This window comes from Macrosteles quadrilineatus, unplaced genomic scaffold (genome assembly GCF_028750875.1).
Source record: "Macrosteles quadrilineatus isolate MER2022 unplaced genomic scaffold, UCM_ALF_1.0 Scaffold_2__2_contigs__length_208266976, whole genome shotgun sequence".
In the NCBI taxonomy this organism is placed as follows: domain Eukaryota; kingdom Metazoa; phylum Arthropoda; class Insecta; order Hemiptera; family Cicadellidae; genus Macrosteles; species Macrosteles quadrilineatus.
In genome coordinates, this window is record NW_026542595.1 from 129,916,834 (window position 1) to 130,061,012 (window position 144,179).

The 144,179-nt window shown below is 35.2% G+C and overlaps 7 protein-coding genes across 11 annotated transcripts; 2 read left to right on the top strand and 5 right to left on the bottom strand.

Moving 5' to 3' along the window:
• Window positions 1-2,222: 2,222 nt before the first annotated feature.
• LOC128986063 (protein FAM76A) lies at window positions 2,223-26,024 on the top strand. 5 transcript variants are annotated; one of them, XM_054406158.1, is made up of 7 exons: window positions 2,223-2,435; window positions 11,462-11,526; window positions 12,622-12,835; window positions 17,021-17,119; window positions 18,045-18,181; window positions 22,702-22,972; window positions 25,484-26,024. In XM_054406158.1, the coding sequence occupies exons 1-7, from the start codon at window positions 2,346-2,348 to the stop codon at window positions 25,709-25,711; spliced, it is 1,104 nt and encodes a 367-aa protein (XP_054262133.1). In that variant the 5' UTR covers window positions 2,223-2,345; the 3' UTR covers window positions 25,712-26,024. The 5 variants fall into 5 exon arrangements, with proteins under 5 accessions (XP_054262133.1, XP_054262134.1, XP_054262135.1 ...); XM_054406159.1 differs by having other exon boundaries at window positions 17,021-17,113; XM_054406160.1 differs by having other exon boundaries at window positions 17,069-17,119.
• Window positions 26,025-34,381: 8,357 nt separating this feature from the next.
• On the bottom strand, window positions 34,382-37,838 carry LOC128987043 (39S ribosomal protein L41, mitochondrial). Its single transcript, XM_054407706.1, has 3 exons — window positions 37,455-37,838; window positions 35,903-36,009; window positions 34,382-34,711 (listed from the first exon to the last, which is right to left on the bottom strand). Exons 1-3 carry the CDS (start codon window positions 37,654-37,656, stop codon window positions 34,448-34,450), a joined length of 573 nt encoding a protein of 190 aa, XP_054263681.1. The 5' UTR covers window positions 37,657-37,838; the 3' UTR covers window positions 34,382-34,447.
• Window positions 37,839-41,318: 3,480 nt separating this feature from the next.
• Window positions 41,319-43,004, bottom strand: LOC128984889 (uncharacterized). Its single transcript, XM_054404258.1, has one exon. The coding sequence runs from the start codon at window positions 43,002-43,004 to the stop codon at window positions 41,319-41,321; it is 1,686 nt and encodes a 561-aa protein (XP_054260233.1).
• A 3,808-nt stretch (window positions 43,005-46,812) lies between these two features.
• On the bottom strand, window positions 46,813-50,368 carry LOC128984591 (peptidoglycan-recognition protein LF-like). Its single transcript, XM_054403929.1, has 4 exons — window positions 50,278-50,368; window positions 49,644-49,889; window positions 47,919-48,040; window positions 46,813-46,983 (listed from the first exon to the last, which is right to left on the bottom strand). The coding sequence occupies exons 1-4, from the start codon at window positions 50,340-50,342 to the stop codon at window positions 46,847-46,849; spliced, it is 570 nt and encodes a 189-aa protein (XP_054259904.1). The 5' UTR covers window positions 50,343-50,368; the 3' UTR covers window positions 46,813-46,846.
• A 240-nt stretch (window positions 50,369-50,608) lies between these two features.
• On the bottom strand, window positions 50,609-54,011 carry LOC128988145 (peptidoglycan recognition protein 1-like). The gene is made up of 4 exons (XM_054409371.1): window positions 53,921-54,011; window positions 52,918-53,200; window positions 52,414-52,535; window positions 50,609-50,915 (listed from the first exon to the last, which is right to left on the bottom strand). The coding sequence occupies exons 1-4, from the start codon at window positions 53,940-53,942 to the stop codon at window positions 50,686-50,688; spliced, it is 657 nt and encodes a 218-aa protein (XP_054265346.1). The 5' UTR covers window positions 53,943-54,011; the 3' UTR covers window positions 50,609-50,685.
• Window positions 54,012-65,195: 11,184 nt separating this feature from the next.
• On the bottom strand, window positions 65,196-72,391 carry LOC128985695 (apolipoprotein D-like). The gene is made up of 6 exons (XM_054405481.1): window positions 72,279-72,391; window positions 69,875-69,989; window positions 67,836-68,058; window positions 67,193-67,347; window positions 66,292-66,447; window positions 65,196-65,513 (listed from the first exon to the last, which is right to left on the bottom strand). The coding sequence occupies exons 2-6, from the start codon at window positions 69,986-69,988 to the stop codon at window positions 65,376-65,378; spliced, it is 786 nt and encodes a 261-aa protein (XP_054261456.1). The 5' UTR covers window position 69,989; window positions 72,279-72,391; the 3' UTR covers window positions 65,196-65,375.
• Window positions 72,392-88,429: 16,038 nt separating this feature from the next.
• On the top strand, window positions 88,430-93,125 carry LOC128985694 (proteoglycan 4-like). Its single transcript, XM_054405480.1, has 2 exons — window positions 88,430-89,289; window positions 92,921-93,125. The coding sequence occupies exons 1-2, from the start codon at window positions 88,441-88,443 to the stop codon at window positions 92,933-92,935; spliced, it is 864 nt and encodes a 287-aa protein (XP_054261455.1). The 5' UTR covers window positions 88,430-88,440; the 3' UTR covers window positions 92,936-93,125.
• Window positions 93,126-144,179: the final 51,054 nt, after the last annotated feature.

Genomic DNA, 144,179 nt, shown 5'->3' on the forward strand with positions numbered 1-144,179 from the left:
TATAAATTCGGAATTACTGAAAATAATTACATCAAGAACAACACTGTAACATATCCAAAATTCAAAAGATTAATTTTTCTAATATTATTTTTTATTTTTCCAATATCCTTTAAATCATCTGTTTTAACTTTGTTTAAAATTAATTTATTAAGTAAATATTTACTTTCTGTACTAGTGTAAACACAGCCTGAAGATGGAAACCAAGTTTCTGAAAGCACTAGTGAAAAAAAACAAATTATTATATATCGGCCTTGTTGAACATTTAAATTTAGATATACTGTACATTTCATCAGTGGTAGTATTTTTTTCTTCAGCTTGTTACCGGGACATTACGGGACATTACAGGATATCCTGTGGATTTTTTACATGTCCCGGGATCTCATGGGACATTCTGGGATATCCTATGGCATTCGTACATATCCCGGGACTTTACAGGATATCCTGAGGTTAACTTACAAATCCCGGGACATTACGGTATATTGTAGGATATCCTGTGGATTTCGTACTCGTCCCGGGATTTTGCGGGATATCCTGAGGATAGCGCACATATCCCGAGACATTCTCAGGACATATGGGACTACTATGGGATGTCCCTGGGATAAAGTGTGCTGTCTGGGAAGAGTGATGGACCATGTTCTTTCTCTGACTACAGATGATTTTTGCGTTTACAAAAATCTCAAACCACACTATTTTTTATTTAGAAGAGGTTAGAGGGTTGTATTTTTTTTTACAGAACAATGTTTCATCAGTTTATGTTTTTACCGAGAGTGCTATTGTTGTGCATGTACTGCACACAACACTTTTGTATTCCTCGGCGAATCAGGTGACTGACTCAGCGTGATCTAGCATCCATAAAAAAAAGGCTATTGTTCATGTAAATCTTGATTGAATACCGCGCCACAGAAGCCACCACATGAGGAGAGAGAAGAGCGTCGACTACATTAACAGTTAATGGTTTGGTAGAAGCCCTGAAATCTTAAGACACACATGCACCAGCAGTTTTACCGTTGCCTAAATATGCCTTAAACCATTTATTAAAAAATAAATAATACGTGATATAGTGTGTGACACTTTACCGGACATCTCAGAGCCCCCTTTTATATGGATTTTATTGTATATGAATAAAATATCCACGATATGTTTAATATATGTTTTATATGTCCATGGTGTTTTAACGACTGACACGTTCCAGAGTTGGCAACTTAACGCATATGCACGCTAAATATGGGCTTGGGGTGATTTACCTATATTGAAAAAATAGGTGCTGTAAATTTAATTCGGGCAAATTGTGGATTTTTTCACTACGACATTCTCTTGATATCATATCTTCATTTCATTCACTTCTTCATGACTATTAATTTAAATAGGTCTACTTGATTCTGCGTTGCTTATTACCATAGATAAAACATACTCCTTTACCTTGTGTTGGTTAGTGTTATAATTTCTAATAGACTGCATTTGAATTACCAGCTGATCATATGATCTTTATTCTTTTTGATTACTATTGTTTATGTTTAGTTTCTATTCTATGTTAATGGAATAATACACTTTTTTATCTGATTTATCTTTTATTATGTTATAAAGAGTTACAACAGTTAGTCTATGTTATTACTCTACAACTAGTGAGATATAACATATATAATAAATGTTAATAGGTTTTTGTGTTTAAGTTTTATAAACATCGTATAGCATATAGCTCTAATTAAGAGTTAGTCGTTGATTTTTGTATTCACTTAACAATATCTATTCTTTTACAATTCTCCAGCCTTTGTTCAGGAGGAATGTCATAGAGGTTTCATTCACTAGCTTTGGTCCTGAAATCGACATTTCTCTATATTATCGCATATTGAGAGACTATTGCCATTGCCCTCTCAAAATCGCAGACGTCGACTTAAAACTTCGAGTTGAATCAATAATCTTGATAGGGGATGGGATGGGATAGCGGGATAGGGAGGAGGTTTTTAATCAATGTTATACACATAACATAGCCATTTTGATCAATGGTATAAAGACAATGGTTTAAGCCATTAATTTACTCCACAAATCAATCAAGTAAGTAAACAATAATAGGATGATTAATCGATTAATCCTTCTAGGTTGTGAATCGAAAAGATCTTCTGTCTGACTGCGTTATTAACTACCGGGACCAAAGAGTGTGAAGCCTAGCTCTGATTCAGTGTGTGTGTGCAGTGATCACTTGATCCTTCTTGATCGTTAAAATTTTCAAAATGGTGGTGACAGTGTTGTGAATGAATAACCACTAAGCCACTTGTCACTTTTTAAATACTATTTTTATATATTTTTTATTTATTGTCTTTGTGCCAATAACTTATATTTATTTAATAATGAGTAATTCGACAGCGTTATTTGCTTGCTCTAGATGCTTTACCAGACACCCGTTTGAGGAGCTGTCACCAGGTCAACAATTGTGCAAGGTAACTTAGTCTAGGTTATTTTTACTGTTTTATACGACGTTAGTTTCTTGTGACGAATCCAAACATTTGAAGTTTCGTAATTCTAAGTTAAATATATGCCCTAATTATGTTTGGGAATGCTCCTTGACATTGCAGTTAGATTAGCATGTCCTTATACGTCTTCCTTCCAGGCCTGTGTAGTCTTAATCCAGACTAGCTAAGCCTAAGTTCTAGGCCTTAAGAGTCAGAATGATTTTAGGTTTGTTGGTTTGTATCAAACTAAGCAAATGTTTTTCAAGCAATCATTTTATTATATTTTAAGTCCAAGTAAACCAGAGTAGAAGAAAATACATTTGAATTTACTTAGAAATACAGTAAACTTAGGCCTAGCTTTGCCCAACTAAGTTAGGCCTATCTTGCAAAGTTTTAACCCTTTGAGTGCCAACGTCCGGGGAACCGGACGTTTTTAAAACGAGCCAAAAGTGCCAACGTCCGGCCGACCGGACGTTTTTAGAACGAGCCAAAAGTGCCAACGTCCGGCTGACCGGACGTTTCGTAATGATCGAACAGCTGTCATAACAACCGAATAAATACTCGGATTCTTTTAACCCATATATTAACATTGAGTCGAAAGTTGCTAGATGCGATACATCGATTTTCGTTGGTCGAAATATCGAAAATTCGATTTTTACGAAATTTTAACCTAAAAATCGCCAGATCGCGCTCGGCATTTTTAGCGCGACCTTCGGGAAAAATCATCGGCATTTTTTGAGCGTTACTTTTATTTCTCGCCTGGCACTCTAAGGGTTAAGTAAGTTACATAACTTAAACCTAGACCACTGAACCCTATTTTAAGTTATTTATCTCTTACAATAGGGTAACTTTCACTTAGTTACAATTTACTAAAAGGTTCCTGTTATGGTAGGCCTACCTAAGTTACCTCCCGAATAACGGAACAGTGGCTTCGTTGAACTTACTGTGACTATCTTACGTTCATATTTTCCATTGTCCTCTTGTATCAATGAATCATGTAAGAGAAGTTACTGGGCTGCGTATTTAACTTAATGCATGTTAAGTTAAATCTCGATATTGTTTGATCTACAGGCTAAGTGAAAAGCAACATTACTTTTCCGTTGCTAAGTTAAGTTTAATGTGTTAAAACTTTAAAATGTAGCCCAAGCTATAACTTATTTCATAATCTGCGGTTTAACCCTCCAAGTGTCCATAGTTTAGGCCTTAATGTCCACCTATTTTTGGCGCATTTGCAAGGTTTTATTAAAACGGATCTGAGAAGCTTAAAACAATGTTAATTCTAATGTTCTATATACCATTTTGTTTGGAAAATCATGGGCTTCAATATTATATATAAAACATAAGGAACATTTAAAAAAAAAAAAATTTTTTAGGTAAAAAAAATATAATTTCGAAAATTTTCAAAAAAAAAAATAAGTTCGCGCTCAATGAAATTGTATAAATTATAGGCCTATAAATATTTGAAAATAGCCACTTTGTTCTAAATTTTATGAGGATTACAAATATATAATAATATAAGGAAGTAGATTTGCAAATAAATAAGTTATGGGCAAAAAACTGATTTCAGTACATAGCGTTTAGCTAAGAATGCATAGCCTAACCATAGCTAGGAATCTGGCTGATAATTTACATCAATATCACTACCTACTTCTTCAGGATCATCAACCAGCACTTCAAAACCACTTAAATCTTCTTATAATGCACCACGTATATCACTACTTTTGATTTTTAACACTAAAACAATGATAAACGTAATAAAACACATCAGTCATCGGTCCGAGGGTAACCTAGCTGTTTACAAATACACGCACGTCAGCAGCGTCAGCTGTCTGCTACAATATTTTCGGAACTAAAATGAATAGCGCTTAGAGACAGACCTCTGCAGAAAGCTTAGAATATTACGGAAAGAACGATACCTAACTCGATCCAGTTCAATCCGATTCAGGCAGTCATAGAGCCTTCGCCGTAAACGATGTCTGCGTGTCGAAAAATCGACAAGTAACACTACACAAAGTGTGCTGCTTGTCGAATTTTCGTCAAGTAACACTGGGAGGGTTAATTGAATTAAATTACATAGCCTAAATGTTTTTCCTTGCAACAAGTGTTCTTAGTAAAATATTTTCTCTATTAGGCCTATTTACTATAAGGTTGTAATTGAATGGTACAAATAAAATAGTAGGTGCAAGAGGATAACTTAACTTAACTTAAGAGGTTAGTTAACCTAAGTTGAGGAACCTGTCATGCCGTGATGAATTTCCGCCATCAATTAACATAATTACTTATGTTTTTATTGTAATAAGCAAGTTATTATTACAAATTTGACGCTAAGTACCGGTAAACTTAAGTTAAGTTTTGTTTTCTTAAGTATAAAAGTGTTTTTATAGAGATTAACATATATAACTTAACTTAATACCCCCGCCCCAGTAGGCTAAACCTGCCGGTTTAGCGAAAAGCTAAAAACTCAAGTTAGTTAGGCCTAAATCTATTTCAATAACTACAACCCCGACCCCGGCTAGCTATAGCTTACTGGCTTGACGAGTACACCTAGGTTTGCTGCTAAGTTACAGGGGGGGGGGGGGTAAATTCCTAGTTACGACCATTTGAGATTTTTAAGTGATAATGTCATGAGGTTGTGCAGAATTACATAGATCACCACTGCAATGTTTTTTCCCTCGCTCTTAAAGGAAAATGTGTTTTTTTAATAATTTTTTTTAGAAGTAGGAATTGGCTAGCTCTGGAACTCGGTCGGGTGGCGGAACTAGCTAACTCTGGAACTGGCTAACCGTCCCAGTCAAGAATTGACTAACTCCGGAACCCGCTAACTCGATTTTGTACCGCGGCAGAATTCGCTAACTCTGCAAGTCGATAACCCGGCCGCACCCACTGCACGGAGCGTCGCCAACCTTACACGGCGAAATAATCGTACACTGCCGTAGGTATTTCAAAATATCAGTGTCAATAAAGATAATTGTTATTGTTTTTAGCGAATTTCCCATATAGGGATTAAGCTACCTATTACCGTAGTACTCATGGTAAGACCTGGACCCGGGACCGATTTAATTTTTCGTTCTGAGGTCCCTAGAGGCCAAAAACACCATCCTTTCAAATTCATATATAGGCCTATATGTGTCCGTTAGCACGATAACTCGAGCAAAATGATCCGATTTTGATAAAATTTGGTATAAACCTACATTTATTCTAACGAGTTCGGGAACCAGCATGATCGGACTATGGTAACGACGGGGGTTTATGGGGGATTTTATGGGGTAAAAATAGGTTTTTCCCAATTTTGACCCTAAAAACACAGAATTTCACAATTTCTCTAAGCCATTTTGTTGAGCTTAAAAAAAAAAAATAATTTAGTATATTGAAGCGTTATTGTGCGCATAATGGTTACGGAGAAAAATTGTAGGCCTAAATTTAAAATTCCCATGTTGTTCTTATGGAGAATAAGTCAACTGTTGTAGTTTGCTTGTTTATGAACATATTTTGATCGAATTTGGAAAATACATTTTATTTCTTGCTAAACTATTAACTTAAAAAAAATTACCCTCCCTGTTGCAGCAAACCTAAGTACTCGTTAAACTAATTTTATTTAAATAGGGAATAAATGTGATATTTTAAAGGAGGCATTTTAATGTAGGCCTAAATCCAATCAGGCTAATGGAAATTTGCTTAGTCTGCAGGTTTGCTGCGGGGGGGGGGGGTATTTTTCATTCTAAATGAACCACTGCATTATACAGCTAGGTACCTAGAGCCCAAAGTAATTTTAAAGGCAATTAAAAGATCATTAAATGTCATTGTTTTGTATTAACTTAGGCTAAATATTTATGATTTCTAAATTAAATAGATACCAGTTGTACCTGGGGATTGACATATGGCTTGGTACCTATAGTTAATTTCCATTGTACCCCTATATCGATTAATCTTCAGTGTAATCTTTGCTCAATAGTAACAAATTATGTTTTTCCCTTTGTACTGTACTTACTTTCTAATTCGCTAGGTACTGTACTGTGGATGGCTTGTTATCTTACTAATATTATAAATGTGAAAGTTTGTGTGTTTGTTTGTTTGAAGTTCAATCACGCATAAACCACTGGACAGATCGGGCTGAAATTTGGCATGATGATAGCTTACATTCCCGATTAACATATAGGCATATTCTTATCTCAAAAATCCTTACGGGCTCCGCCCCAGTGGCTCTGTAATTCTCCATGTTAACCTTATGAGAATTCATATTTAAAGGGAATTAAAGAATTTAGTCAGCTGTTTCAACTAAAATGCTGGTTCTATGATATGGAAAAGCATTAAAAAGTTATAAGATTTACCAACAGGGTGCAGCACTATATTTTTTTTTGCATTTATGAAAACAGCTAATTTGAACTAAGCAACAAGAAAAAAACTGTGATTCGCAATGAGAACTGTCAAAGTAGGATTGTTTACAGTTATGTTTATGTTTTTCATTTCATGAATAATTTGTGATATTTTGCGAATTGTTGATAATTTATTTGTTTCTATTGTTTAGGTGAAGTGGTAGTGGAACATTATGGCTATGGTAGATGTGTAATACTATAAAATACTGTAAATTTAAAAAAGCAAATTTTATCAAACTGTGTCCTCCCTTATTGCAAACGCAAAGCTTGAGTATAACTGCAATAAGCATTTTATACTTATATTCCAACCCCGTACGAAGGACAGGTACTCTGCTAGTAAATACATATGTTACAAGTATTTTGTTTAGTTTTCCCTTGTTATTTTTTTCCACCAACATGGTTACCTGGCAAACCTTAAGGCATGTAGGCCTACTGTAAACATTTTTTTAAATCCAATTTAGTTTTTTACGTAATTAGATTTTTGTTAGCAGTTTTGACTGCGCTTTAAACACGTTTTTAGTCCAGAAAAAGGCCCAAATTATTTAGGTACAGCATTTGAAGGAAATTGTTGAAGCTGTTGTCGAGATCTTTATGCAAGCATGTACAAGCAAACATTGCTCATAGGCTATTTAAATAAAAAAAAGATTATAGGAAAATAACTGTAGCCTACGTGAAGAATATTAAGAATAGTAGGTGCTACTAATTAAACCAACTATGAAATTAAGCCCAACAACACGTGAGTTCTCTAACATGTACATGACAATTTTAATCGTGATTTCGTAATAGAACATTAATTAATAGTCATTTTTTAACTACGTTTCATAATTTATTCATAAAATTAAAGGTTGGTTGTTGAATCGTGCAACTTATGTGTAAAAATATTACATAGGTACGTTTCAAAAAAGTTTAGTCAAAATAGAATAATTGTAAACTTAAGCCTAATAGTAAAACACCAAAGCATTGTAAACCTAAGCCTAGGCTACTGTATAAGCTAGTAGCCTAATCCAAAAATTTGTTGAATATTGGGGTAATAATGTTTTATGTTTTAATAACAGTTTTTAGGGTTGTTAACCTATGCCCACTAGTAAATAGGAGGAGGTATGACATTTTTGAGCTGCCTAGAACGAAAGTGGTGTAAGTCCCTGAAACGAAACCAAGTTTTGAGTACAGTAACTGTTGTTTTTATGAAACAAAGTTTAAAAACCAGGTCATTTAACCCTCCGAGTGTTATTTGTCGATGCGTCGACACATAACACACTTTGTGTAGTGTTTTGTGTTGATGCATCGACTCACAAACAGTGTTTACGGCGAAGGCTCTATGACTGACAAAATCGGATTGAACTGGATCGAGTTAGGTATCGTTTTATTTGTCAGATTCAGAGCTTTCTCCGGAGGTCTGTCTCTAAGCGCTTTTCATTTTAGTTCTGAAAATATTGTAGCAGACAGCTGACGTGCGTATTTGTAAACAGCTTGGTTAACCTCGCACCGATGACTGATGTGTTTTATTACGTTTATCATTGTTTTAGCGTTAAAAATCAAAAGTAGTGATATGCGTGGTGCATTATAAGAAGATTTAAGTGATTTTGAAGGGCTGGTTGATGATCCTGAAGAAGTAGGTAGTGATATTGATGTAAATTATCAGCCAGATTCCTATGGTTAGCTATGGTTAGCTATGGAATATGCATTCTTAGCTAAATGCTATGTACTGAAATCTGTTTCTTGCCCATAACTTATTTATTTGCAAATCTACTTCCTTATATTATTATATATTTGTAATCCTCATAAAATTTAGAACAAAGTGGCTATTTTAAAATATAGGCCTAGGCCTATATAATTTATACAATTTCATTGAGCGCGAACTTATTTTTTTTTTTAATTTTTCAAAATATTTTTTTTTACACAAAAATTTTTTTTTAAACAAATGTTCCTTATGTTTTATAGATAATATTGAAGCCCATGATTTTCCAAACAAAATGGTATATAGAACAGTATAATTAACATTTTTTTCAAGCTTCTCAGATCCGTTTTAATAAAACCTTGCAAATGAGCAAAAAATAGGCAGACATTAAGGCCAAAACAAGGGACACTCGGAGGGTTAATGAAAGTGGTGTAAATAACGGGAACTAAGTTTTGAGTATTTGTTGTATTTGTGAATCAAACCGTTTAAATATTCAGGTTATATATGTAGAAACAGTTTTGGCCTAATATTTCATTATTTATTTTGCATAAAACATTATAATTTAAGTACACATCATATAGCTTACAACACTGTTTGTCATTCTCAGTCCAACAGCTGTTTTGTTTTGGTTATGGACATCCCAGAAACAAAAGAACCCTGGGCCATTTCGAGCCGCACAGCTTTGAAGGGTAGGCTACACCACACCTACCAGCGCGAACCACTTCATTATTTCGTTTCTGCGCAGGTTGTTTTGTTCTTGGGATGTCTATAGTTGATATTTTTTTTGCTGCCTCTGTGGTCTAGTTTTTGAGCTCATACTGAACATAAGAAGTAAATACCCCTGCTGCAGCAAACTTGCCGACTAAGCGAATTTCCATTTGCCTGGATTGATTTTCAATTAATCTATTGAATTAGCATTTATGTTTAACGAGTACCTAGGTTAGCTGCTACAGGAAAACTAATAAAGTGGGGTTTTTTATTAAAATATCAATAGCTTAGTATGAAATAAATAAATTCGCCAAGTTTGATCAAACTATATGCCTAAACAAGCCAATATTGTAAAATGTTGTAGCTCTACAACATTTTACAATATTCTCCATAAGAATAACATGGGAATTTTAAATTAACAATTTTTTGAATTTCCTACGTAACTAATCATTGTACAAAAACACTTTGATATACTAAATTATTTGTTTTTTTAAGTTTTTTAAAAAGGTCTGAAGAAAAATCGATAAATTTTGTGTTTTAAGGGTAAAAAAATGAGAAAAACACCATTTTTCCCTATAAACCCCCCTGTTAAACCCTGTTCCCATGGTCTGATCATGCTTGTTCACGAACTCATTCAAGTTTATCCCGCCTTACACCTTCAAACAAAATTTTATCATAATCTGACAAAAATTAGGCTACTCAAGTTATTGTCTGGACGGACACATATATATCCATATATAGATAAATATACATATATCAAAATTTGAACGAATGGTGTTTTTGGCCTCTGGGGACATCAAAATGAAAAAGTAAATCAGTCCCGGGCCTAGGTCTTACCATGAGACCTACAGTAATAGCTACTTCCCTATAGGGAAATTCGCTAAAATGAGCCCAATTTAGTATAGAACTCACAACTCAGATTTAAAAATGTTGACTTAGGCCACTTGCATTCTAGGCAGATCATACATATTAAAATGTGACAGGGTTATTTTATTTCACAATTCGAATCAACCACTTGACAAATTTTCTGGTTTTGGTGTTTAAGTAGATAAATTTGAAAGAAAGGGAATGTTGAAGTCATAATTTTAGTTCAGAGTTTCAGTCTTATATATAGGCTATCAAGTTATTATTTTCGAAATATCTAGTTGCCGACATAAATAACTGTTTATTTTAAGTTTGTTTCAATGTAATTTGGTCAAACAGTGGGTTTCAAAATGTCACAAAAATGTTTACGTAACAAGTTGTTTACAATAATAAGCCTATTGATCGTCGGTAAAACAAATTTTTTGAAATGTAGTTTTTTTTTACCGTAACAACATTACCGTAACACTCACGTATAATCAAGATTTGTAGTAGGCCTAATAATAATCTGTGTAGCCTATATAAATTATCTGTGGAAATATGCTTTAGTTGTTCAATTGATTAATTCATAAATACATTTTAAATTACTAAATACATTTTAAGAAAGGACATTATATAAAATTAGGCTATAAGAAGAATGACGAAGCACCTGTACATTTATCTATAAGCTCTGTACGTTTATGTGCTAATAAACATGATTTGGTTTGATAGTACCAGGGGCAGAGTCTTGCTCGGTTGTGGTTAATTGGGTTTAATCGTTAAAACAATATCGTTAACAGACATTTTATAATTTACGAAAAACATTTTTAATACAAACCATCTAGACATTTGATCGCTGAAATAATAACAACTCTGTAATGTGAAAGTTTGCAATTAAGCCAAACTAAGAAACACATTTTTAAGTGCTTCTCGCAGAGAATTTTTCTCCCCTCTAGTCATTGCAACCGGTTAAAGTCAATTTATACAAAAACATAAATTACAGTAGGCCTACTTAACTTATATATGTTAACAGTGTAGGTAACAATAAAAATAATTTATTTTGATTAAGATCACGTGTTGCAAGGAAAAACGTAAGTAGCATAATTATCAAACCAAAGATCATTAAATATAGGTACATACTTAATTATACTATTATGTTTTTTTTCGGCCCAGTATTTTTTATTGACATTTGCTGAGAACTGAAATATTTACCACGGCTAATTAGGATTTAAGTTAATAAAAATATATAGTGATTGCTTTCCTGTACTTTTTCAGATGAGTAGGGTAGGTTATACATATAGCTCGGCTAATAATGTGCCGCTAAAAAGAACTGGCATAAATTTATCGTAAAGTTCCCATAAAATATCTGACTTCTTTGTTATGAATTAACATATTATTTTATGTGATTTTTTCAGGAATGCAGAGGAGCATTTCCAGTTGTGAAGTGTACTTATTGTAGATCAGAATTTCAACAAACCAAGTATGTAACACTTTTCTGTTATTGTGAGTCTTCAGTAGAAAGAAAGTCTTATCTCTAAATAAAGAAAATATCTCCCGGAACTCTGTTACACTGGATCCCCCTCTTGATCTCTGATCTTTATAATACCATAAATGTTCTCTTACGTTAGGCCTACGATTGTTTGGAAATAGATTGAGAATGTGTTGTTTAATATGCTCTTAAGCCATTTTTGGCATTCCAAACTCAGCCCTATGCAAAATTTTAATATCCAAAACTTGAATGTCTTTATAAGTAGGGTAGTGTAACATAAAAGGTTAGTACAAAATAAACGGAGGTTAAAAACCATCTTAATGTGGGTTGTTATTATCATTACATTATAACTAAAGCAAGCTATGATAATTATGTTAGCTTACTAAATACACCACAGTCGACTAATCCGAGTTAATCTGTGCCTTCCCCTTTTTGTATTACCAAATTTTTTGGATAAGCAATAATAATGAATTTCACCTTCTAAGCTTAGAAGACAAAATTCTGTAAAATTGCTAAAAAAATGTAGGTATTTTTATGACTTTAACTTGCTCTCGAGATCACATATTAAACACTATGAACGTCTCAATGTTGTGAAAATTTCTTACAATCACATTATTCCTACTTCTCAACAACTTTTAGAGAAATGAATGCTTACTTGGCTATAGGCTTAAAAAATCAAATTTTCCTGGTTCCATACATAATTAATGTAAAATTCCCAAAAAACCACGAGGGAAACCCTTGTTGGCTGGAACCATGTAACCCTTAATTTCAGAACTCACAGCTTTGTTTTTAATTTAAATTAAGTAGTAAACCTATTTTCCGCAGCAGGTGTTTGGGATTATCGAGACTCTGGTGTAATTACTACTAACAGCCACCGAGAATGTAGGCCTACTACAAACTGTCAAAAAAATGTTGAACTTTTTGCGTTTGGCAAAATAATTTACACACACCTTATAAGTTAATTCTTTTTGTTAGCAATTAAATAAATATTTTCTGCCAAGACGAACCTTGATCTCTTTCTTTCCACCAGTAGAGTAGTAGTCTACAGTCAATAGTTGCTAACAGTCATCAATAATACTTTTGCAGTAAACTAAGCACCAGCACGATATGCAAGAAATGTGAAGTAAATGTGAAACAGTATGGTAAACCGACAGCTTGCGAGTATTGCAATATCATCGCTGCCTTCATTGGCAATAAATGTCAACGTTGCACCAACTCGGAACGCAAATATGGGCCTCCGGTCACGTGTGAGCAGTGCAAACAGAAGTGTGCGTTTGATCGCAAAGATGAGGATAAGAAGGTATGCATTTTTTTTTGTCTAGTTTCACGTTTTCTAAGTGTTTCTTGACTATCTTTTCTTCCTTTGTCAGATATGTTATAGCTTGTTGTATTATTACATGTAGAGAGATACCTTGCTTTGTAAATAATGTAGCATTTTTTTTTACTTAGTTTTTGTTATTTCAAACGCACTACTGCTTTTCTACTGACACTCTTCTTTGTGTTTTGGTGATTTTCCCCTGTGGATAAGTAGGTACGGTACAGTAGGACCTTGATATCTCAAAGCTAAAGGGGTAAGGGTAAAAATTCAAGTAATTGATTTTTTCAAGTAAGCGAAGTTTGATTTATCAAGGTGTATGTCGAGGTTGTGAATTCTGACAATATTGTTATTGTAGTGCCAGCTGGTTTAATATTTTTCATTTAATTTGCTAACACATGTTATGATTATTGTTTGTTGTTTAAATTTTAGTTTTACCTAGTTATTACTTAAAATAAACACAGAGGATACGTGTAGTGCCAGCTGGTTTAATATTTTTCATTTAATTTGCTAACACATGTTATGATTATTGTTTGTTGTTTAAATTTTAGTTTTACCTAGTTATTACTTAAAATAAACACAGAGGATACGCGTCCGGTAACCAGACGTGGATTAGGCGTCCGGTAACCAGACGTGGATTAGGCGTCCGGTAACCAGACGTGGATTAGGCGTCCGGTAACCAGACGTGGATTAGGCGTCCGGTAGGGGGTCCCGGAACGCCATTACCACAATGATACGATGTTCAGCCATCAGTGTTCGTGGTGTAGTGGATAGAGTGCTTGACTGATATGCGAGAGGTCCCCGGGTCGAAACCCATCGGTAACTTTAACTTTTTGTCATCAGATTTTGCTTTGAATGTAATTTCTTCTTAACTGTACATCTTTTGTTAGAATTTTTGGCATTTATAATTTTATGTTATGAAGAGAATTGAACCTTCATTTGATTTTTTTCACTATCAGCAAGTTTGGTTGGTTAGGTTAGGTTATGACAGTAACTGCCGGACGCCTAATCCCCGTCCGGTTACCGGACGCGTATCCTCTGCGTAAAATAAAAGGTTGTTCATTTTTCTTGTGACATATTATTTGGCACCGCTACAGTTATGTTTCTAGGAGTAACTCAAACCTTTTCAAGCTAAGCCTTTATAACTCGAGCTCAAGCTATATCTCCGTATTGAGTAGAGTAATACACAGAAAAGTGTTAAAAATGTGATTGTATTTAAGGAGAAACGCAAGTTAAACTATTTGCTTGGTAGGTACACAACAAAATACGACAAAAAAAATAGTTTTAAAAATATAAATCACAATATGATTTACAATACCATAGTAAATAAGAAAAACGTTACTTGTTTGTTTTAAATATTGTATAAAATTAAAAATATCAATTATTTGGGCATAGGTACACAGTACTGGTACAGTATTTGTTCTATCGCCATGGTAATTAAGGTTAGACTATTCAGTGAGTCGGTGGCTCAGTCGGTAGCGACGCGGACTTCGGGCCCAAGGCAGCGATGTCGTGGGTTTGGTTCCTGGTCACTGCCGAAAACATTTTATCAGTACAGTTCACCTTTGTACCGGCTCACGAGCCTTGTTTTACTGTAAAACGATCCATGCACGGGCGGTTAATCAATGTGGACGGGCAAATGCAAGGTTAAAAAAAGAAAAAAAAGACTAGACAAAATTTTCTAACTTGCGTCTTTAAACAAAATAACAATCCTCCTCAGCAGGATGCTTTTTAAAAATCATCGATATGATGTCAGGTGGAATCCCACATTCCCAAACTGCTTTGAATTTTTTCCTAACTGCCTAAATCATTCTTCTTTTTACCCGTGTCAACGTTTTTTATTTAGGCATACTTAGCTGATGACATGAAGTCCGACGAGCACAAAATAATCTCAATAACTAAACAAAATAAATAAAACAGAACCATCTAAACAAAGAAGATGAATAATTTTCACGTCCCAACAAGAATAAAAAACTGCTGATTTGTCAGTACGGCATCAAATTATGAACACATAGTACTAGAGTAATTTTTGAGTACCTCATGAGAACTTATACTCATAAATTGGTAAACTATGAGTTATTGAGGCTTGTGAACATGGAACTTTCATTAATAGAGGTAAAGTATTACAGAAAATATGTAAAAATTATACTTATAATGGTTAAATATTTAAAACCTTGGACTTGATTGTAATTTATCAGTGTTTAAAGAGGATTATGAAAAATTCAAGATATCGAGATTTGAGTTATTAAGGTCCTACTGTTTTTAGTGTTCATGGTTAAAACATGTTCCTTACTATATATCTGTACCTTTTTTAAAGTCCCCTGAAGCCAAAAGAGTGTTTGTCCAAGTTATTAGTTTTACAACTCATTTTTATACAACAAAAATGTTGTTGTTTATAAACAAGTTTCACTTAACAATTACACTGAAGTACTGCAGTATCTTTTACTCCCCTGCCAGCTTAACTTTAGTATTTTTTACCCAGAGTGAGACGGAACCAGGCGATCACACAAATAGTTTCCTTCCTCAAATCTGTTGTGTTCGAGTGTCACTTGGGGTGCACAGCTATCCAGTGATGCACAGGATCTGTGATAGCCCGTGATCACAATTCTGATTCTGACTCAATTATCTTTTTACAAAATTGTTAATTGAAGATAAAAGTAAGAATATAATACTTTTCTAAATAAATACATTTTTATATCATGCTCAGTTTCAAATCAGTCAAATATGAAGTGAATTGGTGATTTTTTGGATATGTAATCATGTCCTAAAATAATTTTGATATAATTTTAGTTTTAACATCATAAATATTTGCTTTGGTGGTGGTGTTTTCTCATTCTTGTTTAAATTATAAGATCCTAGCTATGGTACGGTATGCATTATACGAGGGGGTTTCTTTCTTTCAAGTATGGGCCATTTGTTTGTGTTGTTTGGAACAATTTTTTTTTTTTTTTTTTTTGTGTTTTTAGTCCTGCTCCGTAGTTCGTATTTACACCACAACAAGGTGGCTCGCTGCTTACTGGCATCATAAACAGAATTAGACCATTTGCAGCTCTGTAGCTGACATGTACGCTTCGCTGGGGGTCTGGAACATTTTTGTTTAAATCTCTGGCTGCATGCAAGACAATGTCTGTGATACATTTTTTTGACTGCAAGAAACATATCCGATACACACATTCATCACCAGATAACTAAAGTTTAAGACTTAAATGCAATGAGGGGAAAGTGCGGAAATGGGTTAGGTAGTTACAAAGTGGCTGTAAAAGTGTTCATGTTGAGGAACTCTCGGGCCGGATTTGACAGGGTTTCTGGCTTTAAAGTTTACTCTGGGAAGGTTGAGTGCTGTTATTCCATGAATTGATGCTTAGATTCACGGATGATATGAGATATCCACGTTTCGTCTCCGGTAACAACTTGACTCAATATTCATACCCTTCTTCCGTGTAAGGCATAAAACATTTCTAACTTTTTCCCTCACCATTTCAATAGAACCATAAGCTTCAGTCATCTGGTGATGAATGTATGCGTTGGATATGTGCATTTAAAAACGTGTCACTGACCTTATCTTGCATGCAGCAAAAGATTTAATAATTTTAAAAATTGTCTGGGCACAACAAAACGTACACGTCAGCTACAGAGCTGCCAATGGCAGGACTCCGTTCACAAATAATGCCAGTAAGCGATACACCATCTCGTTGTGGCGTACAATCAATCTACGGAGCTATGCGCACAAATGGCCCTCACTTTAAAAACGCCCCTTGTATTTGAAGAGTTTAATCAGCATTGGAATCTTCCTTTTTACACCATGTAGTAGTTTGTTCTTTATTTTGTACGTCTATCTTTTTAACTTTCATTATGACCTGAAATTCAAGAGTTTGATTCATTTCAGAAGAACATTTATAGTCAATTGTACATAAACAAGTTTTAGAAACACTGATTAGTGACTGAACTGTTTCTAATTACTAATTTTGGTTTAAAAAGGATTTTAAACGTTTAAAATATTGATATTGAGTTGTATAAACCCTTTTATCTAACCATACTATTATTTTACTCTAAGAAAAATGTATATTAAGTTCCATTATTGTTGTTTTGGTGTGTTGTGGTGTACACTTTACTTTTGCACAATACCTTTAGTTGGCTGGTTTTTCGCTTGTTTACGTTCACTTTGCTTAGAATTCCCTGTGCATGAAAAATGATAACTTCACATTTAATATTGTCAAGGAGGATGGTGAACTGTCGAGGCCAGAAGACGGACGAGACTCCAAAGTAATTGTTAAGTATTTAATCTGGTTTCTCCTTATCAATGGCATGGATTAGGTTTTTACCTATGTTTTACTATTATTTAATTTATTATCAATTTAAACAGTGAGTGCTTAAGTCACATAGTGAAATAATTGATGAAAATGCAAAATGTAAAAAAAATAATTGAGCCCTAGTGGACGCTCATGAATCTGAATAAAGTTGGGAGATTTTAAGCCTCTCTTCCAAAAATCCCATTTGCTGTATTGTACATATGTTGGCATATTGGTTAACAAAACAATATTTTTGTTTGAATGAAGTCAATTGAAACAATTTTTGTGCCAAACTATGAAAATTACACAGAAAACAATATTTACGCTTTTAACTTAATTTCCAGACAAATTATTTAAATAAAGTACATAGACAATAATTTATTTAAAAAATTACTTTCTCTTAATATATAGAACTGATAACTACTGAATAACCAATAAATCATTAATAAAACAAAGAATCTGATATTTTGTAAAATGAAATGACCCACACTTTCTTTCTGAAACCCCCAGAATAGACCATGATGGACAAAAAAAGTCTCAATCATCAGAAGTTTGTTTCAAATTGAATTGTATACGTTTAAAAAAAATATAATATATGTGAAAAATAATACTTTCTACTTTAATAAATGTAGGAATGGGCTCTAGAAAATCAGTATGTGTGTAACTTTTTCAAGCAAGGCTCCAAAGCTTATACAAAGCTGGTGTGCGATTAGTCAGATGTAGGTGGTCGGCCAAACGAGATGGTTCCAAATAGTAGTCAATGTAACTGAATTAGAACTAGTCATAATTCCTTTTGTTTTTTGAGTTCTGATTGTGTGTGAATCTATCTTTCCTCAATCATCAATGCCTTGTAAAATGTAGTGGTTGGTTAATATGTACAAATTTCTGATGGAATCTGACCACAGGTGGACGGTAAGCTGCTGTGCTGGCTGTGTACGTTGTCGTTCAAACGAGCTCTGGCCAAGACCAAACAGTCGGATGCAGAGAGAAGAGCTCATAACAAGATGATGGCTCAAAAAGCTGCCAAGAACAAAGAAGTCAAGTAAGTAGTGAAATTTATAAAAAAAAATTTGAATTAAATCCCTAATTTCTCTCAAATTATTATTGAAGTCCTTTTTAGGAAGTTTGCTCTTTTTGGCTTGATTGAGGTTGTTCCTAACATGTTGGTGATTAGTTCAGAAATTAAAATGTTCGTTAGACCTAAAGAGCAATACTAAACGTATGGAAACGGAATACAGCCTACCAGGAAAAAATACATCTTAGAGCAACAAAGTTAGTTATATGCTAGAAAAACATTATAATAAAAAATGTATGGCTTATTGTTTTATTTGTAAATTAAAAATGTACTGTAGATGATATTGGGGAAGTAAATGCACACCGATTATACCAAGAACAAGGTTCGGCTGAGTGGATTCACTGTGAACCGGCCTGCCTGGCCCTTATGCATGATGTCACTATAACCTCCGTGTAGGGGTGTCAACAATGGATCGGAACAATCGATGTTTGGAACCTGTCTGTAACCTAGTTTTTTATTCTTTAATACTCATTATTTATAAACAAACACGTCCTACATATCGGATCTCGAATCACGATATTTATCGATACCCTTCCCACCCACAATAAAACATTAAACGATGTCAAAGCAATAGTCATTTGCTCCATTGAAACACGAAAGTCGATTGGCTGACATGGTAGTGCATTGACGCTTCCTGACCAATGAGAACTGTTGTTACATACTTTTATTGTCAACATTCACCATTCGATATAACATTACAAAATCGACACGGACTAAGGCTTATAATATTTTTCAACAAATACATTATGTTATGGTAGCACTTAAAACTTCACTAAACTCTTTAATCAGGTAGATAGTACAGATCAAAATATGGATCTACTTTTTGGCGCAATATAAAGCAAGCCTAACCATACGACGATGTTAAAGTTTAATGGTTGAATATAATTTTTCTAATGATGCGTATAATGCAGGGATTATTAAACTGAAAATTTCGACGTGTTTAGGTTATTTATTTTGTACTAAAAATAAAAATAATACATCTAAATGTCTGACTTATTGTTACAGACATTGTTTAGAATAATTAATTTCGTGTTGGCAGGACATTCACGCGCCGGTTGTCTCTTGAGTTGAGTCTGACATCTTGAAATGTAGATTCGTAGATTGTGTTGTGCAATGCTGAAGCTAAACAATGTCACCGGCACCGTCGCTGTTTTGAACTAGATAGTTTCTAAGTTGGCTATGAAAATTGTTAACCGTGATTACAAAACTAATACTGTAGCTATACAGTAAATGAATGTTAAAATAAAATATTTATCCCTGTCGGATGTCGGTATTATCGGAATCGACTTTTGACAATCGAGTCTTGGTACCGATACCAATGCCCAAGTATCGGTGGTATCGATGACGATAATCAACTCATCCCTTTTTACTAGTAGAGCTGTATCGTGGCATAATCGATGCATCGGGATTTTGATGCATGCTGGATCAAATCGGGATTCGATGCATCGCACTCGCACACCTACACCACTGCCTATCACCCAGTGTCAGCTGTCGGCTCGGCGCTGTCGCTGTCAGTGAAATGGATGACGCAAGCGATGTCTAGGTTGCCGATTATTAGTAGGCCTAGTATGTCAATATTTAAAGGGGTTAAGGGATTAAATAAAACTCAAACATTTTCCTTTCTTACTATTTATTTGTCAAATATCAATGAAAATAACGAAATCGGCTTAACGTCTACTACTCGACTCGAGTCACGAGTATCTTTAACTACTCGACTCGATTGTCGAGTATTGCCAACTACTCGAGTAATTACTACTCGCCCACCCCTAGTTTATGTACGTCCACACTGATCGCTGGGGTAGAAAAAATTTTGTTTCTATTATTTTAGGGTTATTTTCATGATTTGTTCTTTACTATTTGGTTATATAACTAGGCGACCAGTTATTGTTTATAATTATATCGTTTTATTTGGTTAAATGAAGTTTTAACACGTTCGCTACTGGCCGAGGTATACATTTGAATCTTACGCATAGACCGGCTGTCACTTGGTTAACAGTACACACAGACCACGGGCGAAAACCTGTAAAACAGTGATCATTTACATCGTAATACGCTGCAATCGTGTTTGTAAATAATTTATTCTTGTTATTTAAATTTTTATAGTTTTTTGTAATGTCGCATATTTGCAACGCCCGGTCTACAGGGAAGACAATAGTAATATATTTTTTGTCTATTTCATTTAGGTGTGTGTATTTTCATTTTTGTTTGTGTTTTGAGGTGAAAGTAAAACAGATTATTCAAGAACAGTTTATAACTGAACAAATATAATAGCTACATAGGATAATGCAGCATACGTACATACAGGGATGCAGAAAAGTAAAGACCAGTTTTTTCAACTATCATTATGCATCACCAATCATCATATTCACAGACCAAGCGACACCAAACGTCCAAACAACCACTGCAGGGAAGTTAGTGCCTTCAAATAGACAGGGTGTCTACCAACCGGGAAAACCGGGAATTGTACTTAAATTTTTACTGGCCATGAAATGTACGGGAATTGTCCTTAAATGCCAGACTATGTCCTTAAATTTTTAATGGGCCATAATTTTATTGATCGCTAGTTGGTTAGGAGCACATAAAAGGTTTATCAGATGTTTGTTTACATTTTCATAATTTATTACTAGAGTAATTATGCAATAAAAATCCCATTATTAGCAATCTCAAACCCATTAATATTTTATCACGACAATCAAGTGTCAAGTCAAGTACTTCCAAGAACTGTTGACTCAGCAGCTAGCTCATAAAAGTTGTATCACTTTTATTCCTTTACAACTTCTTTTTTTATTACTAGGGTAATTATTATAGCTTTATAATGGCTGTTAAATTCCACTTCTCAATTTGCCGCGGCCAGTGCCTAGTGCCATAAAACTGTTTATGGTTTCATATCAAACATGTAGATAATATACAGTCTTATTTTGTAAGTTAACCCCTTTTTTATGGACATTTTATCTTTCAATTGACAAAACCACAAGCATTGTTGTTTGCATTAATGTTTTATCATTATTTAGGCCTGCTTGGTTTCAAATTATGTCATTGCATTTTCTGTATCTTTGTCTTATATTGTTGGCTATTCAGGTTTCAATGTTTTTTGTTTCCCATACATTTATTTATTGAGTTGTATGCTTTAAGCAATCTAAATCTTATGAACTAGAATGATGATAGTGACTTTGCTGCTATTATAACCTCATTGTTTGTTACTCAGTTTATATAGACCCTCCTAAATAATTAGGTATAGGCCTGGGTATTTTGATTCTTGAAAGAGCTGTAAAATATATTAAGAAAATGTAATTGAGCCTAAGATAAACAACTAATGATTGCTATGTGTCGATATTAACTTTGCAAATGAAAGTACAATAATCTTACTCTGTGCTTATTGCTTATTAATAGCCGCTTACCATACCTTGATATTGTACTAAGAATTGAGTAACAATATGCATTAAAGATTTTTGTTCAAAAGTAGTCGAGAACCTAACGTTGTGCCAGGGCGAATCATGCCAAATTAATCGGCCTGGATAGGATAAGCTATGTTATGAAGTTTACGTGACCGATGGAGATATTTGTTGCTATCGCTGGAGACAATGATTGCGTTTCTCTGTTACACTATAAAAGCTTTACCTAAAGTATAGGTAGGCCTATGTTTGTTTACTTTCAATAATTTTCTATTTTGAAATTTTTAACTCTTACCTATTATTATTTACTTTTCTCTCTGGTACAACTACAGTGAATAACAAGATTAATACAGTTTGACAAATCAGGAAAATTATTCGGAAGGCCTAATGACACCGACAAAGGTTACGGCAAAGTGTCCTTAAATGTACGGGAATTGTCCATGAATTTTTTATCCAGAATGTAGTAGACACCCTGATAGACCGTTACAAAGATATAAGCATTTTAATAACATTAGAACCCGACGCAAATATGCGACGGCAGTCTATTTTAATGTGACTAACCGTCGTATATATGCGACGGCAGTCTATGAGTGGAAACCGGCCGTCGCATATGTGAGTCGCTGGTCTATGTGAATGAAAATTTTCGTACTATTGCAGTAGCGAACGTGTTAAATGACTGAAATAACAAGAAACAAATTGTAAACAAAACACGACCTCTACAGTTGGACGTGCAGAACTAACAATAAAATTGGCTTTAGCTGTCCCATAAGGATGACAAATCTACTAAGGGAGTATGTTTTATCTATGGTCTTACCTTCTAAAACAAAAAATATAAAAAAAATATAAAAAATATAAAAATAAAAACCTTGCTAAATATTTTGTTGCGTTTAGCTGCCCACCATTAAACATAATTTACAGTTAATTCTTGCTGGAGAGTTCTGGTCCAGAGAATTCAATTGAGGGATTTGTAGAAAATAAGAAATGAGGTGGTGGGGAATTTTTACAAGGATTTTTTGGAAAGATGAGTTACTATTAATTATCATCAACCCTAAAATCTGATGCATTTCTCTTATCTTACTAACTATTTTGCTGCAGACTCAGAAGCCACAACAAGAGGCCGAACAGGGTGGACGTGACCAAGATCCCCGCCGGCGGAGGACAGGACAACAACAATGCTGAGTCCAACAACTCCGGGGCCAACAACCCCCCGCCACCCAAGATGCCTAGGGTGAAGCCACCTGGAGACCCGCTGGACCCAAACTCCTCCGACCATGTGGTGGCCATGACTCAATTGAAGGAGCAGATGGCGTCGCTACAGAAACAGCTGACGATGAAGGACAACATTATACTGTCAAAAGACAAAATGGTAGGATAATTGTCTCACGTTACGCTATGAAGTGACTGTACTTTAAGTTGAATCATTCTGTACACAAAACCTTTTACAATTATGGTAGAGTTTTATGCTAGTTTCCCAGTATTTTCACAAATTTTAAATATATTTAATATTCTCATATATTTGGTTATCTATTGCCTTGCAAAGCTTTCCAGTTCAGCAATTGAAATACTTAGAAATATTCTTGCTTAGTAATTAAACTTATATTGGTATCCAACTCAGCATATTTTTTTCTTGTGTTAAAAGGGGCTACAAACCATGCTATTTAATCGCTGACAGTTATTTTAGTTTGTTCTCCCCTACTGTGTCAACACTTCTATCACCACAAAGTATAGTTTGTGATAAAAACTATTCAAAACAACCAGTCGACCCAAAATTACAGAGAACAGTAATAACAGTTCTAAATGAAATACAACAAACAAACTACAAATTATGTCTAATTTCTTTACTAACAAATTACCCACACATGTCTTTACCTACAACTGTTTTCCCAATGCTGTAGGGGATTGCTGATTGATAGTAACTTTTTTGAGCCCACACTATGATTGTCTGTATACAATCACCCTTATCAAATCCCTCAATATGTGTAATTAAAATGGTGTAGGCCTACTTTCTCTATTGACAAAACTCAATGGATCACAGATGAGTTTGAACCTTTGAACGAGTATAGTAACGTTTAAACTCTATTGAATCTCTAATAACAACATCTCTGTCCTTGTCTGGTTCTACATTAAATTTAGCTCCTACTTCTATTCCTTGTCCTGGCAGTTTTACCTTTTGAAGGGAGCTTTCAAAGCTTAATTAAATAGTGAAGGAGACAGTCTGTCTACCTGTCTAACCCCAGTTAGCATGTTGAATTCTAATGACAGTTAATTGTTGATTCTGACTTTGCATCTAGAGTCATCAGTACATGTTCTTGCTAGGTTAATCAGTTTATCAGTGATTCTCATATGAAGCCAATAAATAAAAGGTGAACACATTTTTGTTCAACTCCCAATATTTAGAAACAGCTTGTCGGATGATAAAAAGTTGATCAGTGGTAGACTTTTGTCTTCAGAATCCTGGTTGATGTTCACCAAGAATTTCCTCTTTGTATTCTTAAAGCCTCTTTTCCAGAATTTTGGAGAGTATTTTGTAGGTGGTGTTTAATACAGATATTCCTCTGAAATTGTTGAAGTCTAAATTGTCTCCTTTTTAGCGAATTTCCCATATAGGGAATTTAGCGAATTTCCCATATAGGGAATAAGCTATTACCGTAGGTCTCATGGTAAGACCTGGACCCGGGACCGATTTAGTTTTTCGTTTTGAGGTCCCCAGAGGCCAAAAACACCATCCGTTCAAATTCATATATATATATATATATATTTATATGTATATATTTATATATATATATATATATTTATATATGTGTCCGTTAGCGCGATAACTCGAGCAAAAATGATCCGATTTTGATGAAATTTGGTATAAACGTGTAAACCTACATTTATTTGAACGAGTTCTCGAACCAGCATGATCGGACTATGGGAACAGGGGTTTATGGGGGGTTTTATGGGGTAAAAATGGGTTTTTCAAATTTTTCACCCTGAAAACATAAAATTTTGCAATTTCTTTCTAAACCATTTTGTAGAGCTCAAAAAAACAAATAATTTAGTATATTGAAGCATTGTTGCATGCCTAACGGTTACGGAAAAATCGCAAAATAATGTAAATTTAAAATTACCATGTTATTCTTATGGAGAATAAATACAGTGTTGTAGCTTGCTTGTGTATGGACGTATATTAATGAAATTTTGAAATTTTGTTTACTTCATACTGAGCTATTAATATTTCAATAAAACCCCCCTATTTTCTTCCCTGTAGCAGCAAACCTAAGTACTCATTAATATTAACTAGAGGTCGTCCAGTGGTCGAAACTCGACCAAAAATATGTAATATACTCACTTATGTTAATGTTTCACCCCACACTGTAAATAAAACATGTGATTGGAGTTTCTTCCATTTGTTTTGATTTTATTTTTATATTTCGTTGTTATTTTGTCACCAGCATGGCAACGCATAAGATCCATGTTAATTTTTTCAAATTTTTAAACTCATTTTTTGCGCTTATCTTTGAGCCTATTTAAATTTATAAAGGGATTCTGCACACCTACAGGAAAATAGCTTTCTAACGGTATGCGTAGATTTTCCCTACGATGCACACGAGCTGAGAAAAAAGGTTTTAAAGAAACATGCTTGCCTATTAATATATAGAAGATGATGTTTAAATAGGAAATAAATCTGACAATTTTAAGGGAACAATTTAGTGGAATTCCAGCTGTGTATATGGAAATTCGCTTAGTCTGCAGGTTTGCTGCGGCGGGGGTATTTGTAAATTGGGACTACGACAGCTACTTTCCAATGATTCTTCCAAATGTCATTATTTAATGAGTGAATCTTCCTTAACAATGGTTTTATAAGTTCTACACTAGTAAAATTATGTTTCAGATTACAGAGCTCAAGGCGAAGCACTTCACGTCAGAAGCTGAGCTACGAAATAAGATGAACAATGTTCAAAAGGATAATGATAAAAAAGTGGAAATGCTCCATATGAAAATAAAAACATTACAAAAAGAAGTCGCCACACTGTCAAAAGGCAATAAGAAAGACCGTCTAAAGCAAGAAACCAAAGACGGAAATAGTGGTTCTGGTACAGACAGTCCTAGTATAACATAACATTCATTAATCAATAATATTTATTACAGAGTGTATCGGTGGCTTTCATCGGTACAATTATGAATTTTTTTAAACAAATTTAACTGTATTTTTATATGTGTTATCGAAACAAAGCGGTTATCTAATATTTATCAATTCTTTTTTTATAATTTTGTGTGAAATTCCTTGATGGTCTGTATTTTAAGTATCAGTTTTTGATGGGTAAAAATAGGTTTTACTTGTTGAAAACTGTCTTATGTATGTACAATGTATATTTAATTCTTGTATCTCAGGAAGTGAGGAAGTGGTTTTTAATAAAAATTTTTTAAATCATTCTGGTTGTTTCTTGCATATTGGCCGGATTTAGCATTTTTGCGCCCCTAGGCCCAAATAATTTTCCGCCCCCTAGTCTGGTCACAGTTACTTTCCTTCAAAACCTTTATTAAAAACTATATCATGCCCATAGGCCTAAGTTAATTGCTTGAATACCACTCCTCGTTGGAATCATTGCAAGTTTTTTTTTTTAGAATTGACTTGTTTAGCCTTAACAAAATCCCGTCTTAAACACTTTTAGCAATTTTATGCTTTTTTTTAATAATTGCTCACAGTTGTGGCCGTGGGACTGAAACAAAACAACTGAACCCACTGAGCATTCCTGCAAAAAAACATGGCCATTGATTCCAATTATTCCAGGCCCAAAAGCATGAACTCCATACAGTACGTGACACCATAGATTAAACATACGTACTCCTTTAGTAGATTTGTCATCATTTTGGATTAGCTGAAAACAATTCTTGTTATTTAAAGGGGTTGTTTATCTATGTTTAAATCTAGTTTAACCAAAATAAAATGATCTAATCATCAACAATAGGTCGTCTCCTGTTTATATTACAAGAAATTAAAACACACACCATAGAACTAACCCTAAAATAATAGAAACAAAATTACGTCAAAACTAACGTCCAGTGTCACAACATGAACTACACATGGAAAAATTTTGAATTGACAATGTTATGAGAAGTCGACTTGAGTTATATTTAATCCATGGTCGTACTGCATCTAGGTTATATTTCCAAAGCAAAACAGAGCAATATTCCGGCCAACCGTACTGATCCTTAGGCCTGAGGAGAAAATGACAGCATTACTGTAATGGTTCTTTGGAGGTATTGAATTTTTCTAAAATTGAATGCAAACTGAGATTAATATTTTTTCGTTAATTTTAAAGGTAAATTCATTGTTGTTTTAATATTCAACAAAACTTAGCCTATGATATACTTTAACTTGATCCTGCAAATAGTTGTAAACTAATCAAAAGATTAGTTAATAAATAACTTTTGTTTTGTGATGTGAGGGTGGTAACAATGTCATATCTAGCACACATGCGCCCCTTATCACTCTGATCAGTAGTGCCGAGCCCGACCCAGCATAGTGGCAGTGCAGTGGCAATACGATGCGTACCCCTTGGGCGCTCGTCAACGTCAACATCCCTACAGCCTACTCCCGTATAACCAATGTTCGTTAGCAATTTTGCAACGAAATTGATGCGTAATTCTGAAAATATAGTTTAAATTTCATAACAATTATTTCTTCTTATGAACTTCAGAATCACAATGCTTTGGAGTTTTTTTATCAACTATGACTATTTATTTTTATTTTTAGATAGCCTAGGTATAAAAAAAATACTCCGGCCGTGCGCCCTCTGGGACCTTGCGCCCATAGGCCCGGGCCTATTGGGAAATCCGGCCCTGCATATTAACCTACTTAGCTTAATAAAAAATAACTGAAATATCGTAATTTTTAGTTGTGAAATTATGTTGAACAAGGCTAAGCTAGTCAGGTTTGCCTCATTTAACAATTAAAAATCGTGATAGGCCTATTTAAGTTATTTTTTATTCAATCTTTTTGAACTTGGTGTGGTTTGATACAAAATTTTAAATGCTAAATAAAAGTGTTCTAGATATTTTTTCATAAAATTAGCCATTGTTTAGCGATTTCAATTTAAGAAATCAAAATGGATGCCATTTTGTAATTTTTAATTCGATTAACATAAATCTTTTGTTTAACGTGGGTCTGTTCTACCTTACATACATACCAAGTTTCATAACGATTGGTTGTTAAAATTCAAAGATAAAAATCTTTATGTGGGAAATATGTTATTATTAATTTTCTCCTTATTTACATAGAAAATTTCCCTGATTTGGCTGTTTACTTACGTGACAACCTGTATATCACCCATAATAGCCAACAAAATTCTTAGTTTTAACGGATAGCCTCCGGATTGTCAAGATACAATTAAAGTGGTTTAAATACCTATAATAAATAATCCAAATGGTTGCGCTACAACTAGTTTCGGCTCACAGAGCCATCATCAGGTTTTTCCAAGGACATTGTCGCTTCTTCTGAAGGTCGTCAAAGTAAATAAATATATACAAAACATAGATCACATTTAAAACAAACGGCACGCATGACTAGGCCTAGCTTTAACAACGCAACCAGCAGGAGTTTACGTCTAGACAGTCAATCGCGTTGTTAAAACTAGGCCTAGTCATGCGTGCCGTTTCTTTTAAATATGATCTATGTTTATATATAATGAACTTGATAACCGTCAGAAGAAGCGACAATGTCTTTGGAAATCCACTTTAAAAACAATTTAGCCACTTAGCTACTCAGGTATATTGCTAATAATAATTAAGGTTCACCTAAAATTGCATTTTGAAAAGTTTCAGCTAATCTGAAGGATATCTATATATTTAATAGGCGAACACAAATTTTGTGATAATTGTTTTGAAGCTGCTATGCATCCGATCACCAAGTTTAAGGTGTCGTTGTTTAGGTCGGGGCACGTAGATTTGCCATCTATCAAAAAATCTTTGAAATTCCATTAGGGCTCTGCCCCAGTGGCCTTCAAAGTTCCCATGTTTTTTTTTTTTTTTAAAGAGGTTGGCGGCCTCTTTTAACCTTGCATTTGCCCGTCCACATAGACTAAGCGCCCGTGCGTGGATCGTTTGCAGCAAAGCAAGGAGTGAGCCGGTACAGTACAAAGGTGAACTGTACTGATAAAATGTTAACGGCAGTGACCAGGATCCGAACCCACGACATCGCTGCCTTGGGCCCGAAGTCCGCGACGCTACCGACTGAGCCACCGACTCACTAATTATCCTTATGGAGAAAATGTTTGTTTACATTTGAACAGATGAGTACTTTGAAATTTGCACTAATATTTCAAACAGCTGATTATACTCAAATTGAAATTAATGGAGATTAAGGATTTATTAGATTTGTTGAAAAGATAAAAACTTACTCTGTTTTTTTTTGTTTAAAAATTAGTGTTTCACTGCAAAACTTGTTTATAAAAGTTCAATGAATTTAAAAGTCAACTTACACTATTTGTTGTGATTTTTAAGACCGTTGTTTGACTGAAACTAAATAACCGGATGTTATTTAACGAGTGGATGATGAAAGGGGGTAGCGGATTTTTATCCCCCTGGAATTTTACCCCCTGGGCAAACGTGACGTCACAAACCAGGGGGTAAAATTCCGGCCGCAAACTTTTGAGTTTCGCGACATCAGCTCGATGGATTAAACGCGGAATTAAACATATATTTTCACGGTTGTGAATTTAATCAGAACACATCAAATTATAAAAACCTAGACTGTACGGCCCGGATTTTTACCCCCCGGAATTTCACCCCCCAGAATTTTACCCCCTGGCTAGATATAAAAATTAGTGAGAATGATTAATTATCTTCATTCTGTTTTAATTTAATAGTAAACATTTTATTATTAAGTAGCCTATCTTAATATAGGTTATCTTTATCATTACAAACTATAAATAGCACATGGTTTGTGCCTGAAGAAACAAGAAGGTTGTTGTACAACTGAAACTAAATACATTGTTTTTCATACTTATTAACATGGCCTATTACTAATTACATACTTACTAGTGGCTTGTAGGGGCAATAGCCCCTAAATGTATATTCTAGTAACTATTTTGTATAAATTACATGTATTAGTCTCATGGGTTACCCTACCTTGAATTATCGTTTAACATTTGTGTATGTTAACACTGGTTTTTTTCAAATAAATGCCAACTTTTTTTAAGGTTTGGCCTTGCACTTTATTTATAATAACAGTGAAAGCTGCAATGGGCATTGAATCCTTGTAAACTTAAACGGCATATTAGGATCTATAGATATTAGTTTAATTTTTGGCATGAAAAATATGTTCCCTTTGCCTACTCCAGTAAATACGTCTATCTTTACACTTATTTCAGACATACCTACACAACCAATCGTACTTCAATAAATCCAGACCCTTAAATTTGGGAAAAAGTTTATTTCAGCTTTATAAAATAGTACACATATTACAGTAATGATACATATTACCATATGCTTTAAATAAAGTTAAACCACATGTTTTAAAGTAAACAAAGCAGACATGACCTAGATTCCCATGCTATTTAAATGTGAATTATTTTATTCCGTAGCAACTTTATGGTGCACGATTAAGAAAAATGAATAATTTTCCCCAAAATTTCATGTCCAGACCTTTAAAATGAGACCTCTCCCAGCTTTCTACGGCCTCCCGTTTGCTCACAATTTCATTGTAAAATTTTGGGCGTACGGAATTAGATATATAGATTAACCAACAGTTTGCCCCAAAGGCAAATCCTGAACATCAAAATTAAACAGCGAATTCGTTTGACTTAGTTGAGATTACAAAATAAATAAATAAAGATAGGCCACTAAATAATGAAATGTTTACAATTAATTAAAAACAGAAATAAGAAAACCAATCATTCAATTTCTAAAATCGGCCAGGGGGTAAAATTCCGGGGGGTAAAATTCCGGCCCGAACATTTCAGTTGTCTAAACACTAGTTATATGGACAGGGGGTAAAATTCCGGTTTTTATCGCTAATTGAATTAATCACGCTCTGACTATTTTCATTAGACTTCAAAATCCGCGGGGGTAAAATTCCGGCCGCGAACAAACTTTTGGCCACTCAGGTTACTACGTCATAGTGATGTCAGCTTTGCCCAGGGGGAAAAATTCCAGGGGGGTAAAATTCCGGCAACCCGATGAAAGTGGAAGAAACAATAATTTTTTATCTAGTTTCATCTATTATAAGGGATGGCACCTGCATTTTTTTGTATGATTATTTATGTTGGTGCTCAAGAATAATGATCAGACATTATTGATATAAGTTTAAAACAATATTTTTCATCCCCGAAAATAATATTTGTCTATCATTTCAACCTCTGGATTGTTTATATAATCAAATAAATAGTCAATTCTTTATAGTGGAATCATTTTAGTGTTGAACCCCAACAAAATTGCAACACGAGCAATTTTTTTTTTAAATGATAGCTAAGAGTGCCCTTAATAAGCCCTCAAAAATCGCCATGAATCGTACCTTGGCAACATGCCCTAAAATTCAAAATGGCCGCCAAGATGGCTGCCAAATTATATATTTTGGCATATATCTCGAGAACGGTTAGTTTGATCAAAAACGTTAGTTTAGCAAATATGTAGCTCTTTTAATGCCAATCAGTTTTTATATATGCATTTTGTCTGTCAGACGTATGGTATGGCCGCAATTTGAAGAGCCGTACTTCATTATAATCTGCCTTTTTCACAAAAATTCAGAATTTTCTTTTTTTGATGACTTAATGTTAGAAAATACAAATTGTACCTCAAAATAATTTTAAAGTTGTTTGCCATGTGGTTTCCTACTTATTTTTAGTTTTTACACAGTCGCTTTCTTTCCTTTAGTGCTACAGAGTCGCTGACAGCTTCTTATTTTACTTATCTATTGGTGTAATATTACAACAAATTACAACTTGCTATTCAGAAGTGACAAACGACTTTCAGATCATGTTTATAACATTAAAAAAAATAGATCCTCAATTAGAGAAGATTTAGCTAAATCTCTATTAGCTCTGCACGCCTATACAGGGTGCGACACTACTTCGAGGATTTTTCACATCGGAAAACTATCTGTATTCAACAGAACATTAGAAGACGAGTATTTTCAGGGTCTGCTGTCATCTTTCAGCTCACAAAATCTGAGTCCAGATCAAGTTGAAGAAATCGGTCTGAAACTAATGGTTAGTCTGTTCATTGGGAATAATAACGAATCAATGAACACATGTAGATACAAAAGTATTTTGTCAAAATTAAAAAAAGCTAAAAGCTTTGTAAAGCCTCAGCAACTTCCTTCAACAGAGTCAGCAGTAAAGTTTCACAGTCTGCGTGCCTATTTACAAATTCAAATATGGAAAAGGGCAGAAGATAGTATGATAACTACTGGGGATGGACTTTGCAGGACAACATGTATGTGCCCCAAACGATGGATTTGCCAGCAGCACCAGAGACATTGTTAAAAATGATTAGATGCAATTGCAAGACTCCTTGTAATTTAATGAGATGTGTGTGTAAAAAAATGGATTCAACTGCACTATTTCCTGTGGTCATTGTTTAGAAAACAATAGTGAAAACAGTCTCCAGTTTTCATTGGACAAAGAAAAAGACGATGAGATTAGTATTTTTGAAAATGTTGACTAAACTTTTAAATCATTTGGCCAAATTATGTTAACACTATGGTAAAACTACGTTTATATGTTCATGTTGTACATATTGTATATAGGGATCTTTTTATTTTGTAGTATTGAATAAAATTGTATGATTTAAATAACATATATTTTTTTATTACATATCCATATCCTGGCTTCTTACTTATCCCTTAAAATGGGAGATTATTTAAATCATGCAAAAAAAAATTGTTCATAATCATAAAATCCCAAGTAAAACTGAAAATAAGTAGGAAACCACATGGCAAACAACTTTTAAATTATTTTGACGTACAATTTGTATTTTCTAACATTAAATCATAAAGAAATGAAAATTTTGAATTTTTTTGAAAAAGGCAGATTTTAATGAAGTACGGCTCTTCAAATTGCGGCCATACCATACGTCTGACAGACAAAATGCATATATAAAAACTGATTGGCATTAAAAGAGCTACATATTTGCTAAAATAAAGTTTTTGATAAAACTAACCGTTCTCGAGATATATGCCAAAATATATATTTTGGCATCCCTCTTGGCGGCCATTTTGAATTTTTGGGCTTGTTGCCAAGGTACGATTGATGGCGATTTTTGAGGGGTTATTAAAGACACTCATAGCTATCATTACCAAAAAAATTGCTTGTGTTGCAATTTTGTTGGGGTTAGGTCAAATTTTCTCATAAAATGATTCCACTATTACTATTTACTACGAATATTACGAATTTACTATTTATTTAATAATATTTGATTAAATATTGGAAGGCAGGATTGGGCGGGTCCCAAAATTTCTTGAAAACACTATTGTGTTAATCAGGTATCTTGATATGATATTAGGCTTGATTAAGGAGTGAATGTAGGTAAAGAATTGACTTTTGAAAAACATGTGGAGGAAATGTGCGAAAAAATAAAAGGAGTCTTCGTGAAATTATCAGAAAATACCAGAGCCATTAGAGGCATGACTGGGAAACATTTGACGCTTTGCAAAGGGTGTTGAGCCAGCAATGCTGTACCGATGAGTGTTCTTCGGTAAGGATGCTTGGAAGATAATATTGAAAAGGAAACTTTTGAGTATGCAAAAAAAAAGTTCTTGTAAAATAGGGAAATCATACAATACAGTATCGCATGATACGATTAGGGTTTTGACCAGGATTTTAATTTTTTTTTATAAAGGATTAGGATTTTAGAAGACAAGGAGGTGGGTAGGACTACATCGGAAAGCAAGAGTGCCAGAAGCGAGGAGACATTAGATGAGTGGCAAATGCACTGGGAGCAGAGTGAGGAATAATGGTAAATGTTTTTTGGATATATGCCAAATATCAGAAAGAGACTGCAACATGATTGGGAGATGGGTCATTATGAAACGCAGTTTGTCACAGGACATGGAAATATAGAAGGCAAGTCACATATTTATGAATTGCCCACTTCAGGAGGCAAATAGGAGAGAACAGGAAGAAGTCTCGGATAGGAAAGGTCTAGAGATGAGAAAATAAAACTTGATGAGGGATAAGGAAACAATTGAGACGTTTAGGAAAGTAGCTAGGGAAATAGGAAGAACCAGAGATAAATACAGACTTTTAGATTGAAAAAAGAAAAAACTAGGGAAGAAAAGGAATGAAAACTTCCCCATGAAGGGGAGAGGAAAGATTAGAGCGAAATCCCAATGTTCCCTATCACTCAGGGCGGTAGGGGAAGGGAGTCTTGCTGTTAGGCTCTTGGACACATAATGTGTCTGGACGAGGATTGAAAGTGACTGAAGCCCAAGAAGAAAGATTTTGATGGGGAATTGGACTGGCAAATAAGTCCCAGACTTAAGCCAGGGGTGGGAACGAGGGGCTTTGGTTTATCATTTAGGTTATCGTTGATTAATCAAAAGTGAATCTTTTACTGACATAAAACTTATTTTCTTTACTAAAAAAACCTGTGAAAATGGGACGTAAACTGCAAACTCAATTAGACCTTTTACCATCTCCACTTTTAACAACAAAACCATGAAACCTGAAAACGCCAAATAAAAAAAGATCAATACAAATCCTTCTCCTATGTCTAGATTGCGCACGAATCAGTGTGCCAGGTACGCTACAGTAGTTATCATAAAGACAATAGGCGCATAATGGAATACAACTTATGTTACAGAAAACAACATATTGTATATTTACGAAAGGTACAATTCTACAATAAAAGCGATACATTAATAACGAAGTGGATAGTCACTTATTTCTCTCGGGCTCATAGGCTTGAACATGTCCGAGCCTGTTTGTCTGACTTTGAGTTTTGCTTCCTCTGGGGTCATGGCCTCTTCTGGACTTGGCTCCTTCGGGTTTCCATACTCATCCAGTTTACCCTCTTTAAAATCTTTGGCGATCTTATCTCTGTAGACAGCGATGAACAAGTCTTGGGCTGTGAACTCTGGCTGGTCGAATTCCTTCACTCGGTATGAAACGTACGGCTTTAACTGCAATCGATATAGACTCTTTAGTACCTACAGGATTATGTGTGGGAAATGTAATGGCTAGGTCCCTAATTAAGTTATGTATTTTTGTGTGTGTTGGTAACGCATTAATGTCCTTATTTCTCAGTGTTTCACGGAAAGGAAAAGAGCACCTTGATAATAAAAATGTCAACCTGAATAAAGTGTTAAATTGTGAGGTTGAGGTAGTACCTTAAATACTTTTAACCATTGTGGAAAGTAACTTTCAATTATAGGCCTACCTTAGGGCTACGCCTTGTAGATCTAGATAAAGAATCTTTTAGTTTAATCATTGAATTTAACATATTATGGACCAACAAGATCCGGGTGACATTTTATTGCGAAGCATTAGTTTTGGCTTGAAACTGTCAGATAGGCTACTGTAAGTATTCGCGAAGGTTTATATATAATAGTTTTGTCAGCATATCTGAAAGTATGCAAACCAACTGCTGTGCTTAATATAAGAAGGTTTTAACTGACTACAATAAGAACCCCGTGCGTAGAACGGGCACACAGCTAGTATTAGATAATTTATTAAAATATTTACACAGTGTACCTTAAAATAAGCACTTCCGAATGTCTTTAGATGTTAAGTTGATGCATGCATTCAAATGGTTCGTCCACATGGTAGGCCTACTATCCATCCCAAAATTTTTTGCTCTTGAAAAAATCAAACTTCCCAACAATGGTAGAATTGGAAGTGATGTTGGTTACCGATTAGAAACTTTTGTTAGGTTGTAACACATATGATTCTCAATGAGAAACATAATTAACTCAAAAGAGGTGTTTGTTAAAGTTTGATGATAAAATATATATGTTGATTGGCTTTTTTATCTGATACAGTTCATAAAAAATATAGGTAACTTATTTTCTTGTTTAACTATTTCAAGTTTGCTTATATGATTGTAAAAAAAATACTTCCAGCACAAAATATTGTGACTGAAATATCAAAGGATTAGAATTAGCAATAATAAGATGATCAAATAGGGTAGCTGTAATTTACTCAAAAAGCCATCTAACTTAGTGTTCTTATCGCTGGCGATAAAGATGCATACATTAGAGCCAGACAAATATTTGAATAACTCTTTTAACCATAGTTACTATTTCTTACATAGCCTACAGTTTCCATTCCCATGTTTCTCAAATTAATTGTGAAAGCATGAAGTCTGTACATACCTTGCAGTCAGTAAGATCAGGAACAACAATTTCAGGTATCATCTCGGGCACTTCAACAAATTTTCCTGTGTTAACGTCCTTATAGCCAGTTTCTCTGACGCCATAATCTGCAACAATAAATACAAAATTGATAAATTTACTAAAAGAATCACCTTAATTTTTTTAGTTCAAGGAGTGCCACTAATCTTTTTGACTTAAAACAGCAATTGAAAGTAATAATTTTGAGGAAAATATGTACTGTCATTGCGATGTTAATTTTGAGAGACGAAACTGTAGTTGTGCAATGGCGGGTGTTGCCAGGTGTACAGGGTGGGTTGAAAAAAATCAATAATTTTTTTGAGTTCTAATACCTTGGCAAAGTTGCTAAATTGTAAGACCAAAACAGGATAAAAATATAAAAAATATTGGTTTTTATCTTCCGGTCACGCATGTGCTCTAAAGTTTCAAAAATAAATAACTTAAATTATTTTAGGCTATCGGAAATTTTTACAATTTTCAAATTTTTGATTTTCAATATGTAATAGTTTAAAATGTCGTCTACAAGACACTAAGAAATTTATATTTAAATAATAGTATTGTATGTTAATATCTTCCGGTCGCACATCGGCTGCAAATATTGCCAAAAAACGAGAAAAACGTCATTTTGTACTAGTCTTTTTTTAAATATAATAATCGATATAAAAATGTAATACCGAAAATCTGTTTGTACACATTCAGAAAGTAACTTAACAAAAACAACAGACGATGTTAGAATTGATCTTCCGGTCGTGCATAGCAATAGAAATTCACTTTAGCGCGGCACATTTGGGTCAGTGACCCGGGTGACGCCATGTGATTCCGAAGTTGAACAACAGGATAGTGATGATAATGTATCCTGGGCTCACAAACACAGAAAAAAAATTTCGATTCTAGTGACAGCAACCAAGAATCTTTATATCATCCATTGTATACCACTAGAAAAATGTGTAAATGTGTACAAAATAAGCTACTCCCTCTTATCTGGACTCCTCGCAACGGAGGCCAGTCTGAATGATGGTTTTCTTGTTAAACAGACGTACCCTAAAACTTGTTATAGGAATTTGCTACCAGTACCTTAACGTTCAGTTTAAACGTTCACGACCTTAATTTGGAATATGCATTGCATGAACACAACTAATGTGCATGCCACGGGATTCACTCGAAAACAAACCCAAGTATTTTAGGCTACTTAAATTTGGAAGAGCTTGTATTTAGAAACGTGATCATTGGTTTTAAAACTTTCCCTTGAGAAAAGTTGTTACAGTACCGCTCACTTTCTGCCGGTCCATATACATACCCCTTTTAGGCTACAACGACACAATTCAAGAAAATTAATACTGGTATAGGCTAACTTAATGTGATGATGGTAGGCCTAAGCTTACATAAATAAATGCAACTAGGTGTACCCTAAAAGGCGATTAAATGAGTGGACTAAGTTAATAAACACGCAATGAAGGCATACCTAGCAGTATACTTTTTGTATTGGGGGTGTCACTAATTATTCTAATTCATGACTGGGCATAGTCCTACTTACTGTAGTATGGCACATCTGGATATGGATCAGTTTTCATTTTCTCTTGAAACGCTTTAGTTCCTCTCCTATGTAGCATGAATTTCCTAAAATTCCTTTTTCCGTTGCATTGCGATGACAGTGAAAACATCCTCGCAAAGGAAATATTAAATTTTGTTACTGATGCCATTCTCAAAATCCCGAGAGTGCCTCTGTCCAAAAACATCACAAAAGCCAAGGCAGTAAATTGGATTTTTGATGAAAATGGAAATCTAACAAACTAGTGTCTAAATATAACGGCGGTTTCTTTAAAAATATATTTTAGTACATAGATAAAATAAACAGCATAATTCAACTTTCACTTAACCTGTTATTGTATTGACTATATTGACATAACGAACGACATGACATAACCTTAAAAAAAGTTTATAAAAAATAAACAATCAGCTGTCAAGTGCTCAAGTGTCATCTGAAAAAAAAAAGATATAGCGAAAAAAGAACAAACATGCGTTCAGGACTATAGTACAGAGGAATAACTTAGTGGTTAGTGATATCATAGATTAAACATGCGTTGGTTAGTCAATGGTGATATGCACAGTGGCACTTCCGTATAATATAATGTATTTATATGTATAATAATAATATAATCCCACCTAAGAAATTTACCAATGTTATTAGCAAGTGGCTTAGAAATAAAGATATTTTATACCACGAAAGAATATCTAAGCTGTGACACTAAAGTTATTATCTGTTGACTTTTATAAATACTTTGACGACACTAATTGTACATTGTATTTAATGTTGAATAAAATTATGATCCTTGGGAGTCATTTTAAATACGGTGGCTTCTCACAAGCAGGTTATATAACTGGTTAATTTATTATTAATTAAACAGTTTTAGATGGTCAATCAATCAATTTCAATTCAATCAATTATTTAAGATGGGGACGCCACTATGTGCGTATTTGAACCCAAATATGAGTGAAGGATGAGTGTAAGATGAGTGGTGCGATCTTGTAGTCTTGTTAGTGACTAAGGCCGACATGTTCCTTAGACACAGCTGTTAATTAATAGCCCATACAGCTAATGGCAACTTAGGGACCTACAGTTTATAGTGGAATCCGAACCACATTTTTTCGGTTATTTACAAGGCCGGTAAGAGCCGTAACGGGCCCCTGGGCTCAGCGATCCCGGGCCCCCTATCTTTCTAATTTAGTGTCCAGCCGTCTCCGTGCCAGTTTGTTTCACAAATAACTATATCGAAAATGTTTGCTCACAGTTGCATTAACAGTCAAAACAATTCAAATCAAACATTACCTAGTGACCTGGAAAACCATGCTAACATTTTTAACTCAAGCAGATTACATGTACAGAAAAAAATTTACATCTGACCGGGCCGGGCCCCCTTCAGAGTCCCGGGTGCCGGGGATCTAGCCCCCCCCCTGCCCCACCTTCTAGCCAGCCCTGGTTATTTAGTAACAAAGTAGACGTCAAAACACACTCTATCATATTCCTCGGGACAGGAAAAAAACTCCAAACTAATTCTCATTGGCCCATCCATAACAAGGCTGGATAAATCTAAAAATACGGTGGAAATCATGAATCTATGGTTAAAGAGATTCTTTTTCCTACTTGAGTCCTTGAGCGTCAATTGCAGAAAGTTAGTACCTGCTTCTTTGTATACAGCTCTGAAACATCAGCTGGCATCCACATTTCTACAATGATTTTAGTCCATCGTACCCCTATCTGGGGATTAGCTATATCAAAAAACAAACTCTTCAAAATTCAAGTGATTCAAAACAAAATTCTAAGAAAAGCGGTGAATGCTCCCTGGTTTGTTAGAAACAGGCATATACATGAAGAACTAGGAGTGGAGTCTATCTCGGCCTTTATTGAAAAAACCACCTAAAAATTTCTAAAATCTTTAAACGATGTTCCTGCTGCATTAACTTTTCATCTTGGTGAAGCAACTGAGAACAGGAGGCTACGTCGAAGGCTCCCTCAAGATCTATTGGAGGAATAAAGCCTAAAGAAGATTAAATAATTCTCTAAATTAATTATGTTCAAAAAATCAGATAAAAAAAGGTTAGGATAGAAGAGTCATCTGAAAGGGAAAGAGCCCATACTCTGATAAATGAAACACTAAGATTTTTGTGTTTGTGTTTATTTTGCCAGAGTGGACACTTTCCCATTCATCCTGATATCCTAGCAAACATCCTCAATACAATTGTGAAAAGAGTAATAGTAAGAAAACCTTACCTATATGTACGTGTTCCTTACATAAAAGTTATGCGATTAAGGTAGGTAGCCTATAGCAGATTTTCTAAGCTCACCTAGCTAGGTCGATGCAAGCTTGTTGACCGCCTGTTAAGCGCATCAACACCACGATCACCATGTGGTAGCTGGGAAAGGTACAAAACACTTATCCGCAGTGCTCAATTTATAAAGAAATGAGATGCCAGAACTGTAACCTATCTAATGTGATTATAGTATCTATTTATGATGATATTTTTTATCTTTCCGAAAGAGAGGTAACGGTACGCCGTTCCGCCGCAAATCAGGCATTTCTTACGTGTATACTTGTATTTATTTATTTATTTCCCAACGGATTGCACCTTTTTACAAAATATGTGTAACAATTTAGATGGCATTTGCAATATTACTAACTAGAAAAGTAATAACAATGGTAATAACAAAGTGATAATAAATAGTAATAGCAAGTAATAACAAATAGTGATAACAATAGTAATAACAAATAGTGATAACAATAGTAATAACAAAGTAATAACAAATATTAATAACAGAAGAATAAACTAAAAAGAGTATCAACAAAGAACATGAACAGCAAGTTTCAGCGATGAGAGGACAAATATGCAGATGTGCTGGAGTGTGGTAGCTCAAGTGATCAGGGAGACCTTCTTTTTGAACCGGAGGGGCTTCTCACCGAAGAAATCCAGTTGAGCAGCCGCCGTGCTACCAGCTTTGAGTAGACGGCTAATTCCGCTGTTGTAAGAGTAGTAGGCTGGGAGAAAGCGTCTGCTGAATATAGTCCTGGAGCGGGTGCCTCTGGGCGTGGTAATGTCGATACCACTCAGGATGTTGGGGCAATCGACAAACCCGTTAACCAGCTTGTAGAGCATGAATATGTCGGCATGATGACGTCGGAGTGACAAAGGCAGAAGATCGAAGGACTTCTCCACATCGTCAACCGGGGTAGTGCGGTAGGTAAAACCAAGTCTCGGTCCAAGCATCCGTATGAAGCGGGTTTGTATGCTCTCCAGTTGGCTGACGTGGTTCTTCTGGAAGGGAGACCAGATGATTGACCCATACTCCAGCAGCGGGCGTACCAGGGACTTGTAGAGCGTGATCAAGGTGAAGGGCGAGTTGAAATTCCTTGTTGATCTGAATATGAAACCAAGCAGGGAGCTAGCTTTGGTTGTAATGTGGGCAATGTGCTCGTGAGGGTTGAGCGAAGGGGTCATTGTCACTCCGAGATCTCGTACCCTTTCCACTCTCTTCAGTGTAGAACCATTGAGGACGTAGTCATATTGGACTGGGGCTGCACCACGTTTGTAGGAGATGACGACACATTTCAAGACGTTGAGCTCCATGAAGTTTTCCTTGCACCAGGCGTCGATGTTAGTGAGAGAAAGTTGGAGGCGCTCAAAGTCAGAAGCCAATGACACCGAGCCAAATACCTTAATATCATCGGCAAACATGAGAAACTTGGTGAGGATGACGTTGCCAATGTCATTCATGAACAGGTTAAACAGCAAGGGACCGAGGTGGGACCCTTGCGGGACTCCAGATAGGACACTGAATGGCGTAGAAAGGCACCCGTCGTACTTGACTACAAGGGTTCTGTTGGTCAAGTAGCTGTTTAACCACTCAAGCAGGGCCCCCCCCCACACCATATCCGGCGAGCTTTGCCACAAGGATGTTGTGATTGACCTTGTCAAAGGCTTTGGAGAGATCAAGGTAAACACAGTCAACTTGGAGAGCATCGCCAAAAGCGGCCATGACGTATTCTTGAAACTCCATCAGGTTTGTCACTGTTGAGCGTGAGCGCAGGAAGCCATGTTGAGAGGAGGAGATACATTTACGGAGATGAAAATAGAGGTAGTCCAAAACAATGCTCTCGTACACCTTGGCAACAGCAGAGAGAATGACAATGGGCCGATAGTTTCTGACATTTGAACGATCACCAGATTTGAAGATGGGGACGACAAAGCCACGCTTAAGGGCCGATGGGAAGTTTCCAAGTGAGAGCAGGGATGTAAACCAGATAGCCAGATGAGGAGCCAAAATAGGGGCACAGTATTTAAGAACGCACGGAGGAATAGCATCAGGACCGGCTCCCTTATTTGGGTCAAGCGAGGCAAGTTTGAGTTGAACGTCTGAGGCTGTGATGACACATTTAGTGATGGAGAAGTTCCAGCCAAAGTCGAAGACAGGCGAGGGAATTTGGTTCTCCGTGAAGCCGGATGAAAAGTAGTTTGAGAATAGTTCGCACTTTCCGGCAGCACACTCAGCTTCTCTACCATCAAATGATAGTTTAGCAGCAGGGGATGGACTGCTCTTGAGTCTGTTGACGTGAGACCAAAAAGATTTTATGTTATGAGGAATGTCGTCTTCAATTCTTTTTAAGTAGTCTCGATGACACTTGGTGGCTAAAGACTTGCACTGGCTTCTCAAATTGCGAAAACTTTCACGATGACGAAGATTTCCTGAGGTTTTAAGAAGTCGATGGGTGGCCTTCTTCCTTAAGACAAGTCGTTTTAGCTCCTCGGTAAACCAGGCAGGAAAGCTTGAGGATTGAAGCTGTTTTGTGGGTGTATGTTGAGATATGATTGAACCAAGGTGGTCGCAGAAGTCAGAGAAGGCAGATTCGACATCAGGTAGAGAAGAAGGTGAAGGATAGTTAACGTTCTGCAGATCACGAAATACAGCGTCCAAGTTGCATTTTCTGAAGTCAGGTACGATCCTGACGTCCCTCGAGGCTGAGCGTTTCTGCAGCAGGATTGAGCAGGAGAGCGCAGGGTGATGAATGTCTTCGGCAACAAGAAGGTCGTCAGCGCGGATGACTGCAGTTGTAGGAGTAGATGAAAAAATGAGGTCCAGGTAGACACCTCTGCGATTTCGGATTTTGTTGATTTGGGAGAGGTTGTGAGTATAAGCTAAGTTGCGTAGGTAGTTTGAAGAGGAATCGCCTTCGCAGGAATCAAGCTCACCCCAGTCCGCTTCAGGTTTGTTAAAATCACCGAAGAGAAGCACATCATCCACGAAGTTAGAAGATGAGAGGATATCCTCCACCACGTCACAGAAGTCGGCATAGACGATGGCAGGCTGGCTGGGGGGGATATAGACAGAGCCCAACAAGATGCGACGGGTTCCAGAAGTACAGGTAACAAAAACGCATTCCGAGGAGCAGGCATGCAAGGGGACAAGTTGACATGCTAGGTGATCACGTACTGCTATGAGAGTACCACCACCACTGATCTTATTGCTCGTGGCCAAAGATCTGTCACATCTGAAAACGTTAAAACCAGTAAGGCCAAGTTCTGAAGAGTTCATGTCAGGTAAGAGATTCGTTTCAACCAGGGTGATAATATCGTAGGAGGAAGTTGTAGCACTGATTGAGAGTTCAGAAATTTTGCTTCTTAAGCCATTCACATTTTGAAAATAACAACTGAGGTGATGCGGTGCGCCGTTGGGAATTATTCGTTTTTTGAATTTTTAACAATTTGGGGGATGTTGTTTAGGAACCTTATGGTGAGATCCTTTTCGCCACGGGTGGTGCGTTCCTTTAATTCGGCATTGAGGTTTTGAAGGTGGGCGGCTTCACGGGGAGTTCTGTCTCTGGATAGCTTGACGGAAGAAAATCGTGGATTCAAAATGGTCCCAGAGCTGGCAAAATTCTTCATTGCAGTGATCACATCGGAATTGCTGCCAAGCACAACTTTAAGAGGCCGAGGTTTGTCAGGTTTTTTACCACCAACACGGAAAGTTTTGATCCCATTGTTAGAGAAATTAGGAATGAGGGTTGAGAAGAAGGAAGTGGCCAATTCCAGATCATGTTTTTTCCTGGCATCAACATCACCCACAGATGATTCTTCCAGATTGTAGATCATTAAGTTTTTAGCGCGGCGGGTGCGCTCGTTTAGCTCAGCTATGGTAGTTTCCAGATCTGTGGAGGGGGATGCATTTTTGTCTTTTGATTCAAGCAGGGATACCCTGACCTCGATTTGATCCACTCTAGGTTCTAGTGCTGACAATCCAGTACGAATGGTAGCAACTTCGTTCTTTATATCAGCTACATCATTTGAAATGGTATCAATTTTATTTACTTTGTCTAGTAGAGTATCAAGTTTGCCCAGTACCGAGGACATTTGGGAGGTGAGTAATGCGAGTGGTTGGTTGGAAGTGTTCACACAATCTGTTCTGGTGCAGTGCCATTTTGCGTTGGCATTTCCAGAAATCCGCTGGTACTCTGTTTTGCTCATAGCAATGCAAGTCCTGTGAAACCATCGTTGACAGGGGCCATCGCAGCTGACGCCTTCCTCGGTATCAAAGACTTTTTTGACGCAAATAGGGCAGGAGGTAGACATGATGTAAGAGAAGAAACACGGCTCCCCAGTGACCCGACACTTGTTATAGTACTGCCTGCGCAGATCTAGAAGGCTGTGGATTTTGGACGTCCAGAGATTCCCCTGTGGCGACAGGTTTGGTCACAACGAGAACGGTGGAAATGGAACGAAAGATGGGCCTAGGTTTGACGATGGGTTGATGTTTGGATGGTTATTGCAGGGCAGATTGTTAATTACTTGACGAGTCCCATCAACATATAAACTCACTGTAGTTTGTTGTGCAAAACTCCAGCGGAGCCGAGCAGCCAAAACAAGGTAGGTGACAAGAAAATCAAAAATTAAGCGGAGTCATATCACAGTAACACTTTAAGTCTGCCATCTTGGTTTTTTTTTTTTTTTTGTATTGTCAGTCCACAGAGAACTGAGGTACGGATTAAACATTCGATGGTACAGTACTAAGTGCTATGGTGTCTAGCACACTAATGCTGGTGTCGAGGGTGAAGTCCGACACCGCCCTGTCACCCTTTGTGCAAATCTGTACAAACAGTAAAAATCGGCTCTCCTGCTCAGTAGCTGGATTACTTTATATGTATAATATTGTGGTACAATACCTCGTCAAGTAATCCAATTGTTAATTGTCCAGAGTATATTATAGTATTATTATACTCCTATAAAGTTATACAGTAAGAATAAAACATGGAAAATCAGAAGTTTAGATTCTATATATTTAGCAGTAGAGTTGATTTTCTGAAACCAAATTAGCATTTAAATTAAATTGGATCTTAAGTTTTATCACCATATATCCCATCATCACTAGTTCACCATTCCTTTCAAAACTTCATAGAGTATGGTCAACACAATTTTTAAACATATTCTTCGGTTCTCTCGAAATTTGTCTTTCACTTAATTTGTTGGGTCACTTTCACAAAGTTGGGTTAATGCACCAATTTATATCTGTTTGCATCATTTTCTTAGTCTTTCAGAGTTTGACTGTACAATATTGTCTGAACACTCTTCAGGTTGGTTGCTTTTCTTTCAACAGGTAATCTCTTTTTGTTATCGCCACTCTGTGAGCTTTTGTATACATTTAGCTCATTAGTCAGCCAGATACATAATGAGAAATTCTGTCCAGAAATACAATATACAATGAGCAAGTCGTCTATCTTCATTCCCCCCACCCCTCCTGCCAGCTGCTCAGACTAAGGGAAGTAGATGTAGTCATTGATGGTAAATTTCTCGTGGTCTCCCTCAGCAGTCACTTTTTGAGAGTCTCTGGGCAGATCTTCTACCACAACTCTAGAGGTCAAACCAGTCCTCCACATCTTGTGTGCAAAGAGTCCCAAACTAAACCCTAACAACACCTCCTTAACACACCTACTGATGCACACGGACATACCTTTTAGTTCTGGTTACTGATGTCTTAGCTATTTACAGGGATATGGTGCTTTTGTATTGGGGATTTCCTTTCTAGTCTTGAATTCAGAGGTCCTCTATAGTTGTTGGATTAGACTTATTTTCTTGCTTGAACTGTTTTAGTCACAGGTCACTAGTTTTGTTATTGAAAGATTACTAAAATTTTAAGCAGTGTTCTTTTTAAAATTTAATAGGGTAATTCAAAACAGATAAAAATGTTAGAACTGTTTTGAGCAGGTGAGCATAAAAAATAACAGGTGTACAAAAACCTTTTGTTTTTTATTGTTATTAATTTTTTTTAGATATACAGTATTGAGTTAAGAAATCTTTTGTGCTGAGTCAAACTTTTTTGCATGAAATATATGATTTGAAAATACATTAAAGAACAGAAATTATGTTTGTTAATGACATCATCCTCTGTTTCCACATAATGTCCAAAATCTCAACAGACGTCTTTGGCTCAAGTGCATGGACAGTCCTGGCCTTCCACAATCACCTTCAATTGGGCAACATAAGCAGCTTTGTATTTTGACTTGCCCAGTTCAGGAATGCATTCCTATGCCTGTTAAACTAATCAGTCTTCTCCTGCTTAGCCTTGGCATCCAAGACTTAGGGAAATGATTAGGTACGTCTGAAAGCTCTCTGCCACTGACTCTTTTCCGGAATCTTATCTTAAGGCGGATTGCGAGTGGCTGTTTTTGCCGTGGCTCTGCTGAAGCAGCAACTACGTCCAAGAAGGGCCATGACGCAGCAGACTTATAAGACTGTAAAGAACAGGTGTCTTACTATTAATGTAAAAGAAAACAGGTGCTGTGTGCAATCCTTATTAAAAGCCTTCAACTTCCACCAAAAGCCGGATACAGATAATTTAAAGTGAGCCCTCCACTCCAGCTAAGCCACACGTTAGTAAGCTTAATGTATGGACTGCACATGTATGAAATTCGAACCTGTCCATGTAGGAAGACCACAACGCTACACTCGTCAGCAACTGTGCCTTAGCCAACTGAGTTACATATGACTGTCGGCCGAACGGGATGATTACCACTATAAGCATAAGACAACACTAGTGCTTACTGGTTGGATTCGACTAAGTACTTGAGCACCAATGGGTTAACTATATTGGTAGGTTAGATTCGAAAGTGTTCAGTGCGCATGCACTAGGACATGGATGCCATGGACGTTTCAGAAAAGTCGCTCTCCGAGCGATTCACACAAGACTGTTGCGGACGCCCTTGACGCGCGGTGTGAATGGTCTCATAAGATAGTATAGGCAGCGATTTGTTAAAACACAATCTGCAGTTTTGGTTATGGGACAAAGTAAGGTTAATGGGATTGGAAAACTTATAATAACAATAATAAAAGTGTATTTTTTGGTATTGACATTGTTTCGTTGAATCTCTGTAGTTACCGTGCATTTTATTCAACTTTAAGCCACGAGCTTTCATAATCTCTGAACCAGGTTGTGGTGTAATTAGCTTGCACTTTATTCAACTTGACACCATGAGCTATTAGTTTCTCAGCAGCCTCCATCATCACCGGAAGGGGGTCAAGACCTGGAACAGTAAAACAGCCAAAACGTAAGTACTAATAATTAAGTTAAGCAGAATCATGCAAAAAGCTTTAACAATGTCAACACTTTTTTTCATAATCAATCATTTCACAAAATTAAAATTTGAATCAATTTTATTTTCTTCAATAGCCTAATTCTTGAAAACACAGTTTTCAAAATGTTGAATTCCTTAGGAATCCAAGATCTGTCCAAGGAATCCAAGTTGACCAAGTTTGATCAAGATAATTCTCTTGATCAAACACAACTTGAATAGCCAAACTAGTTTGAATCAGCAGCCTTTATAGGGGAGGTGAAAACAAGCAATAGTGTTTCAAGACCTTTATCTATAGACAGTATATTTTTATTTGGAGTGTCAAGGGATCCAAGAACAAATATGATGTTGTGTGTTGTGAAGGTTATTTATCATACTCCCAGTACAATTTCTCATGGCAAGGGAATTAGATGTACTTTAAAATCATGGAAATCACACAATGGGTTTGAATAGCAATCACAACAAAAACATTCATGATGGGTTGACTGGATCATCAAAGTAAACAAATAAAGGTTTATTTTATCTGTGTTGCTGACTAAACAATATATTGTTGCCGGCTCGTGACAGTCGCAACTTATACCTTATATCTTGTGCATAATCAGCATGGTCAACCAAATTATAAATGCAACACATTTATGTTTGTTGTATTCGATGATCTTTACTTTAAAACTTATGATGAACTCCACAATGAAGGATTTGTAAATAAAGAACTCTGTGCTCCAGCATAATAGCTCAGCTTGCCTAAATAGATTGTTCCTACAAAGGTAAACTAAACCTTTATTCGTCAACAGTTCTCTCCTGTTAAAGCGATCCATATTTTGTTAAATCAATACAATTCGGGTTGCTCACTGATTCATGAGTTATTTACTCAGTCTGATTACACTTACGTTCAAAGTTTCCAATGAAAGCAATGTCAATGACATCTCCTTTGATGGCGAACCGCATTGCGTCCGGGTGCCAGTCCCAGCCTCTGCCTACATAGACGGTCCCCTCGGTCCCAATCATGAAGCTGCAGACACCATCAACTAACAGAAAATCACCTTAGACAACATTATGAGAGTTAATGATGATGGAATCAGTAATACAGGACCGTGAACCACTGATTTACGATGATGCAAATTACAAATTTGTGTAGGATACACACATCACTTTTTTAAGCCACCAATAGGACAATGTATTATTTACTAGTATATTTCACGTCCCATCAACTACCACAGTGACAAAAATTAAGGAGAAAGTAAAGACATTTTCACCACACTAGGTACAAGGTGTTTAATTCGACTTTCCACACATGAAAATAGTCCAGAAAAAAGCTCCTTGCCTCTTGCTTCAAATGAGGTTTCATTACGTATTGTAATGAGTTTTTACCTGACACCAGCTGATCATAATTGGAAATAAGTCAACAAATCAATAAACAATAGTTATTTGTGTAACTAGTGGGTAAAGTGGCACTTTGCTGCACACGAGAGCAATGTTTACGCACGAGCCGCAGGCGAGTGTGGAATGATCTCGAGTGCAGCAAAGGCCTTTTGTACTCGTGTTACACATTATATTTTTCCTACAGTCACTATAAAGCATATAAATAATTAGTCTTTCAAACACTATACAACACGTTTTTAGGTTCAGCTGGCAACACAAATAGGTGCCCTAGAGAAAGTAGTTCCGGTCCGTTTCCGTATCACTCCGCTATTTTTCCTCGGCAAGAAATGTGCTCCGTGTTTTGAGAATATAGTTCCGTATGTTTTTGTAATTTGAAGTGGTTTCCGCGCCTTAAAAAAATGCTTTAAAGGTATTTTCTTGTTTATTAAGATCGTAGGAATGTCTTAAAAACGTTTAAAAGAAAAGTTCAGAAATACCGAAACTATAAACACAAAATTACAGGTTAAAATCGTAGTTATAATAGTCAATCAGCTGCTCATAGTATTATTATCTTTAAGTGTTGCCAACCAATTTCCAAGCGTACACGGATTACGTGCATAATAGAACCACGCTGTTTTGTGTTGTTTCGTTGGAATCCTGATGTGCAGCAAAGTATAAACCGTACGACAAAGTATAAACCGTACGGCAAAGTATAAATATGCAGCAAATAGCAGCTTTCTGTTCTATAAACAGTACAAGGAAGCCAACTTTGTCAGGTGACTGTAGGAAAAAATAATATCTCTCTTAGAAGTTATGAGTAGTGATTGCCAAGTCCTTTAGTCATTCGGAATATATAAACGGATTTGTACAGTTTAAACAACTATTTTCCAGACTAGTAACATAATATATTATACTCAAGTATACTTTGTGTGTAGCTAATTAGAGTATGTTCTTTTTTAATGAAAAATTGGCTACAGCTGGTTTATAATTGGGATGTCTATTACAGCATCCAACAGTCAAAACTACAGGAGGGTGTATTTTGTAAGGCAACCCAAATTAAGTACACACTTTTTAACGACAAAACCAGTTCATATGTTGGTATCCCTGTTAATGTTTACATAAAATTATGGTAAGGTATCCCTGTTTTCTTTTCTTCATTCTCAGTATCTCACAGTATTTGTAATTTGGGTTGCGTAAAAAAAAAAAACTCTGAATCTGACCTTAGTACTATCCACTGCAGTAGGGAAACTCACTTGTGGGTGATGTCAGGATATCCACCGTCTTGATGGTTCCACTGGATCTTGCGCAATCTTGTCGTACATTCCTCCAAATCATCACACATTAGAGTGGCTGTGTCGTTGAGGAAGATGTTCTTCACAGGATTCTCTAGATGCAGCAGTGGGTCGTCTGGAAGACCCATCACGGCAGGCTCAGCACGCCATTGCTCTCTCATTACTATGTTCAACTCTGGAGGGTAGATTGGTAACGCTTTTTGTTCGCTGCAATATTTTGATAAACTACACTTAGCTGAATGAATGGTGCTTTCCTCAACAGAAAGAGTAGGATCAAGAGGAAAGTCAGCTGATTTTTGTTGATTCTAAACTAGACCTAACTCTCCTAGTGATGTGAACCACCAACAGATTGCACTGATCTAAATTACAATTTATAAACTACAATTTTAAATGACTTTGAGGATTTTCATTTTCAACATTACCTGCATTGACAATCTCAGCGCCCTAAAGTTTCCACTTTAACATCTTTAAAATAATATGTCAAGGCTCAAATGTTATAATAAAAAAATATATATATATATCTTTTAGTTTATTGATCTAACTAAGTTATTTCACATCCTTCATTTACAGGGAAACAGATTTGTAAACCACCTACCATGCTGTAGCAGAAGAAATTGCGTTTTTGAAGAATGATTTAAAAAATCCTTGAATAGCTTGCATTGTTCACGGTTTGTTAAGAAGCATCACTAGCCAAGTAAATAAATTGTATGGCATTCCTCTTATCATTCTTCTTTATTGATAATTTCAATAATTCATCCATAATCACACTTGTCTGTAGATAAATTGCTTGTTTACCACAATATTTTAAAACAATGTGTTTGTATAAAGTGAGTTGCGACTTTTTTTATAGAAGAAGGTGTTGAATATTATTTTATGAGAGGATGTTCATTCAATGAATGTAAAATGAGATTAAAACCAAAAAAGTCTAATGTATAAAGTAAATAATTTATTTTTATTTTAATAATACAGAAAATAGTAACCTAAAAAAGAAAAATCCTTAGATTCAAATAAACATAACATCATATTGTTCATACAACTCCCTTAACTTTGTGACTTTAGGTTTGAGCTTTCTACCCATAATGCCTTTTAATTTTCTTTCGCCTATTCCAGCAAATCCCTCGTCTCTGAACCAAGTCTCCTTATATTTTGGACTTATTTTTCTGCTTTTGATGCCAAAGTCCAAAAGCTTATAGGCAGTTCCCACTTGGATTGGCAGGGGGTATTTATCGTGATCTGAAATTTGTAAAATAAAGTTTATGTTAATATTACCTATATAAAAATTAACTATTTGATTATATTTTTATTTATCAGAGAAATATGTGATTGGATGATAAGGCTCTTAAATGAGGCTTTCTTAAGTGTAGTAATTTTATTTGAACCAACATTAAATAGAAGTAAGTAAATCTTTTGAATTACCAACCACCATGGGCACCATGGACCAACTTTGAAGAATTTTAAAAGAGTTTTTCAACTTTGAATTGTCCATAGTTGGTTACTACATCCCTCCCCCAAGAAGTCAAAATTTTGGCAGCGAAGAGGAAGACAATTTATGAGTAATCTGGAGATGACGGGACCAAGCAAGAACAGAGAAGTGCACACGACTCGGCAGGAGACTCGGGAGGCTGGGACCAGCCGACCAGTGGACCAGGCAACGACTGATTCAGTAAATCAAACCTTCTGGTCTTACAGTATCTATTCAGGATGGGCGAGGTCGTGTAACCTGTTGGCATATACTGCTCACACACTCACGATGACATGAACACACTTTCTTTTGCTGCCCATGTTGGGAAAGGGCATAGGGGACTCAAACGCACTGTAGGACTGCTGTCGGTAGACACGGTCATGCTGATGATGATGGAGGTGAATCGGTCCTGTGTGTCACAGTTTGTTCAGGGTATTCTTCTCTCCTAGAAGCTTGACCAGTCTTTGTCATGTTCTGTTAATACTGTTCTATGAAATGGCGACCATACATAGTAGGTATTTTAAGCCAAGTATGAATGGAGATGAGTGTAGGATGAGTGGCGCGATTTTGTAGTCTTGTTAGTTTTACAGGACAAAGATCCACATTTTTAACTCCAATGTCAAATCCGTCCTCCTGTATGCCAGCAAGACTTGGAAGATGGACAGAAACAGTACCTCACAGCTCCAGGTTTTTGTTAATCGGTACCTGCGGTGCATATTAAGAGTGTTCTGGACAAACAATATCTCACATGAGCAGCTATGGGAATGCACAGGGCAACAAAAGATAGACATAGATATGCAAAGGAGGAAGTGGAAGTGGCTATGACACACCCTTCGAAATCCCGATGCTGCCATTGAGAATAAGGCGTTAGAGTGGAACCCTCAGGGGACACGAAAGAGAGGAAGAACTTGCGGCACCTGGAAAAGAACAGTGGAGAAGAAGTCTGTGAGCATATGAAGAACTTGGGGTCAGCTGAGGGACTTGGCGCAATATAGGGTTGGATGGCAAACTCTTCTGGATGCCCTATGCTCCTAGCAAGGAGCTACAGGAGATAACTTAAGTAAAAATAAATTGTTGGTTACTATATGACCGAGCCAAAATTTTTGTACGGATCACTTTATATGTCCAGGAGGAGAATGTGGGGAAAAAGCTAGAAGAGTATAAGAGCTTTATCTGCTACACTTAACTATAAGGCAACCACAAGAAAAAATATGTAAAATTATGTAAAATTTAAAACACCAGATTTATTTTTTATATTCAAACACTTACCCATGTAGAATCCAGTAAATGCAATGTCTATGCATTTGTCTTTGTTTTTCCCCCAGAGATGGTCTGGTATTGTGTCCCAACCTCTACCCTCGTACACTCTGCCGTCTGCACCAATCATGAAACTGACAACAAACCAACAGAAATTACTCATTTAGAAGTAGATTAAACTCCCAAAGCACCAAATATGACACTGAATAGCAGAATGGTAGAGAGATTAGTTATCTGGAAGTTAGATAAATGTCTTTGTTCTTCCATTTGCAATGTTCTTGAAATTTTAAGAATATCGGGGGGGGGTTTGAACCGGGACACTTTAGATGTAAACATAAACGCTCCATTATTAATTAGCGCAACAGCTATTTCCGTTTGCCGGGACAGAGTTATTGCCACTTTTGTCTCGCCGCAGCCTTGTATTAGGTCAATTTTAAACATCCACCTTCTTAGGACTTGTTTGTTGGACTTTTCCTTTTATATGGTATTTGTTTTCCTACAACACTTTATACTTACTTGTGTGTGATATCAGGGTAGCCACAGCCCATGTAATTCTCTTGACACCTCTGGAGCAATGCTTTACATTCCGTCAGGTTGTAGCAAGGTTCGGAAGCAGTGCAATTGAAGTTGACCCTAACAGCTGGTCCTTTCATGGGAGTCAGCTGATCAAACTCTGGATTACATTCCGGCTCGACAGCCTCCCACTCCTTTCTGGATATTATAACCAAGTCCTTCGGAGGGTCTTCCTCGGCAAACCATTTCTTCTTGGGGAAGAGGACTCTTTTTGGTAGACTGTCGGCTGGAACATAATTTAAACTGGGGATTTGAAAAGTCAAATTGTGGAAAAGACATAAATTATATTAGCTCTAAAACTGGTAATATAATTTTCCCATGTTACAGGGAAAGACTGGTAAACCATCCAAAGTAGCTTTCGGAGAGTGTTTGATGTTATGACGGACTATACTAGACTAATAAATCGTTTTAAATTGTGTTTAAATTACAAATTTCATTCTATTATCACACTGTCTATTGCCAGCAACATTTTTTGTCATTAAAAAGTAAATATAATAGGTACAGTATTCTGATATTCTTAATTTCAAACCAAACAAACTACACAGTCATCAATTTTTTGGGGGGTTAAATATTTTTGACCATAATAATAATACATATTATACAATTGATAGGTAGTGCTCTTTAAGACGAGTCTCCCAAAAACCAATTTTCAACTATCACCAAATTAAAAGTGCCCAGTAAATTGGAAATATAAACATAAAAAATCACAAATAGGCTTTATAAACTTTAATATAATAAACTTTATATTTTTTTTAGTTTTAATTTCTGAAGTTTGAATAGAAAATCTAAAGCAATTTTGTGCACACATAGATGTGTGTTTGAATGTATTGTTTTAATGTGGTGGTAAGAAAAAAAGAATGATTTGGAATGAAGTTTGCATGTCATGTAGCATATTACATATATATAGATAGACGGACCTGAAATCGCTAAAAGCAAAACCGCTTACCACTATGCACAGGCACTTCCATCTAATAAAAATTGTTAAGTTTTCTTCAATCCATTCATTAAAACCCATTAATATAAAACATTCTAAGCCTACAGACTTATCAGTTACCACTAACTTTTTTCTGCTGTACTATTTAGTTTCAAATAATCTTTTAAGATAACATTTCAAGATAAAAGAAGGGTCATGTATGATATAGAGTACAAATTATTACAGTAGGAAAGTGTATACATTTTCTTGGTAGAGTGGTTTTTATGGAGTTGCAGATATTAAAATTATGTTGAAAAAAATAAATCAAAGTTGGTTTATGGATTTCTGGGATTTAAATTGACAAACGAGGATTAGGTGTGTGTGTAATAAATTACATACTATTTATTTAAAACCCACCCTGTATATTGAAGTATTTAGTAGTAGGTAAGTTTATTAGTTTATTATGCTGCTCACAATTACCTTAGTCTATACTTTTGATTATGTTTTCTCCCTCATAAATTTTTAATTGAAAACTGACTCTCTATCTCAATTAATGAGAAGTTAAGTAGAAAGATTTGTAATGAGACCTATGTTTTATTCTTTGCTCAAGGTTAGGTTACAACATTAGTTTATTGAAATTTTAGCCTGAAAAGTAAATCTACAAATTTGTTGACTAAATAATAGTTTTTGTGAGGGATCTAGTTGTATTTCGATAGAGTTAAAGAGTTACAAAGCAATGCAAACACACTCGACATTTAAAACCACAACGTTTATCTCCTGTAGGTTTTTAATTAAATATCTGTATTAAAATTAAATTTAATGCTTTAACATGACAATTAGCATGAAACAATTTTGTATTCTTTTATAAGAAATTCCCTCAATCTGGAACAACTTATATGTTTTAACCATAATTAGAATTCTTAACGACAAGCAATGTACAAACCGAACCCCTACAAAAGGAGATAAAGATATATTTTATTCATATTAGCAGCTAGAGCTAGCTTCGCAGCTTCAGAATCTGTGACATATTTGATATAGTATCAAGCACAAAATCTAACGTCAAGTCATTTTCTTCTATACATTTTATACATATAACATTACAATATTTAACTTGAATTAACTAAAAACATCACCAACTGTTATGATAACCCAATTTTCATATGGATGGATGTAAAAAAAATTGTATCATGGCCATCTATTTCATGTAAACAAATGTAAACTTGAAAAATTTCAGATGGTTGACAACGGACTTCAGCACAAACTTTGAAATTTAAAAACCTAATGGACGAAGGGTTTTTACAGGATATAATCCAAACCTGCAAAAAGCAGATAGAGGATGGAACCTTTAAATTGATACCCAATATGCATATAAAAATAAATATTAAGGGTCAACTTGCTGAATACAAAAATTCAACACATTCTTTTAATACTAAAGATAATTATTTCATTACTTTAGATACCTACAATATCAAGACGTTAACATCTACCTCCAAAACTCGAAACTAAATTGTAGCTAATCTAAACATAGTTTAGTCCATAACTATTCTTCTTGAAAAAAATTGTTTGTGTAAGTGGAAGATATAAAATGATATACTTGTTCAAATATGATTTCTGAAAATGCAGAACATCCAACATTAGAAACATAATTGTTTATCCATACAACATATTTACAAACATAATTTAAGCTACTTCCATCACTCTTCAAAAATCTTTTAGACTCAACAATTTTTACATCGATACAAATAGCACAGCAATTCGTGAATATTATGGGTACCATTATGTGAATGCTATATTACCATCATTCCCATCAAGACAGAAGCCACTGCAGGATAAAACAACCTTTATTTTCATCAACTTCAGTGATCCACATGCAGTTTCATGGCCCATTCACACCTACATAAGACTTCATTTCTCGGTTTACGTTTTATTACCTGGAGTGAACGAGTGAACCACATTTGTGTTTGAACTAAAGAAAACTCACCTCTTCAGCGTTCTTTAGTGTTTTACCACAAATTTGAATTATCGGGTTTATGAGTGAGTGTTGAAAAACAATAAGGGATGTGATTGAAAAAGTATTTAGAAATATTTAATGTGACTTTTCAAAATTTTACAGTATTTTAATTTATGGGTTAGGAATTTTTTTTAGTGCAATAATAGAAATAATTTTGATTTGACGATTTTTCAAAAGTTATATATTTAAAAGAGAAAAACACATTTAACACTTGTAATCATTTGGCACTATTGGGGAGCAAGCTCGTTTAGTGGTTAAAGCGCAGGGCTTCTGAGCCCAATGGGTTCAAAACCTACCAATCACCAATGGATTTCATCCATTTGAAAATGCCGTGAACCTCCAGGACTAGCCTGAAAAAATGTGCTATAAAATTCCGGGTTAAACCTAGCGCCCTTAAATATGCAATTATTACATAATACAATGCTTTAATACTCACAGGTTTTAAATTTAATCCTGTAAGTTTTACTATATCCTATTGTTCAACCTTTGGAATGGAATTGGTTCTAAATCCTGTTAAAACAGGGAATACACATTTGAATAGTTGTAACTTGTGACACAGCCAATGAACAGCCTAGAATGACTGCTAAGAAATATATAGTTTCACTAAAATCAACTATTTTCTAGGTAAAGTGGTTACATATGTCCTTTGAATCTGAAGTCTAAATTTCTGGACCCAGAACCTATGTGCCATTGGGCTACCAATTAATAATGGTATCCAAAAGATTGTATTGTAATAAAACCAGTGCTCTTACCTTACTCTATACGAAACAAAAATGCCCTCTACCTACAGACAAAAAACAAAAAAAAAAAAAAATGGATGTGAAGAGGACAACAATTTAATTTGTTTTCTTTTAAATTAATTGTTACAAAATAATGTGATTAGAGATACACTAGATCTGTGGGTAGAGAGAGACTTACGTAGATTGAGGTCCTGTGACCATGGACAGACACCTCGACTCTGGGGAAACGCTCAGAATGTAATTTTCTCCGTACGAGCCCCGAGAGCCGCCCATGTAAATTATGTCCTTCTTTACCTGATGATTCCACATCCTAACTGAGCTCAACAGTATCCTTAAAGTAAAAATAAGTTGAGCTGAGTTTATAACATGTTTTTTTAGTTTGCGAGTTTTACCAATAATCAGAATCTGAATTGTTTGGAAGAAGACAAACAAGTCTACAATTGTATTTTTTTATTCTTAGACCGAGAAAAAATTTTGACTTGGATAACAAGGTGGAGGTTATTGAAGGACACTAATACAGTACAGTGTACTCATACATGAACAATCAAATTTTTGTGGGGGTCGTTTTTTTTAAACACACAAACCTATTACTGCTGAATAGGTTATTTTTCTAAATTATCCAATTATGTACGAGTTTGGGCTCAGTAAACTTGAACATTTTATTTCATCCTCTTTGTTTTATTTAAAACTAACTCTCTTCTCAGCAACACGTGTTTGTTGTCATATTACATTTTTCCTTATTATTATATTGTTAACACATGTTGCATTCAAAGTGTAAAAGTCCTCTTGTAAACCTAATGAGTGTGTTCATTTTCTCTCTCTCATATTCATTAATCCCAATATCTCCATTTCTCTACATATTGCCCCTCTGGTCCTTCGAACTAATTCTCATTAAATCCTTTCTCATTTCTATTCCCCTTTCTCGATCATTCCCTATAATTTAATATCATTCTTTCTACAAAACACTCAAGTATATCCAATAAAAAACGAGAAAATGTTTACATACATACATTTTTTATCGTTAAGAAAACAAGATCCACTGAACGTTGCCAGGTTGTATATTTCAACCAACTTCTTGGATGCAGAAGTCTACTAAAGCTTCTAAATGGATCAGTAGTTGCAATTTTTTTTTGTTTTAAAAAGAACATAAAATGAGCCAGTCACAGTTTGCGTTAGTGTCTATATTTTCTATCTTATTTTACTGAAATATTTGATGTGGCTTAACAGATTTTGAAGCATACCGTAGTGTGTCTTAAAGTAAGACGTGCAATCAGTTTGTCTTGCTGAACAAGTCCGGTTATTCTACAGAAATAAGTAATTTTACATATTAAGAGCTGTTGGTGGCTAAAATTAAACTACAGTGCGCCCATTAAAAAATCACAAAAAAACACATAACTGGTGACAACTTTAAAATGTCTAGTTCAATCAATAGTAAAAGGTAATACATAATTTAAAAACTGCAAACAGTAAATTGTAAATAAATTTAAGTTTAACCATCAAGAAACCCAACAAAGAAAAGGGGTTCTCAGGTTTGGAGTACTCTGTGTGGAATAATTTCCACCGCTAAAAACATCCAACACAAATAACTATTGTAAAAAGTAATTGATAACCAAATTAATTAAAAAAACTAATTTATTGTACCTCATATATCTTTCCGGCCTAATTTTTAATCAACGAAATACAGTATAAAATATTACCTCCTCAACAGTACATGAATCCAACCAAAAAGTAAACTTAAAGAACTAATGTTGAATAACATCAACTAAACAAAATTTCCCTCCTAAAAACAGGGTGAAATAATGGCGGGAAAGGCGGGAGCGCGGATATATACAAGGCTCAGGTGGCGAATAGTCTGACATCTCGGCCGCCACTTTATATTTCGCTGTCCTACAAACAAAATAGTCCAAGAATTTATTTGCAGACTGGGATTCTTTGTTATCTGCGCCCGACACTCGCCTTGGATCTGGGGATTGTACATCACTTATTGTTCCGCCACTGCTACCAACCCCACTGCTTGCCAGAATTAATGTTGGCAGCACTGGCGGTGCATTGTTTGGTGGTAGTTTTCTGTATTCGTCTTGATTCCAGGAAAATTTGTGCCATGGTTGAAAAATACATTATCATATAAAAAATAGTTTACAATATTTTTTAAATAAAGTAAAATGAAGTAAATTAAACATGAATTTCCAATGGAACATATAGTCTTTAGTGAAAAAATCAAGAGGATATAATTTTAAGTAGGTTATATGGTTGAACAAAATATATGGTTGGCGGTTCAAAGAAATAAACTTGAGGAAATAAACTTAGCCTACATTGACTAAATATCTGTGCACAGTTGCTATTAAATCATGGAATAGATTATAAAAATATTTAGGTCTAAAAGTGTTGTAATGAAATTTTAATAAATATAGTAGTATTTGATAAATTATCTATTGTACGACCTGAGCAACCTTTAAATTCTTTATTTTAGTCCAGCAGAATAACACTTTTAGGATGAATAAACATAAAAAGAAATTAAATATAAAAATATAAACTATTGATCTGATAAACAATTTGTACCAAAAACACACTTTTCTTCAGTATGAAAATCCCCTACTAAACAAATAAGACGTTAATTACTGGTATTTATAATTTCCATATTAAATGCAGTAGCTCGTATTACCTTGCACGTTATAATGAGTTTTAACTAATTTTGCCTGTAAGTAATAGTTGTAATTTGCAAGTTACGCATTCCTTTTAGAAATCATGTAATAGCGCTTTATTAATTTTAAACTAGAAATGTCATGAACAACCAAACCTACATCACCTAGTTGACTTATATTGGCATTAGCATAACCCACAATCGCATTTGAGAAACAGACTGAACACAAGACGATAAAAAGATCCACGTCCAAAATTAGTGGGGTAGAAATGTTGGGAGATCAGCGATCCAATAAATAGTTGGCCATGACTGGTGAACGTGCCACAATCCACGGGATTACCGGCTCAGCCATCTTTGTATTCCTTCCCGTGTGGGAGTATGCGACCAATCGGGGGGAAATAGAGACATCAGAATGTAAACTCGTGGAAAATGTCTTTGTTAACAATTTAACCGGCATTTTTTCAGTAATATAAATATAAATATAAATAAATTTAAAAATATAAATGTATTTGGACTTTTAGTGTGTTTATTAGTGTACGAAATAAACGGGGGGAGCGAGCTGGTCTAGTGGTTAGGGCGCGGGACTTCGGTTTCAGAGGTCCCGGGTTCAAATCCCGCCAAACCACCAATGGATTTTATCTATGTGATAATGCCGCAACCCCTAGGTCTAGAAAGTAATGTAAGGTACCTGAAGTAATGTGAAAAACAGTTCCGGGCTCCGGGCTCGTTCCTAGCGTCTTGGACAAAAAAAAGATAGTGTACGAAGTTCGACAAGACGGAGAATTTTTACTGGGAACTCGACTAAGACTAATCTTTCTACAAATATTTTTAAAATTTTTAGGTCGTTTATGAAGGTTTTCATGACAGTTGGAAGGTAGATGATGGTTTTGAGTTTCAAAAGCCATTTTATGACTTTAAAATTTTGGACAATGTAATTGAAACTTAATGAATTTTAATGCATTAAAAACACACAAATAATGAATATTTTTATGTTTCAGGATTTTCACTTTATTATTAAAATTAGTGAGTAAAAATGCTTATGTACGAAAAAGGGAATATGTAAGATATTTTTCCTAGGGTAACAAAACTAATATACTGGTAATACGATTGATAATTGATCTAAAATAAAATTTGCCATAGCCAAAAAAATTGTAATTGTGTATACGAAAAATATTCGTTGCATTATTACCCAGTTTATGGTTATTACAATACCTGAATGCTACTACTTCGTAGATGAACGAATCTCTTTTTCACGGTACTTAGAATTCATGCTGTCTTTCTAAACACAATTTTCCTTAAAATAAAATCTTTCATTGAGAACTGTATTACATCAGAACAGAAATATATTTTTTTAGAATTTAGATAAAGTTTTACTCTTATTTTTTTAGCTTGATGTGTAGTAGGTAAAGATACAATTGTTTGAAGAACAATAGATAACCTTAAATTAAAATATAGAGAGTGTAAGCATTACACTTTTTCTAGGGAAAATTTCTTAATCAGTCATGCCCGCATACAATAGTTATAATATCCTTATTGTCAAGCTTATTTGGTTTATTTAAAACTCGATTTGATTATAATTATCAAAATCATATTACAGTTCCTTGGTAAACAAATATTTCAAATTGCCCAAGCAATTGTTTTCCAATTACGCCAAAGTTTTATAAAACTATGTTTAATTTTAATTCCTGTAAGTATATAATTTTCGCACACATTGCCATCAATGATAAGCCTACCTACACATTTATTCAAATGAGATACAACACATAATCGGAAAAGGTGGAATAAGGCCAAAGCCATAAAGGTGAATAGAGACATAAGAACATACAGTGGCTTAAGTAAAGGAGGGCCGATGTCTACGATAAGGTGAAGAAGGCAATCCAAACATAAACATATATGCAGCAATGGTAGAACCGATAAATAGAGCGTCGTGATACGTGAACGTGACGATCTCTTGTGGTGGGGGGGGGGGGGGGGTTGACTGTGGGGGGAGTGGGATTTACATGTAGTGAATATGTACACAAAACTTTCAAATTTGGGTGTTAGTAACTATAGGTTACAGAAAGTTTTGGGACATCAAAATAATACATTACGTAAAATGTAGTTCGTTAAAACTATTTTACCTACGACCGTTTTTTAAAGTAGCCGTTTCGTTTCAGTACAGTTCTTAGAATTGAAAAGTATCTCATAACAGCATTGTTTACTTTCATAACAGCATAGTTTTACTCATAACAACACGGGTAACGGACCAATGAGGTTCAAGGATTGAGAGAGGAGAAGTAAAATTGTAATGATTCAAAATTCAACTAATCAGCTGTTCAGCACAATTTAATTGTTGATTGGTGCAATTAGTGTGTTCGTTGCATCACTGTCAGTGGCAATGAGAGGTTATAAACGAAAACATAACCTCTTTTAGAAATTATGAATAGTGATTTTTAGTAGTTAAAACAATGTCGTAGGTAAAGTAGTGTACGCAACTCGCGTAAATAATGTTAACGACACTCGTAGAAGTTTTTAAGGCACTCGCCAAGGCTCGTAGGTACCTTAAATTTTCTACTCGTGTCGTTAACACTATCTTTACGCAATCGTTGCGTAAACTACTATTTTGCTTTCTTACGTATATTTTCGACGCTATTACATGTTTAGGCATGATATAATCATAGACAATCAACACGAATAGACTACTCATTCAATTGTAAATTTTGAATCTCGTTCTTCGTGTCTAGTTCATGTTGGTGACACTGATCGCTAGTGTGGACGAAATTTTGTTTATGTTATTTTAGGGTTAATTTAATGATTCGTGCTTTACTGTTTGGTTATACCTCTAGGGGACGAGTTATTGTTTATGGTTATATTGTCTTATTTGGTTAAACGAGGTTTTAAATTACTGAAATAACAAGAAACAGAACAAATTGTGAACAAACCCGTTCTGTAAGGTGCACCGGACGGAATTAACAATGACATTTACTTCATTCACCTGATTTTTTTGTGATATTTGAAAAATAAATGCTGACACTATCTATTCGCCGTGGTGTTTTTATTTTATTTTTTCAAGTCTCATTGGGTTTGTTTACTAATTTTGTCATGTTTTAGGCACTTTTTCACTGGAGGACGGGATCAGATTACAGATCCCGAAACAATAAAACTGTATTTTTCATTAATCGTGACTGAAAATGTCTGAAATAATATTAAAAACAATTTAAGAGGGCGTGTTTCATCTGTGGCCAATTATTCTAAATTTAATAGGTAATTTTTATATTTTTTTAATTTCCAAATTTGTGGAACAATATAGGCTATATTCAAAAGATAAAACACAACTGTTCCATCCGTAGTTAATAAGTAATGATTCTAAATTTATTAATTTTATTTTCGTCATACTGCAGCGAAAACAGCCGTTTTTAATGCATGCGTCGCGGGTCTAAAGTAGCACAAAAATCATTTCTAGTCTCTAGGGAGTAAAAATCAGCTGTTGTAAACGGTTGTAAATTTCGATAGTGGCAATCGTATCGATCGAAATTATTTATCGATTGATTTATTAGGCAAGGTTTTAGCCTATTGTTGTCGATCACTTGACATATTGATGGCTATGTACTGTAACACAATCGTAATGGACGAAATTATTGAATCAACTAGCAGAGTACCCGTCCTTCGTACGGGGCTGGCATATAAGTAAAAAATGCTTAGTGCACTTATACTCAAGCTTTGCGTTTGCAACAGGGGAGAACACAGTTTTATAAAATTTGCTTCTTTAAATTTACAGTATACTTCTCGTATTACACATCTACCATAGCCATATTGTTCTAGAAATTTACCTAAAGAATAGAGAAAAATAAATTATCAAAAATTCGCAAAATATCACTAATTTTTAGGAAATCAAAAACATAAACATAACTGTAAACAATCCTACTATGACAGTTCTCATTGCTTATCACAGTTTTTTTTGTTTCTGCTTAGTTCAAATTAGCTGTTTTCATAAATGCCAAAAAATAGTAGTGCTGCACCCTGTTGGTAAATCTTATAACTTCGTAATGCTTTTCATATCATAGAACCAACTTTTTTAGTTGAAACAGCTGACTAAATTCTTTAATTCCCTTTAAATATGAATACTCATAAGGTTAACATGGGGAACTACAGAGCCACTGGGGCGGAGCCCGAAAGGATTTTTGGGATAAGAATATGACTATATGCTAATCGGGAATGTGAGCTATCATCATGCCAAATTTGAGCCCAATGTGTCCAGTAGTTAATGCGTGATTGAACTTCAAACAAACAAACAAACACACAAACTTTCACATTTATAATATTAGTAAGATTACTTAATAGCTGAATTGAAAACATGCTGGAAGTAGTTTTGGGGGGTTATCTTTACATACGTATTATTTCGTATTCTAGCTTTGTTTGTTAATTAATGATGCAATATGACGAAAAATATAGTTCACCACAAGGACAAAAGGTGACTTTTTAACCCTCGCTCATTTTCATTCAGGTAAAACTTGACCTCGAGTCAAAAAGAGTCACTTTAGGCCCTAGTGATGAAATATACTACTGTATTTTACCATCTCAAATTTGTGTGCAGGAATATATATATTTTTTATTAAGATAAAACAGCTGATCAGTAACGCAGGAGTCGCGTATAAGGAGGAGTTTTTGAGGCCGACACATCATTTACGTCGGGTTGTGGGCCCCGGGGGCTCGTGCAAAGAAAATTACATTCTTTAAGTCTCGGGGGGCCCAGGTGGCGTCCACACCCGCCAGGGAAATCTTTCAACCCCCCCCCCCCCACAACCACAGACCTACCAATACCGCATGTACTTTACTGTTTGTCATGGCGACTTTTCCTCTTTGTTCTGGAGTTTGATATGAAAATATATTTTAATTTTGTAGGTGGTTTGGAAGTTTTTGTATTTTTAGATATTAAAATAATTTTCTGAAGAATTATTCACTGTTTAAACTGTGATTACTGGTATCTGAAAAGAATTCAACACCTCGACATGTCTAATTAAAATACACAAAAATAAATTACGCATCAAAGGAAAAACACTTAAATGGAGGCTTTTGTAGTATATCATTGTCAATTTGTCAAAGTTACGAGAATAAAAATAAAAATAAAATGTTTGTTTAAAATGCTATAATGATTTGTAAGATTCTAAACAATTATGGAAACAAGTACATATTTTTATGTTTATCTTATATCAAATATATTTTACCTACGGACTTTTTTTAAACTAACCTTTTCGATTCAGTTCATAGAATAGATAAGATTCACTCATTACCGCATTGTTCACTTTACTCTACTGTACCATTTTTTTTACTTTACAGCACTAGTAACGGACCAATGAGGTACAAGGATTGCAAGAAAATAAGTACAATTGTAACACTTCCAATGTCAACTTATCAGCTGTTAAGACCAATTTAATTGATTAAACAATGTGGTTGGGACAATAGTAGTTGCATCACTGTCAGTGGCAATGAGGGGTTATAAACGAAAACATAACCTCTCTTAGAAGCTACGAGTAGTGATTTTTAGTAATTAAAAATGGTGTAGGTCTCTTTTTATGTAAACAACAATTATGTAAACTAGAACATATTTTTTATTTTACCAAATAAGTATTAATTTTGTTTGTAGGTTAAGCATTTTGTGACTCTTATAAATTACAGACATTTCTTTGTAGAAGTAATGTTTATTTTATTTACAATATATGTATAATGTTTATATCTGTTTATGCAAGCCATTCGCATTTTTAAACATCTTTCATTAGGGACGGCCCAAACTCTGGTCTTGTCATTATCCATCTTTTGTTCATAGAATAATTAATTGGTAGCCTAAGGACAAATAGTTAGGTTTATTTAGGCTATTTTGACCAGGTCATTAGGAAATTTGTGAGTGTTCAATAGAAAGAGGTTAATAAAATTTCCAAATTATCTAGAAAATATCTTTTATTGTATGAGAATTTTTCCTAGTAAAGCAGTTTCTCTCTTAGACCTATTTGATAAAAACATACAAAAAACATGACTACTTATAAACAGATATATCTAATTACTTACAATCTAATGATTTACAGATAACTTAAAACTATTTTGAGCAGATCAGTCTTTAGTTCAGGGAAGCCATTCTTGTTGATTTCTCTCCTGGTGTTCAATGAGTTCTTCTCTATCCTTTGAGCTTGAAACTGCTCCATAGAGTTTTTTAGCCCCTTCTGCTACTACTTCAACTCCATCTCCTATTTTTTCTCCTGCCTGTAAAACAACAACCAGAACTTAGCAAAATTTGGCTATCGGTAGTTTAATGAATTGGCATCACAAAGTATTAATTTGAAATTTAATCTTTAGGTTAAAAGTTCCAAATTATTGGTCATAAATAGTAGGATAACTAAAGCTTCAATTACAACTACTATTAATGTGAGCACAACAAGTGTCCCTAACTGATGACTTGGTGGCTGATAACTTGAGTAATTTTGGAACGATTGTTATTTAATTTGGCTTAAATATTTAGGACAGGATAAACGTGATGAATTTGTGAACCAGCAAAAAGATGGAGAGTCAACTAGGTCTTATGGGTGTTTGAAAATAATTTTTCAAAGCTTTACCTTAAAAACATATGGAAATGCCTAATTTTCAACAGCCATCGTGTAAAGCTTAAACAATTATTTTCTATCATGAAGGTATGTTTTTGTTGTATAATTAAAGATTACAGAAAAAATACAAAAAAAATCTACATTTTTAATCCTTATGGAGAAAAAGAAGACTGTTGTTGTATATGAATGTTTATGGATGTTGGTCAAATTTGGAAAATTAATTTATTTCAGCCTATACTATTAAAAAATTACCAAACAATACTTTTTCTTCCCCGGAGCGGCAAACCTAAGCACTCGTTAAACCTAATGTTGAATGTTGACTAAAATATGAAAAAGTATATATTTTTTAAATCTTATTAGTAAAATTTAAATTCGCCTGGTCTACAATTTTACTTTTTCGATGGTATTTTATTTTGTATTGTTGTGATGAATTCCCTTACCTTGCGTACAACTCCAGCAATGTTCTGAGGACTGAAAGTTTCATCATCAATGTTGATATCCACCTTCGTTTCATCTTTGTCACCAGGACATTTGCTCTGGTCGATCCTGCTCAGGTCGTAGGGGTCGATTCCAAAGGCACTAAGCTTGCCCTTGATCTAAAGCAAATGTAAGGTTTAGAATATGGCAATTAAAAATATAATGTGTGCATAAAACACTTAGTAACTGTTGTTCCACTTGATACATCAACTGTGTGAAAGTCAAGCCGCCCTGAACATATTCAGGATTGCACTTAGCCATAGCTCTCTATATCATTACCAAGAAGTGTTACGTTGTTTTTGTCACGTTTTATCACCTGAAGATCACGAATCTACAATATGTGATTATGGAAGCTTATAAAAAAATAACACTCCTCAACCTTTAACTTCAATGGCTAACCCCATGTCACCTTAAATGAATTTGTGTCTTTATTAGAATCCAGTAGTATTTTTTTTCTGGACCTTTTTGCTTACAGAATAAACTATTTTATTTTTGAAAACATTTTGTGTATGTAATAGAATACTCGTAATTATTTAAGAACTACGATATTCCATAGAGAATTAATTTAAGGTGCAGAGGAAAAAATAATGGTACACTTAAGTGGTGTCTAGCACTAGTGTCTGGTATCTAGGGCAAAGTCCATTTACCCCTCACCATCTTGTACTACAACACTCACGATGGAGGAAGACCCTGTGATAAAAGTTCCCGCACAGTGATCACCTCTTCGGCTCATCCTTGCTTGTCACAAGTATATTTCCGACACATAGAATTGGAAGCTCACGGTTGTCCCTATAAGTAAGTTTCCTCTATACCTCACTTCTCTGTGGATCTTTTTAACAGCATTCAACTCAAAACACTACTCACCTTATCGAGGTAGGCCTTGTCCAAGGTCTTCTTACGGGACAGGATAGTGGCGGACTGTCGGTTGCCGATGTTGAGAAGTTTCTGACACGTGAACACAGCTGCGTATGTTGTGTAATCGGTGTAAAATACTGTGTATGATGCAGAGCCAGCAACACCTTAAAATTATGTTGAATCAGGATATATTTTTATTCAAAAACACTAACACAGTTCAATGTATACCTCCGTTAACAACTATGAATTTAACAGCCAAGAAAAGAAAGGCTGAAATTGCTCCAAGACCACGGACAATGTAAGGAAACTGAGGAAAAAGTATTTTTGTCCCTGCGTCCTCTCATCACTTCTGCCAATATTTCAAAGTTAAATCACAATTGAGGCGACCTTTCCTAAATTTAGTTCCTAGTTTCCCTTTCCTAAGTGGGTGGTTCCTCTTTAATTGGAGTGGTTCCATCGTTGCCAAAATTCAAAGGCAGGTGTATACCAAAGAGAGAAAGAGGGAACATAATCAGTTCAAACTTTCAAGCAAAAGCTTTAAAACTATGATATTGAATGTTTTGGAAACAACTATGGTCCTTGGACTTTCCTGAACAAGAGTAGATAACCCTAAGTCCAGTTTATCACAAATCGTCAGCTGATAAATACTTACTGAGTGGGAACTTGACCACCATCTTGGCAGGCGTCTCGGGTGCAGGTACAGTCAGGTGTCCAGTGTAGTGGTACTTGTTGTCTACACTGGCCAATCCCAATATAGGATGCTCAGAGACCTGCTCCAAGTCGTACTCGTAGGGCTCCGAAGACTCGGTGAAGTTGTAGGTCAGACAACGACTGCTCGTGCTTGTTTTCTGGATCACGTACCATTTTCCGAGGAACTGTAAAGAATTTAAAGTTGTATTAGTCACCAAAGTCTATGTTAAGAGAGGACCAAACCAAAGAAAACTTTGAGGCAATTTTTTTAGAGTAAACTTCCTTTTAAAATTTCAAGTGTTGTTTTCAATTGCTTTTACACCTCGTCGTAAGTTTGTCTTTGCAGTTCTTGAATTATTTTTAATGCGAATAATTTTACTTTTATTTATTTTATAACCTCAACAGCACACGATCTTGGATGCGGCGCAGAATAAAAGCAGAGACGTTATTCTGTAGTTGCAGCAACGTATTACTTCCACTCTGCTGTGCTGTAATAGTGTAATCATTTCCAGGCCAACTGTAATTCGTAGTGGTTTAGTGGACAGCGAGCGCAAGCGTTTTTTGTGAATTCAATCACTTTCTTCATCCTTTCGATGGTTTTCACTTTCTCTATTCTAAAGATTTTTTACATATAACTTTTTTTAGGAGTGTTAAATCAATGTCTCAATTTTACAGTGGCTGGTTAAATGTTAAGATGTTAAATGTTAAGTTAAATGTTAAGAAATTCGGGTTGTTCAATTCGGTAACTAATTTAATAGTGTATTAGTCTCAGTTTTATAAAAAAAGCAAATTACTCTGTTCCTCAATTAATTGATACACACAAAAAAACAACAACATTCTACCGTATCCAAAAAAATGACTATAATTTGAGTCAATAGTAGTTAAAACTAATAGTTAGAAGCTAATAATAGTTATACATCTCTTTAGATTGGTAATAGTTAAATCGAGTATTTTATCGTACACTTACATAAGATCCTCGTGAAACCAAACCACGAAACAGCAACAATTATGTATTGCATTCGTGAAAATTAGCAATGTTTCCGACTGAAATTTTATACATCCTGGGTAAAAACAAGTTATTTTTACTTACACTCCTAAAACACCACAAACTGAACAAATATACTGCATTATAACACTTTGTTCGACCTTTCGTTACAGTTCACTAGCCTGTAACGTACCGCTGCAATGACCTTCTCTGGCATGGCTTTCTCTCCCATGCTAAACACTTGACCTACACTTTAATGACAACTTGTTGTCAAAAGACCAAGGAGAAACCTAACCTATGATTGCATCATTATGATGTTAATGATTTTGCACCGTCTCATTTGTGGTTCTAGCCTCCGGTCATGCGATTGTTGCCTTTCCTTGTTTATGTTTCGAAGAAACTTGATTTTAGAGAGATTCAGAATTCAATGGATAAATTTTATGGTGCTATATAATATTTAAATGGACTCTATTGAACTCTTTGCTGTGAAAGGTTTCCATTTACACAAGAATAAGGTACAAGTTCGGATATGTGTGACCAGAGAAGATCTCATAACTATTTTCACATCTAGGCACACATGTTGAGATATGTTTTAACAACAATCTTTCCAACAACAACATAACCCGTAAAAGTATACTAGATATTTGTTTACGTATAGTCATTTTACACAGAAAACAAATTATATATATTTCATTGCTCAATTTCCTTTCGTATTTCAATAGATTTTCTAGAAAAACTGTAAAAAATTATATGATTAATAAAAAAATATTAGAAAAGTAAAAGAATGAGAAAATTACCAACGTTTCGGATGCGCTGCAGCATCCATCTTCAGGGCAAAACTAACGTTAAGTACAATTCAACTACTGCATTGCTACCAACCCAAAACGTCGGTCACTTTGCCAATTCAATCACTCTATGATCTCTCGATGGCCAATACTCAATAATCTACTATGGCAGTAGGAGCCCACCATGAAGAGTAAGTCATATTATAGTTATAAATTTGTAAATATTTTTACCTTAGACATGTCAAAGTCTGGGACAGGTTCGACTGTAGGGCAACCTCCTAGGTGATAACTGTGACCTTGAACTAGGGCGGCCAATGCGGCCACAATACACAGTCTCGCCAACATTCTGAAAACAAATTAATTGGTAAAAACACAAGGAAAAATATAAGCGTTTATATTGTAGCTAATGGTGCCGGAAGACAATTTGATGATTTAAATCCAAAATCATAAAATCTTTGGGATTCAAGGACATGCTGCTTTCAAAAGTTCAAAGTTATTTCAGTACAGTTCTTAGAATTGAAAAGATTAACTTAACAGCATTGTTTATTTACTTGACAACATTGCTGTTTTACTTTACGAGTAAAGGACCAATGAGGTTCAAGGATTGAGAGAAAAGAAGTCAAATTGTAATAAACATCAACTTATCAGCTGTTAAGACCAATTTAATTGATTAAACAATGAGTGAGTGGTTGGGACAATGAGTTGTTGCAACACAATCAGTGGCAATGAGAGGTTATAAACGAAAATATAACCTCTCTTGGAAGTTGTGAGCAGTGATTTTCAGTATTTAAGAAAGGGTCTTGGGTAAAGTAGTGTAGGTACGCAACTTGCGTAATTAGCCTTAATGACACTCGTAGAAGTTTAAAAGGCACTCGCCAAGACTTATACCGTACCTAAAATTTTCGACCCGTATCGTTCAAACTATACTTTGTGATCGTTGCGTAAAATACTATAAATTGTGGAAAAGTAGTTAATTTATTTGGAAAATTCTATTAAGTTACACTTCAACCTCTACTACATACAAACATATTAGCTGCTGTAAAAGAATGATAAACATTAATTATACAGTTTTCGTATATTTACTTAACCAACTTGGTAATCTTCACAAGTATTTTAGATTTAAACGGTTATGTTAAAAGTTCTTTAATATCTGAACGTATACACTGTGGACTGTAATAATTATTTGTACGTGTATATTTTGGCTTTATAATCTGTGTAATTGTTCACTAATGCATTTTACCTTCAAAGCTGTCAATAAATAAAACTGGTTTGATTTAATTGATGACGCAATTAAATCGAGACGTAATCCAACAATGGAGTAAGGAAATGGTTTATTTAAACAACGTTTTTATCATTAAAAGATATCCCCGAGTAGTTGGTTTGTAAGGTCATTGTTAATGAACAAAGAAGTTCGTGAATTTGAACTTTGGATTGATAAGAGTCGAAGGTCGGAGTATCAAAAGAAGTAGATAATTTTGAATTGCAGTACAAAAGAAAATACAAATATTGTATACAATTCTTACAATTCATTTTCTGTTTAACCTGGTTTGATTATATCCTCTCAATACAAGAGAGTTTTTTTGTTATGTAAATATTGTATTTTATTTTGTTTTGTTGACGTAGCTAATGCATTTTATGTTAATTTTGCTGAATAAACGACTTATGACTTATGACTTATGACTTACAAGACTAAATCACTATTTTTAGGTTCATTAAAAAAATCACTTGCTATCGATTCTTTGTTTGATGTCCATTTGTTGCAGTGACCACATAACACCAACTAACTTATGTGATCGTTGATTTAATGGTGGTTTTATGGTGTTTGAGGGATTATTGTAATTTACATCATGACTAGCAATAAATAAAATTTCACGACGTTTCGGGATCTGGAATCTGATCACGTCTTCAGGTGAGAACGGGTGGAAAACATAAGTAGATTAGTAGTTAGTCCTGTTTACTAATCTTGTTATGTTGTAAAATGTCTTTAAAAATCACTCAAACACCACTTTAAATCATTAAGTATCTTACTGAAGGTAAATTGGACACATAGATATGAAGTTGCTATAATGCTTTATATCTTGAACCAAGTGTGTGGTTTAATTTACAATTAGTATACATTTTCAATGATAGCGGAAGTTGAAGAACAAGTACAACAAATCGTACCGTTGATATAGTTTTATCTTCACTTTATGAAGAAAAAACGTTGCTGGATTAATCTCTAACCCATCTAATGTATTGCAAATGAACTAATTATAACTTGTTTTCTTAATTTCCTGTATATATACATATTGTCAAGAAGTATACTTCATGATGTGCATTTTAAAGGAAAAATGTATAAAACAGTATAAAACATTGCTAGTTAAAAACATTTCAGCTTTAATTTAAAGAAAATCTTTCTTTCCTAGATATCTAAAAAGTTAAAAATTCATGGGATTAAATCAGGTGAAGTAATTTAAAAATTAAATCTATAGCAAAACCTGATAACCTCCTAGTTTACGAATTTTGAAATCAAGGAGTTAACAAAATTACTAAGGTGAAATAAAAATTATAGTGTTAAAGCGGAACTCTGTAAGAAGCTAAAACCACAATTGCAAAATGTATACAATATTTTAAGATGAATTAAAATCTACCTTACCTGCAATCAAAACAGATAATACTGAAGATCTGAATAGACAACACCAAAGGTCAGTCTGTCTGAGTGACCACTGCGTACCACTGCCGCCGACCACTGACTGACTGACTGGCGAGTGGCAACAGCTTCTTAGCGACACAACACTCTAGACTACGTCACGGACTGACTCATGGACCGGTTCCAAGTATATGATTGGGTGTTTCCTGTAATTCTACTCTGATGGTTAAGTAGTTAACGCGTACCCGCATCTGCGACGGCAAAAGTTGTTCGAAGAATCGGGATTTGTCTGTTTAGGGAATGGTTTTGTGGTTTGCGTGTAACGTAGTCTAGATTTGAAATTTCTTTGAATCCTCACTTCCTACAGCTCGTTATAAAATTGTTCTGATGAAGAGGAAAACTTTGAAAGATTCGTAGAAGTGACCAAAACTGCTGGTAGTCATGTTGCAAATAGACTGTATATTAAATTTGGAAATCATTTTTTAAAGTGGTTATTGTAGAAAAATAACCACTACAAACATTTTTGGGTGGTAAGAAAGCTTTTTTGGGCTTAAGGAGTTTAGGAGACAGCAAATAACTTAATTTGTTGTACCAATTGGCATTGTAAATTACGTTTACCCAATTATACTTTTTTGACCCAAGCTTTCTTTGCATAAGCATTAAGCAATGTAGACTTTTTTCCAGGGAGTTCTATTTATATATTGTCATTTTATAATGGTTATAGTGAATTGCAATTGTATCTATGACTATTTTAATGGTAGATACGACAAAAAAATAAAAATTCCAGTCAGTTATGAGGGAGGCTAAATGAAAATTAAGATATTCTACGTAATTTTTTTTGCTATGATGTTTGACTACTGGGCATTTAGGCGTAGAATGTTATTTCTATATAAAAAAACACTACATTATTGCAAGTAACAATTCACACAGATACATTTTTGTGAAATTTGCCATGATATTATGGATCTTAATGCTTAACCAACTTTGCCAAGGCCGATTTAGGTAGGAAAATTTATAGTTTTGCTTATCTTGTATTAAGAAAAAAATTGCCACATTCTAAAAGAAAACTTTGTAGTTTATTTTTTGCATTTGTGATTAGATATTTTCTCAAATGTAGAACTTATATTAATGTAAAAACTCAATCTTTCAAAGAATGTTTAAGACAGAAAGTTTCATTGTTTAAATTCATAACCTAATATCATCGACTATTGGATACAGAAGAAGACATCCCATCTATATGGATCAGCTGCTGCCAATTTTTTACTAAAACCTGATGTAGTTGTGTGAGCCAGTCACAGATTGTTCTAGTGTCTAAAACTTTATTTTATACCTTATTTTTTGTTACTGACATAGTTATTGGGTAATTACAGTTACTTATAATTAGTCATTCCATCAGTTTGATTTGGTAAAAACCTTCATGTAATCGGCAGAAATCAGTAATTTAGATGAGTGCAATCTGTGGTGGCTCACATCAACTAAGACAAATTTGATAAAAAACCTGGCGACAACTTTAACATGGCGATGGAATGTCTTGCTAAAATTCATTTTCATCATAAAACAATCTCAACTTGATGACTCTGGTCCACGTGTTTATGATGATTCATGTAGTTTATAGTCAGTTGAGTCAGAAAGTATTGTGCTTCGGTCATCAGATGTTTGGCCTGATTATTCAACTGTTTGTAGCACGTTTGACAAATACTAACGCAACACGGTTTGTTTTGTTGTGCATCCAAGGTCACTGAATAAATGCCGTAAACAGACTTTGATCAAAACAGAAAGTATTGTGTTCTAATAGTTGTGGCTATGTTGCAAACATGTTTGAGAAAGTTAACAAGAATTTGCAAATACTTTGAAGTTTGTATCAGCATTTATGCTTATGGATTGCTGAAATATCCTTTTTTGAATTTCCCTGCTAAGAAATCTGCCAAGAATGGTTTTTTATATTATAACTATCATTGGACGAAAAAAATGCATTGAAAACGTCAATATAGTAACAATAGTACAAATTATTTTCAACATATCGTCGATATAGTGAAGCATAAAAGCCAAAAGACTGGTGTGGATTACATGAAATATTTGTGGAAGTGACAGAAATATATTTGATATTTTTTTATTGTTTTAATCAGAAACATGAATAACAAATTGTTAAAATATACATCCATTAAAATGTTCAGGTTTTTGCTCACATGATCGTGACGGTATTATTGGCAGTCATCTGCAGTGCCACAACTGCATAAACATAAAATATCATATCGTTTGAATCAGATTGCGGATTCCATATTTACACTAATTTTATTGAGCCATGAAATACAAAAATGAAAATTTGTGTACACAAAAGTGTTTTCAGGAACAACTATGTTTTTTATTCACCAATACACAACAACACACAATATTATACAACAATATGAATATAGTGTGGTGAATTTAGCTATAAAGGGGATATTTGACAACTTAACATTTTGCATGAACGAAGATTCCAATGACAAAGTAACTACGCAAATCACGCGAGGTCACAGCTTTATCTTGACCTAACCCGAGGTCAACAACGGCGGGAGTCAAGTCAGCTGTTTCCGCAAAGTTAGGATAATAACCTTTTTAACGCTTGGTAACATTGTGGGGAATTTCAAGACGGAAAATGATTACGATAATTATTAGATTTGAATATTTTAACACCATTAAGTTTCTTTAGAGATGGAATAAATACCTCATAAACTCCTAACGTCCATTTTTTATATTAAAAAAATATTATTCCATGTATACCACAAGAAAGTACAGTAATTCACCTATTTGATATAGTTTCAGTAGTTGATATATACTATTTGTTTGAGGGGCATTTTGCTAAATAAAAGCTTTTTAAAAGAAACTGAAGAATGTTCAAACCCTATTCTTTATGTATATCAACCACAAAAAGGCCCTAGCCACTTGACCAGATATAATTCAGATATTTCATACCCCAATTTTATCTACATGTGACAATCATTATTTCGCTAGAGAGCTACATATTTACCAAAAACCTAAATATGAATCACATATATTATAATTTTTCTAGTAAAATTCTAGATTTTATTACGATTTCAACCAGTGCACCGATTAAGCAAGTGAGTAGCAAGTAAAATTGAGCAAGTGAAAGCAGACATGTTAATCAATCGAATTTATCTTGTTATTGATTAAGCACACGTGTTGGGTTGTTTTGTTTTAACTCAGGTCTTTGTTTAGTCTTTGTTTTGTAACTATGTCACAGCCCAATGACATAGCATCTGTGCAGATAACAGTAACAATATTGTTGTATTGTTGTATCGAGTATTGTTTGTAATTATTTTTTCTCCACAGGGATACTTGATCAGGAAGTCTTAGATCAATACTGCTATGACTTGCTGCGCTCACACTGAAACCGTTAATTTGTATCCACCTTATCAACAAGTTGACAGTTGTAGGTTGTTAAGAGTCTGCTATCAGGGGTTCTACGCTACCCTTTTAGCTCGTAGTCTGAAAAGTGCCTAGTTTCTATTTCTGGTTCCTAATCAACCCTTTCTGTGATACCAAATATCTAATGGTTTAGGATGTTAATGGTTATTATAGTGGTAAAAATCCTTTCGTCAGAAACAGCTGTTTTTGGCAAAAAGTGAAAAAGAATAAACTGCATCAGCTGACTGACATATACTTTCTCCCCATTAGCTTTACATTAGTATTTTACATCCTAATAATCTTTTGGGCAACAAAGTTTAAACGATTATACTGGTAACCCAGGGGGTAGCTTTTTTGCATGGGGGAAGTCACAAAAATTGCAATAATTTTGAACCATAACTATTACAGCGTTGGGGGCTATGTAATTTTGTCCCGCGTTAAAAGGACTATAACAAAGACAATTTAATTCAACATTCTTAGAGCCAATATTTTTAATAAGTTTCTCCGTTGTTTTATGGGGTTTTATGGGATCAATTAAAATCAACAGTTACAATAGAACATTAGTGCACAACTATTCTATGGTAATACTTCCCCAACTTAAAGTAGAAGCGATTCCAGTTTTATACTTGAATTTTAATCCACTAGGTGTATATCTTAATTTGTATGCTGAGAGGTGTTGCTGCTGTATCCATGCTCAAAATGTATTTTAAGACAATTTTTAAACTAGCCTTTTTATCAATTTAGTTCTTAGAATCGAAAAGATTCAACTTACAGTATTGTTTATTTACTTAACAGCATTATTTGTTACTTTATAGTACAAGTTTGGACCAATTAGGTTCAAGGATTGAGAGAAAAGAAGTAAAATTGTAATGCTCCGAACATCAACTTATCAGCCGTTAAGGCCAATTTAATTGATTACAAAGAGTGAGTGGTTGGGACAAGTCGTTGCATCACAATCAGTGGCAATGAGAGGTTATAAACGAAAACATAACCTCTCTTAGACGTTATGAATAGGGTTTGTTAATTAAAAAACGGTCGTAGGTAAAGTAGTGTACGAAACTCACGTTACGCGATCGTTGCGTAAACTACTAAGTTGACACTAGATCAGATACAACAATATAAAAAAAATCTTATCTTGGGGCAGAATCAAAATTATTTTTAAACATTTTACTTTTGTCATTTAAATTTTCTTTCACAAATCAACTATATCCCGTATCATATAAACACTTTTCCACCAGTCGTCCTGAAGAAACTAATACTGAAATTTTAGCCATAAATTGACTTGATAAGAAGCAAAAGCAAGTTTTGATAAACATAAAGCATGTACACCAACATTACATTATTACATTATTTTGTTATTGTTAGACAAGGAAAGAAACTTCACAAAGATGAGACAACATATCGGAAAAAAATTCCATTACTGTACTAAAACACAACTTGAAATAGGGGAAGATGATGGTTGAATGAATAAAAGTACTAGGAGTATACTCACCTTTCTAAAGGAAACAAACTAATTAGATGGATACCATTTAACCTATATCAACACAGAACTTAATCTAATAAATGGACATTTTGATGTACAACTTTCCCAATTAGTCATAAGTTAAAAGTCATAGATTGGTCTACATAGTTAGATTCGTAATGTGGTTTTAAAGGGTGTATGAAATGATTTGTACTATCTAATAAAAAAAATATTTCCATTAACTTGTATAAATTTGATTAGCGAGAAAGTACAAACTAAAACGGATGGTTTTCTAATGATTATTGAAATTAAGTTTCATTGACACAACAATGATGTTTATTCAATTTAGTTTTATCATTAGATTGATAAGACTCTGGGAGACAAATATTCACCACCTTAAGGTTTAAACATTCCACGTTAAGTGTACAGTACAGGTCTTTTGGGAGATACTGTAGTGCAAACAACATTACTGGAAACACCATGTTTATTGTCATGTTGGTTGCGTCAACTGTCCCTAGGAGCGAAGTTGCTAGAGTTCATTTTCCTATATACATTTAAGTTTTTTTATTAATATAGAACTTGGCATATTATCCTAATGGTTTGCATTTTGACAAGGACGAATTTAGTAGTGAAATGCTTAAAAGTTAAAGGAAAGTTTTTGAGGTTCTAATATTTTTAGTACCAACCACCAAACTGCCTTTTGAAATATGGCTTATGGACTCTTCGTACTACTAGATTAATTTAGTTTTCTTCGCCGTTTTCTGACGGTTGTTGTAAGGTGCCGATTCAGTGAATTTGTTATGTCGAGTAACTTTTACACTCATAATTAATTATATTACATATTATTACGTATTAATTATAGTTTCCTCAGGGTTCCTCACCAAAATAAAAGTCAAATTGAAACTAGTATGGCAACAATATGACTTCAAATTCAAAAATACAACAACTTCTTACAAATAAAATAAAAAAGTATGAAAAAATAGTGTCATAAGAAATAGTGCAAGCAATTGATGGTGATTGAATAAATCACCTGTAAAACAATATACCAATCACACAGCATCGGTATATACACATTTTATCTAATATTTAATTCCCTATAACTGTTTTAAAGTATTATTTTTTGAACAAAAATAACCTTAGTTTTTACAAAAAAATTTAGCCTCATCCTTTAACTCTTAAAATAAAACAAATACAAATAATAATAATAATTAGAAATAACGTCTGTTTACCTTAAGGTAAAAGCACAATTACGGTGTATGATATACTTTGGGATTTCAGTTTTCTTTTAAAACTTGTATAATTTTTAAATTATGTTACATAAAATATCATTCAAATTATCTTTAAGACCAAGTAGTATACAAGTATAGTCTACTATAAGTTAAAATTGCGTAGGGGAGTTAGGTCAGTGCTGCGCTCTAGCAGAGAAGCGGCTAACTAGGCGGAGTGAGCTACGTTACCTACATTAAGCATTGAATAAATAAATCACTCGTAGATTTATCAATACTAGAGGTCGTCCAGTGGTCGAAAACTTGACCAAAAATACGTAATGTACAGATTTCTTAATTTTTACCCCACGCTTTAAATAAAACATTTGATGATATTTTTGCCCTGCATGTGTACAGTGCTTTTGTTTGCCCTGCATGTGTACAGTGCTTTTGACGTTTACTATTTATTTGTTGTTGTTTTGGCAGTTTTATAAATATTTTAATAAAATCAAACGATTCATTGATAACTAATACTTTAGACAGTATAAGCAAAATAAAAAGCAAACTTTGATAAGTTTTATATCATTTGAATAAAACTTATTCACGTGTGATCCGATGATGGCGTGTTTATCTTTGATAAATAAGTTGCATTAAAATTGTAGAGGATTCAAACATGTTCTTAATTTCTTTCGGTATTGCTAGTTAACTTAAACCTGGTATACCACGAAAGAGTGTTTTTTTTATGTTTACCATCACCGAAGTTATCCTACCTGCCTATAAATCTGGTATTTTTGATCAGTTAAAATTTTGAAACAAAAGATCCAATTGTAATTCGTAAAAAAACTATGGCTCTCAATCTGTGAAAATGGTTTAAAATTTATATTATGGATCATGCAGAATATTACCACAAACAAAAAGTGTATGATTTTATCCTTAGCTGGAATATTATCTTCTGTTGACGTAGGCCTAATAAGCTAAAATATGAAATACTAATTTTACGAACGCATAAAATTATTGCATCACAATTTCTGTATTAAATGATTTTATATAAATTTCTACTTCTATCGACGGATCTCTACATATTTTGCCATCACAGTAAATTACAATTAAATTTTCCAAATACGCAACAAATCACAACATATTAAACACGACACGAATTTGATGATAGTATTCTCTTCAAACAAATTTTAAATTAAATATTTTCAAATAAAATAGTGGAACATGTTTAATAAAGCGGGAAGTGTAAAAATGCAATGTTTAAGAATTGAAAAATTCATATATTTTTATAATACTTAAAATTTTAATATCACATACTATCCACAAAACCAAAAAATCAAAGCATCCAATGAGAATAATTATTTTACAAACGGTAAATAGAAAAATCCATTTGAAAATCAACTTAAACGCTAACTAATTTCAACCCTTACATAAAAAAAAATCACATCATAAACAAAATTCTTCTCAAAAGCCATCAGATACAGAAGTCACCGAAACAGGCTAGTACATCCCTCAAAGTTGAATCAGATAAAGCACTGTTATGTGAAAGACAACGACGCTCACTTCAGTTCTTGGACATTTTCCATTTTCTTGATGGCCAAACATGGAGATCCACATCTAGGGGGGCGGGAGGGGGGTAACATCCATCACCGGACCGTAAAGACGGCACTTGGTCTGGGGGGGGGAGGGGGACACTGATTCATCTTTGATTCCCTCATATTTTGTCCTCAAGATCCGCCGCCGATATTCCACATATGAGGCTAAGATGTGTTTTGTATTTTAATATCTCTCTCAAGCTGTCGCCTAATCTCCCAGGGGGAGTTGAACCTTAGTTGGGTCAGAGAATTGTAGGGGAGGGTTCAACGCTACATGTCTTGTGGAAAAATCTAGGATGTGATTATTTTCTTGCGCAAGTACTTGAATTTGTTATATTAGGAATACGGATCACTGTTATTATTTTTTGTACTTTTCACTTGAACATCAACTGCTGATCCACTGCTAAACAATAAAAATTTGTTCAGATCCAGAGTAACTAGAGCTAATGTTAGCGTGTATTTGCTTAAGTTCAATGAAAACGTATCAAATTTCTCTGAAAATTATGTGTTGTACTTTTCACTTGTACATATCATCAACTGCTGATCTACTGCTATACAATGGAAAATATTGTGCATCCAAACAACAGCTACTATAATAGTGTGATATTGCCTAGGTTCACCGGATACGTAGCAAATGACTCTATTTAGCAATCGAAGATTCTGTGAAAGAACAAGATTATCTGTTGCGATCGAGGTAACGTCGTGTCCATTTTCCACTAACACGCTATGCGTGTAATTAAAGTTTAATATGATTGAAGGTTTTAAAAGGAAAAGGTTCAAGTTGGGAAACAGGTTTGCATGTAACGTATTAAGTGGGTAGATTACTAGATAACTAACGTGTTATCAGATCAAATACAATTTATTCAAAGCATCACTGTTTAATTATTACGAAATTTACTCATAAATCAATCAGTTTCGCCAAACATTCGCCGAAACCAAACTGAAATTCATATCAGCAGAAGTTAGCAACGCGACGTTTGGTCTCAACTGAAACAAAGTTATTCCAGTACAAGTTGCTTTTCAAATAGACCTTGTCAACACAAACAAACTTTGTCGGTCGTTTATATGTGGCCACCTCGGTAAACTGAATTCGAATCGGAATTGGAAATTTCAAAGACATTTGTGTACTAATTATAAGTTATCACTAGATAATTTAACACAGGAACCACATCCTAAATGCAAAATCCAATTCTAGCAAGAAAAATTTAAGTTTAAACAATTTTATATTACTGAATTTCAAATTATTGTTGGATAAACAGAAAGAACAGCTGATTTCTTAGCCTAACTCATTAAAATATCGGAATCATCATTACAAAATTACAGTTCTTACTACGAATACTTGAACAATGGTATGGATCATAAACATAGACAAAATGATGTTACTGTCCTGAAAGTAAACCTCTTATTAATTTAACTGTATAAACCATATGTTAATGTTATTAAAATATGATTCGGGCCAGTTACGTCATTTTATTATGTTTATGATCCATACTGCTATCTGTTTTCATATTCGTGGTTCTTACTAATTTTGAATGTTTTTAATATTTGTATAATATTAAGGATTGAGTAATTTTGAAGGAAACACCTAACTCAATTGAAAATATTAAAGGTGGAGCGCACTTAACACTAAGTAATAATTAAGCAAAACTATGAAATTGTTAGTAATATATATTATTCAATAAAAGTAGCTTTAAAAAAATTCAAATAAATTAGTCTAATTAGTTTTGAACTGGTTGCACAACAATTTAATCGATTGTGTGTTTTCGATTTATAAAAATAGGTTTACTATTTGAAAATGAGCATAAACTACCGATAAAGTAGTTTAGGAAACGACGAGTGAAGTAAACATAAATGTTGTGTTTTTTACATTTTTAACCTTTTTCAATTAATTGTCTTTAAATCAAGTGCTTTAATACAAAACGATAGTTGATTGACAATTCGAGGTTGGATAGGTGGATTTTTAAAATCAAAAAATATAAATTTATGGGCAACGCCATTAATTTGATACCAACTACCGATTTTAAAGTTGTAAAGAGTCATATATGTACCCATATGTTTTGAAGATTGAATTGGATAAAAATAACGTTAAAACAACTACAGAGTTAATGAATAAATTATTTTAGCAATCTTTATGAGATAACATATGTAAGAAAATTACAAATTATTACAACATTTATTCTTTATACAAAATAAAATATTCTGTGAAAAATCCTTTAAGATACAAAGGTTTACACTTGAATTATTTTTAAAAGAACGTAATTTTGTCTCCAAAAGAACCGCACCAGTGGACTTACAAGCGAGAATCACAAAAAGTCGAGACATGTTTTGAGAGAATGTCAAACAAAAACAGCGGGATGTAACTTATTATAAGCGTGTCTACTGACGGCCGCTATGTTGAGGTCAAAATTAAGTAAAAGCCTTCGTATGAGCTGCTAATTAAGAAAACATCTCCGTAAAAATTGCCTCAAGCAAACAGACAGAGAAGGATGTGTGTGTGTGTGTGTGTGTGTGCGCGTGCGTGAATTTGTAATTGAACATCCAACAAAAACAAAAATATTATCACTTCATAGATTTTTAGACAGGGCAAAATGTTTATCGACATTTTAGAAAGGATTTTCAACACGGTCTAAATAGTCGAGGTTTTAAAATAAATTTATTTTATAGCAATCACAAGGTTTATTGTGTAATTTCTTTAGTATAGGGGAACGAGTTGGTCTAGTGATAGAGCGCGGGGCTTTGGTCCCCAAGGTTTTGGGTTCAAATCTCACCAATCACAGATAGTTTTTATCTGTGATAATGTCACGGCTGTCTTGGCCTAATCTGAAGTAATGTGTAAAAAATGCGTAAATTAATGTAAATTGTCTGGGCTAGTGGTTAAGGTGTCTTCAAATCTAAGGGTCGCTGGTTCGATTCCAAGCGAGATCGTTGCCAATTTGTTAAACACAGATACCATTTGTCATTGGGCTATCAATGATGCTTTCTAAAAATAGTCGTTAGAAAGTAACATGTCAAAATAGGACCGTTTCCTTACAAAAAAGTTCATAAATGACCCTGGTGTAGATAGACAAAGAAAAAAGGTTCCGAACCAAAAAGGCCTCATTGTGTTCAAAGAGCATGCTAAAAATAAAATTTTAAAATCCTTGAGAAAACTCTTTCCAATATTCTATAGCAGAATCCACAACATTTGAGAATGTTTTACACAAAATGTACAACAAACAAATGTTTATGCATTTGTAAAATTTAAATTTTTAATAATTTTAAAAAGTCATTTTTATGAGTGTTAGAGTTTAAACAAAAGTTATTTAATATCCCCGGAGCTTCTAAATTTTTAGGAGACCTCACTATATTTTCAAAAGTAAAATAATTGACGTTCCCATAAGATACAAAACTCGAGGTACGTCTGTGTTGTGGGTATACTATACTGTGTTCGTTTTTGTGTGTGTGTGCGTGTGTGCAGGTGTGTCACTATGCACCCCCAAGACTCCCCTATGTCGTCCGAATGCTCACTTCGTGGACGGAATTTTTGAATATTTGATGTGCGTCCATCGCATCCCGTTCCCTCGGGACCCCCTACCCTCTCCCGCAGGATCGATAGTCTCATCCCGTGTCTCCTGGACACGTCCCAGGATCAGTCAAGGATCCCCCAGGACACTGTCCCCTGTTTCATAAAAACGCATTTTAGGCGAATATTGAATTTCGCAGCAATTTCGGCCCGGCCGTCGTGTTGATATTGACAGACATAGTGACTTTTGACGGGGAAGTTTTACATTGACTTGTTCTTCCTTGTATTTTTATGCGAATGGAATTATGATATTTATTTATTTATTTCTACGGAAAATGCCACACACAATGTTCGTAATATTACCCTTCTGATTACTGGTTCCTGAGCCTGGTTCCTTATATCCTTCTGTATGAATTAAAAAAAACTTATCACCTTTTTATGGGAAAGGATTTTTGTTTCGAAATTTTGCAGCAGGTGTTACCACTTACTAACGTAACGTACGCGCATAATCCTGCAACTTACGAGCAGTGCTTTTAGTACCTGCGTATAAATTCGAGAGTCATTAGTTTCGTCCTTATAAGGGTCAGATCTGACCCAGGTTCCATTCAAAAACCTAAATGTTAGTCTAAGAAAATATACTGATTTCTGAAGCAAAAACTTATATAAGTTAGTTTTACACACTATTTTCTTACATGTGCAAATTTATACGAAAACCATTGTTGTTATACTGTAAGTAATGCTAAAATCAAAGGATTGTATTTATAATTATAACCATTTACAGTCTGTAGAAAATTAATTGGAGAAAGAGTTCATAATCTTTTGAAACAGTTTGAAATATTCATGAAAAAGCAAGATATGTTTTCCTCAAAATAACAAATTCACCCTGGGACATCTTAAAACCCTGTAGAATACCGTATGGATTAATATACAAAAAAATATTTAAATTAACTCCTTATAAAATAAAACATCTTTACCTGTGTGTATATAAGTGAATGGCATGATGTTTTCATCACGTTTTCTCATACTTTGCACGCACACCTCTGCTATCTCTGAAATCAGTAGAAATAACGTAAACATAAATACACGAATATAAAAATATACTAAAGCACGATTATTTAATTAGACATGCTTAGGCTAACATTGTAGTGCACCAATGGATAGGAAAATGATATTGCAATATTAATAAAACAAAAAATAGAACTAGAATGACGGCGTAAATTTATTTAACTTCTGGTGAATATGTAACATTTTGTATTGATAGCCTTTCTTTAATTATGCATACTATGGTATAGTGTTCTTATTTTTCAACACTAAACATTTTTGAATCATATCAATAATAATTACGAAATAAACAATAAGAATAATACAATACATCTTAAGCCCCCATACACGGGCGAGCATGTTCGCGAGCATGCTCGTGACGGTGTTGACGACGAACATGCTCGCCCGTGTGTGGGATCCGTCGCGGCGAGCATGTTGGGCTCGGCGCTCGGCTCGTCGGACTTGGCGAGCCCGAACACGAACATGCTCACGAACCCGTCTGTGGGGATGAAATAAAATGTTCGTCGCTCCAACTTGGATAGAGATAGGCTAAATGATTCCATCGATGTAACCGCTACTATGATTCCAGTTACACTGGTGGACTCATTACAAGTAACCGTTCCGATTCCAAACGATTACTTCGTTACCGCCATTACAAAGTAGCCGCAATAGACATATTGCACTTGTAATCATTATGGTGTTGATACTCTGATGTATTCCAGTTACAGTAATATATTTAGAATCAATGTTTACAGAAGCTAAATAAATATTTATTTGTGTTTGTAACGCAATAAATACGAATTTAAATGAGTTTCCAAAATAGGGAGTTCATCAATTACAATTTGTATATTATTACAGAAATGTGTACAATCAATTCTGTAGTAATTTGTCACAATTAAATAATTCTAAGAAAGGCTAGAATAAGCAAAACTACGAAAAATGTTATTGCACAACGATGGAATTTTAACCAACATTATTTTCAAACCATAGCGGATGAATTTATTCCAATAACTTAAGAAGGCCTGGCACAAACGGTCGATTTTTAGATCGGCCGATTACAAGATCGGCCAAAAATAAATCGCCCCTGTCTAATAAATAATGCGTATGTTGCAAAAAAAAATTAATTGCAGCAAAAAAACAGGAGTAGGCTAAAACACACATCTTGACTGTCACAGAGCACAAGAAAAGCAAGAATAGGCCTAGGAACCGCTACCGAGCGACGAGCATGTTCGCGAACATGTTCGCGAGCATGCTCGTCCGTCTGTTGACAACGCCGAGCATGTTCGCGAGCATGCTCGTCCGTCTGTTGACAACGCCGAGCATGTTCGCGAGCATGTTCGCCAACATGCTTGCGAACATGCTCGCCCGTGTATGGGGGGCTTAACGTCTACAAAAGCATATTTAAGGAAAAATATTATATCACGTAATTAACTGTGATAGTATGGTAAAATATAGTTTCAAAAGAATTTTGAATGTAAGAATTTATTAGTGGCCGTAGTGAAATATTACCCCTGATTGCGTTGACGGTAAGAACCATAGATATTTTCATTCAATTTATTAGTAATTAATTAATAAAGACCGTAGAAAAAAACTTAATTTATAATATCCTTCGAAAGAAAACACCAGATACTGTACTGTACCATAACCCGTTTCGGGCAAAGATTCACTTTTAATATTTATAAATTACAGGGTGTTTTTTTAACGCAACCCAAAATAGAAGTACTGTAAGACAGAGTTTAGTGACAAAACTATTTAACTATGAGGTTTGGTGACGTTGGGAGATTATTGTGAATAATACGCAACGTGGTGTTTTCGCAAGCTCACATAAAGTATGTTTTGTATAATTTTTGTTTGTTTGCTAAATATCTGGTCTCCTTAAATTTTTGACAAGTCAAAAAATATCTACTTTTTACGTACTTTTACGTCTGGTAACTTAATTTCAAACCTTTCTTGGCATAAAATCAATTATTTTGTATTTATTATCTTTGAACTTGTGAAAGCACCATGTTAGGTTTTATTCTCCCAATAACACCAAATCATAGATAATTATACAACAACGCACATCAGCTGATTGGCGTTGAAATAAGGAAAACAGGTTTACCAATATATTTGCTTGGCGTTAAAAAAAGTATCGTACTTGTAATTTGGGTTGCATTAAAACCCCCCTGTATATTCCATGCTAATATTTGTGAATTTTCCCACTAATATACACTTGACATAACCTCTTCCCTTGATTCTAGGCTCTCATTTAATTACTGTTTTCTCAGATCCACTAATGATAGTAAGTTTTTTTGCAGCTGCCGCAGCCCCGCGCGCCAGATGACATGTTCAGGGAGGTTTTGCATCCCCGACCCCAAAGGGTTCAGATAAAAAATTAAAATAAGAATAAAAAAGCGACCGTGACCGTGATTTTTTGTCGCCGCAGGAAGCTCATTGTGCCCTTACCTGCGACCCGGGACTCTTTACACTCAAAATCGACCTAATTCTTTCCCCCCAGACACCCCGCCCCCCGCAGTGTTCCAATCACTGATTTAATTTGACTGTTTTGAGTGCTGTCGAAAAACCGTACGGCAACTGTTCGAACGAAACTGTTAGACGTTAATGTCATGTAAAATTATCGAGAGGGTGTAAATATCCAACTGAACATACAGTATAATTATGTTTGGTTAACTTGAATTCAAGTCTGGTAGTACATCCAGCACATCCTTTATTCTATTGGTGACTTCAATATAGTACACATTATATTTAAAGGAATTGTTTAGCAATGGCCAGTTTACTGCGTGTAACACAGAGTGGCTGAAAAGTAACTTACCCTTAGCTTTGTAACAATTTGAGATATTTGAAATCGGTTTGCGACAATGAGTAAATTTGAAGATTTTGCATTGCTAGTGGGGGTAGGGTAGCTCAAAATGTTCAAATCGGAAGTATAGTCGACTTTTGTATCATTTTACAGGTCTCGACGAAACTAAACAATTGACATAAAGAAAACAAAAATTGGTAACCTAATAACAAAATGGTGCCCTTAAACGATTAAAATTCAATTAACCATGCGGGCTTAAAATTGATACGTTTGCAAAAAAATTGGCAAAACACAGTTGCAATAAATTGTTCCAAAAGTTTACGTTATCAATAATCAATCAAAATGATTTTACTATCAACAATAATGTAGCACACTAATGTGTATGTTAACAATACAACCCTACAAGGTATCTCCCCCACCCCATGTGCCATACATCTGGTAAAGCTAGATAACGCAAGGTATCACGGTCGATTGGCTGTTTATATACTAGCCTCATATTGGCTACCTCACACCGGCCGATTTACCCTATAAATCTCCTAATTTATGACGTACAACGCGACCGTTCTTTACATACATATCGTGTTTTTATATCCTTCCCTCCATCGACCCAGAAGATTGTGTAAAGGCTGATTTATGCCAGTCATGATTTATACTTCAAGCTACGGATTTTTTTGGGTAGATTTTTGATTATTTTAAATTGATTGGTTTTAATGTGGTTAATCGGTTTTTATTTATTTATATCCCACGGGTAACTCGATTAAAAATAATACTGTACTTCGATGTCAAAATAAATTTAATTAATGTAGATAAAGTTGAAACAACCACAAACAGACTGTACCTAATGTTATGACGGTTCAAAAATTCAGGAAATCAGTAACACTATAAATTAAGAAGAATAAAATAGAATTAAGTAAGTAAAAACTTTAAATATCACTATTATAAAATATTCATATAATACTCACTTTTAATTCTATTTGCACGATGAGGAAACAAAATCTGGAAATTAGGATCATAAGGAAAAGCAATCCGTATTACAGTATCTTAATTCTGACAAGGTCGGCGGGACATTTTAGGTTTTCCGTGTTGTGAAGCTAAGTGATAGCAATAGGTCAGAACCTCAGATATATAAACAATGAGCTAAGTGTGGAGCTATCAGTGACCATGAAGACAGTGTTGGCGATACTTCTCATTTGTGAGTGTCTACATAGTATATCATCTGCTCCTGCAACTGATGATGTAAGTAGTGATGCACATAGACTAGGAGATTCGTCTAGGAGTCCTGCCCGTAATTTCAGATATCCACATCATCAACCATGGGTACAAAGCGGGTTTTCTGGGATAAATTTTGGTGATTATTCGAGATTTAGTGATGGTTTTCCAAGTGGATTTCCAAGAATAAATATTGGTGAATTTCCAGACTTTAGTGGCCGTTTCCCAAAAATAAATATTGGCGAATTTCCAGACTTAAGTGGCCGTTTCCCAAGAATAAATATTGGTGATATGCCAGACTTTGGTGATGAACTATTTCCAGATGGCTTTCCAGAAAGAAATGCAGGTGATTTTCCAAGAACTCCAGGAGTGCAACCTGGAGATGAATTTATTCCAGATTCATGGTTTGAAGGGCTTCCAACAATACCTCCTATGGATATCCCTGATTTCTTTTCCAAAGGATTTCCAAGAGGACCAGACTCTAAACCTAACAATCCTCCTCAGCAACCACCAAGACAACCCAATTATGGACCTAACTACCCTACTGAAGAAACACCAAGACAACCAGATAATGGACCTAATCACCCTACAGAGAAGACACCAAGACAACCAAATCATCCTACAGAGAAATCCCCAAGTCCAAATGATGGACCCAAGCACCCCACTGAAGAAACAACAAGACAGCCAGATAAACAATTTGAAGAGCAAACCGAAGTTTCTGCTGATAAGGGTACAACAGAAACTCCAGATATTTCAAGCACTACGAGCGATCCTGACGATGTTTCGCAGTGGAAAAGATTTGTAAGTACACATCTCTAATTTTAATCAGTATAGGTCTACTTAAAAACACATCTTAACAGAATTGATAATTCACTAACACACAATTTAAGTGCCACAATGTACACCCAACAAACATTTTATCGTTTCTTATAACTAATTGTTTCAATTTTCCAAACGATTCCGCATAAATTTGATCCTCGAGGTAAAACAGCCTTGCTATGTTTAGTCCACAATCTCAATGCTCTAAATAATTATTGAAGTACGTAGTTTGACTAATTTTATACAACTTTTTACTGTTAACAATTAATGAACAACTAGGGGAAACCCGTCGAAATCGACGGTTACTCTTGAGGTGTTATGTAACTTCAGCTAACTGCAATGAGAGTGAAAATCATTGTTAAATTAAGGGAGGATAAGCATAATAATGAATATGAGAGTGTGTAACTACCTTAAAAAACGTGGTTGGCCTTAGGTTGCCAAAAGGTTTTTTAGGAGTCTTATAATTGTTTCTTGTTCATAAGTTTTTTCCATGTTAAAGCCACTTTCACTATATAGGAAAAGAAATTCATATAATTGAGCTGTCATCTTACGGGAAAAATCTATATTACTAATAACTGGTTACATCTGCTTTAGGAAAATCATTCAGACCGTATTTCGATTGCATAAGTGAATCACCATCTTTGGTCATATAAATACAGAATTTCGATCATTTTTTTTGTGTTTTATAAAAATATCTAATTCTCCAGAAGGCAGAAACATTCTTACTTTGATGCTTTGATCCAAGCAATTTTGATTCCTTCTCTTGCCACGTCATCCGACGTTTTAAATCATCCTGTACTTATTTGCTAATTGATCAACTTATGGCGTAGTTTTGCCTTGGCCGTAGGCTATCGATCACATAAAGTTGTGCATGTATTTTGTGTTTGGGATGTACCATAATGTACCAAATCCTAAACATTTGCTGAACCACATCCATGTATTTCCGAATGTTTTGTATGTATTGAGGTTTAGTTGCATTGTTCGACCTAGCTAGATGTACATCAAAGAAAAACCCCTTTCCCCGTTTTTTTAATACCTAAACTGCCATTAATACTGCTCAAAACCGTAGATTAAACCTACTCCGTGCTTAGTCTATTCTAAAAGGCCAAAATAGGCAAGTGAAAACCCCTAAAATAAATATAAGCCAACCCGATAAGGAATAGTTATCTGCTCCATTGAAATTGATAAGTCCAACTAATTTTATAATATAAAATTTTTGTAAGGGCATTTTAAAGCATAGATTTTTGAACAAAAATTTTTAAACATATAATAAATTTGTCTTTTTGTTCAAACTATAAAAAGCTTGCCATGCAGTGAAGAATCAATTTCAAATCATAAATAATAATGTAAACATTTAATTTTGACAGTTTCATTAAATGCTCATAACTCTTGAAATACAATTTGTAAATCAACAGCTGGTGCATTAAAAGTAGTGTAAAATTATACATACGGTCAAAATGTAAACAAATCATTAAGGACCACTTTAAAGGCCTTAAAGCACTTTAGGCTTTTAAGGCTAAGGGGACTTTAAAGGCCACTGGGGCAGAGCCCCAAGGGAATTTACCACATTTCTCTTTTGGTGGCTCATCTACAGACCAATACCTTTCTTTAGAGACCCCTACCAAGTTTCTATGCCCAGCCGTTCTCTGAAATTAGCTGTGACAAAAACCCGTTTTTCCTCCATAAGAATAACATGGGATGGGAATTTAAAGGCCACTGGGGCAGAGCCCCAAGGGAATTTACCACATTTCTCTTTTGATGGCTCATCTACAGACCAAGACCTTTCTTTAGACACCTCAACCGAGTTTCTACGCCCAGCCGTTCTCTCAAATTAGCTGTCACAAAGAAAAACAGTTTCAAATTAATATATAGATAGATTAGAAGAATTCAGAGCTGGTTTTAACACTGAAACTACGAATACACAGCTAAAGACTTAACGATTAATTATTATAGTCATCAAATTAATTATTTTAATTAATTACTGATGGTCGAGAGCAACAGGTATTCAATGGTGCACTTCACTAAAGTATTCCAGCTTGTAATTAAGTATTCGTAACATACGAATCGTTTTTACTACAAAACCTGACATTCCTGTGTTAAAATTATCGTCAGTTTTGAAGAAAAAATACATGTAGTTAAACCAAGGCCCCACTAGGCCATGCTGCAGCTCGGGCAGCGCAACACTACGTCACAGTGGTGGATAGTTGTATTAATCTTACCATTAAAATCTTACAAACAGCCAGCTTGATTATTTACCTAAAACATATGGAAATGGTGATGGCAATGAATTTATCAATGAAATCTATCCACTAGTGTGACGTCATGGATCCTGCAGCATGGCCTAAACCAGGCCGCCGTCATAATGCGCTGATAAAACTACTTGTTAACCAATCCAAACTATAAACGCACTTTATTATTAACCAAAGTGTCTATTATGTCACACAGACTCTCATAGTGATAAAAATAGCGGAGAAAATATGATTTTATACTGTAGCCCCAACTGTGTTCTATTTTTTAAACAAAATTGGGTACAGCTGGCCCAAATAGACGGGATATCTACTTCAGTATCCAAAACCTGATAAGAACTACAAGTTTTTGATTGTAAAAGCTAATCAAGAGAGGTTGTTTTGTATTGATGGAAAATTTTCAAATGGCTCTAAATGGCAACAACATGTAAAAATGTTTAAATATGTCAAATTTCCAACAAACGTTGACACTGACACTTAATTTTTCCAATTTTGTTATCCTATAGAAATCGTGAGGAATACAGTTTCATTAAAGTCAATGGTTTGAGCTTCAGTAATTCAGAATTTGATCGTAATACATTTTACAAATTAGATCAAATTAAATTACACTTCACTCCCTCACCCCATTAAACCTGTAAGTACAATCCCTACGATACTATATAGGGAGTATTAAGTGCATTTCCTGTGAAGAGAAATAATGTCTTGTTTCCAAAATACACAAATTTTAGTTCACGTTACCCTTACCGCTTAACTTAGACACAACAGTTTAATTTTTCACCAACTGCCAAAACTATCCACGAAAACTTAAACAACCAAAATAATTCCATGTCAACGTGTGCTTGGAAATACTTAGGTTTATTTAATATTTGGTTTTATTTAAAGTACTCTTGCATCTAATTGAAGAAGAAAAATTAGTTCTGCTGAATAAAAGTTAATCAATATTTTCTTTGCTATACGATTTTTTATAAGGGTACCACACAAACACTAAAACGTCATTTTTAATCGTCAAGGAATTAATTTTCACTGACTATCTAGTTAAACCTAATGTTAATGTTCAGTAAAAAATTTGTAACTTTATTTTACAACCTGTGAAACCCCTGTAGAAAGACTTCAAGGAAACCAACGTTTTTGATTCAGGTGTTAGCTGACTTGAACATATAGTAATTATATATTTTGTAGTATAAGCCATTGTTTTTAACTGATGATGATGATGGTTTATTAAAAATAATACAATATATCGATTAATATAGTTAATGAATGATTTTACTTGCAGAAGCTATTTGATCTAAAATAACATTACAATATGTGTATTTGATCTACGTTGGACTAAACGTACTTTTACAATAAACTATTTGGTTTTGTTCCAGGGCAAACATTCGTGAGGAGAACATTCGTTTAACACCAATCTTCGTAAGGAACGCCAATCAACAAGTATTTCTGTAACAAGTTGTTGCATAGCATAGATTTTATTTTCCACAATGAAAATTGTGATATCATTTGATAAGTAAATATGATAAAAATCCTTTGTAAATATATTGTAAGTAAAAGTTGCCCCTCACTTTAGTTAAAAAATGTTTTATTGTTCAAATCCTGCAATTGCTTTATTCACTAGTATAGTATAGCCATTTTCGTGATTAAACTTTGGAAATAACTATAGGGTATCTTTTAAATTTAATATTTCTGCTTCTTATTTTAATTAATTTAAGACATGTGGTTTGAAATTATTAGTACTGTAGCAGGGAAATCAAATTATCTTTAACAGTTAAAGTAATATTACTTGCGCGCCGATTATGCATTTTTGCTGTACTAACAGTGTACTAACTATGACATTTCATGGGTAAAATCACAAAAAACAGCAATAACTTTTGAACCATTTTTTTTTTACAGAATCGGGGGATAGAGTTAAAAGCGTCTTTAGAGGTAAAAGGGGTTAATATACTTACAATAGACAATCGCGGAAAATCCTCATTGAGTAAAAAAAATAAAATAAAATAAAAACCTGGAGATACTTTCGATTAGTACCCACGTAAAGAATGTAATCAAAGTCAGGCCACAGGTGTATTCTTTGGCTGTATACACATCTACACATAGACATATTTTCTAAAACGAGGTGAAAGTAGATATGTACACCAAATTCTCATTCTCTGGCATACAAATTTATAAAATGTTGATATGGATTGATATTAAAAAAAAAGTGTATCTGTCAAAATATGATAGTTTCCAATGACAGTGTTCCAATATGTGAGAATAGCCTCCCTAGAGAGTTCTCCTTTTCGTTTTATAGATATGTGGACAGTGTTTTTCTGCCTGAATAGTTTTTCACATTACTTCAGGCTAGACTGAGGGGCTACGGAATACAATCCATTGGTGATTTGGACGGATTTGAACCCGGACCTCAGGAACCGAAGTCCCGCGCTCTATCACTAACCCAACTCGCTCCCCTATGGCTCGTTTAAGGTTATGAATATCCAAATCATGGAATTATGTAAACGCCACGAGTGATTGTAGGGATTTGAACCGAGAACAGAAAATTCTTCAACCACAACAGCCGCGTCCTTAACTATTTCAAGTCTATCAAAGCTTAAACTACATCTTAAAGTTTTCATTCGAAAATTAAATTTAGTAAGACGGATTGACATCATTAACTAGGACGTGTAATAAAAGCTAGAATTGGCAAAGTCCATTAAACCAAAAGTTACATTACAAGATAAGTATGTGAAGCATTTTATAATATTATATTCGTTCTTGGTTCCATTTATTTGAATAGTTCTACAACACAATTTATTACAAAATTGATATTTCAACTTGGAAGACCTGCTCTAGGTTACAACCGTGTTTTCCGCTCCCCCGCATCCAATACCAACGGTCAGGAAATTCGAAGTCACCAGCTCAGAAAAGATGTGATATATGGCCTGAGAGACGGACAGACAGACGTGGGGTTGATAAGGAACCACCCCACACACTAGCGCCATGGACGACCCATTAAATACAGCACGTAAAATAGCAATAGCGGGAATGGCTAAGGGCAATAAATACAACCGGCCCCAAATATCGGCATAAATATGTCCCAAATGTCCTCGGAAATGGCGGGTTTTATTCCACGGCGATCCTGAACTACCTGGTAGAGTTATGACCAAATGTAAACCAGATTGTAAAGGCTTGTTTCCTAAGGTAGTTGTGTGTTATTGCTCGCTACTTGGGAGTTTGTTGTATAAAATATTACAATTATTGAAAAAATGTATAAATTTGCGTTATTCAATTTTACGTTACTGATTAATTTATAGAAGAAAATATACCTTCTAACTATATGGAAACTAAATGCAGTACTCTTTTATTGTTTGAATGTAAACTGAAACAATTTCACTAATTATGAAAATCTAGCTAAATGAAGCATGTGTAGTATTACAAGTAAAACTCTCATGCGATTTTTTTTACAAATGAGACAAAACTATCCATACTGCTAGTTAATTTGTACTTAGATGGTACATTAGGTCATGGTCATATGAATTTAAACTTAATAACAAAGTTACTTTATAAACAGCTGAAGAACTAATCGTCAATTCATATTCCCTAGTAAACAATGGATATTGGTTAGTAAATATTGATCAACAAATATTTAAATAAATACAAATGAGAACTTAAAAGGGATACGTCAAAATCCACTAAATTGAAGTAAATCTGGTTGATTTTCAGCTACTGAAATAGTAAAATCAATTATGTCAAATAAAACCATCCCGTGAGAAAAGAGAAAACATAATCCTATAACCATTTTAACAATTTTTACCTTACATAATTTATCTTTTTTAACACATGTATGTGTGTACTAAATATAAACCTTTTTAACATTGGCACTTGCACGTTGTCGTACCCAAGATTGTCCTGTATTTGTATAACGCCACCCTTGAGGTTTGTAATATGTACTTCCGCCCCCTGAGGCAGGAATTTTGACCAGGCGAGTCTAATAAAACCACGTGTTCTGCCCCTTATTTGCATGTCCCCCCCCCCTGTTTGCTCTGCTGCCGCTGACCTTGTAGTCTTCGCAAACAATCCATTATATGTCTTGGTCGTGTTCTTCATACTCTGAAGGGATCCTTTGTCCAGATGGTTCCTAAAGTTCATGTGTTAAACTGGACAGTTTCAATAGAAAAATATGTTTCTTAACTGGCAACCAGATTTTTGGATACACAATTGTGTGTATGAATATTGAGAAAAACTATAATGTTGTTACATGTTACATGTTACCCCTACCTAACCTATTACGCCAAGGAAAAAATGATTTGCTATTGAACGTTGGAAACAAGAACTACCCTGACAAAAATTTCAACCTTTGTCAAATTAACCACTTGACTTTTAGGTGCATTAAAAGGTTGTTCTTGAACATTTTGATCAATTTTTAATTGATTAATTGTTCAATTTAGAATTGAATTGCAGTAATGACATCTTTAGTTACAAAAATATAACCACTTTTATTAAAAATCAATAGGCCTACCTCTAGTCCTTTAGTAGCCTACATTTATATTTATTGTGGATCCCATGGAATCAGTTAACTATTTTTTTAATTGTGATAATTCGAAAGAGTACAAATCCAGATTTTCTCTCATTTTATAAATGGACTTTTTTACTTATACAGTAGGTTCTTTCCTTTCTGCACCCCCTGTAACCGATTATAATAGGTGTCATTTTTAATAGATATAACTTATGTATAGTAACTATTAAACAGTACCGGTATTCGGAATTTCTGATTGATGAGTAATTTTATTACATTTCAACATGTTATTTACTATACTTTCCAACGATAAAATCTTCATTATTTGTCATACAAACGTTTTTGTCAATCACAAAGGAGTGAGAACAAAATTTCCCCTTCTATGTTTCATTATCTAAAAACCATGTTCCAAACTTTTCCTGTGTATATATGTGTATGTTAGAATTTTAATTCATATAAAAATGTGTCCATATAATGGAATTGTATTATTAAAAATGCTGTCAATGCATAACCCTTGAAACATTTTTGATTGTACAGTACGATTATACAAAACCAAAATTACAAACTCTTTCTTCTCTTATTGTGGGAAAAATTGTTTTCTTTTTTTTCTGAGTGGCAAATTCTTAAAACAAAATTTTTAAAAATATCGAATACAAATATCTCTAAGGACTAAGACTACTACAAATAAAGGTGATTAAAAGATACTTATTTTCAAACAGGTTTCCAACACATTATATTCACACCTACACAACAAAGATGCATTAAGGCTATGAGGGACTCTCACCCTTCCAACCCAAAATTGGATTTCCTTCTCCGGGTTGGAGGAAATAAACCACCTTGTCAGTGAGGCGAAGTTGTTGCTGTAACAACAGGGCGTTATCGAACAACAACAACAACGGTCTGATTGTTGTATCGGTCGTTGACATTTCGCACATCGTCGTCTCTAGAGGCAATTTTACTCATTTCCACCTTTTGTTTTCATATTTTGTTTTCGTAAAAGATCGAAACAACACACTGAACCACAGGTGAAATAAAATTATGTTGATAAATTTGTGGATAATGGAATTTTTAGTCAAACTACATAATTGCTAACATTGAGCACGTTTGGGTTAGTGTGCGCTAAATGATGGAGTTAAGATAGGGAATACCAAAAGTATATTAGTGTATATATATTAGTATAAAAGTGAAATATTAGATATATTAGTGTGAAAAGTGATGTATGCTTAAGCCTCATCTAATACTTTCTGTACTAGAGGAGGCTATTGTATACCTCATGGTACATGGTAGTGTAATGACAAACTTGTTTGTATATTACGTAGTTATTAAGTAGTGTATAGTTGTTAAGTAGTGTGTAGAGAGTGTGTGTGAGTAGTTTTTGAACGTTTAATGAGTGAATTTTATAAGATGCTATGACATTTGAAATTTTACATTTGTTTCACATTGTTGTAATCTGTATCATCATTATTAATTAGTAAATAAAATTAATAGGAGGCCCTAAGTAATTTAGTTTGGAGTTCACTGAGTAATTTTAATAGCGTTCAAGATGCCAAAGACAAAATCAGAACTTTTTTAGGGCGCACTGATTTCGAGCACGAAACCCCAAAATGTGGTGAAATCGAGCATTGCACTGAAGCGGCAATAATGAGTTCCCCAATCCTATGGTGGTTTCGAGTATTTGGCCTTCCTAGAACTTTAAGGATGATTAAACCGGGGAAGATGAGAAAAAACATTCAAATCAAACTACCACATTTATTTCCTGACCTTGTGGCCCACACACTTGACAAAAGTTAACAAATTAATGTGCGAGTCCCTCAGTTGTTTTGGTTTTACATTGAAAAATTTTTGCCGTACTAGGGTGGCCTTCCTTTACTTTGCTTCTCTCGACGCATTGTTCAGTCGTAATCTGCGAAGATGGTGAGTTTCTCGCTTGCTGGCTAGATGGAAATGAAGTCACAGAAAGCCTCGTCTTGAGCATTCCTGTCATTAAGTCATACACTGCATACCGCTACCGTTCCGGGTGCGTCCCACACAATGTGTGTGCTGTAGGCCTACATTTGAAACCCTTATTTTTTGGAATTATTACTAAAAATGCAATACGTGTGTAAATATTATATAGGCTACTCCATATTTTTTTTATTTACAAGGGTTTTTTACAAATCCCCGGCGCAGCTAAGCTGTATGTACTAAGCAAATTTCATCCACATTGGATTTAATTTTCCATTGTTAAAAAAATAAATATTTATTCCATCCACACTTAAATATCTCCTTAAACATGTCAGATTTATCCTCTATTAAGATACCATTACGTTTAACGCGTACTTATTACTTTTCTGACACAGGACAGGTAATTTAGAGTGTTTTTTAGTAAAATAATAAAAGCGTAGGATGAAATAAACCAATTTTCATTTGTAATAAAATATATCCAAAAACAAGTAAACTGCAACAGTTAACTTATTCTGCATAAGAATAACTTGAGAGTTTTAGATTAGGGATGTTTTGAATTTTTTTCGTATAAATTAAATTATTTGAATCAATTTCCAATTTGAATAATTTGAACTTTAAATCGCACAAAAATACTTTCAAAAATTTTGTAAAGATAAATCGGGCAATCTTAAGTTTTGAGGCTCAAAAATAGGGAAACCCAAATTTACCCTATAAAACCACCATAATTCTCCGTCTCCATGGTCAGATCAAGCTTGTTCATGAACTCGTTCGAATAAATTTTGATTTAGACATTTATACAAAACTAGCCACTATACCCATGCCTTGCAACGGGGTCAGTATGCAAAAGATACAATGTTGGTTCATTGAAAATGCCTTTAAATGGTTTCACACCCACAATTTGATTAAAAAACAAAATTGAACTGTATTACTTAAATTTATAATTACAGTAGTAACGTTTTTGTTACTGTGAACACCTATTTAGGCTACCTGGGATCCAAAATCAATGATAGTAAGGTATATAATCAATGAACAGATAGATGCATTGTCCTTTCAGACCTGGAGGTTCCATGCTCGAAATCACCATTAGATTAGCGATCCCATTACTGCCGCTTCAGTGAGTGCTCGAAATCAGTGCACCGCTTTTTTAAATTGTGTTATCCGGTTTCAACATTATTGCTGGAATAAAATAAATAGTACGTAATTTAATTTGAAATGTACTGTTTGCTGAGTAAATGTAAGATCCGAAAGGCAATTCCTTCGGTTCTTATTTAAAGCTTTTCATGTAAATCTCCAAGATTTTCAAAGTTACAAAATTGTTCGATCTAAAATTATTCGATGATACGACGTTTAAAATGTCATAATTTGAAATTCCGACACTGTGTATGCTGACAGTCAAAACCATCCCATGGATATAGAAACGTGCATGAAACAACTATCTGGGACAAAGTGTTGTAGTCTATTTCTAATAAAAGTGTTCCTTTAAGCATGATATCAGTTTCTATCCTTCCACTCTTAACATTTTAACATGCCCCTGTTAATCCGATGAAAAAGTTCAAGATATAAAATCTCATAGCTTAAAAACCCAATATCCCAATATGTTAAGAACTTAAAATTAAAAATTAGAAGAATTATTTCTGGAACAAAAATCTCTTTCAAAACACGGCCATAATGAGCCCACGCAGCATCACATCCAAGGAAATTTCGGTCACCAATGTCCATCATCGATCATTTCTGGTCCAAGATGGCGGTGACGTCACCGGAAGTAGACCCTATTAGGGTGCAAAGCCTCTAAAACTGTCACTCAAGTCTGTTGACCATCTACATAATGACGTAACCCACCCCTAAATATGCAAAATACCTCCCCCTCTCCCCGCCCGGGCTGCCCGATTACCGCCATAATGCCAATTAAGAGTCCGTGTAAATTAATCAAAAGCTCAGTAGAAGATCCGTGGGCAAAATGGTGATTAAGGAATTCCCATGGCTGAAGGTAGTCCTGCTGAATTGAAACATTTAGTCCCGAACTGTAAATGTATTTATGTAAATATCTCTCCCAGGGCCGAAGATTACCATGCTCCCCAGGATTGGGAATTAATTAAGCAAAATGTCTATTCTGATCAAGTTTTTAGTGTTGATTTTCATAAAAAAAATTTCATCTTAACTTAAATTAACTTAGAGTTTTTGTTGTTTCACCTAGGAAAATGTAAAAATAATCGTAAGTTATTTTAAATTGTAGCAGTTTGAAAACTAATATTTGCCGCAAGATGCTTTCGTCTTTACATCAATATAAATCACTTGTATACTGACACTAACAAATATTATTGATCTTATTGGTGTATTTGTTGCTTATTGTCTTTCTATACTCTCGGATTCGAAATCGGTACTAGGTAAGCAATACATTTTTGATTGGTAAAGCGATGATATATTTTTAATTCTTAAAAAATACATTTGTTTTTTAGTTACTTTAACTCTTTTAATTTTCTCATCAAATCTAATTCAGTGAATCTCATATTTATTCCTGAATATTGGTGTAAAACCTTTTAAGTGTGATTCGATTTATTTTAACGTGTTTATCCATGCCGTTGTAATTTTTTGCGTCTTTTTTATGGGAACATCCAAACACCCCAAACCCTGGTCTTGTTACTACTTAAAGTTGAAATGTTGTTAGATAGCATTATTAACCATACGACATTCGTGTCCGTTCAGTATCGAACCAGCGACCTTCAGATTTGAAGGCGAACATTTACACCACTCCACATTTAGTGTCCTCCAAAATTTACTTGACTATTTTATGCGGTTCCGAATCTAAATTTAAATTTGTTTTACTTTACGTTGAAACCCTTCTTAAAATCCTTCTAACAGCTAACCACACCAAAATTCAAACAGAAAATTTCTAGCAACGTTCCCTCAAGAGGAGCAGTAAGTAGCAGGGTAGAAGGTAGAGCCTGAGCCAGTTTGTCATACACTTGATGGATGACACCTCTGACCGTTCCTCTGACGTCACTGCCGTGATTGGTGATCACTCACCTTGTATCAACATCGCACAAGTGGCTAAAGTCTTCTTTAGCAACTGCGGATTGATTTCTGGCTTGTTCCTCTAGGTTCTAGTTTGGGATTGTTTCGCACATTTAAGGCTATGTCTATAGGGGGTCGCGTTATAACGATATATCTATTGGTGATTGGTGGTATTTAAACCCGGCACCTCGGGGACCGGAGTTTCGAGGTCTACCACTTGGCCAGCTCGCTCCTCGGATTGATTTCTAGCTTGGTGTTCTCATAATGAACTTGTTGATTACATATTAACAGAATCGATTATTACGATGGAAAAAATGCAAAATCAATCGATGTAATAACGTATATCTGTTTCATATACAAATTATTTTAAATCGTAATAATGTTTGCAAACGATTTTTTTATTGTCATGTATGCTGTTGAATACGATTTGTAGAAATAAATTAAATTGTAATACAACTCTTTAATTTTTTTTTTTAGTTGAATAGTCACCGTACTTAATCCGTAACATTTTATTTCAAACATTCACTATGATTAATTTAGAACACCCATGACTTAGATTTATTATCATAAAAAGTGAAAATATTTTTCAAATATGATAGAAAATTCGTAAAAGTTATTAAAGCCAAAAGTGGATTTTTTTATTACAACGACCCCACCTACTCTTCCCATTTTAGATTGTGCTGGTTTGTGAATTATTTTTATGGATGTTTAAGTGTTTACAAGGTCAATCAAAACTACCACAATTCGAGAACACCTCCGAAAACTATAAAAAATCACACTAGTACGCAATTCATTGTTGATTCTCCAGTCAACAAGGAACTAATTTAGCTTTGATAGAAGATTTTCTAACGTTAGGGTCTCAAACAGCAATAAACTGCCAAGCACCATACACGTTGTAAAGCACACCTCGATAACTACAGCAAGGAGTGCTTAAGCTAACAGCGGTAAAGCTAAGATAGCTTAGTGCGGCCAAGGCAGGCTTACCAACATGATGCTGGCGGGCGATGGCCAAGGTACGACACTGGATTACGCAGAAGGGATACCAACCTAACCCCTGGAATTACCTCGTGCCGCAGTAAGCCTATTTTAATTACTAGGTAAATACCCACTACGATTGTAAGCTGGTTTTGATTTAAATCGTTGGGGTGGTTACTCGATTGTAAAAATATGGAACACATTTTTATGTTATAATTATTTATTTATTGTTTATTTTGGTGGAGGGTGTTCTTGAATGTATACATACAACTGTATTTGTCGTAGAGCAGGCATTTTCTAGACATTATGTACCTCAAAGTCATTAGTAACTGGCTGGATTCAAACCCGTGTCTTCAGTGCAGAAATACTGCGCTTAAAAATTAAAAATTAATACTTAGAAAATACAGAGTACTGTGTATATGGCGTATTTCGTTCGCCAAACTAAATTACTAAGCCAAAATGGCATTGGTATGCTAAGAAATTAATAATTGGATTTTTTTTACCTTGTTAGATTTTAAATATTTTTATCACCTATCCTATTACATAACATACTTGTTGTCCTAGGACTCTAGGCACGAGCCTGGGATTGTTTTTCACATTAATTCAGGCTAGACCTTGGGATAGTGGAATTATCACTAAAATCCATTGATGAATTAAACCCGGGACTTCAAGGACCGAAGTCCAACGAAGTCACCACCAGACCAACTCGCTCCCCTGCCCAACATACGTACACAATATTAAGTATATAATGACGTGTTTAATCTGACAATTTGAGGATATAGGGTAACAATAGTTTAATCAGAACTTGATATTGTTCAAATCGTGACCGTCTTTTAATGTAATTATTTTACAGCAAATCAGAAATTAAAATACAAATTTTTGTTACACAAAATATTATTTAAAAAGCAAAGTAACGATTGTAGCCAATATAAAAAACGCTGCACTTGTGGCAACCGACACAAACATTTTCATAAACCCCACGACATTCGCACCCTATAATACCACATATAGCTCACTCCCCCAAAAAAGTTCCGCCCCAGAAATGAAACCGGCACAAAGATGCGACGGATGATTTAAGTCTCGCTGGGGATTGGCGATTCAGGGGCTGATTTTTCGGGTATTTTCCGCGGGCTGCACTCCAAGCTGAGATAAGCATAATGTAAGAGAAATTACTTTCGAGGGTGACCAGGGCAAGATGGCGGAGACCGGCAACGTGTCCTAAACTTAGCCTTATAAATATTCAGAATCGTTTATATACTCTAAACTTAGTTTGCTCTTAGCCTGGAGTTGCCGGAACTTCGTCCTGATACTCTGGATTAGCTTCGTTTATCATGCGATGGACAGCGTCTTCCAAACTGTTTTCGCACCCTAGAATACTTGGAAGATGTTTTGTAAATTGTGTGGATTTTAATGTTCAAACGAGTCTAAAATGTTACAAATGTGTGGTAAGATGTAAAATTGAAGTTTATGTGTATTTGCTAAAATAAATTTTGATTGTCTACATAGAAATTGCGTGGACCTAAATATGCTAATTTGTTTGGTTATTTGAAAGAGAGCGTTCATCGGCCAGTTATGATAATACGTTAAATGCAAGAAACATAAAACATAAATGAAGACTATGAATATGTGTAAATCACGTTAATAAAACATAAATTTTAGAAAGGGCAAGTTTCGACCCTTTAAAACGACGGTGCTTGTTAAATATCCTTTTAAGTCTATGATGTCTTACGATAGGAAGGACAACATTAGTAATAAACTCTTATTGTAAAACCTTTATAAGTATGATGTGATAATTGTCACATTTTAATAACTGAAATCAGTTTAAAAATTCTAATTAAAAACGAACTACTTCTCATGAAACCCCACATCTATTAAAATAAACCAATAAATGAGCAACCATCATTAATGTGGTCATAAACAAATGTCATTACACAAATGACTTAAACCGAAATGTATCATTCTTAATTTTTGGCATGGTTGAAACTGTACCAAGGGGAAGGTTTGGACACAGATAATATGAATAACTAAAATACGATTAAGGACATGTTCAATTAGCTAAGTTAAAACTATCTTTGAATAGCCGTTTCAGTACAGTTCTTAGAATTGAAAAGTATCTCAAAACGGCATTGTTTACTTTCATAACAGCGTAGTTTTACTCATAACAACACTGGTAACGGACCAATGAGGTTCAAGGATTGAAAGAGGAAAAGTAAAATAGTAATGATAATAATTATTACTATTATTTTTATTATTTTACCTTCCAACGGTCAAGACCCAATTTACAATATGGTATACAAGATGACTTAATCTAACTTAAACATTACATACAAAGTATTTTTTTTTTCAAAATGACATGCAGTAAAGTGAATGCAATTTGAGCAGTACAAATCAAAATAAATTAGGTAATTTACATCAGGTACAAGCATACTAAATAGGAATACCCAAATCAAAACTTTAAATAACAACCACTGAACATGAACAAAAAACAAGAATAGTAAGTGAAAATATAAATGAACGACAAACAATATAAATATGTGAGTATCAACAATAACAATAAATGATTCGAAATTCTACAAATCAGCTGTTCAGTCCAATTTAATTGATGATTGGTGAAATTAGTATTTGATACAATGTTTCGCTGCATCACTGTCAAAACTTAAGTTTGAAAATACATGGGTGAAAATAGATCAAATAAAAGTTTGAAATATATATTTGCAGATTTTTATGTTTCTTTTTTGTTTAAAACAAACTCAACTCAATGACAACATTTACTAATCGAATGCGTAGACTCTGTGGGTTACTTACTGCTGGGTGGAGGGGGCGAGCTTTCTGCATCACATGAATATTTTAATAGTGTTTCAACTTTAAAACCTGTCGATTCGTGATTCGAATTCCGGTCCGGGGATTTCCTCCGCCAATCAGCTAATGCCGTCCCATGTGGACTTCGTTTCGGATTTGGTTTTGAAATCGAGGAAGAAATTTGCAAAAATATTTTTAGTATACGTATTTTTAAAGGAGAAAATTCTAGTAAAGTATTAATACTTTGAAACTATTATTTGAGTGTTGTCTTGACCCAATAATGGTGTATTACAATATAGTGTTTTTTTTTTATTTACCACTTAGTTTATTCAAAGTTGTTATGTACATAAAATGTAAATAATATGCTGTATTTGTGTGATTAAATCACATACTGATTAATAATTGATATTCCATATTTTGTCCGAAATAAAAATGTTCCTTACGAAAAGAAAGTGTAGCCTATTTTCATTGCATACAATACACCGTTAAGACAACAATAATAGTTATAGAATGCAGTCTAGTCGTTGTATGTATAATGAAAAAATCTAGTAAGTTATAATGAAAAAATTACATTTGAAAATTAAACTTTTTAAATTTTTATAACCTAATGCCAAATAAAAACTTGGAGTCGTACAAGTCCTAAAACATAATGTTTCTCATGAAAAAACGGACAGATAATAATACTTTACTTTCCCTTGAAATTATCCTTAAAACATATATGACTCTATTTAATAATGAGAATAAATTTTATGATATTAATAATTTGGAGCTTTATTATGTTTAAACTTTACTCAAATAATGGAAAAAAACTGTTCTTAGTTCACTTCAGCAGAGACAAATGTTTAGGTCATCATGTATTATTTAACTAATAAAAAAAACAAGTTTATTTGGTATATACATCAAAAATATAGTTTAAAAACCAAACAAAACGTTTCAACGTAAAAACAACTTATCGAATCTATGAAACTGCAATTCCCTATCAGGCTGCCATCTGTCCCGGGAAGGGTAAAGGATAAAAGAGCCGATCAACCCCTTAGGTACGCATATGTCGGGCAGGTATAAAAATTGGCCGATACAAGGGAACATATTTTCCCCTTTGTTCTTCGGTATTGGATCTACTGGCGTCATCAATACAAGGCTTACCGGCTTCGTCCTTTATCCGTACATCCTTCTCCTTTACTGTGTTTGATGTGGCTCTAAAAAGGGATATAATAAGGAAAATATCCTGTGGGATGCAGACTTTGATACCTGTTTCTATTATGCTTGGCTGATCAGACTTTTTGTTTGGCTTCTTTAATTTTGTGCAGTATGTTTAGTAGATTCTGTACAAGAGGTATTATTGGTTGGAAGAGATAGATTTATTTATTTAAAAACATACTGGAACAAGTAATTGAGACTTTAATCTGAAATAAGCTTAGATTAGTAAAAATCGTTAACGATGTAGTGAGAAGAAATTATTTAGCAGTTGAAATTAGCCGATTACCATTAATGGCAAGACATTAATAGTTTATTCACCTTCTTATCTCAATTATTTATACTTTTATATTTCACTCAAAAGTTTGTAAGACGCCTACTCATAATCACTCATAGAGTAAGAAGTCACGAGAAAACTTCATTTGACGATGAGTCATTGAGTTTTTTGACAACTCCATGATAAAACTCAAGTAATTCTAATGGTATTCTAAAAATACTGAATAGTAATGCTAGTAACAGTCACAGTGGATATGTGAAACATTCGTCAATTTAGAGATGATTTTCTATCTAACAATTAATGGTAAATTCTCGTGCTTTAACTCCTGCTAAAGAAGATGACCTGATCCTGATGACGATCCTGCTAAAGATGCAATGACCTTCTCTTTGGAATTTACTTTGTCAAGGCGAAAACACATCAAATTTGGCCTGATATGCTACAAATTTCATTTTTCTTCTAATCAGTTTCACTCTTGTCACGTGCGTTACCGGTTCAATCTCTGTCCCAGTCGCGTTCCATCCACTATTTACTATTGATTTATTCCGACAGGGGACGGCTGCATGCAAAGGGTTATGTTTTGTAAGGGTCGTATTCACTAGGAAGTCTACCGGAGCCCCATTTGCCTATCATCTGCCTACCCTTCCCGCCAACGGACCTCCCCTTTGTGGCACCTAGACCAGTCCGCCCCGCGGTCCCGTACACGTTTAGGCCCGTGTGTAGTTTGTCCCAACAGTTCCGTACTCGTCCATAGTCCAGAAACTCTTAAATACGTCTCGAAAGCCTCGTATACTTCTAAGACACGTCAAAAATTCCTCCAGTACTACAAGTCCCGTATACTCCCAGATAGAAGTCTTGGATACGTCCGGACAGTCCAAAACACGTCCGGATATACGTCTTGGAGTCCCGTTTATGTTTAGACAGTCCTAACAGCCCTGAAAGTCTCATATACGTTCACGAAACATCAGTAGGTGACTCTATATACCTCCCGATAGTTAAAAAGTCCCTAAACCTCCTACAGCCTTGTGTGCGTTTGGGTAGTCGAATACACGCACTCAAATAAGTGGTTCTAAATGCTATGCTACAAAAGATTCTAAACAGTTTCACTACTAACTTGTAGATTTCTTTTTGGAATTTATGTGAATATAAATGTAGTATATTAAAATTATCTTGAAAATTCTCTAAATATAATTTAGGAAAATTGCATCTTATATCTAATAGTGCAATTTACAGTTAACATATTGGTTAATCAAATGAAAACTTTTACTTAAACACTCTAACTTAATTGGTTAAAATAAATAAACACACAAATACCAACGAGAGGGATGTTAGTTTACGATTGAAGCAGCAAAAACAGTTTTTAAGAAGGGATTCATCGTTACCGACTTTTCTCACAAGTTCAGTTAAGGAATCTTTGAACACCCTTCTCGTCGGAACTATCCTTGCACAACACACTCCAATGAGCAAACACAGTATGAACCCTTCCATAGTGTGAAATATGTGAGAATGTCGATCCCCAACAGGTTCACTCATTATTCGGCAATTCCCCGCCAAAACTAACACATTTCGCCCCAAAACTCCCCTCTTGTCACACAATACTCCCCTGGCGTTCTGTTTACATCGTTCGCTTTTCAGTTTCAAGTGTGAGAACCGCAAAAAACCGCGATTTTCGGGAATCCGACCCTCGCGATCGCTGGGGCGTAATCCGTTTACAAATCTGCTATAAAAACATAATAACAATTTATGTTCCACCGAGTGATCGCATTATAGTGCAATCTAGACACCCGATATCGGTGTCATTGGGGTGGTTACGGTGACGTAGGCTACTTACTGAGTTTGCAAATGTTTTTAGGATTTATTAGTTTTTGTTTTGTCTTGTTGGTAAAGCAGTGTTCGAATATTCTCTTTAGATTGGGCACGTTTCTTCTGTCTAGGAGTATTTTTAGATAACGATGTTTGTGTCATTTTATTTTTTTAAGTTGGTGAAATAAGCAAATACTTACAAGCCAACCCCGTACGAAGGACGGGTACCGGTACTCTGCTAGTTCTCTATAACCCAAACTCATGATACTGTCACCATATATTGTCCAAATTAAGTTTAAGAAAGAATTAAGCTCATTATATCAAGTTAATGAACATTGACAATTTCATAAAAGGTTAGAAATTTGTAAAGCAGTTTAGCTTATTAATTACTTTATGAGCTATGAAAATGCCACTACAATGTCTGGTTGAGACATTCATAACTGGGACGGGTGGCGTCGTCCTGTAATCCAGCTACAAGGAGGTTAATTGTAGATACTTATAGGCATGTGCTGTGAATGCGATACTCCCTAGTGTGGAATAACGTCCTCATGAGTGAGTACTACGACTATCCGCAGTACTATCCTGAAAATTAGACCAATTCTTATAAACCAAGGCAAAAATGTGGTTCGGATTCCACTATAAACTGTAGGTCCCTTAGTTAACATTAGCTGTATGGGCTATTAATTAACAGCTGTGTCTAAGGAATAAGTCTGCCTTAGTCACTAACAAGACTACAAGACCGCGCCACTCATCCTACACTCATTTCCATTCCTACTTTGTATGGTCGCCATTTCATTGAAAAGTATAAAGTAAAGTATCGATTGCTTCTTAAGAATACAAAAATATCTTATCGACACCAATTACCAATAACATTTTTTCAATTTCTTGAAAATTTAGTGATAATACAGTATGATGTACATGTAACATAAATAACGTACCATGCTACCAAAAAATTGCTAACAAAAAAGTGTTAATTTTATATTTAACTATGTTCGACTATTCTATGTGTTTTTTATGTTATTTTTAGAATGAGATGACCTGAAGCAGGTTTGTTTGTACTAATTAACAATTTTTATGAGTACAAACAAGACCAGACTTTCCATAAAAATAATTCCAAAAATGTCAGAGGCAAGGAGAACGCCAAACAGAAGGCCGAGTAGCTCGTATGTTGGACGGAGAATTAAGTAAGACACAAAAGGAAGATGAAATCGTGGCAGGAGATGAGTTAAGGTCGACGAAATTGGATTGGCTGTGGCCGGGATTGGATTGGGCATATCCAAGCTGAGTCCCGTACAACATACGCCCATACGTCTGGCGTAGCGTATAGTGCGTATTGTACCGCATCGCTGGAGTCTGGGGTACTCAGGTCTAAGATTAAACATGAGTTGTTCTCTTGAATTTACTTCTAGATTACGTTATTTTAACAGGCACATATAACGTTGTTAGTGGATAACAGTATAGGTTTAATAAATTAGTTTAATGACATCTCTAATTTAATTAATTTTAATTTAATGTAGGCTAATCAAAATTATGAGATACTTAGGATGGATGGAATTGGTGACCTGTTTTGCCACCAAACTTCCATACATGTAGTAAATGTAGTTTTGTGGCTGTATAGCCATATAGGCTATACTAATCCACAAGTACAGAAGTCAACACTATGAAAATAATAAAATTTATTTTTTTAGTTATAGGGCTACCGCTAAATTAATGAATAATTGCGCATTTAGAACCTCTATTGAGAATAGATAAAAACAACTGTGTACATCTTAATAAACCACACATATCAGTAAAATACTTTAAATAAAACAAATTTATTGTTTATGCTATTTTCATCCATGTATTTTGGATATCTAAATGTGTGTTTATTGACAAATCTAAGAATACACTCTAGATTTCCAATGAGAAAATAACCAGAATATACCTACTAAATGCTTTAAGGTTTTTGTACATGTACATAAATCATACCACATATGAATTTATTTAAACAAAAACTATAATTTGTAACCCACTCGAAGTAATACCGCATGGAACTGGTATCGCGGGAAATTATATTTGTAACAATCAGCGATTGTTATAACAAAAGCAGGGAAGGCAACGAAACAAGCAATAAACTGTGATATTGAACTCTCCAAAGAGGAAAAATATTAGGTCGAAGAGCACAGCGCAATCTGAATCAGCGAAAAGAATATTATAAGAAACAATTCCGTCGTCTGCATATTGAAATTGCTCGGGGACTGAGGTCCACATGACCACGAGTTTCGTTTTGTAATTTTTACTCCGACAATACCTCCGAGAGGGTTCCAATATTGGACGGATTCCCCTCCCCAGGTAATCCTACGGGATACTCCTTAATGCTCCTTATTCCTGACCAAAGATCCTGGATTTGGACCCTCCATCGATCCAGGCTATTTATACGATTTTTGTGGTCTGTTGGGCTCTGAGAAAACTTCGGGACAAGAAATCATTTATTGTATTTAAGGAGGCAAAACATTGTTCATTTAACCTGAAAACCCCTGAATGTACAAAATCGTACCTTTACTGTGACAAATTACAAATAATTGAATTAAATATTAGTTATTGAATTGAGGCGGAAATACGTTTAGATCCTGAGGTTTCTTAAATTCCTGATGATCATGATGAGTAATTATTTTCTCGTATTTTAGGGTATACTTATTTATTAAGTTTCCACATTAAAAAGAAATGACTTTTCATTAAGAATATGGTTAAGATGTGTTGACTTCAACAAACTTAGCATTGTACATACCTAATAATAAGAAATCTTAACACAATAATATATGAACAAGATTTAACCTGCAAATGACTAAGAAGCATAGTTTTAAACAAGTAAACACCAAATTTTCGATGGTTTTGGAATTTTTTTATAAATTAGAATTGCCGATTTCCGAACAGTTTTGAACTTTAAATTGACTGATCTCAAATTGTAGTCCTCTGATGATTATTCGAAACTTACTCATTCATAGCTTAATACCTAATTTATACCCAATACCAAGCCTACTCTAATACAAGGCCGCGGCAGACAAAAGTGGCAACACTGCTGTCCCAGCAAACCGAAACTGCTGTTGTGCTAATGTATAATGGATCGTCTGCGTAATGTTTATTTTAACACGTTTGTTATTACTATTATTACCATGACCATAGGCAACGTTGCCACACACCGATGCGGTGGCCTTGTATTAGCTGTTACCATGGCAACAGGTCGGCCGGTGCGACGTTGCCATACACCAACGCCGCGGCCTTGTATTAGAGTCTATACCAATACACACTTGTTTAGGATTTATTTGAAGTCACTACAACCCGTGTACATTTGAACTGCTAATTAGATGGTTTTACAAATCACCATAACAATACACTAGACACACCTAGGGGCAAAACACAAATTAGACATCACTGCGTTGGTTTGTTTAGATAGACATCGCTTACAAGACTCTCGAGTCCCATAGATAGGATCGCGAAGGGCAATGGTTCACCACCTCGTCTGTGATAGCATCACCCCTGCGATCTGGCTACTTGACTTGTACCACTGTTGTGCTGGAGTGGTATAGTCGACTCATGGCTGGAGCAATGGACAGTTGCAAAAATATGAATATAAAATGTTATTATATAACTTGTAGCTTAGTTTTAAACAGTTAGAGATGGATGACAGACAATAAAGTATGTCATGACATTTCTTTGGCACAGCTGATCGAATCAATCAATCTCAACGGTGGTAATGTAAAGTACTAGCATAGAAAAAAATAATTAAATACTAGTGTACATGTTGCTCGAATTCGAGCAATTACAAAGTATTACAGGAGTTATTTCAGATTGAATAACAGTCATATTTACAATGAATTTAAAAGAGTCAACTCAAATATTACCGTTGTGTAACTCAGACCCTGTTTATCTTCGTTATTGATAAACCTAAAGCATTCCGGACGGTTCTCTCCTTCTCAAAATGCCTCGCTGTACAGGCAACACAGGTCATTAATAGAGGGCCAATTGAGAACGAAAAGTCGTTTTGGGGTAGTGTAAGGGCGCATTTGTAACCAAATAGTTGAAGTTGTCCAGGTTCATGTTCAGACTGTTAAGCTGATGAGATAAGCCTATTACGCGCCACTGTTCTGTAGTTGCGGTCGTTATCACGATTGCGCCTCCTGTCTATGTTTCGTTGTCGTTGCGTCGGAGACATTTAAAAGAAATAAACAACAAATAATAAACAAATTATAGCTACACAAAACGACGATAAATGCACAAATTTAAGTTACAATCATGCTAACACAATCCATCATAGCGACACAAAACAACGATAAATACACAAATTTAAGATACAACCATACTAACACGATCCGTCTTGGGGGTTATGTTTACACAAACTCAAATAGTAAATAAATGTACTCAATGTGTTTCATTGAATTGAAAAGTAAATAACAGCAATAAAATTATACAGCTGATCAAAATGTAAACAATTATGTTCTTCATAAGGATAACATGGGAACTTTTAAAGCCACTGGGGCAGAGCCCAAGGGACTTTTTCAAAAATGTAAGGTCAGTTTGCAAATCTACGTGACACGCTCTTTCCAATGAGACGTCAATGGATAAAATCGGTTAAGAAATGGCGGAGGAGTTCAACCGACAAACTTTCGTGTAGCGTATTAATTATATAGATAGATAGATAGACTGTCAGCCGTCCTGCGGTTACCATGGTTACCATAGGTTCTGGCGCACACCACTAGGAGCGCCGTGTAGTTCCGTAGCCCGTACACCAACTACATGGCGCTCCCACTGGTGTGCACCAGAACCTATGGTAACCGCAGCACGGCTAACGGTCTATATTTAATTCTTTTTGTCTATGGTACTAGCCAAAGCTGAAGATATTTTGCGCCTAGAACGAGTGTTCACTTTCATCCAACCAAACCCGAACATAACTGTTCAGAAAATACTTTCCAGTAAACTGTTGACTTATTTTTAACAGAAAGACTTTTACAATTTTCCACTGTATCAAGTAAACTCGTGTGGCCTGTTAACTGCGTTGAAATATACAAGTCAAGTAGATACTAAAAAGTTAAATAGTTGAAAATAAATAAAATTTTTAGACTACTGCTCTTTACTTAAAAGTAATCTGTTTTTAATCTTTACTGTAAATAGTCAAACGAAATAATTTTTTATTATTTTAAAATCTTAGGATGAGGTTTTATATTTATTTGAAGATATTAAATTCAGACTTGTTATAAAACTATCAAAATTTTTATTGTGTGTGTAAGTTATATTCACAAAACCTAGGAACAACATAATTGAGTTACTATGAAGAATATACATAATGTATATTCTTTAAGTGGTCATAATTAATTTCAACCCTTCATCATTATTAGGAAGAAATAACTCCTTATCCTTATACAAATTACTCAATTGATCGGAAATAAACTCAACTGAGTCAATACTTTACCCGATTGACACCAGACTTTGTTATCGAAGGCAACACAGCGAAATAAACACAACTCTCAAATCCACCCTTCAACTGGGGGTGGAAACGGTTTTCTTCATAACAACCAATTTTTCGGTCAACTTATTCTCCACATTTCCCGGCGTTCGGTTCGATAAGCTAGGGGCGAAGGTGTTCTGTATGAAACTGCAACTTTTGATCCACAGTAAATTGGATGGGTTCTGAACGCTGACTTGCTGGACCAATCAGCGAGACGCTGAGTCAGCCGGAGTAGCCCTTCGATAGAACCACCCTCCCCTCGACCCTCAGTAAACTTCCCTTGTCCGAGCATGTCTTACAATGTGGAATGTCGCACTTACCTCTCCTCTGAAAAACGTAGTAGGTTAGGGTTATGCTGTTGTTGATTATTGCTCATATATAACTTTGGGTAGTTTTCTCTGCTATTAGGGTGTTTCAAACAATACTTCCATCCAACATTTTAAGTTATTATATTTTGCTTTCTGGTAACAGTTGTTGAGGATAGTTCTGGAGTGTTTTGATTAGAGATTTTTGGTCATCGAGACCACACAAAATTTACAAGTAAGTAGTAAAACACATGTGTTGACGGTTGGATATACAGATAGGCCTACAGTAATCCGTTCCAATCCAATAAAATAATCAACTTTTGTTAGAATATAATAACGGATTAAATTGAATTGGAGGAACTAAGATTTTACGGACGGTGAAAAAATTATAGGCGTTAAGGAATAAAGTAAACTAAAATGAAGGTTGCAATTGAATTTTTAAGCTAGCTACAACACAACCCCCTCTCAAAGAGATCACAAAAGTAGCCAAAGGGTCTAGGATGACAATTCAAGATCGCAGGTATTGCACAATAGAACGATATGTTCTGCAGCAAAATACATTCATACCAACAGGTTTTGCATACAACTATGGACACGTAAAGGGTGATGCTGTAAGGAAGAAACTAGTTCATTTAACCTCAACACGCGATGCCAAGGGTGAAGAGTCCAGGGCACAGGTTAGAGGGGAGCTCGAGATGAGAACTGGTCCACGATCAACAGGGTCAAAAGGTAAAGGGTGGGTCACTAGGGGAAGCTGAGATAGAAACTGGTCCAGTCTACCTGTTGTGTAGGGTAGACGATCTAACATAACCATCACAAACTCTGTTGTCTACAAGGTCACAGGTCACCAGACTGGTACTGGGGGATGCTGAGATAGAAACTGGTCCAGTCTACCTGTTGTGTAGGGTAGATGATCTAACATCACCATCACAACCTCTGTTGTCTACAAGGTCACAGGTCACCAGACTGGTACTGGGGGATGCTGAGATAGAAACTGGTCCAGTCTACCTGTTGTGTGGGGTAGATGAGTGAACATCGCCATCACAACCTCTGTTGTCTACAAGGTAAGGTCACAGGTCACCGGACTGGTAATGGGGATGCTGAGATAGAAACTGGTCCAGTCTACCTGTTGTGTAGGGTAGACGATCTAACATAACCATCACAAACTCTGTTGTCTACAAGGTCACAGGTCACCAGACTGGTACTGGGGGATGCTGAGATAGAAACTGGTCCAGTCTACCTGTTGTGTAGGGTAGATGATCTAACATCACCATCACAACCTCTGTTGTCTACAAGGTCACAGGTCACCAGACTGGTACTGGGGGATGCTGAGATAGAAACTGGTCCAGTCTACCTGTTGTGTGGGGTAGATGAGTGAACATCGCCATCACAACCTCTGTTGTCTACAAGGTAAGGTCACAGGTCACCAGACTGGTAATGGGGATGCTGAGATAGAAACTGGTCCAGTCTACCTGTTGTGTAGGGTAGATGATCTAACATCACCAACACCTCTGTTGTCTACACGGTCACAGGTCACCAGACTGGTACGTGGGGATGCTGAGATATAAACTGGTCCAGTCTACCTGTTGTGTAGGGTAGATGAGCTAACATCACCATCACAACCACTGTTGTCTACACGGTCACAGGTCACCAGACTGGTACTGGGGAATGCTGAGATAAAAACTGGTCCAGTCTACCTGTTGTGTGGGGTAGATGAGTGAACATCGCCATCACAACCTCTGTTGTCTACAAGATAAGGTCACAGGTCACCAGACTGGTAATGGGGATGCTGAGATAGAAACTGGTCCAGTCTACCTGTTGTGTAGGGTAGATGATCTAACATCACCAACACCTCTGTTGTCTACACGGTCACAGGTCACCAGACTGGTACGGGGGGATGCTGAGATATAAACTGGTCCAGTCTACCTGTTGTGTAGGGTAGATGATCTAACATCACCATCACAACCTCTGTTGTCTACAAGGTCACAGGTCACCAGACTGGTACTGGGGGATGCTGAGATAGAAACTGGTCCAGTCTACCTGTTGTGTGGGGTAGATGAGTGAACATCGCCATCACAACCTCTGTTGTCTACAAGGTAAGGTCACAGGTCACCGGACTGGTAATGGGGATGCTGAGATAGAAACTGGTCCAGTCTACCTGTTGTGTAGGGTAGATGATCTAACATAACCATCACAACCACTGTTGTCTACACGGTCACAGGTCACCAGACTGGTACGGGGGGATGCTGAGATATAAACTGGTCCAGTCTACCTGTTGTGTAGGGTAGATGATCTAACATCACCATCACAACCTCTGTTGTCTACAAGGTCACAGGTCACCAGACTGGTACTGGGGGATGCTGAGATAGAAACTGGTCCAGTCTACCTGTTGTGTGGGGTAGATGAGTGAACATCGCCATCACAACCTCTGTTGTCTACAAGGTAAGGTCACAGGTCACCGGACTGGTAATGGGGATGCTTAGATAGAAACTGGTCCAGTCTACCTGTTGTGTAGCGTAGATGATCTAACATCACCATCACAACCACTGTTGTCTACACGGTCACAGGTCACCAGACTGGTACGGGGGGATGCTGAGATATAAACTGGTCCAGTCTACCTGTTGTGTAGGGTAGATGAGCTAACATAACCATCACAACCTCTGTTGTCTACAAGGTCACAGGTCACCGGACTGGTATGGGGGGATGCTGAGATATAAACTGGTCCAGTCTACCTGTTGTGTAGGGTAGATGAGCTAACATAACCATCACAACCTCTGTTGTCTACAAGGTCACAGGTCACCAGACTGGTACGGGGGGATGCTGAGATAGAAACTGGTCCAGTCTACCTGTTGTGGAGGGTAGCTGAGCTAACATCACCAACACCACTGTTGTCTACAAGGTCACAGGTCACCGGACTGGTACTGGGGGATGCTGAGATAGAAACTGGTCCAGTCTATCTGTTGTGTAGGGTAGATGATCTAACATCACCATCACAACCTCTGTTGTCTACAAGGTCACAGGTCACCAGACTGGTACTGGGGGATGCTGAGATAGAAACTGGTCCAGTCTACCTGTTGTGTGGGGTAGATGAGTGAACATCGCCATCACAACCTCTGTTGTCTACAAGGTAAGGTCACAGGTCACCGGACTGGTAATGGGGATGCTGAGATAGAAACTGGTCCAGTCTACCTGTTGTGTAGCGTAGATGATCTAACATCACCATCACAACCACTGTTGTCTACACGGTCACAGGTCACCAGACTGGTACGGGGGGATGCTAAGATATAAACTGGTCCAGTCTACCTGTTGTGTGGGGTAGATGAGTGAACATCGCCATCACAACCTCTGTTGTCTACAAGGTAAGGTCACAGGTCACCAGACTGGTAATGGGGATGCTGAGATAGAAACTGGTCCAGTCTACCTGTTGTGTAGGGTAGATGATCTAACATCACCAACACCTCTGTTGTCTACACGGTCACAGGTCACCAGACTGGTACGTGGGGATGCTGAGATATAAACTGGTCCAGTTTACCTGTTGTGTAGGGTAGATGAGCTAACATCACCATCACAACCACTGTTGTCTACACGGTCACAGGTCACCAGACTGGTACTGGGGAATGCTGAGATAAAAACTGGTCCAGTCTACCTGTTGTGTGGGGTAGATGAGTGAACATCGCCATCACAACCTCTGTTGTCTACAAGATAAGGTCACAGGTCACCAGACTGGTAATGGGGATGCTGAGATAGAAACTGGTCCAGTCTACCTGTTGTGTAGGGTAGATGATCTAACATCACCAACACCTCTGTTGTCTACACGGTCACAGGTCACCAGACTGGTACGGGGGGATGCTGAGATATAAACTGGTCCAGTCTATCTGTTGTGTAGGGTAGATGATCTAACATCACCATCACAACCTCTGTTGTCTACAAGGTCACAGGTCACCAGACTGGTACTGGGGGATGCTGAGATAGAAACTGGTCCAGTCTACCTGTTGTGTGGGGTAGATGAGTGAACATCGCCATCACAACCTCTGTTGTCTACAAGGTAAGGTCACAGGTCACCGGACTGGTAATGGGGATGCTGAGATAGAAACTGGTCCAGTCTACCTGTTGTGTAGGGTAGATGATCTAACATCACCATCACAACCACTGTTGTCTACACGGTCACAGGTCACCAGACTGGTACGGGGGGATGCTGAGATATAAACTGGTCCAGTCTACCTGTTGTGTAGGGTAGATGATCTAACATCACCATCACAACCTCTGTTGTCTACACGGTCACAGGTCACCAGACTGGTACGGGGGGATGCTGAGATATAAACTGGTCCAGTCTACCTGTTGTGTAGGGTAGATGATCTAACATCACCATCACAACCTCTGTTGTCTACAAGGTCACAGGTCACCAGACTGGTACTGGGGGATGCTGAGATAGAAACTGGTCCAGTCTACCTGTTGTGTGGGGTAGATGAGTGAACATCGCCATCACAACCTCTGTTGTCTACAAGGTAAGGTCACAGGTCACCGGACTGGTAATGGGGATGCTGAGATAGAAACTGGTCCAGTCTACCTGTTGTGTAGCGTAGATGATCTAACATCACCATCACAACCACTGTTGTCTACACGGTCACAGGTCACCAGACTGGTACGGGGGGATGCTGAGATATAAACTGGTCCAGTCTACCTGTTGTGTAGGGTAGATGAGCTAACATAACCATCACAACCTCTGTTGTCTACACGGTCACAGGTCACCAGACTGGTACTGGGGGATGCTGAGATAGAAACTGGTCCAGTCTACCTGTTGTGGAGGGTAGATGAGCTAACATCACCATCACAACCTCTGTTGTCTACAAGGTCACAGGTCACCAGACTGGTACTGGGGGATGCTGAGATAGAAACTGGTCCAGTCTACCTGTTGTGGAGGGTAGATGAGCTAACATCACCATCACAACCTCTGTTGTCTACACGGTCACAGGTCACCAGACTGGTACTGGGGGATGCTGAGATAGAAACTGGTCCAGTCTACCTGTTGTGTAGGGTAGATGAGCTAACATCACCATCACAACCTCTGTTGTCTACACGGTCACAGGTCACCAGACTGGTACTGGGGGATGCTGAGATAGAAACTGGTCCAGTCTACCTGTTGTGGAGGGTAGATGAGCTAACATCACCATCACAACCTCTGTTGTCTACACGGTCACAGGTCACCAGACTGGTACTGGGGGATGCTGAGATAGAAACTGGTCCAGTCTACCTGTTGTGTAGGGTAGATGAGCTAACATCACCATCACAACCTCTGTTGTCTACAAGGTCACAGGTCACCAGACTGGTACTGGGGGATGCTGAGATAGAAACTGGTCCAGTCTACCTGTTGTGTGGGGTAGATGAGTGAACATCGCCATCACAACCTCTGTTGTCTACAAGGTAAGGTCACAGGTCACCGGACTGGTAATGGGGATGCTGAGATAGAAACTGGTCCAGTCTACCTGTTGTGTAGCGTAGATGATCTAACATCACCATCACAAACACTGTTGTCTACACGGTCACAGGTCACCAGACTGGTACGGGGGGATGCTGAGATAGAAACTGGTCCAGTCTACCTGTTGTGTAGGGTAGATGAGCTAACATAACCATCACAACCTCTGTTGTCTACAAGGTCACAGGTCACCAGACTGGTACGGGGGGATGCTGAGATAGAAACTGGTCCAGTCTACCTGTTGTGGAGGGTAGCTGAGCTAACATCACCATCAAAAACTCTGTTGTCTAGAAGGTCACATAATCTACCCATACACACAAGGTCATGTCATCTACCCTATACAAGTAGACTGGACCAGTTTCTATCTCAGCATCCCCTAAAGATCTGTTTATTTTGATCTTTAGCAATGAATGTTTATGTTGAAGCCACCCACAGGTGTTGTGTTGATGATGTTGTAGACAGACGGATAGACAGACAGACACGTCACATGGCTGCCCTGCAAAGGGTTGGTCCACAAAGAGTGTTGATGAGCGTAACACCCTTGACTAATCAGAACTACCTGGTCATATTCCAGCATCCCTTACGTCTCTCATCGCTTTGATATACTCACTGTGATATTTTAACACGTTATATGAATTGCGTCTTATTCACCTTGTTTGGACCTTGAAAGTATGCAGTTTTGTATTATATAGATTTTTGGTAGCCTATACCAAGTTCAATACTAGATTTAACTTTTTTTCATAAGCTTAACAATGCGGTTTTCATATTGTATTTGTGTAATGTTTCGTTTCTAACGACACTTTCACACTTCGCTGGTCATGAAAATACCACAGAAAAATATAGTGTACAAAATGATATACTATTCCCTTCTTTGTGTTGAAAATAAAAGTCATATAAAAGTAATTTACCGTTCAATTAGGGTTGTTTGATTTATTCAGAATTTTTTTTCGTAAATAGATCATCAACATCAAACTGCATTCAGTATTAAACTTATTTAAGGCTGTGGATTAAATAATACATTAAAACGCACTCACATTGTTTTGATTGGTTAATTTCAATTTCTAAAAATCCTTATTTTCCCAACTATAAAAACTAATCTTCCAATCACAGTGAATTCCCTTGCACTCCCAAAAGAAGTTTCCCCTTCTGTTCATTTTGAAACCATCTTCAGTAAAAGAGTCGTTTGAAAAGCATTACCTCTATTGGAATATTGCCTTCCTAACGCGGCCTGTCAGATCAAAGATCGACTGTGAGTGTGTGTGTGTATTGTGAACGTAGTCTTTGGACGTCTGTCCCCACAAGGTGTGTGTGTATTGTACACGAAGTCTCAGGACTTTTCCTGTCCCCACAGTGTTGGTGTGTGTGTAAGTCCACTTTCTTTGATTGCCGCCGCGCCGCGCCACTACCCCTGGGATCACCTCTTCATTACACGTCCTGCCTAAGTAATGGATGCGCGCCGTAGTTGGTCCTACAGGAGTCGTTTGTTCTCCTGTCAACCAGCTCCTTACCACCTTACCGGCCAACTTCTTTATTTCAGAATCACCTGGGTCTTTGGGGGTTTTATCGCGAGTTTGGGAGCTGGATGTTTGTATCGCGATTAAAACTATAACGGTTGTTTATGAGGTTTGCGATTATTGAATTCGAGTCGAGTAACTTGAAGCTAATGAGGATTATGATCACTGTACACAGAAAACGTGGAAAGCTTTGTTTGTTCTGTTAAATATTACGAAAATGTACGAATTCAAAATTTGAAAACTATAAAAGTTAACATTACAAAACCCTGAATAAACACTACTTGAAACTACACCTCATCAATACAACAGATTGATATGTTTTCAAAACATTTATATTTCTCTGGGCGTCGTCAAAATCAGATACTGACCAGGCTACAAACATTAACAGAGGTATTATTATTATTATAAACAATTTCCTTACAGTCAGCAGTTTTGTTAATTAGTGTCTCAATTAATAAGTTGATTTAATAAAATGATTCGTTCAACGGTTAACGATTGAATACAACTAACTCATATTGATTCACCAAACTCTAACTTGCCAGCGGTATCCAAACTGTTTGAAGCCTAACCAGATAGCCGTTCGCTAATTCTAACCAAATTGTGAAACTTGCTTTGAACCGCCCTGAAGGGCATTCGTTAAACAACTTACCCAAAACCGGATACGCTTTGATTTCCGTACCGCACTTCCGGTCTGTCGACCAATCGGCGAGCCGTCCGAGGCTTCCGCGTGCTGCCCAGGTAGCCATTGATATTCTAATGTGTCGAATCGGTTGAATACTTAATGCCACTTTGCCTACAACCCTTCTGTCGCTTCCGGGTTCAGGGGTGAGGCAGGTAATAGAGAGAGAGAGGGACGGAGTTTTCTATGTGTTAGACAAAGACAGCCGACTGATGAGGGATCTTTTTATGCCACTGGAAAAAAATAGAATTTGGATGTAGGCCTGCATTTATTATACAGTAGCCGTGGTGGTAGGACGGTTGTGATGTTTACAGCGTTGAGTGTAAAACTGTGTTGTATCAGGTTGAGTCAACGTTTAAACGTCGGTGTTGTAGGTGAGTTAAATACAATTTTCGTTGGTGGTGGGATATTTTTGGGGAGTGTTTTGTTGGAATGAGCAATTATATTGGTATAAGAGGTATATTGTGATTACAATAACTGTTCTATATGACAACCCATGTTTTGTAATTGTATTTATTTACGCCTGTGTACTTTTGAAAGCTTACTGTGAGAAAACCCGACTACGTCTGGTCTAAACCAAGAATTCAGGAATGAAGAGTCTAAAAAGATTGTAATAGATCACTAGCTACGTTTTGTAAAATTAAACATTTATAAAGCCGTAAAATAAAATGTTAAATGTCTTGCACATATTATTTATTACAAAACGGATAAGTTCAGAGGATATTAATTCATCTATCATGCTTAATATTATTACACTAAACCTTTACATTTACTTCCATTCGTAAGGGAAATATACTTTGTTTGGAATGAGCTACAAATAAATTATCTCATTTTATTGTTAGCTATTTTGTTTTGAACAGTAAAACGGACTACAAACAAATCAAATGAAATAGAAATCATACATACTTGTCGTTTCGGTTCTAAATTTATAAATAAGCATAACGACCCATATCATTCATATTATTACTATACTTATGATATTTCTCTAAGCATTTGTGTAAATTGTTATGTACATTATATACTTTTATCAATATAACTAGTATTCTCTCATATTAAAATCTTATCTATTTATCAATTCTCTACGTGAATTCGCCATTAGAATAGACAAATTATTAAAATGAATTAATTAAAGATTTACAAAATACACGCCCAAACAATAAAACCCCCTCTATATTGAGATTTTGTGGCACTATTATATTCCATTTTCAAATAAATACACACTTACCTTTAGCTTCAATGTATTTACGATGGTTCGAAATTACTAATAGTAATATCATTCTTAGCTAATCAACTAACCCTTCTGATTAGTTGAATTATCGACCTAATTAGCTTAATATAATTTTAAATATTCATGCGTATAAACCAGGAATGTGTACAAAATATGAACTATAAATTCAATATGAACTATAAATTCAATATGAACTACTGTATAGAATATACGAAAGGTACATACATTTTGTAAATAATCATGTAATGTTTAGTGTTTATTCATATTTCTATTTCACTTTGTATTGCATTTAACATTAGATTTGCAGACGTACTTATATTAAAGTCAAATCTCATCTAAACTTGTTTTAAAATTAAAATTATTCCAAGGTTATTGATTGCTTGATTATTTTATAGGCTAAAAGATACCACATTAGAGTTGTAATTTTTTTAATAATTTAATATTGTATAGTTTATTTAATCAAAATAACTCAAGCTAGACGAAATACACGCAACGCAGTATTTGAACTAATAATAATGAACATAAATCAAATTTCATAAACACACAGTCAAGATACTGTTTATTTTATTACATAGTTTAAAAGTAACCTTGGAGATAAAAAAAAAACTGCCTATTGGATTTCCGAAAATCATGGTTTACCAACAGGGAAAGAAAAATATTACACTTATACTAATTGATTTTTGTACTTTTAAGCTTGATTTAATAATGTAATAATGTAAAGTATTTTAGATAACAAAATCCGATCCAATTGTAAAAGTTTGTTCTTTGTATAAAAAATAGACAAAAAAGCAACAACAACTGGCACAATTTGTTCTGTAAGATTGATAAAATAATATTTTTAACATAGTTTATATGTAGTATAGGCCTTAGATCATTGAACCAATTTTTTAGGTCTCAAATTAATCCACTCAAATTAAAAATTGCTGTCAGAAATTAAACTTAACCCTTACCTAAAAATTTTGTTAAAAATTAACCGAGTTTCAAATAATATTTTAAAATGAGTAAATAACATCGATGAAATCAACATGAAAATGTAACCATCTAAAAGATAACGCAGTTTATTTTAGGGAAGACAGTATCAAGCATAAGAGTACATGGCTAAAAAAAACCTCTGTTCAGCTAAAAAAAACAATACTTTACAAATTTAATCTCAAATCCAAAAAGTTTAAAGAACATCTTTAATGGATAACACAGCTTAGGAAAGACAGTATCGAAGAAGTAGTGGACAAGGTTAAAAATGTACACGTCCAACTTAAAAACCGACTACTTCTAATATTTAATATGAATGCAAAATACAATACTCTTTTGGGATGACATATTTTTGGGGAAGACGATATTAATTAGGGAGAGGACAAGGCTAAGAATTACATAGCTTATTATTTAGGGAAACAATGTTAATAAGGGAGCAATATCAGGGAGAGGATAAGCAAAAAGCCTTAAAACATATTACAATAAATGTACTTCTTTAGTTCCGAATGTTAATGCAAATTACCAACGCAAAGATCTGTAAGGGAAAGCAATATTAATCAGGGAAAGCATAAGGGTCTGAATTAAAAACATGTCCAAACATAAAATAAATCTACTTCTGTACTTCTCGAAATATAATCTTCACAACGCAAATACCTCTAAGATGACATAGCTTATTATTTAGGGAAGACAATAATAAGGGAGCAATATCAGGGAAAAGATAAGGATAAAAACCTTAACACTGTACTCTGTACTCGTCAAATTTAATCCAACGCAAAGATGTACAAGGGATGAAATTCACAACGCGAAGATCTCAGGGATGACATATCTTATTGTTTAGGGAATGCTATATTAATAACGGAGCAATATCAGGGAGTGGATAAGGATAAAAACCTTCAACACTGTACTCTGTACTCCTACGCAAAGATCTCCAAGGGATGAAATTCACAACGCTAAGATCTCAGGGACGCTTATTATTTAGGGAAGACACTATCGTTCAGGGAGAGGAAGCGATCGCTAGTCGCAACATTAAGCAGACTGACCTTTCAACATGGCGGGCCGCGGCCAGAGGTTTTTATTGACATTTCGCTATTGGCCGCCGTCGCGGGGGTGGGGGGGGAGGGGAATGAGTAATTGTTGTCCACCCCTCTGGGGCTATTGTACCCGTGATAAATGAATACTGCGAGTTAGTTACTGGGGGAAAAACAAGCCATGTTACCGAGGTCCACCCCTACTCGTCTACTTGCCGCAGAATTAATCTGACGTCACCAACACGCCGAAGGTTGAGGTTTGGTAATTTCCTCGGGTCTACGGTGATAATCGACGGCTATTTGTTAGGGTCAAGAACATGTTGTAACGTTTATGCAGGGATGTAAGTGGTCGTTGGCAAATTACTGATTAGAGAAATGGTTGGAGTTGATTATTGCACACATTATCCACCCACGATTTGTAAAAACAAAGTTTTCAAGTTTCGGGATCATCCTGATTCCGTATTTAGGAGATATATATTTTATGGGCTTTCAAGCTTATGATCGTTATGTAGCATTGGTTATCTCTCGGGGAGCGTGCTGTCTAAGGTAGAGCGCGAGGCTTCGTTGCCCAAGTTCCCCGGTTCAAATACCTCCAATCACCAATGGATTTTATCCATGATAATGCCGCAACCCTCTAGTACTATCCTGAAGTAATGTGTAGAACAGTTGTTCCGGGCTAGAACTGGCGTCCTAGGATGTGAAGGTGGTACTTAAAAAAACTACCTCATTTGGGGACGAAATAACACTATAGATCCTGAAACGTGAAAAACTTTATTTTTACTTAATCGTGAAAGAAAATGAGTGTCCGCAATCATTTCCTAAATAATATAGTATTGTAGTGTGAGTCATACCATATTTTATTCTAAGTAACATGTGTGTTTTATTATAAGTCATGTGTTCTATGACCATATGATGCATTACAAATTAAACAATCGTTTACAGTCGCAACTACACAATAATACTGATAAATTATATTGACAGCTGAAATCTTATTTTTTTCTCACAAATCCTACACAAAGATTTACAATCCCATTGATTTGGCGGGTTGTAATTAGTTTATTTTAATATGAAATTCAACAAGATACTCAAAACTATATTGAAATGAGTTTTACGACAACCAGATATTGTTGACCCTGTTAATGGTCAATTTGGTTCAATCAACCCATACGGGTATAATAATATTCATATACTACTTTGAAGTAAAAAAATACCTAGTCACCGGCAGTCCATATCAAATTGGGGACCTCTTTTTGACCCAAATTTGACCCTAGTAGGTTATGACCCTAAGTTCATCTCCACCTCGAGCCGTGGTCCAGTTATTTTATATACCTCAAAGACTATTGACACGTCAATGCAAAAGCATACCTACTTAGGGACCAGTAGATCTGGTCCAGATTTTGACCTCTTTTTGACCCTAATTTGACCCCAGTTTGACCCTGAGGTCATCTCCAGCTCGTGCCGTGGTCCAGTTGTCCCCTCAACCCTTCACCCCATCATCATCTCCGATACGACACGTTCTTCTTTCTCTCTCCCTATCTATACCTCCATCCCTCTCGCACCAATTAACCTTGAAGGGGTTTATAGACCTAGAGTGTCATCCCGTAGTCACTGTCTGTATGATTTTAAAATAGTTTTCATAACGTTTCAAGGCTAGTATTTTATTGATTTTAGTTGTTTTTATGCTTTTTAATTTGGTTTAGTGTAGTTCAAGTTTTAGTCAATTTTACTGACTTAACAGCAAATATATATAGTTTATTACAATTCAGCGTCTAATGTTAGACTTAAAACTACAAATGAGCTAACTTTCTTTCTTATCTTGAAAAGGTTCTTACAGAACTTTAAGAACAAATTAGAACAATAACAGATTTTTGCTTACACATTTTGACAAATATAGCCCAAATTATCTTTACGAATCAAAGAATATTACATTAAACATCTAGCCCTTTAGGTTGAGATTGAAAAATAGTGTACAGCAATAATAACCTAAATAATATTCCTAAAATCAAAGAAAATTTCTCAATTGTCTACTTTTTTACTTGGTCAGATTCTCTTTTTCCTACCTGAAATTGTATAGAGAGTAATAGTAAACGGACTATATTATTTTCAGTCAAACGTTCTGCTAAAAAGCTATGGGTTTTATTTCATAATACGGTGTTATAAAATTTCAATAAACAGCATAACTGGAAGTACTGTATATACACGGTTTATTCAAACGATTTAAGTAGGCATACACATTAAGTAAAGATAAATAAAAAGTAGGTTTGATTCATTTCTACTATGTTTTCAAATTGTTACTATGTTAACTTGATCGCTTTTGTTTGCAAAATTATGAATTGACACCCATACATTTTTCAATTCTTTGCATAATGATTTTACTTGTGAAATCAACAACGGATTTGAACTCATGATGGCAAATATATTTTTACACAGAAAAAGGCTAGTCTTTGACTTGATAGAAACCCCGAAGGAACGTCCCTTTTCTCTTTCTGATCGAGACAAATTGGCCTCAATTGGGTTGAAAGAAGTCCCCGAAAGGGTCGAGACCTAATCAGCGGACCAGCTGTTTAATCAATCGTGCTCAAAGGTCGCCGATCTTCAAGTAAGACGATCTCTACGTCACCTGTCGGGGTTTTATTCGCTCCGCCTTTTGTGCGTTTGTGATTAGGGATTTAAAGCACAAAAGATAAGGGACCAATGAGTTGTGAAGGGATTGTTTGATGAAACTTAATAAACTTGAGTTGTATACGTAATTACTGCATAAGTTGTGCAATGAATGTGTATTGTTGTAGACTAGTTTCTATCACATGATGTAGAATAATATCACTTTTACTACATATTTTATTTGTAATTTATTTAATCACATATACTTCAGGTTTTGTTAGAGTTTGTGTGCACAATAACTCAAGGAAATACAGCGGACCCCGATAACAAGACCCTCGTTAACTAGTCACCCTCGATAAAGTGTCAATTTCAAATCTCCTTGAATTAGTTTTGCTCCTTAGCATATGTTACCTTAAACCGTGATAAGGAACAACCTTGATAACAAGTCTTATTTGATAATCCCCTAGAGAGTCATGATATCGAGGTTCTACTCTATCTATACTGTTAATAAGATTTTGTATCAGTTTTTTCCTACTTGAGCGGAGTAAATAAGTAGCAATCACTTTACTGGTTTTATTAAAACTAATGCAGTTAAGCCACAATGGTTACCAACAATAGTTTACAAAATTTTTTATAAAAAAAAATTGCCAAACAAAATATGAACAAAATTTGTATTTGTATTATTTTGTACGAACGTATTTCACGTCAAAATTGTACTATTTAATTATTAAAACTCAAGAAAGTTTTTATTGAGTCTATTTATTGATTTCGTGTGTTTTCTACGCTAATGGCTTTTTGCGTTTTGAAAGGGAACAGTTGAAACCCTGGTCTTCTTACTACTTAATTTCAGATAACATCATTAGTCCAAATGGCATCTGGGTCTGGAAACGATCTTGCTTGGATTTGAACCAGGGACCTTCAGATTTGAAGGCAAACACTAACCACTCAGCTATCCAGACAACTATATTATAGTATCAATTCCGTGTATATGATTAATTCGCTAACCCTTACAACAACTATGATTATGAAACAAAGTTATTCACGATGTATTTTTGAATCTTTAAACTCGCCAAAAGTTTCCCCCCGAGTGTGTCCTCCAACACCCCTCTAAGTCCCCCTTCCCCTTGACCACGTCACTAAGTATTTCAAGTGCTAGGGATGCTAATGAGTGCAAGGTCCGGAATAACTCAAGTCCGAGAAGATAAGGGTGATAAGCCGTGACTATCGACCCCAGCCGCCCAACAAACTGCCCAGCCGCCCTTTTGATTAATAGACCAAGTACGCCCAAAACCACAGATGGATGAGTTTCCCCAAGTGCAATTTCGTGAAAACTTAAAGAACTTTTCCCGTACAAAAATTATTCACGTCTTGGGGTTTAGGTCCAGGCAGTTGAGTAGGGGGTTGAAAATAAAAATGTAGCAAAACTATTCATTGATCAAAATGTACTGTAAAATAATTATTATTCAAAATTAGGATTGGTTAGTAGAATTTAAATTCAAACAAACAATTAAGTTTTATTGGAAATTTGGAATTTCTCTTAGGAGACTTTGGTTACGATGGTGGAGGTTTTTCGTGAAAAAAAAAAATGCTAATTCATAAAATAAACCGTTAATTTTAATAATGTAATCAAAATACAATTCACATATAGTACTTAACGCAACTATCCCGTTAAGATAGTGTCGTTAAGACTCTTTACGCGAGTTGCGTACACTACTTTACCTATGACAGTTCATTTTTTTTACTAAAAATCACTTAGCTCACATAGCTTAGAGAGGTTATGTTTTCGTTTATAACCTCTCATTGCCACTGACAGTGATGCAAGAAAACATTGTATCAAACACTAATTGCACCAATCAACAATTAATTTGGCCTAAACAGCTAATTAGTTGAAGTTCGAAGCATTACAATTTTACTTCTTTTATTTCAATCCTTAAATCTCATTGGTCAGTTACCCGTGTTGTCAAGTAAAACAGTGCTGTTAAGTGAATCTTAACATCTATCAATCAATTCTAAGAACTCAATCAATTCTAAGAACTGAACTGAAACGGCTAGTTTAGGGAACAGTCGTATGTAAAAATGGTTGAGTTATTGACTTATGATGCAGCATAAAACATAATTCGTTTTCTATCATTTGCAAGATTTTGTAATTTACAGTATACCACAATTTAATGTGTATGCACTTTACTTGTTTGAAAGTTTCTCAACCAAATGGTATAGGCTATCCTAAATTTTACGAACTTTTGGAACAAGTATGAAGAATTTGTATTGTTACAACTACATATGCAAACCACCCTTGTTCAAAGTGAAGTATTACCACTGTTGTAGACACGATCAATTAAATGCACACTTAACTTTGTTCTTTCTGATTTTCCGACGAAATAGACACCAATAATCTAACTGCCCTAAAGGGATATTGGACTGATGAGCGGAATATAAGATTCTTTTTAGTGCGGAAAGGGAGAGCGGCCTTTGAAGTTGCTGTTGAGAGCGAGTGGATTGATTAAGGTCTTTTCGGTTGATTAGGTTTGATAAAATCCTCAACCTTCTCTTATCTTCTTTTCGATAAAATTCTGGAACCTTTATAAAGAAGTGGTATTCGGTTTTAAGAAATTTGCAGTCAAAATATTTCGGATATGTACAATGTAAGGGGTAGTAAATATATTTTTCCTACAGTCACCCGACAAAGTTGGCTTCCCTGTACTGTTTATAGTACAGAAAGCTGCTGATTGCTGCATATTTATACTTTGCCGTACGGTTTATACTTTGCCGCACGGTTTATACTTTGCCGCACATCAGGATTCCAACCAAACAACACAAAACAGCGTGGTTTTATTATGCACGTAATCCGTGTACGCTTGGAAATAGGTTGGCAACACTTAAAGATAATAATACTATGAACAGCTGATTGACTATTATAACTACGATTTAACCTGTCATTTCGTGTTTATAGTTTTGGTATTTCTGAACTTTCTGGACTTTTCTTTTAAACGTTTTTAAAACATTCCTACGGTCTTAATAAACAAGAAAATACCTTTAAAGCATTTTTTTAGGCGCGGAAACCACTTCAAATTACAAAAACATACGGAACTATATTCTCAAAAGACGGAGCACATTTCTTGCCGAGGAAAAATAGCGGAGTGATACGGACCACGGGTACTACTTTCTCCAGGGCACCATTTGTGTAATTGTGTTGCTAGCTGAACCTAAAAACGTGTTGTATAGTGTTTGAAAGACTAATTATTTATGTTTTATAGTGACTGTAGGAAAAATATAATGTGTAACACGAGTGAAAAAGGCCTTTGCTGCACTCGAGATCATTCCGCACTCGCCTGCGGCTCGTGCGTAAACATTGCTCTCGTGTGCAGCAAAGTGCCACTTTCACCACTAGTTACACAAATAACTATTACCTACGATCGTTTTTTAAACTTGCCGTTTCATTTCAGTTCTTAGAGTTAAGTAGAATTGAAAAGAATCACTTAACATAAATGTTTACTTACTTAACAGCATATTTTTACTCGAAAACACTAGTAACGGACCAATGAGGTTCAAGGATTGAGAGAAAAGAAGTAAGATTGTAATCCTTCGAACTTCACTAATCAGCTGTTTTAAGACAAATTTAATTGTTGAGTAGTGCAATTAGTGGTTGGTACAATGTTTCGTTGCATCACTGTCAGTGGCAACGAGAGGTTATAAACGAAAACATAACCTATCTTAGAAGTTTTGAGTAGTGATTGTTAGACTTAAAAAACGGTCGTAGGTAAAGTAGTGTACGCAACTCGCGTAAATAGTGTTAACTCGTATCAAGGTTCGTACCTTAAATTTCTACTCGTGTCGTTAACACTATCTTTATGCGATCGTTGCGTAAACTACTAATACAGACGTTTTTTTTTGTAATTTATTCTAAGCGTATCCTTACGTAAAAGTTTCAAATAACTATGATTTTTAAGAGGCGAAGAGGTGGTGTCTTTTTTGATGTGGTGACCTACACAAGAATCAAGATTAAAGTTTTGATCAAGAGTTATTAAGTAATACAATTCATTTGCACGCCTGCTACAAAAAATCTCAAGGTTTGACACATTTAACTCGATATGATAGTGACCTTGGATATCAATTTAACCTTTGGACGTTAGGTATTTACAGCTCCACTCTCCACCGAATAATTGTATTAATGCTTAATTGACGAGGCAACTTAAGTCAATGTTGGAGGTAGCCTACCCACAAATATTCGTTTAGAGATCACCCTTGTCTATATGCTCTCTGCATCTAAAACCATCCTAGGTTTTCACATTTCGCACTATATTCCAACTCTATCAGGGTGCAACTCCCCAATTTGATAACGTAAAAAGGGTTGGTGTAAAAATGGGGAGGGTCGGGGGGGCACGTGGTGGCCGCTGGGGTAGTTCTGAGGGAGGGAACTGCCCTCAAGATGGCCGGTACGGGGGCGAAAGCCAAACAAATTCCAAACCACGTTTACAACTTTTAGCTCAATCGATGAAGTTAGCCGAGGTGAACTTCGGAAACTTTTCCTTGAGCAAACATTGGCACAAATAACAATGTTAGCTGTGAGGGGAGGGGAGGGAGAGGGTACTCTCGCCAGGCCGATTACATTTAGCACGCAGTTGTGTTGATTGTCTTGACTTTGAGGGTTTGATTTCAAACTGGATGCTTACTTTAAAGAAACAGCTATTTATGAAAACTCGAAGACGAGTAAGAACAATAATAAGTTAGATCTTATCCTTCTATGCTCAAGTAGTGTTAAGTAGTTGAACCACTTTTTTTTTACAAGGATATGCTGATCTTTTACAAATAAATACCAGAAAATATTGATTACTCAATGTCGAGTAAACAAAAATAAGTCAGATCTTACCCATCTTTGTTTGCGTAGGGTGAAGTAACGAACAATCAATTTTCTGCTGTACAAGGATAAAATGCTGATCTTTTACGAATAAATACCAGAAAATAAACGGGATTAAAGACAAGTAAACACATTTCACAACCTCTACATATGTCTGAGGTTAACTTAGTGTTTAGAAAGTAAAAGTTTGAAGCTAAATGAAAATTAAATACTTTTGATGGATAAGTACCTTTGACCTTTAATTTCATATTCATATTTTACACCTTATCATACTTGAAACTCTATCTCTTATTAAATAGTATACTGTATCCTGTTTACGAATACTATAACATAAAAATAATATTTATATTTTCTATTATAGTGTTTTTTGACAACTACGATACTTTCAAATGGTACTTAACTCTAAAAATACACACACAACCCATGAAAGTTCTACTTTACATTCAAAAACCTACTTCATCACAATGGCCAATCTACATTTAAAATTATTTTCACAAGATTTTGACCCGCAACGTTTCCAGAACGATTCGTCTACGTCACTGCGGGGGAAATCAATTGGGGAAACAGGAGCATAAAAGTGCGCCGAGGAAAAGCGATAATAAATGGGTCTGGTGGAAATTGATGGTCCAGCCAACGTCAAGCCCACTCTATTACCCAACCCTTTGTGGCACATCGCAATATTGTACAGTCATTCGGCAAAAAACCGCACAAGGTACAAGACTGAAGAGATAGTCATGGTGGGCCAGAGAGGGTCCATGACTGGCAGAATAGGGTGATAGAAAGGGTGTTGTGATCAGTTTGAAACTTTGGTGGGACGTTTTGGAAAGGTTTGGGGAGTACATAAAAATTGATGTTTTGGATACACTCAACAAGGATTTAATGAACGAGATATTTTACTAGGTTCAAATGCGAACAAATATTTAAAATAGGTAAACAATTCTTTTTCCACTATGGGAGAGCGTACAATGCACACACATTTGCCCATTTCGAGTTATAAAATGATCCAGCTGCAAAAATAACAGATTAAAACAATGTGTGAAATATGATAACTTTTACTATTGCAAGGTATTTAAGAGCTGTATTGAATTTGGACAAGTATTACGTATGGAAAGAAACATTATACGAAAGATTTTAAATATAACTATTATTTCCTCTATACTATCGTTACTTCTGTAATATTATACTGATGGTTCAAAACGTGTCATATTATTGACGAATATTTTTTCAATATTTTGTGATTTACAGTATGTGTGGCTGGATATGTGACTAATCTAGAGCGCGGTACTTTATTCCAGGAATCCCGGGTTTTAATCCCACTAACCACCAATTACTTTCAGAAATGTGTTTACGCCTGTAGGTGGTTTTAGTAGTTAGTCTAATATTGGTTAGTGAAAATTTAATAATTTAATTTCAATGCATTACTCAATTGTTTTTTACAATATTACAAATGTAGCAAACAAAATGAAAATCTTCAGCAAAAAACCGCAACGACATTTTGAGGGGTGGGCGCACCTCGGAAATTCATTTTGGGAATGAAAAATGCGCTCGGCCCCTCCCAGCTAAATAGCCATTCCCTTGATAAGCTGGAATGACTGCGAGGACTGTGATTTCGCTGATTTTCCACCCGAGATTCGATCTGTTACGTCACAGCTCTGGAGATATGGTAGCCGTCTTGGCGGAAGTTCCGGTCCCAACTTGGACGGAAACCCCCCGCCCAGTACTGCCAACATCCCCCATCAAACATCCCTTCGATTTCCCGAAGTATACATTAACGTTGACTTGTTCCGCTCACCGCAGTTCACATAACGGACCCCCGCCCCGCCCCGGGCAGTTTATTTGGCCAAACTTTGTAAACAACTTTTGTTGCCCTGGGTTAACTTGGGTTAAGTTTGGCATTGATTTATCCCTTGTATTTTTGTTTGGTGGAATTTCAAAGTTGGAGATGGTTATGAATAGGACCAATTCATAACCGTTGATTAAATAAAGGTATACCATGATGAACCTAATAAATTTACTACATTGATGATCTATCTTTGTTATTTTGTTATTTTGTTTGGTATTAAAATAGATTTTAGAGGGGATAATACTCATACCTAACAATAGACAGTTCAAACCCGTTGTTAAAACAAAGGTGTAACAAAAACAAAATCAAATTACATTATTGAGGTAAAATTAAATAAGATGGACATAAATTTGACAACCATCAATCAAATGTTCAATATGTTATACTAATATGTAGTATAATACTTCTTTTTGAAATTATGCCGAAATTATACCTAAATTAATCAGCACTACTTAAGAATAATGAAAATGAATGCAGATTTATCTGTAAATACCGTTTATAGTTTTAAGCACAATTTAAAGAGCATCAGTTGAAATACCATGTAATTTTACAGTAAATATTATTGAATAGAAGTTTAATACATATCACATAAAAAATGGAAGTTATCAATCGCTAATGTTAGTTAATATTCATAATTTTACTTAAAAATATACAATAATATACTCAACCTCAATTTTGATAGCATTTATGTTATTTATTTATACACATCTATGGGTAAAAGTATAGTTTTATACACCTCAAGCTTTTTTAAATATTTATTTCAGACCAATTTATAAAATATTTAGATTTATACTTTTATATTTTAAAATTCAGATTAAAATGAATGCCTATTTATACAACCTTGCTGATCAACAGTTCAGTTATGTTGATGTTTAACCAATATCCAAATATTACTAATCTAATCAAATATAACTAACAGTCCTTATGTTGACACTTTTATTCAATCGAGAGAAAGTTAGAATAACCCAACAATGAATCAGAAACATAACAATTGTTCAGTGGAATTGGTCTGTAGCGAATGGAATATTCATGCAAATAACGCTATCACTGACTGGATCTGGGAATAAATAAATCTTAAGAGATTAATTCCCCTATCTAAGGGACCGGCGGTGCGGAATAAGAATTATCAATGGTCGGAACCTCGCGATTGAATCTATTATTTTACTAAACGGTTAATTGGACCGTTGACTTTGGATAGTGCAAGTAGAATTCTCCAGTTGTAAATTCTGAAGCATAATTTGACATTTGTTAAGATGGAGTGCGTTTATAATGGATTTCTTTAATTTGAGGGTTATTTTGCATAAAGACCTTTACTCTATACAAACGGGCAAGAAATAAAACTAACCTTATATCGTTGTAAGAGGTTAAATATATTTTGGATTGAATAATATTCAATTTAAAACAAACGCACTTAAAATCTACAAGACAGAAAAAAATTAAAATTAATTGTTAGCTTATCATATTGATGAATTTTCGTTCAGTTCTCCTTTTAAGCTAAAAAAAGAGAAACAATCTTGTAGCTATTTTTATTTCTGGTTGATTTACTATAGCCTTCGTTAAGACTTGATTTACACGTATCTATATGGTTATGCAAAAATAAAAAATAAATAATTAAAACCAAACAAATTTCCGAAAAATAACAACACACATTGTTCGATGTAAGTATTACCGGTTCTATTATTTATAGAAATCTATTAGACCTACATTGTTACAAAAGGGTTTGTGTGACTTACAAATACATCAGTCTTGTTAAATAGATAAATAATAATATCACTATAGTTTTTAACAATGTATATTTCATAAAAATACCAAACAAAAACAAACTGAGCTTTTGATTCAATTTTTTTTCTATTACAGGTTATCTGAACGTAGTAAGAACGCATACAAGAGTTGTAAGGAAATATATATTATTTATCAAAGATTTATGTAAAATTGATTTATATTTGCGAGAACATAAAAATTTGCGAGAACGCATACATTTAGTACATCATATAATAAGGACATAAACCATCAAATTTCCCCAAACATATCATTACCCGATCCAAAACACCGCATATCTTAAACAAACATTGGTGTTCCCGGGAGCGGAAACAAGGAATATTGGTTTTGCAAAGAAAATATTAGCGGGAAAGAGGACAGCGTAAAATGGGGTTGTGGGGCGCATGCGTCCATCGCCCGCGTCCCTTACACCCTGACCAACCCCTCATACTGGACACTGGCTAGGCCGGGGCAAGGGGTGGAAAAACGGGAAATGGCGACCGGTCGAGCGACACACTCCGTCCTGGCACGCGCCAAAACAATAATCACAAACATAACCTACAAATCATTAACCAACTATTGATTTACACGTTGGACGACAAATACACAAACTCGCACCACACAACTAAAACATTTGACAAATATTTAAACTATTAACTAAAATTGATAACTTTTAGAATACCCACCTTAATCGAAAGCCTGTAGGTAGAGAGAGCAGGGGCTGGAAGAGTTGTGTATATGGCAGTATTATCTGATAGACTGCTTAATTCCGTTTGTCGCCGCGTTGACGCGAGCGCTGCTGTCTCTCAAAACGAGTTGTGGTTGATCAATTAATTGCTTTCACCCTTTGAAATTTGGATGGCTTATTTATTCAGAAATTTGTTTGAGGAATTAATTTTAGTGAATGTTTTCTTTAGTTACGATTATTGTAAAAATAAGTACAATTAATTATGCTGTAAATGAATCGCAATGTAAGCAATTAATAATTTATACTAAAACATAATATTTATATTTTTTTTAAGAAAAACTACATCTCACTACTATTTTCTGTATAATATATTTTTTTAATTAGGAATAAATGGGGGGTTTAAAAGTATGCATTAAAATTAATTAAAAAAATCACTTAACATATTAAATTTAATCTCTTTTGAAACTTATTTATCATTGAACCTGATATTAAGTTTATAGTACGACAGATTGTAAATATGGTACTATTATCAATCCTTTATTTCAAATTAAGATACAAATGATATATTCATGTTTTATTGGTTAGTACCCAGCTATTAACTGGCTCATTGGCCTAACTATTTGTTTGAAACCATTAGTTATTTGGATTAAATTTATTATTTTCATTCAAATATTTCAGATAAAAGAGAAAATGAACGCAACAATGCAAGAGTTGATCTACACATAAATCGTCTGATGAGAATTACCACCACTGTTTACAAAAGCTATTTGTATCCAACAAAATACAAGTCAAATTGCAAAGGAATATTTTCATGCCTTCTATCAAAACTTAACCGCGAATGCACAGAGTATAAAAAACTAAAACAAACACCTCCACTCACCAGCAACACGGAGAACAGGATTACCACTACGAGCTCTCCACAGGCGAATGGCAAAAAAGTGAAAATAAAAACAGCTGAGCGATTAAAGCCCAGACCACGAGTGTTCTCATTACAGCGGCTTAAGCCTTTGTCACAACCCTTGCCGTTTTTTGCCCCCCAGGTAAACCGGGGCCCCTTCGCGCTTCAGTTACAAAATATTGGAATCAAAATAGATATAAATTATAGCAAGTCACGGAGACCCAGCTGGGCCACTCGAACAATGTTGTCATCCCGGGGCAAAAAACGGGACACTAAATATTGTCTTTCGGAACCGACTTTTATCGATGGGAGCGAAAACACGAGCAAATTGTTTGGCGGTTGACACCCTGCTGTTGGGAATTTGTTAGGAATCGTGTTAGTGTTTGATCTATGTACCACAAGCTAATACGTATTTGATGGTAAAGTATGTGAATGGCTACAGTCAATAAGGTAATCAATAAGTAAAAGTTGAGTTGCCTTTCAATAAGCCAAACCATCTTCTCAAGTTGGTAACAAGTCATATTAGAAACCTTAAAGCAAAAGTAACAACTGTAACCTTAGTTCGTCATCCTTTACCCAGATAACGAATCAACAATAGCATGTATGGTTTACATAAAGTGTATAGCGTACTACACTAAACAAGAGATTAATATTTAACAGCGTCATACACTTGGGTGCGTATTAAGCACAGATAAATTGTGAGTGTAGAATAAAGTGTATTCTGTGAAGCTTTTTTTACTTAATTTGTTTTTGTTTAACACAATTCTAATGATCATCCCTACTGGTAGAACCATGTACTTTGTAACATACTCATAACATTCTATCAATTCAAAAATCCAAGGTTTAACATAAATCCTAAAGAAAGCAAAGAGTCTTTTTTAGTAGTAAAGACTAAAGCTTGAATATACCTAAGGTGAAAAACGTTGTAATATTGATCAAAAACCATATGGAATACGGTTTAAAAATACAATAAAGACAAATGAAAGCAATCAAATGATGTTCATAATAAAATGCCCAGACTTGAACTTTACATAATGGTTTTTGTATCTTATAATCTTGACTTTCAACAAACGTTGACTTTACCCGGATAAAACACGAGGAAGACACCCCAAACACAAACATTATGACATCAACTAAGAAAATGACACACCATAAACACCCCTCGGTAAAGAAAACAGAGAAAGAACAGCTATAAATACAAATCGCCGGAAGACGAGGCGAGTTTTGGGGGAACTTGGGGCAATATGGTTCCGGGTAAAATACTCGTATAACTGAGGGGACCCATATGACCCGAGGTCTCCAGTATCGGGTGTAACTGCGCGGAGACCCCACTAGTATAGTTGTTGGACAGTATACACATACACACGCGCACACACAATGATGACTGGGCCGCATGAATGTTATTTATGTATGAGATGTCAGCAAGAGGGCAAGGGGACTATCTATTACGTCACCTTACTTACAAGTCAAAGTCTATAGATTATGAGACCAAGATGTAGAATGTTTTAAAAAAAATAATGAAAATTGAATCTCCTCTGCAACAAAAGTGTACTAGATTTTCTAGACTTAAAGCACAACATTTTATATCCTTAAGTTTAAATGTTCCATATAACACTGGTCTTTGTTACGAAACTTAAACTGTTTACTCATAGTTCGTTAACTTGTGGTATTATATGAGGTTAGTTTGAATGATTAGTTAAAGTTGACTATTAGAACTTATGGCACATTTTAAAAACTGAGCTCTGATTTGTTATGAATGGGAAAACATTTATTCTTTCTAGTTTATTTGATGCCATCAATCTATAACATTTTGCAATATAAATACTTCAGTGAAAATTATTTAAGACATAATCTAACGTGGTTACTGATTGTGGGAAATGCAAATCACAATGATTGAGGTTAGAGCGCTAATCAAGAAATAAGAAAATATGATTTTACTGTGCTTTTAAGACTGTTTCTTATACATCGTTTAACTATCCTATCCTATGGGCTGCATTACTTTATATTTGTTCAACCTAATAACCTGGTTGTGCTGCGATGGAATAAGGGAACATCCAAGTGCACTCAACATATTCATGTTTAGGGGATACAAATATGTTATACAGTATAAAACTAGTAGATGTCAAAACATTTAATGCGTTAAGTTTAATTATTTTCAGTTAATAAACATGCAATATGATTTGTTCCAAGTTTGGTAAGTGAAATTCCTGTACTGTAAAAGAAACTATTGTAGATCTAAAAATTATTGTATGGCTTTTCATTTACTTAAACTTCGGCAAAGAATCCTATATTTATTGTGTTTTTGAGATGTAGGTTACTTTAAGATACCTACAGTTTAGGTGGGTTCCGAAAAACGCAATAATCACATAGTTTAACTTTATTTGTGATTAGTAGGATTCGAACCCGTTGCTTCAAGACAGAATCCACTCTCTACTCACAAAACGAGTATTTCTGTATGTATTATTCATACACACAAACTAAAAGCAAGCACATAATCATTCCTGCAATACAAAACTAATTTTTTACTCGTTCACTATATTTTAGAAAAAGTCATCCCGTAAATAGCCTATCTCGCGTAATAAAACTCCCCTTTATCTTGCCCTTTGTACGAACGCTGCGTTGGAGAATAATTTGGAAAGAGCCGGCCGGTATTAGGGGGGTGGGGGAGGGGATAAAACTGCTGTAAATTCCCATCTAACAGGACCTGCCTCGGACACTTTGATGGGCGGCCTGGGAGACTCCCTGCGCTCTTTTAAAACACCCTTACAACAACCAGACCTTTGTCTTACATTTCTAGAATACATTAGTTGACCTCCACATGTGTGCTGGAATTTTGTTTGGCTTATAAACGTTTTGAATTTTTTTCCAAAATGAGAAATTGAAAAGAAATGATTTACGAAATTGTATTTTTTTATTTGTGCTTAGGTCATGTGAATGTTTACACTTTTTTGTAAGATGTGTTTAAACCCTAGTCTTAATACTATTTAACGTTAACCTTTTGTTAGATGAATTTACAGCCATTAATTAAAATCCTAATGAGAAATGAAACATGAATGTATTTTTGATTTCACTTTGAAACAGTAATCTTTAGATTTGAATGCGATCACCATAACCATTCGGCTACCTGGACAATTAATTAATTTGAAATCTTATAGTTGTATAGCTTTGTATAACTTCGGTATAACTCTGTATAACAGTTGAATAATTTTGTACAGTCCGCTATTAGTTGTTAGGTTTTTAGTTTGTGTAAATGTAGTTCCAATGATTAACACACAATTTTCTGCAATTATTTTGATATCATTTACATATATTGCGATAATAATGTATTTAGAATGTCATACTATGGGTTTTATTTGCTTAACCTAGATCTGCCAAAGGTATGGAATACAACATTGAAATAGTTTGCTGGATCAGAATTGTACCGTCAAAATATTTTATAGCAGTGAATTATGTAGTAAAATTTGATCATTTAAGGGTGTATTGAAAGATATATGTTGTACGGTGTTTATAAATTTGTCTTCATTTCGTTGTAAATATTACACACAACAGAGTATGACGATACTAATCAACAATACATACAGTTTATGCCAATGCACAACAAGTTGCTAAAGGACAAAAATCATAAAAACATATTTTCCGAAAACACAATTTTTGTTTGAAATATAAAATGTAAAATTATAAATATTACGTCGATGCATTCCAATTGCATATTGAATGTAGACAGTATGACAAGTTTTCAACATCAACATGTTCCAAAATTATAACTCACAGCATTTACTTACTTTTATTTGTTTATAGTACCGGTATCTAAAATTTAATAATAAAAAAAAAATTATCTTGATTTGGATCACATGGCAAAACGTTCCCATTTTCTACACTAACATTTCCGAGAGAAAGCGAGAGTTGGTGACAATTCCCTTCGTCACCAACTTGCCCATTACCAGGTTGACCGCTGTGAATGTTGAGGGACATTTAGTCGTTAATAATGAACGGTTGGCAGCCCTGACGTCAGCTGTCTGCTTCCCTCTAACTCAAACTTATATAAACATGTGTGACTAAATTCAATCCGCCAGTAACTGAATAATATCCGGGACGACCGAGGAGCTACGGTCGGTCGGATATTCGTTGGAGAAATGCTTAGCCTAAGCTGAAATAACTTTGAGTTAAGAAATAACTTTGTTATACTCTTAAATGTAAATAATATATTAGTAATATTTCAGGTGTAGAAAATTAAAAAAATATGGTTGTGAAAGGTTAATAATGTATTTTGACTTAATATTCAGTGTTTGGTACAAAGTTTGGTATCTTATAAAGTGTAAAAAACATAATCGTAGGTATAAAACATAGTTAATTTGTCTTCATGTTGCTCTATGATAACATGTTTATCATACGTATATTAATACTCAATAGTAAATATAACATTACTGTCTATTAATTACTGTTTGAGTATAGATAGAGAATAATACGGATTAGTTCAAACTACCGGTGTAAAGATTAAAGGGGTGTTTTGTATAAACAGCTGCATGTTGATTTTCAATGCTGGTCTCAATGTATTTTATAATTAGTTAATAACTTTTATAGGCTAGTAAGTCCAATTGAATTTCTTATCTCAATAAAAAATGTAGATCATTGATAACAAAATAATGACAACTAGTGTAAATGTTGCTCGAATTCGAGCAATTGCAAAGTATTACAGGAGTTATTTCAAAACGAATAACAGGCATATTTACAATGAGTTTAAAAGAGTCAACTCAAAGATTACCGGTGTGTAACTCAGACCATGTTTATCTTCGTTATTGATAAACCTAAAGCATTCCGGCCGGTTTTCTCCTCCTCAAAATGCCTCGCTGTACATGCAACACAGGTCATTGATAGAGGGCCAATTGAGAACGAAAAGTCGACTTGTGGTAGTGTTAGGGCGCATTTGTAACCTAATAGTTGAGATTGTCCAGGGTCATGTGCTGATTGTGATGAGTTAAGCCTATTACGCGCCACGGTTCTGTAGCTGCGGTCGTTATCACGGTTACGCCTCCTGTCTATGTTTCGTTGTCGTCACGTCGGAGGCATTTAAAAGAAAAAAAAAACAACAAATAAACAAATTACAGCTACACAAAACAACGATAAATGCACAAATTTAAGTTACAATCATGCTAACACGATCCGTCATAGCGACACAAAACAACGATAAATACACAAATTTAAGATACAACCATATTAACACGATCCGTCTTGGGGGTTATGTTTACACAAACTCAAATGTAAATAAATGTACTCAATGCGTTTCATTGAATTGGAAAATAAATAACAGCAATTTAATTATACAGCTGATCAAAATGTAAACAATTATGTTCCTCATAAGGATAACATGGGAACATTCAAAGCCACTGGGGCAGAGCCCAAGGGACTTTTTCAAAATTGTAAGGCCAGTTTGCAAATCTACGCGACACGCTCTTTCCAATGAGACGTCAATGGATAAAATCGGTTAATAAATGGCGGAGGAGTTCAACCGACAAAGTTTCATGTAGCGTATTAATTATATAGAAGATTATACAGTATGTAGAATTCCCTTACATTCTAGCGCCATTTTCTGTTTGTATTAAGAATTTGTGTAACATAAACAGATGACTACTGCATACAGGTATACAATCTATCAAAGCTTAGCAAACAAATTACACTAAGATGTATATTAAGATTTATGATAAGATGACACTTTATCACAGGTCAGGTTAGAATCTATTAAAGTTTAGCAAACAAATGACACTAAGATTTATATTAAGATTTATGATAAGATGGTACTTTATCACAGGTCAGGTATAAACTCTATCATAGCTTAGCAAACAAAGACACTAACATTTATGATAAGATGATACTTTATCACAGGTCAGGTCTAAAATCTATCAAAGCTTAGCAAAGAAATTACACTAACATTTATGATAAGATGATACTTTATCACATGTCAGGTTTAAAATCTATCAAAGCTTAGCAAAGAAATTACACTAACATTTATGATAAGATGATACTTTATCACAGGTCAGGTCTAAAATCTATAAAAGCTTAAACAAATGGCCCTAATGATTTATGATATTACACCTCTGCATTTACTCATGATTCAATTTCACACCCCCGACATTCTAGCTTTTATCATAAAATATAAAATATTTTCCACAAAAACCAGCTCCCTTGCCGCGTCCGTGTAATTCATTTGGCAGTGAACAAGAAAATTCAATTACGCTAGCTCACCAGCTATAAATAACAATTTGGACGAAGAGAAAAAGCTCGGCCATGTTAGAAGTGTCCGGCTCGGTGGGGGGATAATGGGGGTGGGTGTGGGGGGAGCATTAGCCATAACGTCCAACCCCGGGGTTACTTTGGGGATTATTTCTGGACCGTTTGTCTCGGCCTGCGACAGGGCGTTTTGGAGATTGCACTCCGATCTATATTGACTGAAACATCTGTTTCTGGTTGGTCTGTTTTCGAAGGGAAATGTATTGTGTTGTAAATGATTTGTGAAATAAAATATAAATTGAGAAATTGTTTTATTTGTTTCCAATTTGAAATTTATTGTGTTTTCTAATGAATTAAATACGAGTTTATTTTATATAGAAAAAAGACTTACTTGGAATGCATGTGGTGTTTTATTAAATTACGTTCTTACAGTTGAAAGCTTTAAGACTACACTTAATAATTATAACCTAACCCAATAAGGGTGGGCTATGTTTAAGGTTAGGTTAGGAAGTTTTTTGTAATTTAAACTAATTAAAATATTATTTGAATTTCGATTTATTGGTGTGGTTAGTATAATACGTAAGTAACCTGAT

What these genes read in the sequence shown, in the direction of transcription:
- LOC128985695 (XM_054405481.1), bottom strand. Translation starts at nt 69,988, where the DNA reads ATGTTGGCGAGACTGTGTATTGTGGCCGCATTGGCCGCCCTAGTTCAA. An exon ending in ACAAGGCCTACCTCGATAAG is followed by an intron (nt 66,448 to 67,192) that starts GTGAGTAGTGTT and finishes CATTTGCTTTAG; the next exon opens with ATCAAGGGCAAGCTTAGTGC. An exon ending in TTGCTGGAGTTGTACGCAAG is followed by an intron (nt 65,514 to 66,291) that starts GTAAGGGAATTC and finishes GTTGTTTTACAG; the next exon opens with GCAGGAGAAAAAATAGGAGA.
- LOC128984889 (XM_054404258.1), bottom strand. Translation starts at nt 43,004, where the DNA reads ATGAACTCTTCAGAACTTGGCCTTACTGGTTTTAACGTTTTCAGATGT.
- LOC128988145 (XM_054409371.1), bottom strand. Translation starts at nt 53,942, where the DNA reads ATGGAAGTGCCTGTGCATAGTG. An exon ending in GGAAGTGCCTGTGCATAGTG is followed by an intron (nt 53,201 to 53,920) that starts GTAAGCGGTTTT and finishes ATTATGTTCCAG; the next exon opens with CCGACAGTCTACCAAAAAGA. An exon ending in ATTTACTGGATTCTACATGG is followed by an intron (nt 50,916 to 52,413) that starts GTAAGTGTTTGA and finishes TACAAATTTCAG; the next exon opens with ATCACGATAAATACCCCCTG.
- LOC128986063 (XM_054406158.1), top strand. Translation starts at nt 2,346, where the DNA reads ATGAGTAATTCGACAGCGTTATTTGCTTGCTCTAGATGCTTTACCAGA. An exon ending in GCCAAGAACAAAGAAGTCAA is followed by an intron (nt 18,182 to 22,701) that starts GTAAGTAGTGAA and finishes ATTTTGCTGCAG; the next exon opens with ACTCAGAAGCCACAACAAGA. An exon ending in TACTGTCAAAAGACAAAATG is followed by an intron (nt 22,973 to 25,483) that starts GTAGGATAATTG and finishes ATTATGTTTCAG; the next exon opens with ATTACAGAGCTCAAGGCGAA.
- LOC128984591 (XM_054403929.1), bottom strand. Translation starts at nt 50,342, where the DNA reads ATGCAAGCTATTCAAGGATTTTTTAAATCATTCTTCAAAAACGCAATT. An exon ending in TATCCTGACATCACCCACAA is followed by an intron (nt 48,041 to 49,643) that starts GTGAGTTTCCCT and finishes TGGTGTCTGCAG; the next exon opens with CTTCATGATTGGGACCGAGG. An exon ending in TTTCATTGGAAACTTTGAAC is followed by an intron (nt 46,984 to 47,918) that starts GTAAGTGTAATC and finishes TTACTGTTCCAG; the next exon opens with GTCTTGACCCCCTTCCGGTG.
- LOC128987043 (XM_054407706.1), bottom strand. Translation starts at nt 37,656, where the DNA reads ATGTTTTTGGACAGAGGCACTCTCGGGATTTTGAGAATGGCATCAGTA. An exon ending in TCCAGATGTGCCATACTACA is followed by an intron (nt 36,010 to 37,454) that starts GTAAGTAGGACT and finishes TTATTGTTGCAG; the next exon opens with ATTATGGCGTCAGAGAAACT. An exon ending in CTGATCTTACTGACTGCAAG is followed by an intron (nt 34,712 to 35,902) that starts GTATGTACAGAC and finishes TATCGATTGCAG; the next exon opens with TTAAAGCCGTACGTTTCATA.
- LOC128985694 (XM_054405480.1), top strand. Translation starts at nt 88,441, where the DNA reads ATGAAGACAGTGTTGGCGATACTTCTCATTTGTGAGTGTCTACATAGT.